The 143,240-nt window shown below is 49.6% G+C and overlaps 3 protein-coding genes across 3 annotated transcripts; all 3 read right to left on the bottom strand.

Annotated features, from left to right (window-relative positions):
* Nucleotides 1–5,763: 5,763 nt before the first annotated feature.
* RNF130 (ring finger protein 130) lies at nt 5,764–50,218 on the bottom strand. Its single transcript, XM_082490139.1, has 9 exons — nt 49,328–50,218; nt 39,836–40,030; nt 24,878–25,128; nt 21,218–21,289; nt 18,896–18,978; nt 12,250–12,346; nt 11,024–11,228; nt 8,876–8,969; nt 5,764–5,947 (listed from the first exon to the last, which is right to left on the bottom strand). Exons 1-9 carry the CDS (start codon nt 49,602–49,604, stop codon nt 5,932–5,934), a joined length of 1,290 nt encoding a protein of 429 aa, XP_082346265.1. The 5' UTR covers nt 49,605–50,218; the 3' UTR covers nt 5,764–5,931.
* Nucleotides 50,219–57,166: 6,948 nt separating this feature from the next.
* On the bottom strand, nt 57,167–114,320 carry FLT4 (fms related receptor tyrosine kinase 4; the record flags this gene model as incomplete). The annotated part of the gene is made up of 30 exons (XM_082490073.1): nt 57,167–57,578; nt 58,954–59,039; nt 59,819–59,939; nt 60,639–60,778; nt 61,728–61,833; nt 62,345–62,444; nt 62,822–62,933; nt 63,367–63,489; nt 63,830–63,924; nt 64,487–64,634; nt 64,931–65,019; nt 65,258–65,371; nt 66,901–67,005; nt 67,792–67,927; nt 68,230–68,336; nt 68,615–68,746; nt 69,413–69,559; nt 69,808–70,167; nt 71,201–71,309; nt 73,925–74,063; nt 75,880–76,042; nt 76,801–76,952; nt 77,595–77,712; nt 78,438–78,606; nt 79,400–79,539; nt 79,794–79,956; nt 80,835–80,947; nt 85,615–85,889; nt 92,093–92,189; nt 114,263–114,320. 30 exons carry the CDS (start codon nt 114,318–114,320, stop codon nt 57,359–57,361), a joined length of 4,137 nt encoding a protein of 1,378 aa, XP_082346199.1. The 3' UTR covers nt 57,167–57,358.
* Nucleotides 114,321–119,151: 4,831 nt separating this feature from the next.
* Nucleotides 119,152–124,585, bottom strand: LOC309677127 (zinc-binding protein A33-like; the record flags this gene model as incomplete). Its single annotated transcript, XM_082489850.1, has 6 exons — nt 119,152–120,241; nt 120,348–120,463; nt 121,233–121,252; nt 121,660–121,893; nt 123,617–123,712; nt 124,313–124,585. The coding sequence occupies 6 exons, from the start codon at nt 124,583–124,585 to the stop codon at nt 119,697–119,699; spliced, it is 1,284 nt and encodes a 427-aa protein (XP_082345976.1). The 3' UTR covers nt 119,152–119,696.
* Between the last annotated feature and the right edge of the window lie 18,655 nt (nt 124,586–143,240).

Below are 143,240 nucleotides of genomic sequence, written 5' to 3' on the forward strand. Positions count from 1 at the left end.
GTTACTCAGCAATTTCCATCAGACAATCTTGCTTGCGCGCAACTCTTTGTCAGCTCAAAGATGCCACCCTCAGAAACCACCACAGCTGGTCTTCGTCTTTGCAATCGAGAAGGTGGGTTCGTGTTCTGGAAAAAGCAGCTCTTCTTCAGACAAAGGAGATCCATGGAAAGAGTACACAACAATAGGAATGAGAAATGAAAAAAACGGAAAGAGGGCCAGGAAGGAGCATGGATTCCTTTCAGGTTTTGTTCTCGTCATACATGTCCAAGGCAGGCTCGATGGCTGAGAACTCGCTCTCGTAGACCAGGCTTCGAGGGGACAGAGAGTTACGATGAAAGAAGTGACTGCCTACAAGAGGTAGAACAAAACCTCATTAGGAACACACGCGAACAACGTTAAGAACTGAGTAAAGCATCCTCATACGCGGCTGCCGACTGCAAACACAGTATGTGTGGAAAAAACAGCCACCCTTTAACGCAAACCAGTAATAGCCATATGTTCACCTAAACAGTTCGTGTGCTCCCCTGCCGGTTCAAAGCAACCGCTTCCCGTATGCATGAACAATCCCACCTCAGATGGTTCTTTCAGGTAAAACAGGTCAAGTCTGAGCAAGGCTAGGGCAGGCCGGAGTTTCACACTCGGTGCTTGCTGTTGATTTACAGCCTCGTAAAGCAGGCACGAGCTTCCTCGAGAAACCCCGAAACCTTTGGTGGGCGCCCAGGTCCCCGTGCCACGCACCAGCACAAAGCGCTCCGGCACGGGGTCAAAAGGAATAAGATGGCTGAGCGAGGAGGTCACCAAGGATTGTCCGACTGATGCTGCTGAGACCCTGACCTCCTCCAGAGCTCAGCAACCTCCATCTACCCGGAGTCACCTTCTAGAAACAGGCACCTACGTATTTCCTTACACAGAACCAAAGGAGACCCAACCTTTTTCTCCAACACTGGTGATACCTGAAACAAGCACCAAGTGGCTGTTGATAGAGCGGCGAATGGAAGTTCATTTTTTCCTTCATCGGGAGTTAAACCTGGCGTTCCCGTGGCTCTCCAAACCCACAGGTGTGTTTTGCAAGGAGCCCAGCCCTGCCGGTGTACAAATGGTTCTCTCTGAAAGCATCTATCAGATCAGGCCCTCGGCCAAAACGTTTCATTACTCGGTTTCTCGATCCCGGGGGGGGATTAGCTGGGAGCAAGGCTGCTTAGATTACAATACGCCAGGCAGCCACATGAGCCAAATCGGAGGCAACTGAAAAGCTTCCAAGTTCATCAAGAAGGCACGCGGCAAACCAAGGTGCCTCCGGTTTCAGGCATCAGTGGGGCAAGGTGCTTAGAGGACCGCAGTTTTAGCCCTGGCACAATTTAGGTACTTAAATCCTCCCTTCCTTGCCAAATTTTGAGTCCAGCCTGTGAAATATTCTGAAATAAAGAGCTTACAAAAGATACGAGCGAAAAATTCAGATGTTACTGTCCAAAATAACTTTTCTCCGTCCCCACTCACCCAAAAGACGGATTCAGAAAAGAAGAAAAAAAAAAAAAAAAAAAAGAGGAAATTGTCCTTTTTAGGATTAAAACCAAAAAGCTAGAATTATAATCAAATACGCAGAATTGTCGAAAGAGCAAAAGCGAAGAGGAATTTTGCACTTATCAAAGCGAAGGCCTCGGAGCGGCACCGGCTGGCAGAGCCGGGGACGCGGCGGGTGGGCTCCGCACAAAGCCCCCGCGAGCGCTCCGCGGCGCAGCCCGGTCCCAGCCGCACCGCCACCCTGCGCCCCGCTGGCTCCCATCCCCCCGAGGGACTGCAGCAAACCGCGCCGGGGCAACCTCTCTGCTGCCACTTTCCCACCCCCCCAAACCTCTCTTTTATCCCCAAAAGCCACTACACGGGCTCACTCCGCCATTCGCCCCGAGATGGGGAAGTTGTCTTGAGCAAATTAATTTTATTTTTGATGTTGGAGTTCACTGAAATAAGTGTGAAATTGGAGGTACAGCGCATAGGAGTGAATTGCTCATTCTGCCAGGAGCGTATGCCCAGCTGTTCGGAAGAAGCGTACTGTGCTTGGCAGAAGCAGTCAGTAGAGGACGAACACCCAAATTTACAGGTTTCTGAACCTGATGAACCCTCTCCCAAATTTACAGGGTTAAAAAAAATAATTTAGAAAAATGTTGATTTTTTTTTCAGGGAACATAAACTTGTAACTATGATTTCCCGCTGATCATACTCTGTATCAACCAAAAAACCCCTGAGCCTACTTTGAAATTATAACAGATAAAACCAATTTTAAGATAAGAATCTTAAATTTGTGCAATTTGTGTTGTGGGTCAGGATCATTTAATTTTTGATGACTGAGCCTCAGCTTGCATTTGAAATAAGCCGTGGACACTGGACGTTTCATCCCCCTTTCCTCCATACATGGTACATACTGAACAGCCAATGCTGAAAATGAAACTAAGGGGACTCTAAAAGCTCAGTGTTGCTTTTGTTTTCATTACACAATTACACAAAAATCAAACAAGGGATTAGGAAGCAGACAGCCCAGGCAGTCATTTCCTCTGTGCGCGCCCAGACTTCCACTCCAGCAGATCCAAGGCAGAGCTTTAATGGACAGGCAGACAGCTCCTCTGACAACAAATTGTTAAAATTCATCTGGAAAAAGGCATTATACATCCAACACCTCTGAAATTCTTTACTGTGATGTTTTCTTGCTTCTTGGCAGAAGGCATTTAAGCCACCCACTTCCAGGGAGGCTGCACCTTTCCATAGAGATGCAAATCCCTTGGCTTTCATACCGCTTTTGGGGCACTGTTCATTCTTTTTTCCTAAAGGTCTCTCACCACTCGGCGCAGCCCACCCAGGGCTGAAAATCCAGCTGCTGCTGGGTGTTTTTCAACACTGAATCTTCAGGTGATAACCGGGTCTGTATCATTTCCCACAGTTTACAGCCGCGGAAGCAGAGTCAACGGGGCACAGCGACCCGGCTACGCTCGTCTTCAGGCACAAAGTTGCTCCTGCTTGTTTAGAAATGTGGCATCAGTCCAGCTGATAAATTTACTGAATAAATGCATTTTAAGGACAAGTAGAAACATCCACAGTTCCAAATTCAGCTTATGAATCCATTCTTGCTATTTCGCACTTGCCAAGAAAGATCAAGGTTGATCCCTTAGGTATGGAAACAAATGGGAAGTCTGCATTCAGCTTCCATAGGTGAAAACGAATCCTTCAGTCCTCTCTGCCGCTATTCTTCACCATATACTTACAAAGAACTTTTCAGGTAACTTCTATTGAGTCTGAAAATAAACATACTGCCCTGGAATTCTTCCTACCTACCACAGGATGCTACAGAAGTGGGCACAAGGCGGCCAAAAATTCAAGAGACACAGCATTGCTGTAGCGCTGCAGGTGCATCGCGAGCGAGTATGACCTGGTGTTCCCTTTCCATCTGAGAGCATTTTAATGCCCTCAGTCATTAATCAGGGCCACCTTCCGCCACAAGCTGCGGTCCCTTCACAGCTCCTCCAGCACGAGGGCTTCTTAATGTGGAAATGCGATCGGAGCACTCCCTGTCTCAGTCAATGTGTTTTAGACACCCTCTTGGTTAAGGAACAGAGCGGCATTATTTCGTAAAGCATCCTTTCCTGGAAGCTGCTGTTCAGAGCCGCGCTGCTGCTCCCTCTCGAACTATAAACACACCCTTCTCTCAGCCCAGTCCCGCCATCTTTGCAACATCTGGAAAGAGGGACCAGTTCTTCTCCTTTCACTGTTATGATTACGCGTCTGAGAGTAACGTTACTCATCTTTTGTGTGTGGATATCGACAAGCATGGCAGGCAACAAAAACTTCGGGAATTTCCTTCTTTTGTCTACCCAGAGTAAAAAAAAAAATCAGTTTCTGGGATGGTGCAGGGTCCATATTTGAATATATTTATATCATTAACAGGATAAACCTACACTGCTAGCCTGACCTGTAACTCACCTAGCAGATACTGTCTGTATTCTTATCAACGCTTTGTCGAGACAATTGTTAGAGGCTCAAAAGAAAGATCAAAATACATGGCCCTGAGTTATTTAAAGTCCTCTACAGAGGGAAATGCACTAGAAGCGCTGTCAACCATTTTGTTCCCAGTATCACTCAACTTCTGCTGCTGCTCTGCAGAAGAAACATGAACTGGCACTGTTTGTGGTGCCTTTAGCGTCTGGGTCACCACGCTGCTCAGGCTGTGCCCACACATCCCTACTGACAGCGTTAAAAAGCACTTAAGGATTTTTGTTTCAGGAAACATGCACAAACTTATCCATTTTATTATTGCTCTTGAGAGATGGGTGAAAAAAAAAAAACAAAACCAAAACATCATCCTTTTGCTTCAAAGCCTGTACCCCAAATCATGCTCTAACCATGCTCCTCTATTTTTGGCAACAATGCTCTGTTGACATATGCTGTATTTTACAAGGAGACAGTCCTCAGACACGGTATGTTTGAGGTTTTTTTTCCACTTCATGAGTAAGTCCAATGGGGTTTTCCAGTCTTTCAAATTGCACTTACTGCTCTATTGATTGTTTTCATGTTTCTTTCAAAATTTCACAAGGACACACTGAAAAATAATTCTATTAAATGTACTGAAGCTATCACATACTTCATTTCTTATTATAAAAGCTGCCTTCTCAGCTGAAGCCTGCTGGACAGATAAGAATTAAGAAACTATTTTAATGTAGACTCTGGCTGCATTCCTAAATTCTAAAAGTCCCTATACATAAAAATAAAATTAAATTAAATACTCTATTTCCCAGTACATAAACAAATTAAATCTTACAGTAAAACTGGTTCTCTGTTCATTTAATTAAATTAGAAAGCATTAAGTTTCAAATGTCTACAAGAACAACAAAAACAACCAAATGCAGAATAGGTTTTAACTTCTATCAATTATATTTTCCTTACCCATTTGTTACCTTCATCTACCCATCTCATTAACTGAAGCATTAGCATTTGGCCGCGAATCAGATCCACATGTTTTAACTGACTGTTGTGAAATTACTCATGCGCTCCTTGCATAAGTCAACTTGCGTGGAACAGCCCGAGCGAGGACAGCGATGAGAGATGTTTTCCCTCTGCCTCCTCACCAGCAAAAAAGCCACGGCAAGAAGGGGCACGTCTGCAGAGTTTCTACATCACAGTACAGACCATTATCAATCGTTCATGATCTGAATTTGAACAAAAACTAACCCCTGTCACTAATACGAAAGGAGGCTTCACAGATGGCAGTGGGGAGAAATGCTACCTTTTTACTTGGTATTGGGAAGGAAGAAGTGGTTTAGAATAGCTTCACTTCTATCAGAACGAAGGGTGGGGAGAAAGCGAAAGACAGAAAATGTTTATGAGTTGTATGTCCAGAAAACGGCGTTGCATTCAGCAATGACTGACCTGAAGGCAAAAATCATACTCCAATCCATTCTCAGCTGGAGTCAAGTTAAACCCGTTATACACTAGGATGCTTGGCCCAGCTTTTTTCCTTAACTGGTTGGTATGGAGCGATCGCTAACAATACTCTTGCTAATCGTTCCAGTGCTGGGTGGCATCATAAGAACGGCACTGCGTGAGACTTCCACTTGTTAGCTTGTGTCCCAAAATGAAAGGAGAAGAATACAGATCTGCAAAGATGAAATCATTCAAAGGAAATAAAGTAGCTTATAAAATTTATAAAAGGCTGTCAGACTTAAGGACTAACACAGTAAGGCCAAGAAAAATAAAACTCTCACAGAGTAAGATTTCATAATTAAAGTTTTTTTTATTTCTTCACTTTTTCCTTAATACAAAGCTTTGGCATCAGCAAATTTTATGAAAAAATAGAATGTACTAAATAATTGCTTGTGCTGCATGATCGATAAATGATGCATAAAAATAGGTGTCTCTCTCCAAGGCAATCGTCCGGAAAGCGTTTCTTCAATACCATTCTGCTCTGTGGGGCAGAAAAAAAAAAAAAAGGAACAAAACATTTATATTAAAGTTAATACCGCCGATACTAAAAAAAAATAATAATCCTGTAAAAGCAAGTTAGTGAGAAATGACTAAATTATACAAGGTCTGTACTTCTTACATTGCTCTTATAGGACCAGTAAAACACACAGGTCAGCCAGAGGTTTGAGCACTTCTACACTTCTAAGGAAACTCCATCTGCTACTGAAAACTTGCTCCAAGTGGTGCTATCCAACATCTGGGCTTTTTGGACTTTAAAGCACAGTTAAACAGTAATTTCTGACCATTCTCTAAGAAGCAAAGCAAAATATGCTGCTTTTGTTCCTTTAAATCACTACATAATCATTTAATAGTAACAGTGCCTGAATATTATGAGACCAAGAGAAAACAGCTGGTTCCTTATTTTCTTATCACTTAGACAACGTTTACTGTTATCAGGAACTATTTAAAAATGTGTATGTGTATATATATACATACGCACAAACATATATGTGCACAGTTAGATATGTACGTACACACATCTCCAGAACTATCGCTCTAAATAAATATGTTTAAGCTGCGGGAAGGACATAGGAAACAAAGGATCAGAACCTGTTTTTAGGTGAGTTTTAATGCAGAGTATTTGGCACCTTTTACTTGCATCAGCATATTATGTGGCCTCATTCTTGCTACTGTTGTTTTCTGATAAGAAAAAACCCTCAGCTTCCTCTTGAAACACTACCTTAACAAACGCAGTGTATGCCAGCATTGCTTTTCATATGGAGAACAGCATAAAAATCAGGTATGCTGTTATGACATTTAATGGAAATCACAGTGAGAGGGAGCTGCCATGTATTTGGCATGATATTCAGCAGAGGAAATGCTTTGTCTGGCACTGGGGAACACAGGGTGTCAATGAAACAATAAATCTCAGAATCAATGTCATCCATACGCATTTTAAACTGTCTAAAATTAGTCGAACCCAGCAGCACTTGTGGAGGCTGCTTAGTTCCCAATGGATTCAGCCGAAAAGCTGTTGAGGTTAAAGGCTACAGCTAGGTACCTCAGTTACCTAAGTACGCAATTTTTGACAGCTCTGGTTTCTGCGGTTGCTAGTTTTCTTAAGTCTGCCTCAAAGTACATGCTTATATATGCTCGCATTTTCATTCCTGTCACTGGGGAAAGGAGCTCTCCTTACATCAGCACGCCCTTTGTTTGTACTGAGGGAACATCACTGTGAAAACACTTCTCTGGAGGCCCAAACTGTCTGCCAATGTGAAGAAGCTTGTCCTTTCAGTAAAAACAGACCCAGATCCAACTGAGCAAAAAACAACAGAAAGAAGAGTTGCAAGGCAAGGCAGAAATGCAACTGCTATCAGTGCCCACATCTGGATGATACCACGTGGGCTACAGTTCCTTTGCCGTCTTCCCAATGATGTGGAAATGCCCAGAAATGCAGACATTCCTGTTTCACAACTCATCTGGCTCCATGCTTTCCCAAGCTATTGTTCAGTGCAGATTAACTATGTTCAGCTACAGCTATGTTGCCAAGTTGCTGACTGACAGTTGCAATGTCAAGATTTTGACAAATCAGAAAAAAAAAAAAGTAATAATCAGGAGACTTGATAAGGCTATTCAAAGTTCTAAAACTTTTCTTCATTAAGCCCTTTTGGAATTAGTATCTGAAAAGAGGAGGAAAGGAAGATTTGCAAATTAGTGGTAACCAAAGGTTCCTGATGACCAAAACCTCTAAGAAGTTACTATAGGCCCCCCGAAGAAGATTCACTTGAAGGTGTCTAAAATTTTACACTGGAGACTATTAGACATATTTCCATCTTATTGAGAAGGACACCTTATACTTTCCAGAGAGCAGTAAAAGTCAAAAAAGGGCTTCTTCCTCTTATCTCAAAACAAAACAAAAACAACAAAAAAAAGGGGAAGTTATATTTCTAAAGCTCCATTTCCAGGCTGCACATGAGATCCCACTTTTGGTAAGAGATTAACACATTTAATGGACACTCAGCTGTGTCAAGATGATCAGAGGCAAAAAAAGATGTTCATGCATTCCCTCCCCAAATAAATAAATTATGATTAAATATATATCATGAGCCCAGATGTTCCGTACACCTAAAGGGAAGATAGCTAGATACCCCTAGTTACTGTATCTGCAGAATGGATTTATACTTGCCCACACACAGAACTATAAAAAAAGATTGAAAGTCATGTGCTAGACTCATTTCTTGTCCAGCCTGCCTGAAGGGAGGCGCTGAGGGTGTCTATAAAAATTAAGAAAGTATGGATGTCTTTAAGCACTCCTTTGACTGCAATTCTTAAGCATACTAAAATGAGAGCTCAGAAGACTGGTCTGCTCTCTTCACTTAAGAGAGGAGAAAAAGTAGTGTATTCATTGCTTTCATCTCTCTCCAAAGAGTGAAAGCGTAGTTTTCTATTTAAATACCTTTTTTTCTTAGCTGAAAGCATGCCAACTAGGAATACTAATTTTTTTTTTTTTTTAATATGAAGTTGACTAAGAAATTGAGGTGAAAACTGTCAAAGGTAACTGATGGTAGTAATTTCTGGCTCTGCCAGGCGTATTTTGAACATAGGGATTTAATGGCAGAAATCGAATGTTTACGTAGATCACTGACCAAAACATGAATATAAATATTCTCTCTTTTCCCCTTTCCATGTCTCAGCTCGGCAAGGAGGTTTCCTCGGACAATCTGGCTACATATAAATTAAGAGGAACTTTAGATGTTACCCTGGAACCTACTGTTAATAGAGAGGCTTACATTTGAGAAAAGCAGAAAAGGCATTTGACACCTTGAAAACGGCATTTTTCCCCTTCTCTATTCTCTTGGTATTTGTTCCCAATGTCGTCCAGGACACACACCCACCAGAAATACATAAAAACATCTGAATATTTACTTACTCATTAGCATTCAAGCTAGCTGTGGCTTTGATGATCATGTAGCAGAGTGTAAGGGCACTGAGGAGGCCAAAACTGGCAATAATAAACCATTCTTCTGTTGACAAAGGAAAGGGAGGAAATCACTCGTGGGAGAAGGCTTATGTCAAAGCGATGCCAATATTTCCCTCAAACACCACTGGCGGAAGGCAAGAGGCTTCTAAGCCATGACTGGCACCAGGAGGTGAAGCAGAAGGAGGTTAGCCACAGAGTTACTGACTGGAGAAGGCTAGCAAAGAAGAAGTGGAGAGAGGTGTGGAAAAAAAGCATGGCACAACAATATTTCCTGGCTGAGCCCAAGGGTTAGCGATAAAGAAAGACTACTTAACAATGTAAAGTGAAATGCAGGAACAAGGGAAAATGTAGTGAAAACTCTGTCCGCCCCCAAGTCAGAAAGACGACTGTCAGGGCTGGTTTGCATTCGCTGAGATGCAGCTCTTCACATACCCAATATACTTGCACACTCACGTCTTTGCCCCCTCCCTCCCGAATAAATGCTATAGTGTTACTTTAAAAAAAAAAACAGCAAAAAATAGGATAGCTTGTTCAAGAGTAAAACATAACTAGAGTTTTCCATTTAATAGACAGGAATACAACATGGAAAAATAATTTCAACATTAGTGTATACATACAGACACATTACAAAAAAAATAAAATGGAGTATAACGAAGGCTACTAAAGAATGTTCACTATTCAAAATTCTCCCCCCTCAAGATCAATTTGGCACATAGTAGTAGATTGGAATACAAACACTTTTGTTGAATACGGCTTTTGGTTTAACTCTCATGCATCAAAGAATGCATGTGTCATCCATAAAATCTAAACATTTGAACAGCCTTTTCTAAAGCTTTATTTTATAAACATTGTCAGAATGAACTGTTGCTGATTATTTCTTGTTTTACCCTGGCATCCCATCTGTGCAAGAGCAGTACTACGTTGGGAACAGACAGTAAAAATACCTTCTGTAAAACCAAGTAGTGAAAAGTTTCAGTTAAACTACAAGTTTTCCCACCCATGAGAAGGAAAGCAGCACACCAACAGATTTGCTCTGTTCAACAGAGCTGAATACAAGATGAATCAGATGTCAAACACTGCATGACAAAGTGACTTACTGGCTTTGTAAAGAATCTACATTTTTGAATGTGGATTTTTTCTTCTCAGATCAGGACATTTCTGGATATGGACTACGTGTTTCATAAGATGAGGTATTTTTTTTAATAAGACATTTACTTTTCTACAGCATCTAAAGAAACACTCTAATGGGCTGTACCAGTTACACTGCCTCTTACATATGTATCAGTGGCAAACAGTGTCACTAAGCTCAAAACCTACATCATAGATGCACATAAACAAAATACAAGGAAAAAATCAGACTGCATGGATTCTGTTTTTGCAATTCAGCCAGAAAAACAACCAGTCATGCATCAAATTGAGACTGTAGAGCATATGGAAAAATGATGCAATTCCACACATGTCGTATTCATTATAGTGCTATTATACACTAAAAACCCTAGGTAGAATCCAGAGAGTGGAAATTTCCCATGCTGTTCTTATGTATAAGAGCTTGCAAGCAAAGCAGGAACAGTTTTCTGATGCCATAAAACACTTGGACAACACTCAAATGTTGGTACAGCGACTACTTTTTTTAATTCACAAATTTTGTAAGAAAAAAACATCTGCTAAGAGACGTCAGAATTCCAGTAGTGATGTTCTTGGGGGGAAAAAAGGTCTGCAGAAATAGTAATCAGCTAAAATATTTAAATGCGTATAAATTATTGCATGTAAAGTATTCTGAAAGGATAAAGAATGGTTTTGGCAATCCAGCTTCTCGTAGGGGTTACCAAATTGAGGAGGGTTATTTTGTTGCCATTTTAGTTCATCCAGCATTCTTTGCATGCAGATCTAAATGGATATACCATTAATAATGAAGTGTTGGCACTGCCGTACCCAGAGTTATCATTTTCAACACGGAGCATATGCCTCTTAGAGACACTGAGGTCACCTTGGTCCCTGCAGGGAAATCTCTCACCGTGGCCCTGCAGAGCTACAGCACAGCCAGTGCCACATACCAGGAAAACCATAGAACGGTACCGGAAGCCAAAGAAAACTTACTTGTCACAGCGATGTTGATCTCTCCTGACCTCGGCGTTAGCTCTCCGTCCTGGGGAAGCTGTGACATCCCGGAGGTGCGCAGGGGCTCCAGGCTGAGAGAGCTGTCGTTGGCAAAATCGCCCAGTGCTGATCGCCTGCTAGCTGGCTGGCCTCTGGTGAGCCTTTCCATGTCAAAGGCTACGTTATCTGTACATGGCACATTTGGCTGGAAAAACAAGCGATTCCACGTTACAACGGTGAAAATTCTACATGTGGCAAACCTATAAATTCAGTAAAACTGCACAAACACCGCTATGGTGAGAAACACACGAATTAGCAAGCTCTATCCAAAGTTACTCCTTCAGTCAACCTTAAAGACGTGGAGAAAGATGCAGGAAAGGGGATTAAGATTCAAGACAGGGAACCAAATATGCTTGTATCGTGCCTATGCCTGTGTGGTTTACTACCATGAGCAATGATGATATGCACTGAATTCTACAGTATCCTCCTCTAAAAATCCAGGTATGTTATTAATTGCAAAAACAGGTCATCCACAGTATATCTGCAACTATTTATTAGAAAATGTGCAAGTTTGCAACTAACACAGCTAAAAATGGGAGGCCTGATTATTCTCGCTGTCTTGATTCAAAAGCTGCTTTAGATGATATCTTCATATGCTCTTCTCTTTCTTCCTTATTTCTTTCTTCCAAAAAGAGCATCTCTCCCACCTTATAATTTTTTCCTTATATGGGAAAGATGGAAAAATCCTCTCTGAGGTTCTCCATTTCTATCCCTTTGTGAACTGGTCAATGAAAGCAGTCCTCAGGGATTCCATAAGCCATGAGCTGCTCGAGGAAAGTTTCTTTGCCTCTGCTAAAGCACAGCTTTTAATGTGCAAACAAATTTAAGAGTGTCTATGGAAGACGACAACAAGAACAAGAGATTTACGGAGTAAATTTAGCAAAGAAGGGTTGAAAGAAATTGAGAAAAGGGAAGATTATAGATAACCCAATAGCCTTCCAGTAGATACAAAATTGTTGTAAATGGAAATACAACAATATATTCTCAATGACCAACCGGGGAAAGGAACAACAACAAATCAGCTTTATCAGCAGCAAAGAAATTGGTAAAAAAACCCAAACACTTTCTGAGTGAGAGTACTGGAACACCCTTCTCCCCTACAATTATTCCTCCCATCCCAGGTCTCAGACATGGGAGGAAGAAGAGCTCACACCAGTGCAACTTACCACAATTCCTAGTGCCTTCAAAATGTTCAGTTTACACATTGGACACGTACAGTGCTCACTAAGCCATGGATCCACACAGGCTTTGTGGAAAACATGCCTAGAATAACAGACAAGGCACATATATAATTTGCAAACAATTCTACTTTATACAATGAGAACTACTTTAACAAACTTTTAAATAGTTTCTTTTTTAATTAAACCAACAGAACAAATTCTAGAATTGCCAGTGTTCTGTGCTGACTGCAATAAGAAAAACATCAAAACTTCTTGCTTGTTGTTGCAATGCCACCAACCCAAACACACTTAACATTTGATTTTGAAAGGGCTTTTATAATTATCACATCTAAGTAAAAAGAACGCTTTTCCTACAATCAGTATTTCTTGATATCAGGAAGGAAATGTCTATCATCATATGACGGTCAAAAAAGAATTTTTCAAAAGTGAAAAGGCAAATTGGGCTTCTACTTGCACAGCAGGGAACTCTGCAACAGAGAACAATCTGAATCGCCACCTACACTGTGTACAAAAATCTTAGTCACATACATGAATATGAATGTAACAGTGTTGGGATTGATATAAACCAATGTAACAAGGAAAGACTATGCAGAGACCAAAACAACGCACCTAAATTAAAGGAATGAAAGGAAATGTCCTCTTGGCTTTTCAAAAGGCAAAGAACTTTTCGGAGCATATTCGTGGCAGAAATGCGTATCGCTAGGTTTTCCACCCAACACAGCTTTAGCAAATACTCCTAATAACCTAGTCTGAGTAACTGCCTAAGATAAGAACCCACATCTTTCATTCCAGTGGCACTGACTGCAGAGCAAAAAGCCAGTAAGAGCAGGCACACCAGAACACGACAGACTGGCGATCACAGCAAAGATCAGCAGTTACAAGGGCTGCTCAGCCGGCAGAGCTGTGCTCTGAAACCAGCAGATGAAGGGGCAGTGAAAGAACGAGGAGCTCTTGCCATCTATTTGAAGCATCAGCACGGTCTGTAAGAGGTCACGCACTGCCCCAGGGCAGCATAAAGTTGAGATACTCTCCATCCTCTCCTCTCTCTCGGGTTATACTTGCTGCTCTGTGCCTCAGTAAGCTCCTCACAGCGTCTGGGACTTCTTTGCTCCCTAACCCCTGAGATTTTAAAAGCAAAGACCAAAGGAGGCACGTTACCAGATAATTCTCTTTTAAATGGCCTGGTGAATTTGCTAACAAACATGGAAAAAGACAGTACGTAGTTATGCTTTGTCTATGGCTGCTAAGACTGATGGAGGGACTAAAGTATATCAACATAATTAGGTTCCGGTCAGCTACCACTATATATCCTACCTGTGCTAACTGAAGATGCACAGACTTACAGAGTATTATATAGTCAACAGAAGATGGACAGGGAGCAAAAGGACTTCGCTTATCTATATATATCCAGATATTGCAGGAATAAAAACTCAAGAGAATCTCAGCTAGTCGCTTTGCTGGACTGTGTCCTTTAGCAATACAGCAATCATGAAAAACAGGCAATGTACACTGCTTACTGTTCAAATAATTGCTCAAAATACAGACTCACTTCTATTGTTATTAGGTCTTAATGTATTCCCTTTATTATTCGCAAAACTACAGGAAACAATGTTTAGAAATCGTGGGTGATAGAAAATGGCTTGAAATCTTCTGAAACATATAGAGATGCTATTTTTCTGTGTTAGGCAAATCGTGGCTTTTAGTTGCTTATGTTTTCCTTTTAAGTCTCTGAAGTCTGTTTTTTAGAGCAGGACAAACCTGAAAATCTAATATTTTGGGAAACAGCAGACATCAAGACTCCAAAGAAGTATGAAACAGCTTTAATATATTGTTATCAGCTAATCAGTGCTGTAGAAGCACTCAGATCAAGTGAAGCAGGAGACTGATATGGATGCCAACATACATCTGCTAAATATTATGAGTTATTTTAAAGAATCATTAGCAGTTTGATATGGTTCAAATGCACCAAAACAGCTCAACTATTTTTGCGACCTCTGAATTCCTTGCTTTTAGTTCCTAAACCTTCAAGGATGTTTATTAATGTGCTTCAAAAAAGTCCAATTCTCCAAAGGTTATTTATTGATTTAGATCAGCATGGCTCTGCCTACTACTTAAGCAGTTTATCTACTCCTTAAAAAGCTTGCTGATACCATCATCATGGCTCAGGCTTTGTCTGGATTTCTCTGCCTGCGACAGTTAAAAAGCAGTAATACAGCAATGAAGATAATAAACACATGAATTACTTTAAAAACCTCAGTCTGACAGAGCAAGCCCTTGCATTTTCTGCTATCCTAAACCTTCTCCATCTTCATATTTCAGTCACTTATTTTCCAAGACCATCAATCTGAAGAGTTCCTAGCAAGTTGCTCTAGGTCACGGCAGCTAACGACGTTCCCCCAGGAGCCACACACTGAGGAGCTGAGTGTGACAGAGCTTTTGCTGCTTCTCCAGCCCCAGGGCTGGAGGCGGCGCGGCCGGCAGCGCTGGCGGAGTCTCTCACGCAGGCAAAACTCCAAACAGGTGACCTGCAGGTATTTTTCCACTCTGTCAGCACACCCAAGCCAGTTGCCCTGCAGCTCATAATAAACACTGTAACACCAACTCTGTTTTACCACACAGCTTCTTTGCAGCATTTCAGAGAAGAAAAAAAAAAAAAAAAAAAAAAAAAGAGTTACAGATCTCTTGGTAGTGTGATGCCTCCAAACTTGCACGTTGCACAAGGAGAAGGATCTGAACAAGTTCACCAGTGCTGTTTCCCAAGGGCTCACCATTCTTCCCTGCTCTCAGCTATTTGCAGCAACACAGAATCTAACTGATCTGGCTTAGTTGCTTCTGTCACTTCCCCCCCTTCTTGCCCAGTACAGGAAATAGTAAGAATTTGACTCAAAAGCCATTTATTTTAACATATTCATTACTTTAACTCTCTTCCTACCTTGTAAATTCCTTCTTTCCCAGGCCATCTTTCTGCCCTTTCCAATGTCACCCTGTGCTTTTCTCTAACCCATCACTTTGCTCTCCCCTTCCCTTATCTCTCACTAGTCCTTCACACTACCCCCTCCTGATCACTTTTCACCCAGTGCCCCTTCATCTCCTAGACGCAGCAGTGTGATAAAATAAAACTATCTGAATAAAGAAAATTGGACATGAGGTTTGTCTTTTGCTAGACTCCTTCTGGCATTTGCTTACACTACTTACTTTTAATTTACATAATGATATTCACAGAAGACAGTCCTCAGATTTGTAAGGCTAAGACAGACGTCTGCCTTATCCCTCTGTGCACTAAAAGCTACAAAAGGTACGTCCATAGGCTGCTGGTACTGAACATATTTCTCTCTGAAGCACAAAATGAATGACAGAAATTCAACTGCATTCTTTGTAATAATTTTCACTTCATTTTTAAATTGGCCACAATTTTGCACCTGCCACAAAACTTTATACCACAAATACGGTGTTTCATTACAGAATTTTAGGTGCAACTTGCTCAGCTGCTGGTAGGTTTTGCCTGCTGTGTGTCTGCCCAAACCAGAGTCCTCTCTGCTGAGGCACAGTGTGACAGACCATACTTAACTGCAGAGAACAATTGTGGTACCAAAGGGAAATGTGACTTTTAAATTGATGAAAGCAGCGAGGATGTCATATGTCAGTGTTTCCTACTGTCTAATGATTATAGTTCCTCAAAAGGCACAGTAAGAAAAACTTCTAGCCTTTCATTTGCTTTCTCTTCGTCAAGCCATTTTCTCCTTGGTGTGGTTTTCTTGCAATTCATTTTCTCATCTGGCTTAGAGACACGTTTTTGGGTGTTGTGCTGTTTGTGTTTTTTGGTTGGTTTTTTTTTTTTGGTTTTTTTTTTTTTTTTTTTTCCCCTCTTTAAACTGACTTTGCATGTTGCAATAAAATGAGAGGTTGAGTAGCAGGAAGCAGAAAGGGACAAAACCTCCAAAACAAGATTTGGGGAGAAGCATCCCAGATGCTGAAGACTGAAAAGTCTTACATGCAATCTGAAATTTACTGGGCTCACCTCTGCAGGGACTAGTTGACCCTTCGTCTACAAATATAAAAATGTCTTGTGGAAAGCATTCATCTCAATGTTTCCGTCTAGCCAAGACGGTTTTGCACTCAACTCAAAGCTGAACTGCAGCAGATGAAAAATGAGATTTAGAAAAGAGAAGTAGAAAGTGAACATAAAAGATGTCATACAGCCTTCAGCAGGAATGTAATCTGAGCCTTCACTGACCTTATATTCTTATGAAAAAAAAAGAACAGAAAAGGATCTACAGAAGAGTGTTGCTACCTCCTTTACATGGGAGATTGCAGCGGGGGAGGCTGTGCCGAGACGGCAGCCAGGTGCCCCTCCATCCAGGTCCCCGAAGCAGCTGTAACTATCCCTGAGAGCAGGGAGCTCCCTGTCTGCAGGAGTGTGGCTCACAAACACTGTCTGAAGGAAGTGGACTTGCAAAGAATTTTTTTTTTTTTAATTACACCCCCACCCCCCACACCCCCCCTCCCCCCAATGATCACCTTGGTTAAATGGTCTGATCACATCTGCTGATACTTGCAACATATCCATTGCTCGGACAGTGGCAGGTGTTTAACTAGGGAAGTTGACTTTTAGTCCCAATTTTGCATTCTCCTTAGCAGGAGAAGATGCCTTCCTACTAGATGAAGACTCATTCTCTCTTCGTCGGCAAGGACCCCCCCCTCTGACCTCTCTTCAGTATCAAAGAGAGAGGCACAGAGGAATGGGACTTGTGAACCTCCATTCCACATCCTTGAGCCCCACAGTATTACCCTACACAAGTGAAGCTTTCTTAAAAGGCAATTAAAAAAAAAAAAAAAAATCAGCTTAGTGGTTCAAACTGGTGTGCAGTTTCTAGGAGTTCCTCCTCTGATTTCCAAATAATCTTCTATATAACAAATCAAAGATTAGAGCTTAATTCACATATTTATCGCTTTACTAGAGATTACAATACAGGACATAAATCTCTGGAATCTTTACCTAACACTTGGGAGTACATTTTTATGGGCAAGAGGACATCATTTTTCAGTGAAAATGACCAAAGAAATGCACAAACATCTGCATGACCAAAAGCTCCCAAATCATTACAGATCTGGACCAAACTCTTCTATTCCCAAATACTTTAATGTGAGTTTCTAAACAAACATTTGTAGGGTATATTAACTAAACAACAACATGTAGCATCTAGAACAGTTCATTGTTCCCCACAGTCCGAGAGGTAAAGACCATAGAGAAAAGTAAACTGAATCAAACTTCTGGCCTCTGAAGTAGAATGCACACATATTTCGATCAATAAACATAAAATAATACCATTTTCCTTTTATAGTGATAGAAATTCGTTATGCATTAGAAGAAAAATATTCCAGCTATTCAGAGCAGCCTGCAGGAGGATTTAGAAGACCAATAATGAGCTCTTATATGCTGTGTGGCTGCTGCGTGACTGAAGCTCGACTCCAACACCATGACTTTGTTGCTTCGGGAGTATCATGCAGAACACTATTTATACATCAAGCATAAGCCAAATTACTGGATCTTCGCAACATAACTTACTTGTATTTTTTGTCTGGAGATAATGAGGAAGCTTTGCATTTCAGAATACAAGGGAAAGATATCCTTGCTAATGCTTAAAGTTACCAAAATTTACTGATTCATCAAAACCAATCGCCAGATGGAAAAGCACTTAAAAGCATCTCTCAAAAAGCAAATATCCTGAAACAGCTCAAGAATGGAAGTGAAACGGAAACAAACTGAAAACCTGTAAATTTCAAAAGAATGGCATAAAAGGAAGAGGAAAGAATGGCATAAAAGGAAGAGGAAAGAATGGCATAAAAGGAAGAGGAAAGAATGGCATAAAAGGAAGAGGAAAGAATGGCATAAAAGGAAGAGGAAAGAATGGCATAAAAGGAAGAGGAAAGAATGGCATAAAAGGAAGAGGAAAGAATGGCATAAAAGGAAGAGGAAAGAATGGCATAAAAGGAAGAGGAAAGAATGGCATAAAAGGAAGAGGAAAGAATGGCATAAAAGGAAGAGGAAAGAATGGCATAAAAGGAAGAGGAAAGAATGGCATAAGAAGCACCAATGCAGAATATACAGCAAGTATGAATCTTCGGGCACAAGCCCAGAAGACACCGCACTGGAGAGACTGAAGACAGATGATAGCACAGTGGCTGATTGATGTCAGAGGAGGTATGAAGGTTGGAAAGACTGCATTCCTCTTTCCTACGCCGTTTCAGAAACCAGCAGCCAATGTTGAACATCTGCTGTGCAGAATGCTGCAGCTGTACCTGGTTCATTATACTTCGGTTTTTTGTGCCCACCCACTGCTCAGTCCTTAAATCTGCACCTCCCCCTTACAACCTTAATAGCTCCATTGCTGATATGCCCAAACTGCCCATCTTAAAGATCAGAATCTTTTGTTTAATCTCTACTATCATAACAGTGCCAGCATCCACCTTCACACCTTCAGGTATCATAGTCTAAAATAAAGTGTCTGTTATTAGGACTGGAAACATCTAACAAATGTGTTTGTAAATTACAATGCACATATTACATGAAATGAAGCAAAGGAGCACAAAGAAAGAATAGTTTCCAAACAAAGCAACTTTACTAGCTTACTTGCATGGTAAAATGCGAACAACATCGTTCTGCTTGTAACTCTCAATGCAGACAGCACAATGATCAAAGTCTGGGTCTGTTTCCTAAAATGAACAGAATGAAAATTCAAGTCAAGAGTTGAGGCTATGACAAATGCAAAAGTAGTTGTGACTAGTACATGAACTGCATTGTGCCAAGTGGCTGTTACTAAGAAGATACAAAACTTATGACTGGGTTATTATATTCCATGATTTGAGAAAGCAAAGCATCTCATACATCCAAACTCTCCCCTTATTTGGAGCTGGTAACTGACCATCTGAAACATAAGCTAAAGCCCAAGATGATTCTAGTATTTGGTTGACTCACTATAAAATGTAGTGGTGATTTTCCTAGCTGATTTACTTCAGCTTTGAGCTAAAACTTCTGTTTTACTCAGCTGTGGGTTTTGGTAGGATAAGAATTCTGGGATTCCTTTTTATATAGCCAGAGCTAGCAATTTTTACTTATTTCAGAGTTTTTGTCTGCTTACTTGCAGAACTGTCATCTTTCTTAGGTAGACATGAAGATGAGGAAGACTGACTGGCTCCTCGCCTTTCTCCATCTTCCAAAAGTTACTATTTTTTTATTTTGAAATATGAGAATTTCAAATTTTTGCTGAAAAAGGGCTGACTTCATTTGGGCCTGTGACACAACAAGCGCCCCTGCCTTCTTTTAGTTCAAGTTCATTACTCTTTTTGATGCTAGCAAGCGACTAGCAGGGTACCCAGACAGATACCACAGCAAGAGACCAGCACCAGTCCGTGCTGCACGCAGAGGATCCCAATGGGCTGCTCCGATGAAGGACAGGTTTCTCCTGCTCTCTGTTCACCTGCGTGTGCATCTCATGCTGTCATAGAATCATTTAAGTTGGAATAGACCTTTAAGATCATTGCGTCCAACCGTTAACCCAGCACTGCCAGGTCCACCACTAAACCATGTCCCCGAGGGCCACATCCACACGTCTTTTAAACACCTCCAGGGATGGCAATTCCACCACTTCCCTGGGCAGCCTGTTCCAATGCTTGACAACCCTTGCAGTGAAGAAATTTTTCCTAATAACCAATCTAACCCCCCCCGGCACAACTTGAGGCCGTTTTCTCTTGTCCTATCACTTGTTATTTGGGAGCAGAGACTGACCCCTCCCCCTCGCTACACCCTCCTTTCAGGTAGTTGTAGAGAGCGATAAGGTCTCCCCTCAGCCTCCTTTTCTCCAGGCTGAACACCCCCAGTTCCCTCAGCCGCTCCTCATGAGACTTGTGCTCCAGACCCCTCACCAGCTCCGCTGCCCTTCTCTGGATGCGCTCTAGCACCTCAACGCCTTTCGTGTAGAGAGGGGCCCAAAACTGTACTACAACCTACATGTCACTTGCCAGTTTTGAATTTATTCTGTCAAGACGACAGTATCTTTTCTTTCAATGAGGAAAAGTTCCCATTATCTATATGTACTCCCATGCCCACAGAAAAGATTCAGTGCAGTAGGCTGTCTTGAAATAAAACTACATAGGGAGGGAGAAAGAGCAGAAAGACGTTTTTTCTGCCTTCTTTCTGGAAGCCAATTTTTCCATCACTTCCCAGCCTTCCAGTGCTGATAGCGTTGATCAGAAAGATAAAAAGGAATCGCACTAAAAAGGCCCAAGGAAACAATCATCTTTTAAAAATCAAATCATAGCCAGTATTCTCTTGCCTTTTGCACATTAAAGAGCAAAAATTAAGAAAGATTAAGTGACTATTTTTTTCCTTTCAGAATTAAAGACAAAGCAGCACTGCTCATAAAAGTGGAAAAAATTTAGGACTTAACACACCACATATTTTATTTTGTATACTGGCAAGAAATGTTCTTGGGATAACATTTACTACCTTTAATGAAATACCTGTTTATACTCCCCCTCAGATTACTGAATATTCCTAAGAGATTGTCCTTTATTACCTGTCTTTTACATTTATTTTTACTTTACACAACTTACATATGGAATGATTCTAAGCTTACCGAATTGCACATACACAATGTTAGCCCTATGTACTCCGACCACAAAACCCCCCAGCCAGCCAGCACACAAAACCACTCTCAGTCACAGTTGCCAGATGGAGTGCAAGTAGTATTTAAGCAAGAAAAACTTATTTGAAACTTACAGCACACATTGATACTGAAATTTACCCAAAATACTGTGCCACAGGACAAAGCGAGCCTCCAACAAGGAAGGCAAGTTCATAAATCAGCAGCAGAAAGGAAAAACTGAGATGTTTCCCCTGGCAAAAAGTAAACACGATGCTCAAGTTTACCATGTTGAAATCTTATTATTATACCTTATCACCCTTCTTTACTGTCCTGGTTGTCAATTTACCGATGGCTTTCTTGGCAGCATCTCCAAGACGACGCTAATAAAGTGACAAAGAAAAGAACACAAATTAACCCTGATAATCAAGCTTCATTACTGTCCTTTATAATGACTTATTTGGGGTCAATATTAACATTGCACTACACGCTATGGCAGTAGGGCAACACAAGACAAAAAGCCTACACAGCAAAGCCCACAGAGATTTGTCAGGAGAAAAAATATCCAACAGCTGAGCCCACAAATGCACTCGATAAGCATGGGCATAAGCCTCATGAACCGTAGAAAAGTCCACAAAAAAGTAATCCAACATTTGTGTGACAAAACTAATCAAACCCAGCCTGCAGCATAAAAGCTGAAGCAACATACCCTTCAGATGATTTCCGTTATATTCTGTCTGTTTTGCTTATTATTCTGTGGGTCGTAATATACACCCCTTATTCTCTTCTTAGGTCTGAATTATTACTGCTTTTTCCACCCTCCCCGAGCAGGCTGATCTTATTCTGAGACATAAGAGATGCTCTCAGCGTAACCTACTTTCTCTCTTGATATTATTTGAAACCACCAGGATCTCACAAAGAAAAAAAAATTATGGGTCACAAAATCCAAATAAGCCAATACAGACTTAAATAAAGCTGAAACGAATACTGGGTTGAAGATGAACCCCAGTCTCAATGTAGAGGCTAAGCTATTTTTTGTTGTTTATGCTGTTTTTATGACCCCTGCTGCTGGGTGGAAGGAGCCATATCTGCAGTTCTAGTGCCGATCCTACTGCAACGCCCAGGTCCCAGCCAAGGAAGAACGGCTGTTTGCCAGCTGGTCCATGGCATCCCAGAGACGGGGCACCGCGTGGAATAAAGCTCATGTCTTCTTGTTTCAGGAACCTGAGCGATCAGATTTGGTTTACATTGACTGGAAAAAGGGAAGTTCATGTATTTCATCCTTCACCTCCATCTTGTACTGAGTACTCTGCCCTTGAAAGAGATGGGCTGTTGCTGAGAACGTAAACTGCATCTATCAAAACCTCCCCTATAGCTTGAAAGAAACGTGTGGGTTTTGCACCCACCTTCTATACAGTTGAAAACCAAATCCCTCAAGAGGTGTAGCCCCTTGTATCATACACTTTCTCTGCATACAAACTGAAACCAAGAAGGCTGCTATTATTTGAGAAACGCAAAGACCTCAGAAGTCCACCACAAACAGCTGCACTGCTGTTATTCTAGAATTGCATAAGCATTTAAGCATTTTTTTTTTTTGGTGGTTTCCACAGAACAGCTCTGATTTATATTTTTTAGAGCATAGATTATTAAAATAAAATTAAAAAAAAATCAATTACTCTGTCCCAGCTTCTGAAGTATACCCATGTAGGAAATGCAGCATCAGAAACAGAGCTGGGATGCTTCATGAAGTCAGAAATCTCACCCTAACTTCAACATGTGAGAAATCGGTCAATTTAAGCAAATCCAAATTATAGGTCCTGGAACAAGCATATTGGCCTGAGTACTTTGCAACACGGAACACACTGGTATACTGCTGGAGTAGATAATCATTGCATTAACCAGATGTGTAATTACTAAGAGACGAACAAGGCTGAAAAGGCATTTAACTTAAATGCTCAACACAACCAACTAAGTAATTGTGGGTAGTATTTATAGTTAGTTGTACTGCATATGATTGTATATGCGCTACAAGAAATCCATTATGTGCTTTTCTATTGGAAGCACAATATATCAGCAAAACTCTTCCAACATGTTTACACGTTCTCTAATGTAAATAGATTTGCTAGACAATAACTTTCATCTCATCTACTTAAGAGATCCATCCTTCCATTTTCTAATTTTAACAAATACTTTTTTTATGTGAACATTGGAAATGCTCAGGATTTGCTGTTTTGCTAAGTTAGGGCATAGGCATGCAGCATATGCTTGCTTTTAAAACCCAGAACTGCCTTGATGAAAAATGCCACCACCACATGCAAAAGAGTTTCATACCTCTGGCAGAAGTGCGCAAGAGTAATGCTGTGAAATACCAGTATCTACTTACACTATCTACAAAACACAGCATGGTTTTGATTTTTTTTTTTATTTTTAAAAAAAGTGTGCCTTGACATAACTTAAAAACAAGATCACAGCCTAAAGCAAGTTATTTCACCACTAACAGTACAGCCTTCTCTCTGCAAAAGCTCTCAAAGCTTTTTAAAAATAAGCTGTAGCTGTCGCCACCTCCTTATTAAAGTTTAATAAGCTCAGCTTTTTAAACCATATAAAATTTTCATCAAGTTTCTCCTGACCTTTGTAAAAATCTAAAGAAAGAAAAAAGGTCATAAGAGCCCTTTCCCCAAGGAGCAACTGTTTTGAAACATGGACATTTGGAAGAAGCCTAGAACCATGTAGGGGATGAGGGAAACACAATTTAGTATTCCACAGACATTCATTCAGTAACAGTTATATTTAAACTTTCACCATCCCAAGGGACCACACTAAGTACCGGTTACAGTGTGGTCACTTAAGAATGACATCCTTAGGAAAATCTACAGGATACCCACGGGACCTGCAGCATCAGACACTATTTATAGAAAATGAAAAGGAAATCCTTTGTCACAACTGAGGCTTTATAAGTTCACATTTGTTTCAGGTTTGACAAAACACCAAAGCACTGCCTCACAGTGAGCTCCTGTGTATGAGCCGTAACTCGGGGGGAAAGGCGGGACAGTGACTGGAGGTCAGCAGCTTTCTAAGATAGCCTTGACAGAGAGACCCAAAGGCAAAGAGAGCACAGCAGATTTTCCTGAGGTTTACTGACCCGTCTCAATGAAAGCCAAGGCACACTATAGAGGCAGTGGGTCATTAAGTCCACACTAGTAAAACATTTACTTCTAAAGTTTAATCCATATTTTAGTTGATGACTTGATTTAGTCAAGATCTCCCAGTATGGCGATACTTAATTCCGTTCTTAAACGAATTAAGAGTTGCAAAAGAATGTAAGAAAGGCATACTTGACAAAATTTTACTTTAAATGTACAACCAGGAGAATCAGACATTCCATACCAAGTGTGATCATGAATAAAGTTGAAAGTTGATCTGAAACACAGATCACTAAGCAGCTCTTTACCTTAGTTTTCTTACTCTAATGTTCATGACAGATTATAGTTTGGAAATACCTTTATACAACTTCTGAAGTACCTTTACTATTACTGAAGCTATCCTAAAGAACATTGATAGAATTTGTAACATCAGCTCTGTGTTCCCCTACATTATACAAGTTCATTCACAATTTAACTTTCCTCCCCGCTCCCAACATACATACAGTGTCTATTAGTCAGCCAACATAGAGTCTATCTTCCTCTTGGACTTATACTCATCAAAACCCAAATATTTTGCTTCAGTTCTGTTACTTCCTGTCATGTAATAAGGTTTTGTACTGGTGCTGCTCAGGATGAAAACACTTTGCTATATAAAAATCCTTGTCCGGCAACGTGCTCTGCCTCAGAGCAAAGAGGTTCTGAACAGTAGTTTGACGGACATTCCTTAGAAATTATTTGTTCTCTATTGACTACTGTATACAGAAATCTCACCTGCAGAACTTAAGAGGAACAAAACAAACAAACAAAAAAAAAAGGTCGGCCCCTTACCTGATTCCGGTCACGTGCACTTGTGTACCTGATCTTCTGGATGAAGTAAAATATTAACCATGCTGAAGAAATTATCATCAAAACAATGAATGATATCGACACAAAGACTAGAGAGCCCCGACTGAAGTTTTTTGGAGGAACACGGGACCCCACTGCTATTGCCATCAGGACAGAGATATTCTTTTCCAAGTAATTCAGGATCTCCTTAACCTTTGATTCTGTAATCATGACAGCAACAATGTCTCCAGTTCCTATAAAAAGAGAAAAGTATTTAGTTTACATTTAAAATTAACACAGCATGCTGCTCACAAGATTTTCCAAATGCAAAGCCATTTGACAATTTAGAAATTTTGATCTAAGCCATCTATGGCACATAGAACATGCTCCTGTGCACTCAACTCACGGCTTGTCCTTCAAACCCAGATTTTCAAATTAGGGCATTAACATGCAAATTGTCTGCAGCTCCACACACAGTAACAGAGCTCTACCAGTGGTTACACAGTACTACCCACATTACAATTACTGTGTGCAGTCTGAACTAGCTTTCAGAAGGACATTTGTGCCACATTTGAAGCTGTGAATACCTAAACAGGCAACTCACAGAAAAACATTTAGAAGATGAGTTCCATGATATTGCTAGGGTGGTCTTGGTATACACAGTGCTTGGTACAAGCTGAGTTAGGCAAGTTCCCCTGCCTGGATATGCGGCTTTCACACGCCACCAAGGTTGTCACGGACCTGTAAGTCACAATTCCAGCACAGAAGCAACAAAGCAAACTTCTACCTACATCACTTCAGACAGAAGTGAAAGTAAAGCCAGTAAGTCTGGCTGCAAAGTAGAATAATAAAAAACACCACCAAAACCAAAACCAAACAACCAACTTGGTGGAAGTTTGAGTGCTGATGTTATCACCCACACAAAGACATGCTTGATAAGATCACAGAGAGGCTGTCAGCTTCATCAGCTCCATTTTGAATGTGTAGTCCATCTGTTCTTCGTAGTGTCTTTCCTCTAGACTACCTCCTGTCCCAAAGGGAAAACTACTGCTACAAGGATAATACGAGAAACAAACCACAAGACTTGCTGAAAAAAAAAAAAATGAAATGACCTGCCGAGCAGAGAAGGCACCCAGGTTTTAAAAGCAGAGACCCCATAAAAAAAGAGAGGATCTTAAACTCAGGGCAATTCTGATCTAAGTTCAAAGAAAGCAAAGTTTACAAGAAAACCAAAGCCAGAAAGAAAAAGGCCTTATGAGGGCCATTCTTATTCATGAAGACCTATCTGCTTCCTATACTAAAGCCCCTTTCAAGACCTATTTTCAAAATGCTTGCAAAGCCTGCTCATCTGCTCGCTCCATCTGCTTGCTCCAATTCACATTCCCTCCAAGAGGAACTGTATAATGCAAGCAACTTCAGCGCTGAGATTCTGGATTTAGAGTGGATTTAAGTTACAGAGAACCTAGTGTGGCAGTGAAGAGAGAACATGAGGTCCTATTTTAACACGAGGAATTTGTTTAGTCTTTTAATCAAAATCTGATTTTTAAGATGTTACTGTATCCACAAAATGACATTTAAAACCTAAAAGAGCAGCATCTTTGAAACCCAGGGCACAGTAAGTCAGGGTGACAGACCCTGCCTTACAGCTACACAATTTTCCAAAATGGGGGCTTTAAGACCATTACACAACTATTAAATGTTATCTCGTTGCTCTTTCCATTCACCATGCCAAATAGTAACTTTTACAGTCACTATTCTCAGTTTTCAGAGCAAGTTCCCTAACATCGGTGCTGTGGATTGCGCTGACAGAACTACTCAGAAGAATCAAAAGCTGATAATCTCAGAAATTAAGATTTGCACAATAATTGAAAAAATATTCCACAGCCCCAAAATTGTCTTCCCCAAGAAATTTGAACTTTATTTAAAATTGCAATGGTAAAGACATCCATGCCCTGCCCCAGTAACACAGGTTTAAGTAGGAAAAGAATGTTCGGTGTTTCCTTCTGAAGGAGTATTTTTGAAACAAGTGCCACAGTAACTCAAAAGCTTTGAATAGCAACCAAAACCCAACACAATTTATGGATACAACTTATTTAATCACTAGTACACCACAGATTCACACAAGGTCCACTTTAGTCCAGCTCTCCAGCGACACTTTAGTGCGAGACATACTGAGTTTGGTTTCATGCAAACTAAGCAAGATATTTAATGGGTAGCAAAGCTCAGAAACAGAGCAAAAATCCACCGCTCGCTTTATTTTCAGAGGAAATCTACTCAGATTCCTATTTGTCCAGCTGGGAATAGAGTCCCTGTCCAGACTTACAGCAGTTAATTACAGGACAAGAGCCACCTTTCCTGCCAGATTCTGTATGTAGATACAGCACGTGCTCCTGCAACCCCAAAATCCTGCAGCTCAGACGGTGTAAGATCAATCAAGAGCAGGCAATTTATACCGCTTGATATTCTCCAGAGGCTTCGCTTCTGTTCTTCACATCTAGTTTGGGCAGTGAGGAAAGGTGGGGAAGGGTGTGGGGGGACTGCACTCCCCAGAGCACATGTTCTGCTAAGCTTCCCCAGCAGGTATTTATTTGCACCGAGGAATTATGTTGGTATCAAAATATCCGTCAGAAGCACTCAATGTAGCATTCTGACATGACTTACAGCTATCTGCAAAGCAAATCTGACTAAGATCTTCCGATACTAGCCCAGTTCTGTCTGAATCAAAAGCTGAAGCCTCTACCTATTCCCTGCTGCCCAGGGAACGTGACAAAGCTGACAATCTGTCAGGCATTTTATATAAAGCCCAGCACAAAGGGAACCACTGGCATCACTGCAAAGTGATTTGCATTCCAAATGACTCAACTGGGAACAGCCAAAGTGCTACTGTTGCTTCTGACCCTGCGAGAGCCAAGGAGAACCGCAGAAAAGAAAAATAAATTGTGCCTGTTTAACATACTGAAACTCAGTGGAAACTGGGACTTGGTTCATCCGTATTTTTGTCAGGGGCATCACCCTAAATAATTTTAGCAAGAGCTCCCTGCCTGAGAACAATTGGGGGCAGGAGGAGACGCTGACTCAATTATTTTAAGCACCTTGAAACCTTGCATTTTTGAAACTTAAGCTGAAAAAAATCCTCAGGTGAACACAGAAAAATGAACAGTGTTTGTAAAAGTTAGAATACAGTCCTGCTATACAATCTTATGAAAAGCAATACTCTCCTCAGCCAAGAACACGGCGTCCAGAGAAAAGAAGCGGGAATGCTAACTAAACCCAATGCACTACACACTCAACCATGGATGACGAGCTAGGACAGACAGTAGGCATAACAAATATTGACGCCTGTAAATGTAAATAATTTAATTGCTATCATCCAAGCCCGGACAGCTCTTTCTAGCTTGCAATTTTACCATGTGCATGTTTAATTAGGATAGTCATACAACTCTGTGTATGAAAAGGGATGAAGTTACGATTAAACATTAAATCTGTGTAATATTAGATTGGGAGAGAAGAGAGGAGGACTTAAAAGCTGAGAAGACACTAAAGACAAGAAGATGGGAAAAACTGCAATATCCAGAAGTTTCCTGCAGAGCTCCTAAGAAAAATGCTTTGCTCTCTCACTAATCTATCCGTGTCTCCTAGCAATTCTAAAAGAGCACGTTTAGATGGTCAATAGAATGTCATCTCAAAGAAAAATTATGGGTCTCATCACAAGCAAATATTTGTTTCCTTTTGTGTTTGTTTCATTGATTCTTGGCTACCAAATGTTTGTCTGAAGATCAAAATGCAGACAACTATGGCCAGGATACCAAGCTAAAGACAGGCACGGTTCAAAGAGCAGACTTCAGACACCTTCCATCCATCTACCATCCCTTGGAGGATGCGGGGAAGGGCAGCCTGGCAAAATGAAACTGCTAAACAGCCGATTTTTTTTTTTTTTTTTTCCTGGGCTTGTGAACAGCCCAAGCAGCACTTTGTGGTCAATATTGGGGGAGGAGGACACATGAGGCAATTCCTTCTGGGCATCCGAGCAACCTGGCACCGAACAGCTGCTACTGCTGCAATGCTCCAACCACCTTCTCGCAGGTGGGGAGGGCAAAACCAGAGATCTCAAGCGCAGCAAATGCTGGACCACCTGCAAGATGCGCTGAACTCTTTTGATTTGATGTAACAAGGTTTGCAGAGAATCGAGAATTAAGTCAGATACTCATAACAAAGGTTAGCACTATTCTAATGGCTGATATTTTCAGCTAAAGTCCTTGTAATTTCCTACATCTTTGATAGTGCATGCTGACACTGCAGACACAGCACGAAGCAGACAGACCACACTCATCTCATTCTTGCGAAAGAATATCGTTCTCTCTTTAAATAGCAGACAACTTTTAATTGTAACTGAATCCTTTCATGACTTCATTCTGAAAAACCTAAACTTAACACACTTTTATCTGAATAATTCTGCTGGTGGAAATTTCAGAGTACTTCCTTTTAAAAAAAAAAAAAAAAAAAAAAGGGGGGGGGGCAAACAAAATCCCCACCTTCCTAACAAAGGTAAAGAATGGTGTAGACAGTCACTTGTAGGCTGGATTCAGGGCACAATTCAGACAATGAAATGCCACTGCCTATTTGACTGCAACAATCGGAACATCATAATGATAACGTAATTGGAAATAAAACAGCCCATCTTCACAAACCAGACGCTATTCTTCTACTAAAATTCTGTTACCTGTATACTAAACATTTCTGAGCACATTATATCAGAAATAAAAATACAGCAATACTATTCAGTGCCCAGGAAAGGGATCAGTCCTATTACTGCAGGTCACAGATTTCTTCGAGTAACATTAACAGTGCAACCGCTCCAACAGCAAGAGAGCCCACAAAATGTCTACAAAGAAAACAGGAAAGCACAAATGCAGTGCTATGGTTATATATGAAGTTTTGGGAGACCAATCATGAGCTTTGTGCAAACAGCAGAAGACATCTGAGCTGCAAGGGAACAGAGGCAGAAGCAAGAATTACCCCTACAAAGTAAAGGATTTAGCCACAGAAGATATAACCCGTGGAACCCAGAAGGTGAGGTGAGGGGAAGGGAAAAGGCACACTGAGTTGTATGCAAAGCTGCACTGCTAGAAAAGGCAGGCTTGGGGAGCACAGCTTTTAAATATAAACTCCAGAGTACTTAACAACATTGGGGAAAAACACAAATTATTCAGATAACTTAAAATTTTAGTCTGATATAAAACAGGGAAACTCGTCATGAAAAATAAGCCTTGCACTCTAAACCAAGCTTTTGGAAAAGCAGACACCAAGAGGAAGAGCCTTGGCATATCTCGAGAGTGATTAAAACAAGTCTAGCTGCACATATTTTTATTTTGATCTAATCAGAAAGTAAACAAGAGCACATCCAAGCTGTCAACACACGACTGCAATCTCAAGAGTAAAATATGTTGTTTGAGATGTCCCAAATCAACTACTTCTGAAAACAGAAAAAAAATGTAATATTTGTCAATTACTGAGTTCTAAGCAAGGCAAGAATTTAATGCCAAGAATATATAATATATATACATACAAGAATATATATACACATAAATTTTAAAATGAAACTGGATAGCACTTTAAAACATTTTTCTTTCTGTTGCCTTTATAACACTGCAAATGTTGAATTCTTGTCTGTATATAAACATTTACTTAAGGATGCCTATTTTGCATAGTGTCAGACATTAGAACAGATGTTATAACACTATCGTGAGGACAGCAGTATATGAAACTGCTACCCAGAAGTTAGACTTTCACAGGACGCATCAGTTCCACACAGTCAGTGGAACAACTAGCTACCCCAAAATATTGAGCAGATATTTGCAAAAATCACAAGTCTGTGCAAAACAACCAGGGGAAGAAAAAAAAAAAAATCTTTTCTGAAACTAAAACTTGAATTCTGACTGTCTGCTTAAGAATCACAGAATCACACAGAATCACAGAATCACAGAATTATCAGAGTTGGAAGGGACCTCTAGAGATCACCTAGCCCAACTCCCCTGCCAAAGCAGGATTGCCCAGAGCACATCACTCAGGACTGCATCCAGGCGGGTCTTGAAAATCTCCAGGGAAGGGGACTCCACAACCTCCCTGGGCAGCCTGTTCCAGTGCTCTGTCACCCTCACTGTAAAGAAGTTTTTCTGTGTATTTGAACGGAACTTCCTGTGTTCTAACTTGTGCCCATTACCCCTCGTCCTGTCACTGGGAACCATTGAAAAGAGCCTGGCTCCATCCTCCTTCAACCCACCCTTTAGATACTTGTACGCCATAATAAGGTCTCCCCTCAGCCTTCTCTTCTCCAGGCTAAAGAGTCCCACCTCTCTCAGCCTTTCTTCATACGGGAGATGCCCCAATCCCTCAGTCATCTTAGTTGCCCTTCGCTGGACTCGCTCCAGCAGTTCCCTGTCCCTCTTGAACTGGGGAGCCCAAAACTGGACACAGTATTCCAGTTGTGGCCTCACCAGTGCAGAGTAGAGGGGGAGAAAGACCTCCCTCGACCTACTGGCCACACTCTTCCCTATGCAGCCCAGGATTCCATTGGCCTTTTTGGCGACAAGGGCACATTGCTGGGCCATGGATAATTTACTGTCTACCACAACCCCCAGATCCTTCTCCTCCGAGCTACTTCCCAGCAGGTCCGCCCCTAACCTGTACTGGTGCCTAGCATTCTTCCTCCCCAGGTGCAGGACCTTGCACTTGCAAGGAAATAGATAGTCAGGCTCAGTGAGGAGCTGGCTTCCATGAATTGCAACTGAAACACAGTCGAGTTATATCTGAAGAACACTCAAAACTCTGCTTTGGTTGCAGCAAAAAGAGCTTCAACAGATTTTACTCTGCCAGGCTACGCAAGGGCACTGCACTATACCCTCTAAATACGCCTACACACACTTTATTATTTTGAAATGTACCCCTCACTGCTGTACTGCTAATAGACATGTGATGGACATTCACAAAGTTCTGCTCCTTTAAGAAAAACAGGCATATGATTGAAGCATGTGATTAGAAAACCAGAAACAGCAAGAGTAGCTTTCCGAAGATGGGTGTGACACAATTAACTTCAAAACAAATATTAGAGCCTAATGAGGTTCTTGTTGCGCTAGCCTGTAGCACATTAAATTATTAAGTCCACAGGTTATAAATAATAACCTTCTAAGTAGGAATGATCTTTTCAATGCCTGCCCTCCTTCCTTAAACAAGAAACGATGCTTCAGTATAGTGTCCTCACCATATTTTACATCAGCTTTATAATCTGCTATGACCAAGAGATCCTAAAATGAGAGCTAAATAGCAAAATCAGTTGAGGAAACTGTTGAGCCATATTTAGATTACAACTGCTGACACATTACTTCATAACCCAATTGCTCCATTCTGACACTCACGGAGATGTTTCTTAAGGAGAGATCTGCATAAGATCAAAACAGGTAGTCACAGCTAAATCCCCCTGCTTCATTCACAACTCCAAATCAGGTGCATACGCGTGAGGTGGTGGAGCCATGCCCCTGGCTTTCCTCAAGCTTGGAAAGGTCCAGCGGTCTCTGCTACACCCCGCACACCCCACTCAAGAAGACCAATGCTTAGTCTCTCAAAGGTACAACACTGTATTAGCGCGTAGGAGAGAGGCGTTAAGACTTCCGCTTCACTGCGAATCATTTCCTCTCCATCAGCCTCACCCAGAGAGCTCCTTTTTATCTTCTATCGTAAGTCATATGACGCTAAGCACTGTTAGAAGAATTAAGATCCTTTTATTAAGCTACAAGATACATCCGCCTCTTCTCTAAGCCTCCCACGAGTTCCTGAACCTCTGTCCTATCTTGATTTTTGAAAGCAAAAATAGGCTACTTCAATGCTTCTGATGGGCACCAGGAGGAGAGATCCATGGCTGAGCTGAGAAGGAGGGAGCATCAGGAGGGAGAATTTCTACATCTCACTTAAAACGGTAGGGACACTGGGTTTAGGGGTTGGTTTGGTCCTGTCCCGTCCCGTCCCACTCGACTTTTGGCTGCCTTGAAAATTCTACTTATATTGCAAATTGCCTTTCTGTAGAGGGACTTTTAACCTCTGGGAATTATATTTATGTATATTTTTTAACACGTTTTGGGTTCCTTACACTAGGGAAAATAAAAGCCTAGATAAGGGAAAAGCAGACAGATGTTGCAATTTTACAGAGATTTCACACAACATTTTTCTCTTTTAGCGACACTTCTTTGCATCTACTTGCATTACAACTTTTTTGAAAAGGAAATGGACATTCCACTTAAATAACACCGGAAGAATAAAAAAAACTTGGTACAAAGGAATTTGTCATTTTATCATCCCCTTTCCACAATCTGTGCACAGATTTTTTTTTTTTTATTTCATTCGCATAGTTTTACAAGGCATTTAACTATGTATTATGGTAAATTGCACTTGCAGTCCTCTTTAATGACTACTTTTACTGTTCAGGTATTAGTATGCTAGCAAAGTAGATCAAATTTTATATTCAAGCCTCGAGTAAATGCAAATTAATAAAAAGCAGAAGGGTCACATTAAGTTTTGACTAGGGAAATGGTGTAATCCTAACACATGACACACTACTGAAAAAAGGTTACTCATGTAACGATTTCATGTATTTCCGAAATACATGTTTCTATCTTCTAAAGATAGTTCTGCTTATTTGAGAACAATCTTTCTTCACCTATACTTCTGAACAATGTCCAAAACCTGTTACCTTAGATCTGGATTTAACACCCAATCGCTGATTACAGTGTCACACTCTTGATTATTTGATAATATTAATGTAATGTGACCTTACTGGTCCATTCATCGATTTAAGGCACACTTGGATTTCGATAACCAAAAGTCTCTGTAATCTTATGTTCTGTTACATGACCGGGTGCTAGCAGGTGGCTCCCATCTTGCGATTTCTGGATAGCAATTTGTATTCCCACTCATGGAAGCTGGAGCTAAAAAACCCAGGGATTTCTCATCAGGGTAGCTTGTGACGCTCATGTATTTTCTTCTATCTACAGACAACTTCCGTACAGATTCATCAATCTGGACAGTAATTCCAAACAAATTTAGAAAACCCCAGAAGAGAAATGGCAAGAAAGCCTTGCCCAAGGACACCACAAAATATTTTTAGATCTTCATAAATAGCATATTCATAGATTAATATCATAAACTTGATTCCACCACATCCATAGATTTGGGGAATTACTCTGCTGCTGGAGCTCAGACTTTGGATAAGAAAAAGAATGTAATTACTTACAGTCACTAACAGTCCCGTGGGCCTTTTGACAGTCACAGAACTAATTACCCTTTCAACGGGCTAAGGAAAAACGAGTCTAACTGCTGTTATTTCAGTTGTGGACGAGTCATATACCACACAGAAAACACTACTAAGAAGTTCCGCAAAGCACTGAGGCTATGTTAGCTTTGTAAAGGGGTTTCCCTGGCTTACGTCGAAGAGACAAGTGCTTCCTTATGGTCCAGAATCTGTGCTTCAAACACATTCCTCTCCACATCTCCTTAAGTGTCAGACACCTCCATCTACTGTATGACAGATTTTCCTGATGGATACACCGCCAAGAAATGTGGTAGAAAACAGGATTAACTATAATGCTGTTGACACTTGTTCCCCACATTTTCAATTAGCAAATAAGCAGTATAAAATGATCAAAAGATATGCAAACTATGGTTGGACTATTGATTGTTTTGCCTTTTTTAAAGCATCAACTTTAATGACTCATTTCTCCTTCCTTTTAACTAATATTCCACAGTAAATTATCAATAATAAATTATAATAACAATACTGCAATATTATAATAAAATCAGTTTCAATCTGTGGATTAAAAGTAAATCTCAGTAATCCAGGGAAAGTTTTGCAGTGGATTTGGTATAGAGCTGAAACATTCGCCAGCACACGTTTATGCCAAATAATCTGCAGTGCACCCTGCCATAGCTTTCACGCATCAGTTCAGCTTACAGTTACGTAAAGAGACATTAGTGAGAAAAAGGCAGCAGAGGAAGAGATGTGCTGCACGCAGCGAGTGCCACAACGGAGGAGAGTGGCATTTTGACTGCCAGGTCTCTGCAGTCCACTCTGCCCACTCTGAATTAGGGCAAGAACATGGAACAGCCATTAGATGGCAACAACTCCAAATTACTTCCCGTCCCTCCTGCCTCTGACCCACTGACCTAAAATAATCCACATAAAATACATGCCCTTTCATCACAGTTCAAAGCAAATACAGACCTTGCCTCCTGTGCTCAGGTGCTTTTTAAGCGAAGAGAGGGCCATCAGAAATCCCGCCCTTGAAAGGAAAGCCTTGCAGGAGCCAGTGTTGGGCAGCTCTCCCGCAGCACTACAGCAGGAGAACGTCACCTTCTGTGCATCGCATGGAACAGAAACACCTTCTGGCAGAAAATGAAGGCATCGTTTCTTTAGAAGCACAGCAAAAACTGATCCCGATAAGATCCTGCAGCTTGTTCTACAGACTTTACAAGATTTACCTGTATCAGGAAAAACATGGACCTGTTGGAGAGGGTCCAGAGGAGGACCACAAAGATGATCAGAGGGTTGGAGCACCTCTTCTATGAGGACAGGCCAAGAGAGTTGGGGTTGTTCACCCTGGAGAAGAGAAGGCACCAGGGGGACCTTTTTGTGGCCTTCCAGTCCCTAAAATAGGGCCTACAGGAAAGCTGGGGAGGCACTGTTTACAAGGGTATGTAGTGATAGGACGAGGGGGAATGGCTTCAAACTGGAAGAGGGTGATTTAGATTAGATATTAGAAAGAAATTTTTCACTTTGAGTGGTGAAGCACTGGCCCAGGTTTCCCAGAGAAGTTGTGGAAGCTCCATCCCTGGAGGTGTTCAAGACCAGGTTGGATGGGGCTTTGAGCAACCCGGGCTGGTGGGAGGTGTCCCTGCCGAGGGCAGGGGGTTGGAACTGGATGATCTTCAAAGTCCCTTCCAACCTAAACCATTCCATGATTCTATGATCAGGTAAGTCCTCTGAAAAAGGTATTATATTAGAAGTTGGTCAAATACTTGAGGAAATTTCTTCAGCACTGATAAACAGTAGTTAGTGGAATGAGCAACTTCACTTCGACACTCTCCTCTATATTTGTTTTTCTTTTTTCTGTTTATATTTGTTCCATAAATTCTGAGTATGAAATTTTAACTTTAGAGGTTTCTTTACCTTATATCCTTTTCTATAAATCCAAACAAAAGTCTAGATTTTAACAGAGAAATTCAATATAAAATTTTACTATTTTGTACTTGACAGGACTGTCTCCAACACACACAAACAAAAAAAATAATTAAATGCTATTTTACCTACATTTCCATCCTATTCCCATAATTGATTATAAAGGAGACAGCTGCTACATACTTTCTCTACCACACAGGCTCTTTTTACATTAGACAATATTTGTTCTGCTTTAACAGAAGTAGCATGCAAAACCACTCATAAAACTGCCTTCCTGCCAGTGATATCATAGTCTAACATAACCTATGCTGGGAAAGATGTCCTTCACTGAGGTTGATAGAGGACATCTACAAGAACGTGTAAAATAAGTTTATTTTACATGCACACAGTAGTACATACAAGGATATACTCGGAGAAAAGAAAATAATGTTGCAAATACCATGAACAGAAATATATATTTTAAAAAAATTCACCAACTCCTTAAGGTCAATACCTACTTTAAAACTCAACTTGAAGTTGAAGGGGCAGAGACTTAGTGGACTCTCACACAAGAAAAAGCGAATTCTGGTATTAGCAATAGAAACTGTTCATTTGACGTGGCGATGATAGACTGATTCAAGAGTAACAGTTGTTACTTAGCTACTAGAAGGGATATTTATTCTGCTAAATAAAATGTTGAGTACAGACAAATTTCTGTAAGATTAACATTTTCAAATGTGTGTTCAAGCATAAAATAACTTGGATAAAATATTAATCCCATGGGTGAGAACTGCTTACTGGGCTCTTTTTATCGGGAATCACCTCCCTGCAGGTGGGCAACATCCATAAATCTATATAACATTTTACTTATTTTTACCACAGACGTTGCCTAAGCTGGTGATTGGAATTCATGCAAATATCAAAGCAGCAAAGCGTGCAGTTCACAGTGCGCATTATCAGCAGTTGCTGCTTTTCTCTGTGCTTCTCCAGGAAAACAGAATATTCCTAAGGTTTGGTATGCAGCAGTATAAAAATTATACTGATATAAAATGACATGAGGTCTATTTTAACCTGGCTATGGAAAGAAAACGTAGAGCCATGAACCTGGTCATCATAATACAGCTGCAAAATTGCCTTCTGAAGAATAGAATGCATTTTTAAAAGAATAGAGAAATACTGCACAGCACTAGATATCATATGGCAGTAAGACCAACTTGGTGGCTCACCTTCATTTTCACTTTATATTAACTCTATTTAACATATATTTAACTGAATCAGCAGCAGAACAGCTATCAAATACACAGGGTCAACTCCTCCCAAGGACAGAAAATACTAAAGAGATGTAGTGCTCCAGAACATCTAATTAGCAGATGATGTGGCTGTTCACCACCTAAAAAGCATAGAAGCAGTGATATGGCTGAAGAGGCAAAAAAAGGAAGACCAGAGAGTGCCTTGAATGTCTGTAAGGCTGCTTTACGCACAGCATCTGTTTGAATGGGCTCATCACGTAACCATCAGTTCATGAATCTATATCCCACTTGGAATAATTCTCAGCGAGGGGACTGCTGGATCCCAAGCCCTCCCTGTACTCAGGCTAACACCAAATGACTACTCTGCGTCTCAGCTACACACGCTCGCAGCTCTAACTTCCTGCTTGCTCGATGTCATTTATAGGAAACTCTGCAAAGCGCAGATTGCTACAGAGATCCCTTACGTGACCATAATGCAGCCAAAACAAAAAGCTGTGGAGCAACTTTTCTCTTCATTACACTGTGCTGCTAAGGTGGTACTTCAGTTTTAGATAATTACTTTTAGTCTGTTGCATAGTTTGAGCACTTCAAGTCCAGTATTAATTTTGAGATAGTACCTATAGCCCAAATCAGTGACAGAGATTCCAGTATACCAGGGACTGGGTACATGCAGCTAAAAACCAGTACCTAAAAAACTCAAAGATAAAATACGCATCACCTCCAGTAGTAATTTTTTTTTTTTTTTTTAAAGCTTGCCACGAGTAAGAGTAAATACTTGGAAGTCAACATTAGCTTTTTTCCCCAAATATCAAGTGTCCAAACAGTTTCCTGGCTTGCTTACAAGACACCATTTTACTCACAGCAGCTCCCATATTTTATAACCTGAGACATTATTTCAACCTACCAGAACCACTGGACCTATTGATATAGTCTCAAAGGCAACACACTGGTCTTCAGAGCTGAAACACCAAGTGAACTAGGATTTCTTAATAAAAGACAGACACCATCCCATTGATAAGAAAGCACCTGCCAAATCTAAGAGCATTATGAGAAAGAAGGTATTAAAATGATAATTAAACCCATTATATGATTTAACATGTATTAGAGCAAACAATGCTAGAGCTGTGTTGTTATTGGTAGTGGTTTTCTGCCACAATAAGGCATTCCAAGGCACAGAAGTCACAAATCATTGCTAAACAGACTGCAGACCTTACAATCTTACAGGTATTTCAAAGAGAGACCAGAGCTGAAGGTTTTGGAGGGTACTACCTCAGCAGAGGGAGAAGAGGCTAAAAATGACAAAAGGAAGGTGGTAAAACACGTTTCACAAGAATATGGGACTTTTTGCCTCCAGATTACTTGCAACAATGTCTAAGGAAGGTACCTAAGATAAAAATGGATTGTCAACAGGCTTTGAATTGCTACACAGAGGTCAAAATCTCCCTGAAAAATTCCTGTGGTCTATAGAATTGGGACGATCAAACCCTACTAAGCCAGAAGAAGCCACAAGATATTCCCCTTGTAAAAAAAGAGAGAAAGAAACAACCATAGCACTTCTTTAGTAAAAAAATTCAATTCTAATTGTGTGACAATATGCAGAGCAATAATTAGGAAATTCTAGTTTCCAAGCAACACCCTATGCTTAAAGAAAAAGGACTGAAAATATTCTAGAAAAAAAAAACAGCTAGCAGTACAGCCATCAAATACAGGAATATGCCTTTTCTGATTAAGCTACATAATTCCAAATTGAGCAAGCCTTCAGGAAAAATGTAGCTATCAGAATTGTGAAAATAATTTTTAACCACGGAAAATGTTTACATATGAGGCTCCCACCAGCTAAAGTAACTCACTAGTAAAAGCAAAATTTTTACACATACATAGCCCTAAACCAGTAGAAATCTGGAGAAATCCAGATTTTCAGCATTATTCTAGACCAGCAGTAGCCTAATTCTAGACAATTTATGGAGGCAACTGCTCTTTGAATCACTAAGTTTTGTTGATTCCTGTGTGGCACTCCAAGACACAGCAGAGAGAGAACCCTCTGTAAACTGTCATTAAAAAAAGCATGCAAGCTCAGATCCCGATATAACTTAACAATTTAAAGTCCCCACCATAACAGCTGGTTGAAGACATGCTACTATAAAAATTCTTCAGGTACAGATGCTTCGTAAAATTCCAGACCTTCCACTATACGTTAGCTTTTCTTCTTCTGAAAGGTTTGAAAGAGATTGCTCCTAAGATCTTACAGATATTTCCTCACTCCAAAGCACCCATATCTCCACTGCAGAGGAAAATGTTCCTCATTGGACGAAGTGTACACTAAAGGAAAACAACTTTTCAGAATTATTGGCTTATTTCGCTATATTGCATGCATGTAAACACCATTAGAGAACAGGCTGTTTCAAATAGCATCATCTGTGCACTGCCAAGAGCTCTGTAGCAATAGTTTATATGGCAAAAGAGCACCAGGGCAAAAAAGAATTATAGTAAAAGAGATTATGTTTTATTTACCTTGATGAGTCATCGTGACAGGTTCTTCACTGGATATATTGTTGTAAATGACCACGGCTGTGGCATTATGCGAAGCTGCTCGCAGTATTTTCTCTCTAAACGTACAGTTTCCTCGCTGTAGCAAAGCGATCCACTGCTTGGTGTTTGGTGGAACTTGGAAACGTGTTCGAGGGTCACAGCCCAGGCGATCTGCAACTGAAACGGGAAATACATTGGCACAGATGGCAATTTGTTCCAACAGGCAGAAAAGAAAAAAACCTAACTCCAACTTTTGCTGAATTACTTAACAGTTAGGCACTAGGAAGCCACTATCCTCTTGTTAATACAGCCTGAAGCTAACTGCATTCTTATGAGAAAAAGTCTTTAAAAAAAACCCACATCTCACCTTGAAAGCTGTGACTATATGCCCCAAAATTAGGCTCACTAACACAAGCTATTTTTAACTGTATTGCAGCTAGAACAATGAATTTAGATTTGAATCAATACCTGCCTAGAGGCTGAAAAACATTAGAATATGGTTCATATGCCACAGGCATTTACGAAACAGCTGTTTATCAGTCAGTCTGGAGAGGATAACTTTTTTTCTTTCTAATGCAGTCAAATATCACTGCAGTGGGAAGTGTAACTAAACAAAGGAGGTTGCGAAAACAAGATTTCAGAGTTATCTGCCACGTGCAGGCTACTGTAAAAAAAAAAAAAAAAAAAAAAGGACAAAAAAAAAGGACGACATTAAAAGCTGGTCTTGTAAAACCCCAGCAGCCACCATCAGCTTTCGACTCGTGCACATTTCCCCTACAAGGAAGCACATTCAAATTGAGAGAAACAAACGGTTTTGCAAACGCGATGCACTCGAGTTGTCAGCTAAAGGGGTATTGATGGTATAAAGGAGGAAGAAGAGAAAGGGCAAGCGCCGGTGGGCTGAATTCAGCAGCCTGCAAAGCTCTCTGGTCCCTTCTGATGCTGTAACGGATCCTGGAGCAGCCCACACCCCCGCAGAGCGAGGTACAAAAAGGCACGAAATGCAACGCAGAAGATAAAACTCCACGGTACAGCCACCGAACCTGATGAATGACATTTCTGTTTACACAACCGGAAACACACAGTTTAGCCTGATACATCATTAAGGGGTTTTAGAAATTTAGAGCCAACAGTAACTTACAATACAAACATATCTACCCCTTCAAAGGCCAAGAGTAGAAGAATCCTTGGCTACTAAAAATGGTTGGGATAAACAGCGATTTTTCAAGACAAACAAACAATTTATTTGCATAATAGCTCTGAAAACATTACAGATCCTAAGAGCAATTCAAATGAAGTGTCCCATAACATTTTCCTTTTAAAGGGAGTTCTTCAGCACAGACTATGGGATTTCATCAAAAGGTCTACCACAAAAAAAAATACCCAGTTTAACATAATAGCTGGAAACAAAAGATCTTTTTCAGCATTCCCAGCTTAACATAGCTCAGGTTAAAACCTGTAACAAAGGAGATTCCAATAGCCAAAGGACCTTTGCCGAAACAAGACAGAAAGCCTTTTGCTCCCCTAAAGAAAACTAGCGCAGATGAATCTCTGTGGTGGCAGTCGCACAGGAAACCGTCGCATCTCTTAATTTGGACAAGAAGTGCCTCTCCCTGTTCCCCTGGAAGGAGGGTGGGGAGCCAGATACAAGCACATCCTTTTCACGATTGTTTTTCCAGGCTGTATGAGACATTTCAGACACCCAGGGTTATTTGCTGTAGTTTTGTATGTGTTCTTTTGTTTTATACAGGGATCAGGGAAAATCTGAAATATAGATGCCCGCAGCTGAATTTTAGAGAGTATTTTCTTCCATTACCCTGACATTATTACTAGAATCCCTTTGGAAATTGCTAACTAGCACTGATCCACACATGTTTTGGAGCACTGGTGACAGCCATCACGAACAGCAATGATCATAGGAGTGCACTTGCAAATCAACTGCACTTTTGTAGCTTGTTTTTGTAGTATTAAATTTAAGAGAATAGTACATTTTTTTAAAGGAATTATAGTCCTTTTTGAAAATGTGATAGAACCATAACATGGCACATGTGCAACAAATCTTGATGTCCTCTTTTAAGATAAAAGCAGTTTACTGTTCAACACACTCCCCCCCCCCCCCCCTTGTTCAGAACATTTCCACTTAAAAAAGCAGGAGGGGGAAAGCACTAGACTGTGAGAGGAATTTTCTCAAGCCTTGAAAGCCAAAACCCCATCCTTCTCCAGTGAAATCATATTCAAGAATCTTCAGGTGTGATATGTCCTTTGGAAAATGCCATTCAAGAAACTGCCACAATTCCACACAATCTCCTCAAACTACCAAAATTAACTCTGAAAGTAGACACTATGGCCAACATAAATTTACTTAAAACATATGGCATGGCTGAAGAGCACTAATCCTATGGATTATGTACAGTTTGCTTCAGTACAATGATCCTCAAAACTAAAATACCAAGTGAAAACAAAAATGGCCACAAAAACAGTGTAATGAGCTCTTAGAATAAAAAAAAAAACACAAACAAAAGCAATAAAAGGCAAAAGGCACCTTGAAAAGGGAAGCAGCGTTCTCAAAAGCCTGCTATGTAATTCAGTTTTATCAAAATTTATATAGGCACCTTTACATTTGTATGGCTTAAAATTTTTAGCTGAAAAACTGACAGAGAAAGTAGTAAGAGATAACAGAAACCATATCTCTGGGAAAAAATAGTACAAAATTTTCTACCATGGTAGAGATCAAAGTCTCTCTCAGCTGTGGACAGAGCTATGAAATGTTACTGGATAGAGCAACAGGATTAGAAAACAAGATAGCAACAGATAAAAGCTTTCCAGATATAGACCAACAAACACCACTCAAACACATACAGCACGCTATTCCTGACAAGGTGGATTCAGTATGTCCTGATGAAAATTTAACAGAGGACAATATTATTTTAGCATTGTAAGTAATACAAAAACATTAAGGAAAATCTGGTTGGTTTAGATAAACCTGAACTGAGTAACTGCAAGTCACCTGAGATTTAATAAAAAGTCACAACCCACTTTTCTTTACATGAGCATCCTACTTACACCACACAAATGTTAAGTAATCTTTTCACTAAATAAAATTCGGGAACAATTATATGGAAAGCCCGAGTTTTTCTGCTCATCTTTTCAATAGACTTAATACACTCTGGAAAGAGTGAAAGCCTTAGAATTATGGTCACCCTGACAGCATAGCGAGCTGGCTAAAATAACACATCGGCTATACACCAACATCCCAGGAGCATCAGCTGGCATTGTAAGGGACACAGATAAACAAACAGTGTCAGCAAGAATCATCATCGATATCTCTCCATTACTGTGTCATCTGTGCTCCGCTGCCCAAAGTCTAATCAGGATTGAAAAGACTAAGGCTTGCAAGGATTACCTGGATGATGTCCATGCCAGAATGAAAAGCAACTTCACATTAAATTAAAGTAATTCTAAAACAAATCACTTGCACATAAAAAGATATGATCAGAAGTCACCCATGTAATTTCATAATTTCAGAAGACATAAGCATACAGAATGCCATTTAAGTATGTTTCCTTATAGGCGTGCTACTCCTCCGGCTTATTTGAAATGTAAGTTAGTTACTCTGCCTTTCTCCATGTCTACCTATGTATCACGAATGAGTTGGCAAAAACCCAATTTTCTGTTAGAAGTGGCAGCCTGCTGGGTTAAAGAGCTATATACAATGTTGTTGCAAATATCTCCCTTTCTACTGCAAGCCCCAACACCACCAAAGAGCCTCTTTACAGCAGGATCATCTGCAATTTAATATCTACTGTTAGGCTGCACATTTGTTCTCAGCTTGTGGAGAGCTTCAGTTTCCCCTTGCAGAACACACAGCACTGCTCTACTTGCATATAACTCTTTCTCCCTGAGCCTTTTTTTAAATTCAAGAGCCCTTCCTGCTGAAGGACTAATATGTTTGCAACAGCATTTTAGGGATTCATGTGAAAGAAATAGTTAATAATGCAATAGGTCCAACCAGGCTTCCTCAACTACAGAAGAAGTATCGGCAAGCTTACATCAGAACAGCACCAGTGCTTTCCTCCTCTTTTCCAATTGCTTGACCAGGTCCTTTATCCTTCCCCCTGTAAAAGGGACAGCCATTTGATGGGAGCTGTCAGAGGCTTTGTCAGAAGTAAGCACACACCTGCCTGAATGCAGACTGCCGCCTCCTACTTCTGAACCACAACTGGGTTTGCCTTCTCTAATATACTGGGTGTTTATGTTGCTCTTGCATTGCTTGGAATGTAGCCGTGAGGTCTCACGTCAGCTAAGGCTGCTGCATTGACTGTTATTGGACTTTGCCCCCTTTTCACAAAAAAGGCCAGTGCCACAATCCCACATCCTGGGCATTAACTATTTTATTCCTTTTTTTTTCTCCCTTTAAAAAGAAAAAAAACACAAACAAACAAACAAACAAAGGGTCAGGTATCTTGATATTGATTGCATCTCAGCTAATACTCTGCTCTCTGAGGCCAGCACCAGTTGCCAGAGCTGGTCTGTCTCGGCTACGCATACAGAAATCATTTTAAAGTCTGACCTTCAATCACTGTAATACGATAGATGGAGAGACACCACCACCGTTCTGAGGGGCAGCAGCTCAAGAGCCTTGTTGGGAAGGCAAACATCCCATGGGAATGTGCAGTCCCATGCAGCCTGTGCCCCAAAGCATCCCCTCCCTGCAGCAGGCACTGCCCAGGCAGGTGCTATCTAGCACACCTGACTGGCAAAACAGACAGCCTTGTGCAACACATTAATTATAATCCTGCGATAAAATTGCCAGAGAAGGAATTCAGCTGGGAAATTTACAGAAGCAACATAGCAGCACTGACTCTTTCTTCTTTCAAGGAAGGGTACTAGTTATTTAGGATCCCATTGGGGTTTAATACATGTAATACACACTTTTTTTTTTTTCCAATGCATTACTGCTTGTGTTATTATCAAGATAGTCCCTATTCAAGCCAGTTATAATTTCCACTTTTTAAAACCTCTTTGAACAAGAGGTAATCTTGTTTCAAGGGAGAAGTTAAACAAAAGAAAACCACTGAAGCTTAGAAGAGTCCTGTAATAGTTAAGATTTAATCTTGTTAGGTCAGTAAATATACTGCAATTATGGCTATAAACCCCAATATATAACCTCCACTTTTGTTATCAATTAATGAGTACTGATTAAACTGGATACTGTGACCAATGGTAAAGGATGGGGGCATGCACAAGATTTTTCTTCCGCTACTTATTGATACATTTCCGTGTTGCATTTTCCTGAAGTTTATTGTTTTGGATTCTGGGCCAGAAAGGAACGCAAAATTCTGTCTGAATGTTACCTAAAGCTCTGCAGTTACCAGCAAACTGTCATTTTAAGCTTTCTGCAGCTAAAACTTGTTCACACAACATGTTTATGAAGTGTCAGATGCTACAGAACGCTATAGTTACAGTACCGCGCACAAGATACACCTCCTTTCCTAACATTGTGCCAGTACTTTCTTTCTGACTTCCACCTCTTTCTAACATATGTTTTTCCTCAAACTCTCAGTCTCCTTGCCCAGCCACAACCCTTCTACCCCTTCAGCAGAGATCTCGCCTTTCTAGGAGCTCTTTCTCCAAGGCAGCTTTTGTACAACCATCACCTCCCCACAAGCCCTTCTGACTCCAGGGCTTTTCCACTCCCCATCACCCCCTCATTCCTGACCTATTTGTTCAGTGCGTCTTCACATTTTCAAGTTTGGCTTTGAGTCTGCTGCTATTTCACTCCCTGTCAGTCCCACTCGTGGTCCCAGTCACCCTGCCTGCTTCCCCATGACCCAAGCCAGCCAAGGTCCCACCATCTGCAAGGCGACTGTTGAGAGCACAGAGGTCTCCAGTCCACAACCACGTGCAATCACCCAGACCCAACAGTTGCCGAAGAAACCTGTTCACCATGGAATAACATTTTTGAGGGAACTAAGCCACAAAGCACTGCAGTTTCTACCAAGTATCGTTAAAGTGAGTTTTCAATGGCTTCTAGATTGTTTGTCACAGCAAGAGAAATATGCCCAACACCTAAAGGTCAGCACCACAACTGGTATCCAGCACCTGATACCAAAGATGCTTAAAAGCAGAGGTCACTCACACGCTGCATGTACAGACACTGCCACGAGCACCTACGGTGAGATGCTTGGGCTGGAATGGCTGTTTCCAAAAAGTCACAAATAACAGAGTATGGACTGAATGAGAAGTGCTCAGTAACATCAGCAAAGAGATGATATAAACCTGAACTATCAGAAAAGCTGCATCAGGCTGTGAAGATGCATTTCACTGTTATCCTTCCATGCAGGGTGAGAGGAGCATTTTTGGATAATCTGTCAGCATTCACACCCAGAAGCTCTTTGAAACGCTCTTAAGTCATGACAAAAGATTAACAAGTTACAAGGAAGTAAGAAAAGGTACCAGAAGTGGAAGAACGGAAGAGAAACTCTGCCGCGTTTAGTGCACTTGGGAAGACACACAAACACAGGTGCTGTATTTACACCCAGCGGCCAACTGTGATTGACGGCTCACTGGAGCTATGCTTTCACAAGTCACATTCACAAGCGGTCATGCGAATTACTGCCGTACCACATCCAGGGGAATATTGCTTTTGAAAGCCAGTATCAATTTCATACAAGGGCCTATAGAAAGAACAGGGAAAGAGTTTTAATACACATATTAACATGACAAGGTTGAATTCGATTAAAGAATTTCTGCTAAAGAAATGGGAGAAGTGATTGAATATATCATTCTGCACTGAAATTTGAAGGATGTTAATCACATGGGACTGGCAACTTCAAAAAGCAGGATATAAAATATTGGGCATATTCAAGAACACAAGCTAACAAAAACCACAGCGGAGGACAACACTTAAAATCACAGGCTGTGCTACTACAAATGGTGTACGTTCAGCAGCAGATCATTGGCCTTAAATCTGGAATTAGTAAATTCACTTATTTCCCTGCAGGCAGTGAATAAGGGATCTTAATGCAGAATTGTGATATTAAGGACATTTCAGCTCTAAAATACAGATGCCCCGGTCTTTGCCATCAAGGTGCTAACAGATCACCCGTGTTCGTGAAAATTTCAAGGGATAGCCCACAAATGGGTGAATGCCTGACATCAAAGCACTTTCAAAGTCAAGGTCTCTTCAAACATAGTGGCTAACAGTTGTAGAGTCCTTGTCTTCTTAAGATACATGAGAACCAGGTTAGAGCACTTACTGCCCTAAGAGCAGAGGCTGGTGCTATCCACTCGTGTTAAGAGGCATTAGAAAAAAATACTTTGCAAACAAGTTCTACAGCAATATTAACAGCCTGATAAAAAAGGATTAGAGCAATTAATGCTGTCTTGCTGAAAGTATCTTTTATCAAATCTAGATATAAAAAAGTAGAAGAATATAAACATAAGACCCTCAAGTGTTTAAGAACATCTTAACTAAAAGCATTCAGTCTTTCCTACTACATGGAATGTTTTTAAGCCACATGAAGAGCACCTCAGCAAAATTCCTATAGAATGTATACTATATAACAACCTATACAGAACAATTCAGAAGGACATTAAAGGAAGACAACTGCTGCAACGTTTGTTTTAACAGTCTTCTGTTGACAAACAGAAGGACAAAACAGAATCTCCCCAACAACCCATGGCAAAGTTTTAATGACCACAGCATGTCAAAACTGCAGAAATTGATGCCTGCAATTTCGTGATTCCTGCTGTGCCTTCTCACTTCAGTTATTCATCATACAATACTTAGCAGTAAGGTATAAAAATGATGTTTATGGACTGCTTAGAATTTTATTTAGCTCTTCTCTGACTATTAGCTTCCTGTGAAAATGCTGTCCACCTCCCTCAATGTTTTAATCACACACCAGTGAAGATCATATCAGGAGAAAGCAGAAAAAGTTAAAAAGTAATTAATATAAATTTTTTTCTTGACAAATAATGCAGCTACTAAACAAATCATGTGTTTTGATACCTTGCATATATTAAAAGCCAGCAGTTTTAAAACCCCTAAGAATACTACTTGCAATAAAAGTGTTTACGTGCCTCTCACCTTCAGGACAGCCTTCTGATTTCATATGGCGGTTGGGGTGTGTTTAAATAAGGAATACCAGGAAGCAGGAGGAGGAAAGACTGAGCATATTTGATGACAGCTGACTCTGAGAACATGGTGAAGGTAGGATTTGAAGTACAAACGAAAATCATTTACAGTAGACTTGCTCAACAATTTCTGCTTCCTCACCCTTCAACCCACAAATATGCTCTATTAATATATCCTAGTTAACGCTTTGTAAAGCTAATGAAACCAATGTTCAACTACACTGGCAAGTATCTGCTGATGCACACTCTGCTTCGTACAGCCTAGAAGCTCACAGCAGGCTGCCTAGCAGGACGCATTTTCTTCTGAAGAAGCATCAAAGTATTTTCCCGATCTTAAGACTTGGTAAATTCTCAAAAAGCTTTTAATAACACAGTAGTTCTGCATCATCAATTATTTTAAAAAACTCTTAATATTCACCACTTAAGAGTCTAGTTTTAACTGACTACATTATTCCACTTAATGCATTATTGAGAGATTTGCTGTGCAGGAGACAGGTTGGGACCACTGTGATCCATCAAGTGGTCCACTTCTTAAAGATGGCAGTTTAGATAATGTCAAGAAGGGTTTTCAAAATAAGACGCTACTAAAACCACATCATTGTGACTGAAGCAATTGGTTTCATTTCAAGCAAACATCAGGACAATACTCTTGCTTGTTTAAATTAGCGTTCTCTATAAAACCCAACATTTCTCAGAAAACAATTGATGGACAACAGCTTCATTTAATAAAAAGACTTATTTGGAAACACTACACAATGGTCAGTACCGCAAACAAGCCCATTTTGGATTGGCCATGAGAGTAACAGCTTGACGGCTTCAGTCCTCCCGAGTCTTGATGGACAGCTTGAACAGCATTTTTAAGAAACGTACACTGAACGATCATGACTTCATGCAGCTGCAAAAGCCGTCCAGTGGCACATCTATCACAGTGAGACAGCTATGCAGCTGTTCCGAGATTCATGGCAACGCCGTAACCAAATACTGTCAACTATCCCTACCGACTCTCTGTAATTAGTTTAGAAACACCACCTTCACCGCTCAACACGACTGGCATCCATGCTGGAAAACGCACTATGCTTTGCAGAGCTGTTATTCAAGCCGGCGCTCTCATGGATTTTTTTTTCTTTTTTTTTTTTTTTCTTTTTTTTAAATTTTCCTCTGGGCAAGTTCTTCCTCCTCCTCGTTTGTCAGAGCTCTCTGGGAATGCCCGCAAAGCTCAGACAAAGGCCAGGCGCCCTGGCGGGGGGAGGCACCCGACGGCAGAGCCACCCGACGGCAGAGCCATGCGAGCCCCGGGGAATGAGGGGGGGGAGCCGGGGGAGGGGGGAGCGTTACCTCCGTTGATGGGGACGGGAGCCACCAGCAGCCCCTTCACCTCCACCTTGGGGGAGTCCTGCCCGTAGCGCCCGCGGTCGATGCGCAGCAGCGTGGGGCCGCCCCGCTCGGGGCTCAGCACCGTCACGTTGATGAGGGCGGTGTAGTACGCCTGGCTGGCGTTGTCGGCGCCGGCCGGCCGGACCCGGCCGTGCCACAGCAGCAGCGGCAGCAGCAGCAGCAGCACGGAGGAGGAGCCGCCGCCGTTCCGGTGCTGGCGAGCCCACCGCCAGCTCATCTTCGACTCCGGGTGAGCCGACGGCCGTCACCGGTTGCCTCCGCCGCTCGAGCCCCGCACGCCCGGGTGCGTTTTATCCCATCTGACAAACCCAGGAGCGGAGAAAGACCGAAAGCAGGCGGCGCGGGGAGGAGAACACGGGCTCATGCCATGGGAGGAGCCAGGGGAGGCACGGCAGGTCCCAGCCGAGTCCGATCCGCCGGCCGCGGTCCCCGGGGGAGGCTGCTCGGGGGGAGCCCCGCTCCGCCGGTCCCTCAGGGCGCCGCGCTCATGCCGCCCGCCCGCCCGCCTCTGCCCGTGCCGGGCAAGGGGAGGGGAGGAGGCGGGGGCGGCGCCGCTGCCCCCTCCCCGCACAGCCCCGCGCCGGCACAGAGGAGGCCGCCGGGAGGAGCTGCCGCCGCTTCAGTCGCGCTCACACACGGCCGCGGGGCTCGCCTCAGGCTCGCCGCGCCGCCTCCGCTTCGCTTCGCTTCGGGGCTCGCCGCCGCCTTAATGCGGCGGGCGGCGCATCCCGCTGCTCAGGCCGGCGGCCGCAGCCGGTGACCGCCGCTCCATGATCAGCTCGTCCCGGGGGCGGCGGGGCCCGCGCCCCCCCGCGCCTTCCCGCAGCCCCGCCGCGACCAGCCGCCAGCTCCGCGCCCGCCGCCTCGACTGCAGCCCGGCGCTCCTCACACTGCGCACGCGCGCCACGCCCCGCCCCGCCGCCACGAGGGCGAGAGGCGGGGCTGGAGAAAAGCCACGCCCACCGGGAGGTGGAGCTATAGAGGGTGGGGCCTAATGAGTGACGTCATCGGGGCGTGGCAGTGTGGACGAGCAGGGCCATGGCGGTGGTGGGTGCTCTACGTGGCGTGGGCCGCTCCTGCTGCCGCACCGGCACCTGTGAGGCACACTTGGCTCCAGTGACCCGCGGGTCTTCCAGGAATTAGCTGTAGGGACACAGACGGGCTCCTCAGCGTCTTTAAGGTGCATGTCAGGAGTGCTGATCATCAAAAAGATAGGAGAGAGCGTTGAGAAGCGTGTCTGAAATGGGGAGGAAAAGGGCTGAATGTGTGCAAAAGTGGTGGGGTGTGCCCAGTCTGCCCAGTTAATGCCAAAAGGGCTGTTGGGGCAGGATTTGGTCACTCCTGCATTATCTGGAGTTACTCATTTCTGGCATAGTAAAATGGGAAAACTTATAAACACTCTGATGTTAATAAATATTAACCCCATGAAATACTGTAAAACAGGACTTCGTTAATTATTCTTTTTAACTAACATCATAGTTTTAAGGATTTTGGCCTCTTTGTGACCAGAGAAGTAACAAAATAATGTCATGGCTGACCAGGATTTTGAAAGGCAAACTATCTGGAAATTATGGCAAAGAAAACAAGTACTGGAGGGCTGTGAGTTGGGATATTTTCTAAATTTCTGAACAAAATAGCTGTGCTGTTGTTCTTTGAGACACGGTCTCCTTGGTGACTTCCCCAGCCGCTCAGGAGAGCCCTCCAGTAAGCCTGGTGTTTAACCTGAGCATCTTACCGAACTGCTCTCTTCTGGAAGGTTTTATAGTTTGTCTGTTTGTGATGCACCTGGTCACATACACACGTGAGATAGCACCATCAAAGCAGAGTCTGTTCAGTTCAGTGAGATGCAAGTGGTGGGTCTAATTCTGCCCTTGGAGAGACCCATGCCATTCCCACGGAAAGCGGCGGGCTTGCAACCCTGTGCCTCGGAGCAGAACGGGCTGATGGGCTCTGCTAAAGGCACGTAGCATGTGGCTCTGTAAAATCCTCTGAGAAGCTGCTTATGAAAAGCTCTATAGAAATGTCAATACGATCCAGGAAATGTTTCTGTAGCACAGCAGCTCAATGTTCTGCTTCCATTTTTTTTTTTTTTTTAATTTTGCCCTTCTTGGTAAATGCTGGGTGACCAGGTTGCTCAAAGCCCTGTCCATCCTGGCCTTGAACACCTCCAGGGATGGGGCATCCACAATTTCCCTGGGCAACCTGTGCCAGTGCCTCACCTCCTCCTATTACTGCACTGACCTTCGGAGAAGGATCTCCAAGCACTTTTGAAAAGCATTGGAGAAAACATTTGCTGGCCATGTTAGAAACAAAACAAGCTGAAGGGCCCAGCCAGCAACTTCCCAGTTTCTTTTTTCTAACCACAAGAAAAGGCCGCGTTTCATTTTGCCTTGTCTGGCTTCCTGTGGGCTCTGTTTCTGCTGGAGATAGGCGGTCTGCCATGCTTGATTCCTTAATGTGAGGGCTGCCGGCTTGGTCCCATCCTTCCTCACAGAGCAAGAGCCAGGAGCTTGCTCTGTGCCATGTATAAGGCCACCACTGCTGGGCTACACCTCTCCTGCCTCCCAGCCTGTCCTATGGTGGCCCCAGGAGAGGAGCAGCCCAGCACTGCTCCGGAATGCACAAAAATGGAGTATTTCATCAGCAGAGCAGCTTCAATCTCCTCATTCTCCAGACAGGCAGGTCCCTGGATGGGAAGAGGAGAGTTAAAAGGTCCTTTCGATTGCTTTCATGCGTGGCGGAGCTGGATGAAGGGATGATGGTGGTAGAGAAGCTAGAGCTGAGGGTAATGTCCCCAGGTCTCCCCACCCTGCACAGGGCAGCCATGCCTCTGCCAGTGGCTGCACCTCAGGGGACCTTTTTCTGGGCAGACAAATGGCACTGAGCTCTTTGCAGGTCACCACCAGGGTGAGGAAAGAGCTGAGCCTCAGGTTCCACTCTGGCTTCTGGTGATTTTTTGGGGGAAATCATAGAATTGTCTAGGTTGGAAGGAACCTTTAAGATCATCAAGTGCAACTGTTAACCTAACACTGCCAGGTCCACCACTAAACCATATCCCTAACCACCATGCCTACCTGTCTTTTAAATACCTCCAGGGATGGCGATTCCACTGCTTCCTGGGCAGCCTGTTCCAATGCTTGACAACCCCTTCTGTGAAATTTTTCCTAACATCCAATCTAAACCTCCCCTGGCAGAACTTAAGGCCGTTTTCTCTTGTCCTGTTGCTTGTTAGTTGGGAGATCGACCTCCCCCTCACTACAACCTCCTTTCAGGTAGTTGTAGGAAGCAATAAGGTCTCCCCTCAGCCTCCTTTTCTCCAGGCTGAACACCCCCAGTTCCCTCAGCCGCTCCTCATGAGACTTGTGCTCCAGACCTCTCACCAGCTCCATTGCCCTTCTCTGGACTCACTCCAGCACCTCAATGTCTTTCCTGTAGTGAGGGGCCCAAAACCAAACATACGGATTTATGGTCATAAATCCATTTACGTTCCCCCTCCAGCGCTCCCCAGGCGCACAACGTTTCCTTCAGCCCAGATCCCGCCCGTGACTCACGCCTGCCCTTCGCTTTCCTGTCAGGTTGTACGTTGCCGAAGGCTCCGGCCCAGCCCCGCCGCCATCTTCCCGCCCGCCCTCCGGCCCGCGGCCGCCGCCGGGCTGAGGGCGCCACCTGCGGGGCGCCGCCGCGCCTCCCTCCGCCCGCCGCGGGGCTCGTCGTGGCGCCTGTGGAGGGGGCTGAGGAGAAGGGGGCGTCCCGTGGGGGGCGGTCCGCCGCCGTTGGTCCCTTCTGGCTGTGTGGTGAAGGAGGGCAGGAGGGCCCGGGGGGTGGGGGACGAGGAGGTGAGGAAGGGTCGCGGATCCGTGGGAGATGGCGGCGGGGCGAAGGGCTGGGCCGGCTCTTGTCAGCAAGCTTAACCAAAGCGTATCCGGCTGCATCATGAGAAAAGACCCGAGTTTCATCCTGGATGGAAATGCCACGAAGGCCAGCTGTTTCCTAGAGGATGCGGGGAAATGCGAAGGGACACAAAAGTAAAAATAACAAAACCAAAATGTGGCGATTGCTGGGGCTGGAGTGGGTGGGCCCGGTGCCGCGCAGGGAGCCGGGAGTGGAGGGGTGCTGCAGCCCCCGCGGGCAGCGGCAGCCTCCAGGAACCAGAGGGCAGCTGCCAGTTATGACTTTATTCATTTTCACATTTAGATATTACAACAAAACTCTTAATGACAAAGTATAACAAGTACTATAGGAGGAGAGGAAAGAAAGCGGTGTTCTAACTGGTTTGATATATAACCGTGAACTTCCAGAGACAAGACTCAACGTGAGTTATAAACACTCACATACGCTCACTGGTAGGAAAACTTCACACGTGCAAACACCCAAACACTCATCCACAAAACACTCACTCGCGCACACAGACCACACTTCTGTACTCACACATAACCCATGTTGTAACCTACTTGCTTCAAAGGCAGCCCACTGAAACATTGAATGCTGCTGTAGCAACAACAGGTACCAGGTTAAAATATTGCAATATAAATGAAGTGTTACTTGATACACAGGGTTTTTTTCTTCAGAGACGCACATGTGTTTGCAAGTAGGGGACCCAACACTTTGTTTTCATGAGGGAGGAATGTCCTCTCAACACCAACACTTTGTAAGGAAAAATGAGACTGTGTATAGAGCGGGAACAGTCATTTTAAAGGAGGATGATGATAAATAGCTTAGCTTCAATGTTGAGTTCCAGTAAAAAGCCCAAACAAAACACAACAGAGTGCACTGTGAATGGAGCAGGCACAATTATCAAACCCTGGGTTTTAAAAGTTGAAATACTCCCTTGTCGCTCTGGAAAGACAGACAACACTGTTGCCTCACATCTTAAAACCAAAACAGACCGGCTTCATTTCATGCTCATGCTTATCTGGAGACTGTAAAATAAAAACCAAAACCAACCAGAAATAATGCAAGAGTGTGGAGAAGGGTATCAGGTTTGTACACTCTGATTTTAGAATACTTTTAAGAGAGTGAAAGTACAATCGCCTCAACAGCTCTTCAATATCCCACACTACATTTGGTTTTCATCAGCAGAAGTGTCTGAAGAGGAGCCAGCGTTTGCTTGTATCATGGCTGCATTGTTCATGCAATGCTGTTGACGCAGATACAATAGGATCTGATTCCACCCCCCCATCAAGATGGTGCAAAAGAGAGAAAATAAACTTCTGTGGAGTCGAATGATTTGAATGTTCAAAAATCAGGTGTCACACCAGCGCTCTCCCCAGAGTGAAGCAGGGGATCATTAACAATGGCTCTGATGAAGTAACCCTTCTCCACAAGGATGCTGGTGAGCAATTTAGAGCTGAACCTAGAGACAAAGCACAGCTGTCCTGGCTGGTTGGGAGTGCTGACAGCCAGACAGGGCACTCAGATGCCTCTGTCCCCTTTGTGCTGAGGAATCCTGCCAGTGCCCTGCAAGTCTCAGGCTTTGTTAGTACATTTCTATCTCTCGCATATGGACAGGGACTTGCAGCTACTTTGGAATTCTGTTTTTCAACTATTATTTAATTTATAGGCCTCTTTCTTGGGCCCTCTGTCAGATGGGGCCATGTTTGCAGGCAGAGGACTGTTTGTGAAGCACGGGAAACAAGAGAGCCTGGGTCGTATGGATGCACATCACCAAGTGAGTTGCCTGAATTTAGCTCAGCTGTCTGTCACCTTCCACCCATGTGAATGCTGGTGCCCAGCAGCATGGGGTACATGCAGCCTTCCTTCTGTCAAGGGAACCACCAGTTCAAAAACCAGGGCAAGATGAGGGCAGGAGAATTTGGTCTGGCCTACACCCCTTTGGCTGTCCTACTGCCTTGGCCTGGCTCTCCAGCGTCTCCTGCCAGAGCATACTTACTGAGTCATAACAATTACTTAAAGATGCTTAAATTCCTGGCAACTTCGGGGGACACCAGTAGAAGTCAGGGAATTCATTGTCACATTCAGTTTCCAATTCCACATCCTGAGCCAGTTTGGCTCAAGCCGGTCTGGTTTTGTGCCTCTTTTTGCCATGGAAATCACAGCCATGTCATCCTGCTGACACAAAAAGGGAGGGGAACATTGGGCGCTCTGCACAGGCTTAGAGAATCTGAATGACAGGCATGCTTTTCCCATGTGCTAAATAAATCTCCCCATTACACTTGTGAGGAGAACTATAATTAAGACTTGGGAAAGTCATCCATAAGGCCTCACAGGCTCACGTCAGGGAACGCATAAAACGCTCTGCTGGAAAAGAAATACAGTTTAGGAAAGCAGTACGTCTGACAGGAAACACATTTTTAAAAGTCCAAACCAAACCCTTGGCTCTGCGCACAGAGGTGTGGCCCACAAGCAGAAACTCCTCGGTGCAGAGATGCCTTGGTGCAAGGAGCTCTGCCAGTCACAGGCGTGTGGGAGAAGAGAAGATGACAAGCTGTTCAGGCGAGCCTCTTCACCCAGAGTCCTCTGGCGGTGATGTAACCGTGCTCTGTGGCTGAGCTCTCAGATTGTGAGCAGGATGGAAAGAAGTAGGTGGGAAGTGGTGAGGCAGCAGCACAGAAATCTGTAGAGAGGAGCTGCAGAGGTTCCTCAGAGCTCTGAATTCCCATGGTGTCTTTTAGAAACAAAAGGCCCAAGTGATGAGATGTTTCCTCAGCAAATGTTTCTCAATCCCCCGGAGACAGGTACACTGTGCTGGCAGCTCTGCAACAGAAACTGGAGAGGAGCCCGTCGGGCAGAGTGCCTCCTTAGAGCCAGGGAACTAGGGCGACAGGATAGGTCATGGTGCAGAATTGTCCCTACAGAAGAACTGGGGCTGAGTCCTGGCTGGGTGCTGCCCTCCATGTGCTCAGTGATGCCAACACACAAGGGGATGCAGCCCAGGGCACCTCATTGCTGGAGTTCTGTTCCTTCCATTGTTTCCAAAACCCTTGCAGCAACTTGAAAATAAACATTTCACTCCCTACCACTTTGATCCTTTTCCTCCCAGCAAACAACCCATTTTTGCTCTATGTTTAGAAGCCAGCTGAAATTAACACAGCTTTGCTTTAATTTCTCACTCCAGCAACAAATGATCTCAGCACTGCTCTGGGAGAAGGGGAAGGCAAGAGCAGCAGAATGTGAGTAATCTGCTCCCAGCACAGAGTATATAAACCCATTTTGCACAGGGCCTGCAAAAGAGTTGCTGTTTATCACACTGGGAGGACTCTAGCCATCAACTGATGACCTATTCAGCACTAGCTGTGTTGAGATGGCTAAAATAATCTTGATGATAAGGCAGATTGACAGGTTCCCCCCCCAGCAGAGACAAGAGGGGTGTGGGTGTTGCTTGCAGAGGAGATGGAGAGGCTGGAACCTATCCAGAATGAACAGTGTGTGTGAAAATTTACGGAGATCCCTCGAGATCTCTCCATACACCTCTTTAAAATGTCCTGCTCTTGCTGCAAATACCACTAGGAATTTCTTCCCTTTGATTCTGCTCCGCAGCTCAGCAGCTGACATGAGGAGAGGAGGAGGAAGCAATCCAAGGGAAAACATTCAGGCTGCACACCAGGAAGAAACTTGAGACTAAGACAGATCTATTTATATCTGACCTGAAATGGGCTTTCTGAATGGGAAGCTGATCTGAGTGGAGGCTGGATGCTAGGCAGAAGGTGCTGTAGTGCTGAACACAGGCACCCACTCGCCGGCAGAATGCATCTGTCTGAGCCACAGGAAGAAAAGAAATGTGAGGAATCAGCGAGGCGCTCTCTCCAGTCCTGGCACAGGGAAGCTGCAGCTGGAGGTGCTGTGTGGGCCATCGTGCTGCAGTTCCATGGACATTGGTGTTCCCCATCTGTTCGGGGTAGGTTCCCTGCTGGGGTTGGGTGTAGGTTGAAGGAGAAGCTCTGAGCAACCCTGATGACATGTCTGGAGGGTGAGAGGGGATGCCTTGGCAGGCGCCTCCCGGGCCTGATGCCGTTAGTACTGCTCGGAGAAGAAGGAAGCATGGAGAGTGGGGGGACTGGCCCCTCCTCCAGGTGGGGTGCAGCTGCCGTCCTCAGAGTGTTCTGACAGCTCCCCGTATTCACTGTTGTAAAAAGTCTGGCCTCCGACCTGGGACCTGTACGATGGCCGACATCTGCCCCGCAGGTCCGACTGTTCCTCTGGCAGCTCTGCAGTTCGGCTGGGCCCTTTACTGCTGTGGGGGGAGAGGCACAGAAGATCAGTCTGAGCACTCCTGGAAAGCTTCTGTTTTGCTTCGAGAGATCCCAGCTTCAGGAAACACCATCTGCTAATGCACGGGGCAGAGGCTGGGTCAGGAATGGACCTATACCTCCATTTCAAAGCACAGCACCAGGCCTTGCTCTAAACCTAAGTGCAGTCCATGTGTTTTGTGAAAAATCTGCACATAACCTGGCCACAGAGTTATTTCAGCTCTTCTAGATACCTTTGGGAAGCCCAGGGAAGGGTTGGGACCCCAGTGAGCTGTGAGAGACAAGTGACATTGCCTCGATCGTTCCTACACCTGGCAGGAGTAATAGAAACTGATACAAACCAACAGCCAGGATGGGGGAAAGGAAATGAAGGAAGATGATGAAGAAGATGTGGGAGAAAATCAGCAACCCCATCTCAGCACCTGCCAATACCAGGTGACTGGCAAGAAGTCACAAGAGCAAGGGCAGGGACACATTCAAGGAGAGGTTCAAGGGCAGTGCTTTCCAGGAGATGGGATGCCAAGTAGCCCATGCTGTAGGAGACAATGGGAACGTGCTTTAGGGAAAAGAGGACAAGGACAAGAAGCAGGAGACAGTCTGATACAACAGCAGAAAGGCCACAGGGCTATGGCTAAGGGACAATGACCAGTCTGATCTGATGTTGGGAGGCAGAGGAGGTGAGGAACAGGCTTGGGACTGTCCTTATCTACACATGGGCTGACATGGCTTTCCCAACACACTTGTCATGGAGACAAGGTCCCAGCCTGCTCGGGCACCAAGCAGAGATGAGCTGGACAGGTTTTCACCCAGTCTCCAAGCCTGGGGCAAGGACATAACCACCCATAACATCTGCAGCCCCGAGAGTGCCAGCTCAACCTGCCAGGCTCAGTACTGGCATATGCAAAGCCCTAAGGCTGTACCATCCCTGCGGTGCCACATCAGGACCCTGCAGCACATGGGTCAGTGCTGGGGGAGGGAGGTGGCAGCCGCATAGTTTCCATCCATCCCACCTGCCACTGCTTGAACAAGCCCTGACACATTTCATCAGAAAATGTCAACAAGCATTCAGAGTCCTATTAGCACCCTCACTCCACTGTGCCTCATTACCTTAATGGACACATTCTCATGGAATGAGCACAGTTTATATTTTTAAACCCTAGGAAGCAGCAGGCAGGTCTGTTCTTCATGCGTTTTGCCTGTTGTTAATGTGTGCGTGGACTTATCTGGCTCAGGGCCCACAGCCCCGCTGCTGCTGAGAGCCCCAAGAGGCTATGGCTTCCCTATGGGGAAACACCAAGAGCTGCCTCCTGGTCTGCATTTGGCAGCAGAGAGGTCTGAGTGGCTAGTCTTAAGGAGTACCTGAATCCACCTTCTTTTCTGTGTCGGTTTTCTATCCTCTCAAATTCCTCAGATGCCAGAACCATCCCACTGTCTGTCTGATTGTCCTGGAAGGAAGCAACAGGAGTTATCAGTAACATCCCTGTCGACTGATCAGAGTGGGAAGGGAGGAACAATCATTCAGGAGATGAGATCATGTGTATCTGTGATGGGAAAAAAGGAGTAGGGGCACTTTACCAGCGTGCTCCATGGTCTTGCTGGAACTGATTATCTTAGGTGCCTTCTGAAAAGTAGAATGCACAAAGATAGGATTTGTGTGTGCAGTTCAGTGCCACTTTTTGGGAAAAAAGAGTGCTCCCTGCCTGGAAGATGTATTACCATCAAATCTGTGAGAGATGAGATTTTCCTCTGAGACTAAGAGTATGACTTAAGCTTTGCCACTATAGAGGACGTAAGTACCAGCCCAGTTCAGAGAGGCCAGGAGGGCCCCTACTGCACACTGCTGTGTGGGTCAGGACAGGGGAGTTCCAGACAAACACTGGATTTAGCTAATCCTGGCTGGATTTGAGTATGGTTAACCAGGCCATATTCACAGATTTGAGAAGGGTGAAGAGCAGCTCTTCTCTGAGGTCCTTTATACTCCTTGCTTGTAGATCTAACCTCCCTATTTCACACTCAGGCAGTACAAGCTGTGCTGTAGAGAAACCCTCATGTGCCAGGTGGAGAAATGAATGTGCATAGGAGTGGACGGACTGAACAGGAAGGACACAGACAGACTGACATTAGATAGGAGCGATCTTCCTTCCATGATCTTAACAGCAAAGGTGTCAGGAAACAGCTGAACATTTCTTTGCCCCCTGCTCAACTCCACTCAGATACTACTCACCGGGTGTGCCTTGTACATTGTATGTGTCATGGGAAACTCTTCAAATGTCTTTATCCTGGATGGACACCTGATCTGATTTCCTCCCGTCAAACAACCAGGGAATGAGACACAGTTGTAGTATCTGCCGACAGAAGCATGCTGTACTCAGTAAAACCAAGAGTCAATGTCCTGAATAAACAGGACCTGAACCCAACCTCCTCTCATCTCCATGCAACCAAAGTATGCAGAGAGGCAGATGACCCAAATGGTGGATTTTGGGAGGGGAGTGGGGTCACCTTAGGCCTCTTAACCCCATACAACTTCTGCAGTGGGGAGCACCCAGACTTCCTGATGGAATCAGGTCCCGATTACCTCTCCACTTTGGATAAACAGAATAATGTAATATGGATCCCAGCCATCCCACTATCACAGCTCCCCGGAGACGAGAAGCATAGGCCTAATTGTTTGGGTTAGTTAGACACAGATAGGACGAAGGTCCTGCATTAGCAGAAGCACAGAGACCCAGCTGACACCTTCTTTCCTTATCTGCCTGATGGGTCACAATGCCTTTAGTGGGATGTGATGCTCTGGCAGCGTAGCTGGAGGTAGGAGAAGGAATGCCATAGGCTTACACATCAAGGGCTCTTTCTCATCTCCAAAGAAAAATGATTTTGCTTTTATAAGCAAGATGCTATGGCCTAAATGCTTGGATCACACCTGATCCCCTGGGATTTTTCCAACATCTCGCTACTGGGTTCTCCCTGTATCCCTCAGGCTCCCTTACAGCTCGGGCTGCTGGCTGCCTCCTGGGCTCTCTCTGCCCTTTTCAGAGGGGATTCACCTTGCTGCTAGGCTGTGGCAGCGTATCCTCATGTCAAAGTCCTCTTCATCTGAGTTTTGCTGGGCAGAGGAAGGCACCTGGGAGAAACCATCATCTTCTGAGCTGTGTGAGTCGTTCAGTGGGATGTAATCCTTCCCTTCCTGGTAGGAAGAACAGAGAGTGGCCTTACAAGAAGGGGAGGGCTTTCCCACAAGAAAGGGCTCTACAAGCAGAAGCTGTCAGAGCTGGGGAGGAAAATTTCTGGTTTGTCTTTTGTTTCTCTAGGACAAAATATCTGGCTGGAGATTTCTGTGCCCTCTGTGTTAAGCAGCTGTGAGTGTTGCAGGTGCATGGAGGTGTGCGTGAGCAGGAAACACAGACCTACAGCAGCTACTACAGTTCTCTAGCCTCCATAAACAGAGCGCTGTGCTCCAGGGGTGCACCATTGTGGCTTAGTCATGCCTGTGCTTGGATCCAGTGCTGAAAGTTTAAAATCAGGGACGTCAGGATGAGAAAGTACTCTTATTTAAGCATTTAGCTATCTTCTTATGAAATGGAACATCAAGAAAATGTTCAAATCAGAGCTGCATGCTCATTGCAGTTAAAAGTCCTGGTGAGTTACTGCATGGCAGCGATTAGTAATAGCCTCAGGGAAATTTGTATATCTGACTGCTGTAATGGAACAGTTGTTTGGTTCACATGGCCCTGACATTTAGATCTGAGGATAGAGTTTCAGAAACCCTGGTGAAGTCCTGGTTTTCATTATGCAGGCGTGTGGGAGGCAGGAGTGCCAGGGCCTTGACTCAGCTGAAAAATTTAAAATAATCATCTGGGGATTAGGATGGAAATATTGGAATGACGACTGAGAGAGTATCTGCCCTGCAAAGAGTGGAGCTATATTAGGATTCAGTGAGAGGGCTACTGCAGAAATGAGCTCTCCAGTACCTCTGGGAAACAGAGCTTTCTGATCCAAGAAACCACTTGTTATCCCTTGGCCTACACAAAGGTACTGCATTGGCCAGGGATTCAGAGGAGGGCACAGCAAGGGAGCTAGTGGTGGGAGAAGAAAGAGTTGTCTGGAGCTGAGCAGGGACACAGAGAGGTTTTCACCTGCTGGACATTTTCCTGAAGAAGGTTCCCCAGTATCTCCACCAGGTCGGAGAAAGTTGGTCTCTCCTTGGGATCACTGTGCCAGCAGCTCAGCATTATACGGTAACTGCCAAGAAGAGATGGTGGTTTTATGCCATAGAAACCCCCTCCTACCCCACTCTGCAGCTCCCACCCACACAGTGCCCACTGGGACAGCATGTACCTACACTGTGAAGGAAAGCTCGGCATGCCCAGCACATTGACCATGTGGACCTACTGGAAGGGGGTTGGTTCATTATGCACTAAATATAACAGTGCACAAGGAGCTAATTTGGACACCTCTGATACCCTCAGAGTGGGAAAGCACATTGTCCACTTAAAGATCCATCCCAGTGTTTGTATACAAGGGATTTGATGTTCCTAGATAGCTCTGACCTGCATTGAAACCCATCTGGCTTGCCCTCCAGGCAGCTGCCTGGTGTGAAAGAGATGTTGGCTCATCCCCCATCCTGGCTGAAAGGTCTTTGCATCCCACAGAGGGGCCTGTCCTGCCCTATGCTGGGGTCTGGGAGGCTTGTACCATCCCAGAGAGGGGCCTGCCCTGACCTGTGCTGGGATCCGTGAGGTTTCTGACTCACATTTCTGCTGTGGCGTACTCTGGGGCTCTCATCCTGGTACCGTCTTTGAGCCTCTGGCAGAACTCCTCATTGATCTGGACTCCAGGGTATGGAGACGCCCCTAAAGGAGATTCAAAGAGAGGTGGGAACATGAAATGTGCCATGAGAAACGAGTCCTTTCTCTGAGACTGCCCTTTCTCCCCAAACACTGGGAGATGTGGTCACTTCTCATACACAGCCCAAGTCCTTGATGCTGCCTGAGACAGGGTCCTCAGACTCAGAGCAGGAGGCCGCCTCTGCACACCTGTCTTCCATCACCCTGTTTATGGATGGATATGGCCTCCATATTTCTTTTGTCCACACTGATGTCTCTTCCCATCACTTCTTAGACATGCTTCAGAGTGTCAGGGCCTCCTGGACAGACTCACCCGCCAAGCTGCTATGTGGGAAGAGAGGTTCTGCCTTCCTCAGCGGCATGTGACCCTTATTAGCACTCACCTAGTGAGAAGATTTCCCAGAGGAGGACCCCAAAGGACCAGACATCACTCTGAGTAGTGTAGACCTTGTCAAAAATGCTCTCTGGAGCCATCCACTTCAGAGGGAGACGAGCCTGCAGGAGGGAGAGGCAAGGCATAAGCGTTCAGTCAGGGACATGTCCCGGGACAGCCCTTCTTGTAGCAATGGGATGAAGGGGATGAAAGGCATCCAGAGCTGATAGCCCTGCTATCTATTCCTCCATGGAGGAATAGAGGTTTGGTTAGGTCAGAGGGAGGCTTGGAGACACTGAAAAGGGGATGGAAGAATATAAAGAAAGAAGAGTAAGTTAATGACAGGCTGAGGGGCAGAAGGAAGGAGACAGAGGTCTGGTGATGGAGGAGGAGGACAGCACATGCATCGTTGGGCCAATGGTTCCTGGTCCCAGCCACACAAGTGGTTTCACTCCTCCTTTTACATCTTTTTCTCAGTTTATTCCAGCCTCAGAGTAGTTTCTGAACACCTCAAGGGGGCCTAATCTGTACAGGGTTTGAGAAGATGGCACTCACACTGCCTTTCCTGACATAGTCGGGGTCCTTGTAGATGTCCCGGGCCAGACCGAAGTCACAGATCTTGACCACATTGTTCTCTGACAGCAGGATATTGCGAGCCGCCAGGTCTCTGTGGATGCACTGAAGGCACACGAAGAGGAAGGGGTAAAATCAGAGGGACAGGAACCACCATCAGAAAGTGCAGAGCAACCCCCTCCCCTCGCAAACCTGAGCTGTAATGGGGGAATGGTGGAAGTGGGAAGGAGTTAAGAATTTCAAAAGGAGGTGATTAAGGAGATGATGAAATCCAAGAGGACTAATTTCCCATCTCTGTGTACACAGGACTACCTCAGACTTCCTGAGAAGTGTGAGGCAGATCACTGAATCTCTCTGGGTGTCACCTGTAAAGTGGCTGTAGTCAGGCTTTCCCTGGTCAGGCATGCACAAAAGAAGAGGGGAGCAAAGGAAAGAGTGAACTCACCTTTCGGGATGCCAGGAACTCCATGCCACGTGCTACCTGGAAGCTGTAGCAGATCAGGTCTTCCATTGTCAAGGGACTTTGCCACAAGTCATCCACTGTCCAAGAGTACAAGAAAATTATTAGACAGTGAGCAGTCTCTTGTCCTCCTTGCCTCCCTCCAGCACTGTGAGATACAACTAGCCCCTTGGTGAGATACAGCTGATCCCCAGTGATAACTGGAGTAACCAGCTCCCCTCTAGAATTTCCTGCTTAGGTGGCAGGAACCTGCTTAATTGTGAGGAGAACGAGTCCAGCCTCCAGCACACGTCAGTCAGACAGAGTTGTGGGGAACAGGGCTGGAAGAGACTTTGAAGGTCAGCTCATCATTCCTGTCCTAGGGAGGACACACTGAGATCCCCCTCCATTCTCCTTTTTTTAGGCTAAAAAGAAATCCAAAGGATTTAATCCTCCTTTCTGGGTTTTGAGAGTCTGTTACAAGAGACAACAGACAACTGTGATAGCCCTGTTCGGGAAATTGCCATGCAACACTGGAGTGATCAGCTCCAAGACTAGGTCCCAGCTCCCCACTGTCATGCTCTACCCATTCCCCAAGTTAGACAAATCTGGCATTTCTTTGGTGGGACAGGTGAGGAGCCACTGCTAAGGCTGGAGTATTACCTTCCTGGATTGGCTGCGCTGTCTGGCTCTTGTGCATCAGAAAGCGGTTGAAGATAGCGCTGTCACTAGTCCCAGAACGACTCCTCCTGTCTGCTCTCACTGCCTCCACGATGGACTGGACCTGAATACGCAGCCTGGGAGACTTCTCCTGGCAAGGAGACCAAAATACAAACCTCAGCAGGCAACACACACTGTAACCCCTGCATCCATGAGCTGCATGGTCTTTTCCAGTTCTTAGACTGTAATTCTGGCCTGCAAGCACCTATCTGCCATTGCAGAAAGAAATTACTTCCCTGATGTGCACATGAGCCAAGATCACCATGTAAAGTTGATCTGCTGCTAGACAGAGGGTGTCTTTCTTCCATTGTCAGGTCATGTTTCAGGCTATATACCTTCCTTCCCCAGACATGGGACGGGTTCCTAGGGGCAAAGGAAGCTACTTACCCTATAAGGACTGAATCCTTCCCGCTTGGTTCGCAGATAGTTGGAGAGGTTTCCATACTTGCAGAACTCAACAATAACCATGAGTGGACCTGGTGAGAAGACACCAAAGGTCAGGGGAAGAGGTAAGGACTTGGGATGATCAGAATTTGCCCCAACTCATGTTTTGTGCAGCCCTGCTGAGCTGTGGCACCTGCACTAAATACACACAGACACACTGACAACATCCCAACATGTCCTTGCAGTCACACACGTGGCCAGCAGAAAGGGCACAGGGGATGAGCACTGACCTCTGGGAGCAGACACAGCCTGTTGCCCTGCAATATTTACCATTGGGTTTGGTACAGGCACCCAGCAAATTCACCACGTTGAGGTGATTCCCGATGTGAATGAGGATCTTCAGCTCTGACATCAGTGCCTTGTGCTCGCTTGCGGTAGCTCCCTCTGCAAACACACAGACCATGTCATAACGCCTCCTCACAGCTTTTCACTCCCCCTCACCACCCTTCTCATATCAGAGTGTTATTTCGAGTCTTGCTGAGGAGGCTGTGACCCCAGAGCCTTGGTACATTTTCTTATTGCATGTTCCCATATGAAATGTCAGAGCCTTGTCTGGAGATCCCAGGATCTCTGCTGTAACATGTAGGGTGCTCCCTGCAGGTGCAGAGACCCAGAGCAAAGGACAACACAACCTGTGCCCAAGAGATTTTTCCTTGTGATAGCTATACAAGGAAAAAGATCACTTGAGGCTTATGCACAGATGCACACATTTGAATTTCTGCCCTTTCAGCCTCCAAACAGAGATAAAAAGCCATAAAACAATTTGAAGGAAAATTAGAAACAAAAGGCATTTGAGCCTTTTGGTCATTACTGAAGATAGTAACTGTCTCAGCTCAAACACAGAATATCTTTTTTTTTTTATTCCTCTCCAATAGCAAACAGTCTTATGCCCCTGCCAGTTCTCTGTGCTGCATTTTCTCTCTGAGTGCCTAATTCACATCAACTCTTGATTCCCTGTTTTACCCTCAGGGCGTGTTCTCTGGTTTTGTGTGCCTTTTGCGTGCTTCTCTGCTTCCCCATATGCATTTCACCTTACGTGGGAATTTGTAAACATAGCATGAGACAGAAGCATCCTCTTGTGCTGCAGCTGATGGGCCAGGTGACAGCCATGCCTCAAAGGACTGTAAAGCAACCTTGCATGGCCAGGCTTCCCTCTGCAATTGCTGTGCAGATCATCTGTATTCTTGCAGTGGTAAGTGCTGCTGAGATGAGCCATGACTTGGTTTCCACATACAGGCCATTGCTGGCCAGAGACTGCCTCAGTATTTTGTTGGGTACCAAATTACATAATAATGTTGTGGATGTGTATTTGAAAGCATGGCCATAAAAGCTTAAAATGACACTCTGGATTGACCAGACTTTGGGTGCAAAGCCAAGTCAGCCCCAGAGCTAGGTAAGAGCTGCAACCTATTTCCTTACTCAGCTTTGAACCTGGCCCATAAACAGGCACATTTGGGAGAAGGCAATTGGGAGCAACATTTCCTTCAGTGACCTGCCAAAGAGGGGCTCTGGAGTCTTGTTTGTCCTTTGAGACAGATCTCATTCTTTGCCGCTGCAGACAGCTAAATTTCTTTGAAAGTTGAATTCTCCAAGTCCCTGCTGTCTGTTCTGCCACTTGCCTCCCAGTGCAGCTGAATGGGGCTAAAGCATCCACAAGAGAAGGCCAAGAGGATCAACTGCGTTGAGGCCAAAAAGCCATAAATTAAAAGACTGGCTCCAGCTCCTCTTCCCTAGCTCAGGGCTGTCTCAGGCAGAAGCACCCAGAAGTGCTTGTGGGAGATAAAACATTTTTCCATGGCCTTAAAAAATGCCTTATGCAAAAGACAGGCATTTACAGGGTGGAGATTCCCTGGCAGATGCCTCATCCTTTGCTGTCCACAGAGACTGCATGTTCTGCTTTGCTGTCTACATACCTTTCAGCATTTTGACTGCAACGGTCTCACAACTGTTACTTTTATTGATCCCAAACGCTGATGCTTCTACCACCTTCCCAAAGGCACCATGACCCAGGACCTTACCTATGGGCAAGGAAAGAGGCAGTGTGAGGGAAGGCAGGTGCAGCACATGCAGAATGGAATGAAAAAAACAAAAAACCCAACAGGAAACCATGGGAAGAAGAAAGAAAAAAAGTCATAAAGGAAAAGGAAGGAGTGGAACTTGTGCCCTTCCCAGGTGGCTGCTTGCTCTGTTGGTGAGAATAAGAGAAAGGATGATGGGAGGAACTGAGACAGAGCTGGCATGGACAAAGTGTAGGAAGGAAATGGTCCTGCAGAAGTGAGGGGCTGTTTGTTACCCTCGAGCAGAGCATGTGGGAAAGGTAAACGTGACACCTTGCAGCAGAGAAGGCAGGGCTAATATCACTGCTTTGTGCCTCAAAGGTAGTCTGCAGTCCTTTTAACACTCCCAGACAGATGGAAGAGACTGCAAGCGGATGTCTCATCATGAGGAGGATAATGGATGCAGTCCTGGTCCTGAACTTGGGGTGCCTGCTGTGGACTGGGCTGTTCTGTCCAGATTGCCAGTTAGAGAATATGGGCATGGGTTTTAAAGCATGCCCAGAGGTCTCCTGGTCTCAGTGATACCTGGGCTTACGGATGGCTCAAATCTGTCTATAGTCAGACCCAAAGAGATTTCCCAGGCACAGCTGGGCTTTAGGGACAGTGCGGGGAAGAAGATGCGAAGCCTGAGGCAGAGAGAAGGCATTAAATACACAGAGATGTGTAAGAAACCTGGAGGGTGAGTTTCAAGGGCTGGTGGGAAGCCCTGGCTGCAGCGCGCAGTGGCAGGGAGGGGGTCCGGCTCACCTAGGCGCAGGCGGTCTCGTGGGAACTCCCACTTGCTGGAATCATAGGGCAGGTACTCGCACTGCTCCTCCAAGGGCACCTCACCAGGGTCCATGATGATGGAGAGGTAGCCTGTCTTGATGTCTGCGTGGGCAGGCTGCAGGAATCAGCCAACACAGAGGGTGAGGAGATGCCCTCCCTGCACTGGGTGCTGACTCCCAGAAGGGATTTGGTTCCTTTGCCTGCCTTGACCTGCTTTCCCCTGGCAAAGGCCATTCCCTGTCACCTCCTTTACCACAGCCCTTATGCACCCTGTCCTTGGCAGTGAGAACCCTTGAAGCATCACTCAATGACCTTCTTTTAGCAGATGCTGTCATACAGCCCCACATCACAGCAATGGTGTTGCCCCAATCCCCGCTAAGACACCTCCCCTGCCCTAGGGCAGAGACAGTCACGTACCCTTTTGATGTTACAGAAGATGAGGATAAGGAGGATCCAGAAGAAAACAGCGATAACTCCAGTCCCAATTAGGATGACAATCTCCACATTGGTCCTGTCATCTGAGCCTGTGGGACAGGAGGGAAATTGTAGCTTCAGAGATTCCCATTCTGGTGCACCATCTCAGCTGTCCCTCGTGGCCTGCTGCAGGCTGCGGGGAGACTGGGGAGGTGTGTTTCCCTGAGCTAAACATGCTCTGGACTACAGATCCTCCTGTGAGAGCACCATGCCACCAGTCAGGCTTTCACTGCCTCCCGCTGCCTGGTGTCACAAGGAAGAGGCATGGGATCTTGGCCGTGCTCCTACTCCACCCCTTCATCCCCAGGGGTGTCCTGGCTGCTGGTACCTTCCACGGAGACACTGGCTGAGGAGTTCACGCAGCCCTTAGCGTTGCAGACACTGCACAGGTAGAGCCCAGCGTCCTCCTCCCTCACCCTCTGAATGCTCAGCCTCTGGTTGAAGTCTGCCAGGTCGATTCCTGCAAGGCACAGAGGGTTGCAGTGGTCACTCACAGGGAGGGGGCATTAGTATAACGGACTCATTCATGTTCAAAATAAGGCTCCTATTTTTTGGCTGGTTCATTTTAGACAGCAGAATAAAATTGCACCAGCTGGTAGAGGCTCTCTTCTGGGGTCTGATGGCCCCAGAAATACCCTGGAAGGGCCTTCCCCAGGCAGTGTATGGAGTGGACAAAACCCCCGCAGACAACGCTGGATGGGGATGGTGCCCAGGCAGTCCAGCTGGTGTGTCAAACCCTGCTTCAGCTCCAGGACCTGTTCCTTTCCCTTTGCAATGTACCTGGATCTTTCCCGTGTTCCTTCTATGGGATCGGGGTTGATCCCTGCGCGAGCAGAGATGCCAGGCACTGGGCTGGGAGTAAGAAGATGAATGATTTATCTCTCTTTCTCTGCTCTCCAGTTGAATGTGCACATGCACAGACAGTGCTGAGCCAGACCCTAGGGCACAGACTTGGCTGGGGACACTGCATCAAACTTGGATAGAACATGATTAAAACCAGAGTTCAGCCAATTCGGAGAACAGGCGCCTTTGCCCGGGCACAGCAACTCCCAGAACCCAGCAGTGTTCAGCTCTCCGGCCACCAGACATGATGCCCTGCCTTTGATTCACACCCAGCTCACTGTACCTGACACTTCTTCCACCAGTTTCTCGTCTTTGTACCAGCTGATTTCAGGAACGTGGTTGCCGTCCACCTTACAGCGCATCTCTATGGAGTCACTGATGTTCACCCAAATGTCTGTCAGGTTCTGCTTGAGGCGGGGGATCTCCAGGGCTGGAGGAGCAGCACAAAGAGGAGGAGGGGAAAACAGGAAACTGATTGATCAAAGAATATCTGTGTTCCTGGGGAGCTTTGGGTCTCTGACCCCTGCTGAAGGGTGTCTTGAGAACCCAGGCGCCCTGCCTTTGCCACCTTGAGTTTAGCTTGCTTGCGTGGCTTCCCCCGGGCATGGATTGGGAAGCTGATGGCAGCAAGACACCAGCTCTCCTCTGTCACTCCCGCTTTGCCCTGTGGACCCTCACCCTGCACAGAGATGTATTTCTTGTGGCAGTGCTTCTCCCGGGTCTTCCTGTTCTGCACCTCACACACATAATCTCCTTCCTCGCCCAGGGAGATGTTGGGGATGGTAAGCAGCAAGGTGGCATCGTTGGAGTCGGGCTGGAACCGCAGGTCCCCCTGCATCTTGGTGGCATAGTGGTGGACATTCTTGCAGTCCAGCACGAGGGGGTTGCCCTCCTCATCGTGGAGCTTGGAGAGATTCAGCCGATACCACTGCAGGTTCTCATAGGTGTAGTTGTCCGCATTGCAGCTCAGCTGTAGGTCCTGCCCCTCTATGGGCTCTTCCGAGGGCTGGGACTCAATCTCAAACCCGTCTGGAATGGCTTTCAGGAAGGAAATGAACATGTGAATGAGTTTCCACGGCTGAGCTGCCAGACACAATGAAATTGTCTCCTTGGGCTCAGCTCTCTGAGACTCCCCTGTTCTCAGCCAGGGTAAAGAAAACCAATCTAGAGCAGAATTGCAACATGCAAACTTCTAGCAATCAACAGCTTAAGTTGCACCCAGCGAGTGCTAAGGGATATGCTGAAGTCCCAGGGTCAATTAGGATGGGGTCAAATATGAAACAAGCCTGGGAGGTCAGAATTAGGCTGTTACTGCTTTCAGCTCAGCTGCAGCGTTCTGGGTTGCATACGTGCCTGCATTTACATGTGCAGGCAGTTACACAGCCAGGCTGGACCACTGTACACGCTGAGCATTACTGAAGCAGTGATTGCAGATGTTCATCTGCCTCCACAAAAGCTGGTGGCTCTAACAGCACAGGTACTACTTATGAGGGCCATGAGCCCAGGCTTCTGGGGTCTGTCCACAGAGGTGTGAAGATGCCTCTGCTGTGCTCCTGCTGGGCTCCCTGTCCCCTGGGGACAGGGAAAGAGTGCCAACAGCTTGCGGTACCACTGGCAGGAAGCTTATGCAGCCCCATATGGGCCTCGACTCCAGCCCACACTGCTGTGCTCTCAGCTTCCTCCCACCACCACAATGCCGTGGGGACCCTGCCGGGGGGCTCAGGCCAGCGGGGGGGAGCAGGAGCAGTGCCACTAGAGGATGCTCTTGGACCAGGCACATCCCCAGTCCAGGGAGCTGCCTGGACCTGAGCAAGAAGGACATCCCCAGCCCAGGATCTGCCAGGGCTGCTCCAAGAGGTACAGGCAGAGCTGGCAGGTCTGCCTGTGCTGTCTGCTGCCAGGGCTCCAGGCTTTTGCCACTTGGCAGAGCTCTGGCGTAGCCCTGCTTTCCTACTGGCTTCCCAGTCACTGTGCTAACTGTGAATGACAGGACCCAGCAGGTCCAGGGACCTGTGTATGTCAAGCAGACAGCTCAGCTGATGCGGATGGAGGGGACTTCTGCAGTACTCACTGGTCACGTAGAAGTAGATCAGCCGCTCATCTCGACCCACTTTATTAGAGGCAATACACTTGTACATGACTGAGACGTTGGCCTCCTGGATGGCCAATTTGCTGACTGTCTGATGGAGGAAGAGAGCATAATGAGGAGTTAGGAGGAGCAAGAGGGAATAGAAGTAGGACCAGTGCTGCTCTCTGGCAGACAGCAAAGCATACAGCAAGCCCTCTTTCCAAGCTGTACCTGGGAAAGGGTTATGCAAAAATAGCACCTTATTCAGTAGCCCTTTGTGCATTTCAAACCTCATCTGTTGGCTCTAGTAACAGAAAAATGGTTTTATTCCTGATCTCTGCTCCTTTTCATGGAGCCCAGCCAGCACAGACGCCTCTCCATGGGAGCAAACTTCTTGCTAAGCATCTTGGGTCACCATGGGGACAGGCCTGTGCCCCACAAGGGGGACATGAACACGATGCAGGGCTGAGGGGATGGTTAAGCTCCTGCCAAGCTTTATAACAGTGGGGAGAAAGGGAAAGGGCACCAAGGCTTTGATTCCCTGAGCCCTCTGCAGTTATGCGAGTACTTAGTACCCCACAGAGTTCAGTGGAGTTTACAGGTACTTACAGACGTGCAAGCACTCCTTTTATCCATATGGGGAAATCAAACCTGTGAAAGCACTCCAGCTTTCAGCACTTCAGGAAAAGCTGTCATCTTCTCCCTTTAAATTCTAAGTGTATATAGACATGGTCCTAAAAGCTTCCTCCCTCCCTGTGATTAAGATAGGGCAAACAGCCAGGCAAACAGTCCTGGGAGCACAGACTCAGGAGATGCTGCCTCCAAATAAGCCAGGAAAGGCAGCTGTGGAATAAGGCTGCTCTCCTCCTCCCGGCTCACGCTGCACACGTGTGAGCTGCCAAATGTGTTACAAGCACTCCCCTTAGAGGAGATCTGCAGTTTGAAGCACAGGTTTCTCCTCCCTCCCAGTTTGAATGACAAGTCAATCACATGCAAAAATCCCTCTAATGAGACAGATTTAAAATGCAAAAAAGTAGTTACAGGGTAACTACTTTGCCTTTACTATTCATCCCATAGACTGCATTTCCCTTCTAAGTGGCAATGTATTAGCTTGTGTTAATCAGAAGGAACAGTCATTCATTCAGTGCATATTCAATACAGCTGAAGTGACTTTATTACTAGTACTTTTGTGCGTTGCCTTTTCCGTTTCTTTGGGTTATTCAATACAGCTGAAGTGACCCTATTGCTGGCACTTTTGTGTGCTGCCTTTCCTGTTTCTTGGGGATTTTCCTTCTAATCTGCACTGTTATGTTTGAGTTGGGGTTTCTGGGTTTGACATCATGCTGCTGTCTGCAGTGCATGACTGCACTGCACACCCTGTGGCTCATTCTGGCCTTTATGGACAGAACAAAAAACAGAGGAGGATGGTAAGAGATGAGAGGCAGAAAGGAGAAGGAGAGGAAGAGAAAGCAGATTTGAGGATATAGCATCCCACAGCAAGTGGAAGAGCTCTCTTCTCCCAGAGCTCTTGCACATCCCTGGGCTGCACAACCTAAGTTGGACCTCTAGGACAGTTACAACCAAATAGATTAAATGAGAAGAACATAGCTGAGGAACAGGAGAAAGAGAAGACGGACAAGGAATGAGGAGAAAAGGGAAAGATCAAAAGGGACTAAGACAAGAGTCAGATCTGGAGGGGGACACAAGGGCTTCTCACCCAGAAGCTCCCACCACCCCTGCTCACCTCCCCAGGGAACACAAATCCCTGCTGCTCCCTTCAGCTGCTCTGGGAGGAGCAGCATCTCCCCCTGCCACTCTTTTGGCAGAGTGACGAACTCCCGGCCAGGCCAGGGGACGGGAAGTGCCTTTGGAGGTGTGTAGGAAAACAGGAAGTGACTTTCGGAAACAGGGGCCCATTTGTTTGTTCTGCATCCCTCTGTGAGCGGCTGGTGCCCGACACCAGCGGGAACAGGAACCCCGTCATGGTGCAGACCTGACACTCGTGGCTACCAGAGAGACAGAAAGAAACAGGCAGTGAGCAGTGTCTGGCTGTTTGCAGGTCACACGGTGCAATGAGGGAGAGATGTTCCTTCCAGAGAGGAAACGCTGTGATGGAGAAGTGGGCTCTGTGAGGCACATGTGCTCTCACTCACAAACATGCAGCGGATGGACGCCAGCATCTCCATACCACCTCGCCCCTCTGGGATGGGGACAGCTGGATGAAATGCCTCGCTACACACATGCATGTTCGTGAGGCCAGAGATTTCCTGGTCGGTCTGTGACTCCTGCTCTCCTTCCCCAGATGCCTAGGCTGCTCTGCAGGGTTTGGTTCTTCCAAAACAGCTCAAGTAGAAATGCTCAGAAATGGCCACAGGAGCCCCCACAGCACACGTCACCCATGTCCTCCCTAGCTGGGTGCCCTGTGTTCAACAGCAATCAGTGTAAACCCTACTGCGCAGTCAGCCCCAGCAGGAGCCTCTCTGGACACAGAGTAATTTCTCAAAGATGACAGCTCTCCCTTTCCCTGGGGCTGCCTTGTACTGCGGAGCCCCAGAGCTGGAAACAGCCACTGATGGTTTACTTTAGCAGCAGAGGTGTGAAGCCCTCCCCAAATCTGTCTCTGCCAGGCTTGTTTTCAGGCCACTTTTGCTGGCTGATTGCAAAGGATCCCTTCCGAGGGTGTCTCCAGCACCGGGCTCTGGGATGGGCTTGGAGCTATGGCCTCACCTTGTTCCGTCCCTCCACGAACTCCACCCAGGTGTCAATGCTCTCGATGGGGTTCACCGCATCCTGCTGTGACACATCTTTCCAGTCCTTGCACTCAGGCATCCGGTCCCGCTGATGGCGCCTTGATGCCCGGTGCCGGCTATTGCTAATCCAGCAATCAGGGAGGAGCAGGAGAAAGAGGGGAGAAATGGACAGAGGGTCAGCTGGGAAGAAGGCAGTGAAAAAAGCTTTGTGTCTGAGAACTGATGCCCCTGTTCTCTAACTCTGCAAAATTTCCTTTGTCTTCCAGTTACACAGTTCTAATGTGTTTTATAAGGGTGCTCCACAATCACGAGTGAGGGAAACATCTATAGATGTGAAAACTAAGGCAGGGAACAGATACTGGTGTGCCAGGCAGTGTCTTCACCCCCATGTCTGTGGTTTCATCCTTCCCCTTTAAGGGTGGAGAAAGGCAGGGGGGAAATCGGTTCATGTGTGCCTGGGGCAGTTCTTGATGCCACTTTGCTCAGCAACAATGCCTTAAACGCCTGCTGGGACTGTGAGCAGGGATGTCACAGACTGGCCGGGTGCTGGCCTGGAGAGCTGCCCCTGATTCAGCAAACACCAGGAGGGAAACATCCCAAGTAGAGATGCTGCTGGTGTCTCACAGGGGCTTGGTGGTACCCCTTCGGGCTGAGACAGGCGAGTGGAGAGAAGTGCCCAAATCTGTCAGGGACCTGGGATGCTGCAGCCTGCAGGGTGCTTCTGAAATGCAGGTGGGGCAAGGAGATGGGAGGGTCTGCCCAAAATCCAGGGTGGGAGGCGCAGGGGGGGAGGGCTTACGGTGACAGGGAAGCAGGAGGGAACTGAGTGCCCAAAAGCAGTGGCAAGGGTGTGAGCTGGCAGTGCGGGGCAGAGTGCTCAGCGGGGCAAGCATATCGGCGAGCTGTGTAAACAACAGGAAGCTAGAAAGAAGCCTCCTGCATCCTCTGGAGCTATGCTAGGCAGAAATACGGTGGCCTTGGGAGACAGTGCTCATAATTCACGGGCCCCTCTGCTTCCTGACAGGGCCACAGTGTGCTTGCATGCGATGGAGAGCTCTCTGGTGTCCCTGGCTTGGCAACAGCCTGTACAGGGCTGCGGGACCTGGCTTCCTCCCGGCACCCTGATGTCCTCCACCCTGACTGCTCTGGCTACAACTCCACAGCATCCCTTTTCCTTCTTCCTGCGAGGCTGCTGCTGCTAAAAAATGCCACTGCAGCCCTGCCTGGTGCTGCCCCAGCTTCCCAGGGCACAGGCAGTGGGCACGCACCCTTCCTGCCTACCTATTGACACTGCCTGCACAAACACCCTCCTGGCAAACCGTCCTGGTCCCTGGCAGAGATCTGGCACTTCCACCAGATTCAGCAATTCTTCTCCACACGCAGCAGCTCTTCTTCCCTGCCTGTGAGCACTTTTGCTTCCATCATTACCCAGCAGAAGCAGAAGGAACAGAAAACCACAGGGACCTTAGGGCAGGAATGGGATGAGCCCCCGCTGCTGTCTCAGGGTCTTACCAAGGGGCTGTGACAATTTCTCCTGCAGTCTGCCTCAGTTTCCCCATTAGCACAGTGGTCAGCGGTTTTATTGCAGGTGCTACGAGGTGTGGCTGGGCCATGGACATCCCCTGCCAGATGCAGACGGCTGAGGACACAGGGGAAGCTGTGGAAGCCCTTGGTGTCTGGAGACCAGCCAGGCTGGGCAAAACTCCCACATGGTGCACAAGTGTCTCCAGTGGGCTCCACTCTGCCCCTCCACAGAGTGAGTGGGTGTATGGTGGTTTGAGCTATCAGTCAGTGCTGTCCTCCTCTTGCTATGTTGTGGCCGGGACAGCAAAAGCGAGACGGGGTCTGGGACACAGCCACAATGCCCAAGGAGCCCATGCTGCCATGCTGGTGGCCTGGTAAGACACGGGTGCTGGAAGAAATGGCACTTACAGGCTGCGTCGAGAAAACATCCGACAGGGCATCCATGGCCTCCACTGCCACTGGATCACCTCCGGCGCCGGGATGCCATAGACTGTGCAGGTGAGGGCCTGGGGGCTCCTCCGGGAGTAGATGCTTGGGGAAGATGCTTCCTTCTCGTGGATGCGTGGAGGAACTGCAAGGATCAGAGCAACACCGTGAGCAGCTGCGGGCTCAACTGCTGCATCCCCAGGCCAGACACAGCCCTCCCCAGGTCTGTTGATAGAGACACTGGGCACTAAAGCACTATGGCTCTCAGGGCAGCTCCTGGGGAGCTCAGGCCTGCAAGGCAGAGCAGGTTATATTTAGGCTATTCAAGTGACGTAATTTCTCCTTCCTCTGCAGAGTCTGACTGTCTGGATGCTGCAAGGCTCAAAGCACTGTCTGGCAGCCCCCAGCACAGGGCTACAGAACCTGCTGGAGACAAATCTCCAAGTAGCAGTGCCCTTCCAGCATTTTTTTTTTGTGCTGGCACCTGGTTCCTGCACAACAGGGACCAGTTTCTGCCAGGGGAAAATTTCCTGGGAGCTTCCCACCCAGAAGAACTGCTCCAGCTCCAGGCTTCACGTGTGTTGCAGCTGCCCTGCCCTGAAGTCCACATCAGTCAGGGTCACCCTCAGCAGCATCTCCAACTGCAGTTGGGAAATGGCCCCTGAGCAAGGACATATCCTGCCCAGAGTGATGGAGCCAAGCAACAAAACTGTGCCGTATCGCTCAGGCCACAAGGAACCAGCCTCACTGTAACCAAAGCACCCCTCAGCAATCGGGGAGGAGATGATGTAGGTACCAACTGCTTTAGGACAGCAATGAGGACTTGGTCTCAGAGCAGCCCAAAGGGTGCAGCCGTGGGCTCAGCACTCTCCCCCGGGTCCCAGCCCTGGCCCCCTCCCTTACCATTGACGATTAACTGGAGGCTGATGCGCTTCTCCAGCCCCGCCAGCCTGTTCCGCAGAACCAGCGTGTATGTCCCAGCGTGCTGCTCCGACACATCCTTGATCTGCATTGAAGATTGAGATTGCTTGGGAATTAGCTTCCCGTCCTTGTACCTGCAGGGAGGCAGAGAAAAAATGCAGCCATGGGGAGGAAGTGTCCCACTGGCAGCTGGGCAGGAGTTTGCTGGTCCCCACTGGAGCACAGTCAGGGTGCCCCTTCCCAGCACTGGAGACTTCTCTGGGGGGACCCCTGGGCTTTCCCTGGACCTGAGTGACAGGTCTGTGCATTGTCTCGTATGGACATGTGTGGGGTTGGGGACGTTGTAGCTCTGCCCTGAGCAATGTGCAGGTGCAAAGCTCCAGCTCCCAGCCAGCTCTGGCAAGAGTGCAGCACGATGTGGTGCACAACCTGGCCCACTCTCTTGCTCCTTTGGGCAGCTGTGATCCCCGCTGTAGGGGGATGAGAGGGGCAGCTCCTGTGGGAGCTCCACTTGTCCCCTCCAGACAGCACAGAGCTGCCAAGCCAGGCCAGGACCTTTGCTGTTTCTCCCCCAGACCTCACCTCCTCCCATCCCAGGATGTGCAGCTGAGAGCCAGGGCAGGTGGGAGAAATTAACCCCATGAGTGGAAAAAAGTTATATTTAGGACAATCTTGGCCATAGAGGGACCTAGCAAGGAGGTCAGGCTAGGCTTCCCTACTTGGGCAGAGGGAAGGAGGAGAGGAGAAGGTGGCTCAGGCTAAGAAAGGTGCGTTACCACTGGAAGTCTGGTGGGGGGTAAGCCACGACTTTCACTGGAAGCTTCACGGCTTCGTCTCCTGCGGTGGCTTCTATCACTGGGCCCTTCCTCCACTCCACGTTGATGAAGGGCTTTTCTGCAAGAAAAAATGGTGAGCATGGAGGAGAGGAGAGCACAAAGGGACAGTCTGTCACCAAGCTTTGCTGTTCCCCACAGGGCCTGACTGCAAGGACCAAGGACAGGTAGGGTGTTGTGGCAGTGCAGTTGAAAATGACTACTTCTCTGAAACGATGAAGTAAAAATAACCAAAATCCGCTATTGTCCCATCTGCCCATATGACCCCCAGCCCCTCTTCCACATCCCTGTTCCCAACAGCCACCCCCCCGACCCTGGAGAAGAAGGGAGTGGGTGCCGGGCAGAACCAGGCAGGCCAGCACAGCGCTGCTGCCTCTGCCTTGCCGTTGGGAGCCACTGGGGCCGCAGGGAGGCTGTGCTGCCCCACGACTTTCTGCTGCCAGGAGACAGCCACCCAGTGCTGACGGTGCCTTGTGCAGGGATGCTGCATCTGCCACAGGACCATGAGACCTCTGTGTCCTGCCATCCCACTGGCATTTGGGCCAATTTGGTATTCACATCTCTCTCGCCCATCATCTTGGCACCTTGCTGAGTGAGATTGTGCTCCCAGTGTGGTGCTGGGGTGCAGAAAGGCTGAGGGACTGGAGGAAGGCTGGGTCTCACTAAAGCAGAGTGGGATGGAGGTACATCAGCCTTGGGCCAAGCATTGCCTAAGCAGTCCAGGGATCGTTCTGCTTGCAGCTTGGCTCCAGCTGTGGCTCTGCGAGGGAGTGGAAGGCGCCGTACCGTGCACGATGACGTCGGTGCTCTCCTCCAGCATCTGGGCGCCATTGGTGGCAGTGCATGTGTACTTGCCGAGGTCCTGTTGGCTGACGTTGTGGAGGGTCAGGATACTGGAGAGCTCTGTGTGTGTCTGCAGGGACCGGCGCTCGGGCTCCATCACTGCCCGTTGCGTCTGTAGGAGATGATGGAGAAAAGGGGATGAAAGACATCAGCGGGATGGGGCTGTGCAGATAGGCTCCTCCAGTCTGCGCTTCTTGCTGCCCAGTGCTTGCCTCTCCCCGGACAGGCTTCTCCACCACCGACTGCTTCATTCCTGCTGTAGCAGGGAAGTTGAACTAGGTGATCTCTAGAGGTCCCTTCCAACTCTGAAAATTCCGTGATTCCATGATTGCTCTCCTCAGGGATGGAAAGGCAACGTGCCCTGCATGACTGACTGCCTGAGGCTGGGGTCAGAGTTTAGCACGTTTTGCTCTGATCTGCAGCCCAGTACCGAGGCTGGGAGCCCTGTAGGTGTGTGAACAGTGATGCCCTCAGGGAACTCCCCTGTCTCACTGTTTGTAAGAGCCAGAGGCTACAACAGGGAGGAAAACAGCGGGGAAGGGACCTCCTCGCAGGCTTTTGGTAACCAGGGCTGTGCGACTAGAACAGCTCCTTTTAAGCCAAGGATGTTTGCTCTGGATTTGCTCTGGTGGAAATGAAACCAGTGTTTGCCCAGAAGCACGCCAGAGCAGTAACATCTTGGCAAGGAGAGTGCTTTCTGCCAGGAAAAGGGGTCTTCCCTGTGTCTTCTTCTGCAGGAGACAAAAATGGGAAAGCATTCTGACTGAGATGTCCAGGGCACAGCATGGTTAGGATCATGAAGCAGAGCCCTGCCAATGATATGAAGAGGAACAATGAAGGGGCAGAAGGGGATGACTCGGAGGGAAGTGGTTCGGTGCACAAAGAGCTGCTCTGTTTGCTAGTACCTGTTTGCCAGGGTAAGTCCATTGGAAGCGGACACCAGAGTTGAACTCAGCCCACACTGTGCAGTTCAAGACCAGCTTCTCTCCTACTAGCAGCTCCATGGCTTTCTTGGGATACAGCTGGATGTCATACAGCTCACTTCCTGATGTGGAAGAGACAACAAAAAGACATTTCTGATCTATTAACTCTTTGACTCAGACTATGCAGTTACAGGAGGCTTGGGTATGATCTCCTGCTGCTTGGTCTATCTCCATTTGGCACACGGCAGAGGAGATAAAAGCACCATGCAGAGTCTATGTAGCTAGAGAGGACCATAACAACCCCATGAGCCACACTAATGGACTTCAGAGCCATCCAAACTGCACCCCCCCGCCCCGCACCTTCCCAAATATTCACCTGCTATATGGATGATGAAGAAATTGGATTTGAAGACCTTCTTGTTGATGACAGTTTCACACTGGACAAACAAGGAGTCCCTGATCAAGTGTGTGGGTACCTGCACCCCCTTCTTGTTGTCCCAGAAAGTGCTTTTCCCGTCAGGGTGGATGAGGGAATTTTGCTGGAAAAATCAACATTTTGCCAACTGAAATAAAAGGGTAACAACATTCCCACCCCACCCCTTCCACGCTTTACGCTGGCTAACACATCCCTTTTGTGGGAAGAAACGATGCAGCATCATGCTGTGCTGGCCTCCCGCCCTCTCGCCCTGAAGGTTTGTCATCTAGGAATTGCAGCCTCCCCTATACCTTGAGCGGTCGTATCCTGCACCACAAGCCTCCCTCGCTGCAAAGCGGGCCAGAGACTTCCAGGAATGGAAACTTCTAGCGATAGCTAGGGAAACCAGTGCTGATGTCCCAAACATCAGCCCCACCGGGATGAGTGCTGACCTTGGGTAGTGTCCTTCCCGGGCAAGGGAAAGGCCCCTGGCCCCCAGAGTGTCCCTGGAGGCCTTTGTACAATAGTAACACTCATCCTGGAAGGATGTATTTGCATTGTAAAAAAAAAAAAAAAAAAAAAAAAGGCACAAGCAAACTGATAACAGAGTTGTTTTTAGTCATCAGCTCCAGAGCTGCAGCCTCCTCCCTTGTGGGGATGCTGACCACCTCGAGGGTTTGTAGATCACAGAGACCAGAGCAAAGAGGGGATGCTGTGGGGAAAGGGATTAAAAAAAAAAAAAGTCATTTTGTTTCATAGAGCTCCAGGGAAGAGAAGCAAGGTTGGCAGGAAAGCCGTGGGGTCTTCCCAAGGGAACTGGACAGCACAGCTTCAACCAGCAAATAAAACGAGGAAGCCTGTGGCTTGTATTTTCCATGGAAAATGTATCCCATGCATTTTCCATTCCTGCCAGTGCCTGTCCCGCTTCCATTCAGGCAATTCCAAATGCAGAACAAACGCAATAGATGTCAGTCCAGAGTCTCCCTCTGGCCGAGCTCTCACCAAGATCAGTGTGACGTTAAGATCTGGGATGGACACAAGGCATGGTACCCAAGTGTTCTCTTTCTTGCTGATGAGGAGGGTCTCCGGCTTGTTGATAAACGGCTGTTCAAAATCTGAAGAAGAGATATAAGGAGAAGAACAACTAAACAGAGGCAAGAAAAGAACTGGGAAGATGACAAACCAGAAGAAAAGGAGGTTTTCTGGTATTCTTTAACACAGCGTGAGCCTGCCAGAGTGAGTGGTGTTGAGCTGGACAGCCCCATCTACAACATGTGACAGTCAGAGGAGACACCTGGACCTTGGGAATGCAAAGAGAGCTGCCGAGACGGGCTCCGCTGCACCCAACACCACACTGGTGGAGCGGCACTTGTGTGACATTCCGGGAGTGCTGGAAATGACCTCCCCTTTCCTGGCCGCCTCAAGGTCTTTGCCTGGGTTTGACCCTTTGTGAAACTGGCAGGTCTCGTCCTGGGCTCAGCGCCCGCCCAGCTGGTGACTGTGCTTGGCCCCGCAGAAGGGACAGCGCAGGGCTGTGCCGCCCTGGTGCAGCAGCAGGCAGCGCGACCTTCCGGGGCGAGGAAGTGATCCGCAACGGAATGGTATGCAGATGTCATCCTGCAGCCATCCCGGCCGGCAGATAAACAGATGAGCTGAGCTTTCAAGGGCTGCCACCCCACTGCCTTCCAACTGCTGCAAGCACAAATATTGACAGGAAGAGCAAAACCACCCAAAATTAATCAGTGAAATGACTTAGCAAGGCCCAGGGTGTTACACTAAACTCCATGCGGAGCCAGCACCAAGAAGCAAAGTGTCTGAAGAAAGGGCTGTCCCATCCTCCTGGAGCATCTTTCTTATGAGGAAAGGCTGAGGGAACTGGGTCTTTTTAGTCTGGAGAAGACTGAGGGGGGATCTTATCAATGCTTATAAATATTTAAAGGGAGGGTACCAGGTGGATGGGAACAGTCTTTTTCAGTGCTGCCCAGTGATAGGACAAGAGGTAACAAGCACAAACTTGGACATAGGAAGTTCCATCTAAACATGAGGAGGAACTTCTTTACTGTGAAGATGGCAGAGCACTGGCACAGGCTGCCCGGAGAGGTGGTGGAGACTGACTCTGGAGACATTCCAAACCCACCTGGACACTGTCCTGTGCAACTTGTTGCAGGTGAACCTGCTTTGGCAGGGGGGTTGGATTAGATGATCTCCAGAGGTTCCTTCCAACCCTGACCATTCTGTGATTCTGTGATCCTGCTCTGTGTGTTGCCTGTGTCAAATGAGACAAGCCTAAGCAGGGCTCCACGGTGGAAGGGTGTTGATGGCAGCATATAAAGGAGATGTGCCATGGCCCTGACCCATCATGCCAGGCACCATTCAGACACAGAGCACAAAAGTCCAACCTGATCCCCAAGAGATGGCAAGCTAACAGGGCAGCACGGACCCCATTTCTGGTTCTTTCTCAGATACACTTGAAAGATCTGGTGAGACCAAGATGCAAAATACACTTCTATCGCAAGTCATGGCTGACCAGAGGGTAGGAAGGGTGAGGATTGTCTTGCAGTACCTCATGCCAGCTGCTGCTGAGGTACCTGCTCACCTGTCTGCTTGGCAGCACTGTGCTTTAAAACTGATATTTCAGTTTGAGTGTTTTTTCTACTCTTTGGATGCACCCAAACAGGGCACCCGGGTTGACTAAATGGGATGAAGACAAAATTGGGAGAAGAGACAACAAATTATGAGGCTGCTTGGCAGCCTCTGGCAGTACCTCACTCATGAATGACTCCTCCTGAAATATCAGCCCCTGCCTGCCCATTTCTGCAGGGACACATACCTCACGGGATGCTCTGAATACAGACTTGTCCCTAGTGTCTCTGCTGCCTGCTGCTGCCACTTATTTCTTCTGTAAGAGTCATATGTCTGGACATGTCCATCCAGCACATGGACATGATTGGCTTTGTTAATGGAAACTGTCCCCTGGGTGAAGGGGGCTCCATAAGGAGGTGGTGGGGCTGCCCCAGGGACCTGCTAGGGGAGATCTTACAGATTCTGTTACGCTGGAATCAGAGCAAATGATTCCAGTGGCCTTAAAGGCTATTCTTTATTCACCTGTATTGAAGCTAAACCATTGCTTTAAGGGGACTGTAGCATGAGGATGTCTGTTTGTCCAACCTGAGGCTCTTTCCCTCTGCCACCCAACCTCTAAAGCTGCCCAACTAAAATGACAAGTCAAAGCTGAATTTGGTAATGATCCCCATTTGGGGATCCTGCTGTTCAAATCACATTGAGCCCAACTCAATCAAACCCAGTACTCCCACTGTTGAGTGCATACGGGAAATTCCTTTAATTTTTGATCTATAAAGCTGTTGCTTCAGTGACAGTCATGCTGCAAAGACCTACTCTGGGTGAAATGCTTTTTTTTTTTACAGCTTAGGTGAAACAAGGCATGCACAGAAAATGTGTTGGTCAGCTCTTATGAAAACACGGATTCCCCAAAGAATTCTTATTTTTATTTCTTGGGCTTTTGTGCTGCCACAGGATTGCTGTCTTCCAAAATCACAGATTTGTTTCCAAGTGTGAACATGTTCCTCGTTCCCCTCCCAAGCCCTGGGCATGTGAGAGGGATGAGGTGCACAACTGCCAGAGGTAAGAGACTACGAGGTCCCCTCCAAGCTCAGATGGCAGCCAAGAGCTAACTGATTTACTGGGCTGGTCCTGCTGCCAATGAGCTTGTGATTCACGCACTAACTCCCCTCTCTGACCACATCACATATTTTCTGTAAGGCTGTCTTAATGGGTCGGATGGGAATAATTTAGCATCGTCTTCATTAATATATGCTCAGCCTTATGAGATGGGGACTGTACATATCCTATTCCGCCCTGATGAGGCATTCCATATGTTTACAGCACTATCTGTAGCTGTAGTAAAATACACACCTAACCAGACACATGGGAAGTGAGACATATGTGTGGAGAGTTCATTTGAGAACTGAGCTGCAGGTAAAATACAGAAGAACCCATTTTTCCAGCCAAGCAGAGATATTTTGTTCCTGGCGATTCCACCAAGCTCTTAACATGAGAAATGAGGCTGATGGATAAATCTGTGGTCTGATCATGCTGTCTCCAAATATCCCCGACACTTACATCAGCCCTTCCAAGCTCTCAAGGGACAGTTTCACATTGCAGCCCAGTTCAGCAGGAACAGGCAGGGCTTTATCTGGATGTTCTGCAATGGCTACAGTTACCGTATGCCTGGGTTTTCCTGACATGTCCCTTCTCCTGCCTGAAAGCTTGTCCTGTCTGGAAAGGCGGATTCTGAGGTTTCCTGGATGTTTGATAGCCATAACAGGGCACAGCCTGATTGGAATGAGTATGAACTTGTGCTGTGTAGCCATGTGCACAGCAACACTGTGAGGTGTTGGCTGGATCTGTTGCACACACACTGTCCACAGGCACTGTGAGTCCCATGGGCCCTGACAGCGTGGGATTTATTGCCCCTAAGCTACACCGCACGTGCACACTTGCTGCCCTCTGGTAAACAGGAGAGCCATTACCAAGCTGCAGATGAGGCCGGAGGTGAGAGAAGGTGGGCAAGAGGGCAAAGGAAGTAGCATTTGCTGGATCACACAGAAAATTAGGCTCCTGCAAATGCGTTCCCTGCACGTACGCCTGTTAGGTTATACTTATTTTCAGCGTGTGTAAGAAGCTCTCTGACTCCATCCCGATACAACGCTCCAGAGTGTCTCAACACACCTGCCCAACATGTCTGGGATCCGGGGAAGCTCTGTCGTGTTTTAGGATGGGCAGCAGAGCCCACAGGAAGAGGAGGCAATTGCCCAAACAGACCCTAGTTCCTCTCCAGCAGCTGCCCAGCTTTTCTGATTTGCCGCTGCATTTTTCTCTGCATAGTTGCAGAGGCAAACTTGGCTTTGCCCTGGGATTTCTGAAAAATGCATCTTGTATGTCATGACCTGCCTGGCTTGTGACAACTGCACCAACTAATAAATGGGGGCGGAAAGAGAAATAGCTCAGCCAACTGTTTCCAGGGGACAGCGCTCGTTTATCTTGCTGGATAGTGCTGTGAGCAGTGGGGGAGACAGCGGAGGAGGAGCCCCTGGGGTATGGAGAAGCTGGATATTGGCCCCACAGCCACTTGCTGAGCTGAGGTTCTAGCTCCAAGCCTGGTGGACAGCCCTCCTCCTCCAAAACATGTCTTATAACCCTGCCTGCGCGGGCAGCCCCTGCGCGGACAGTGTGGTGAGGAGCACCTGGGTCTGAAACGGTGGAGCAGCTCCAGGGCCATCCAGCCTGGGGACAGGAGGAGGATGCACATGGTGTTTGTACCACTCCTCCTCTCCCTCTCTCGGTCTCAGCTTTACGGAACTTTATCATCCCTAGCCACCAGCATCTCGGAGAGCCCTCAGCTGCCCAGAAGCTAACTCTTGTGCTTTTTTTAGCAGTGGAGCGTCTCTGAGGCCCGGCTCTCACTCCTTAAATTCCTGCATTCCAGCCCGGCTGGAGCGATGCCCCCAGGCCGGGACGTAATTGAATCCCAGGCGCTGCCTCCATCCCCCAGAAGTGAACGGATATTGGCTCCCTCCAAGTGCAGGGAGCCAGCCCTTGGCCCCCTCCCTGAGCCTGCAGCAGCCATGCTCTGCCATGGGAGGCCGGGGGGGGGGGGGGGGGGGGCACGTCGGGCTTTTTAATCTTTCTGATATTATGCTGGTACATAGGCTGCCCCTGAGCACCCCCAGCCTAAAGGCGCACACCACTGGATGGCTCTTACCTCTCACAAACACGTAGGCGCTGACTGCTGTGGTGCCCTCGATTTTGGCATCAATGTACTTGTAATAGCAGCGGTAGTAACCCGTGTCGTTCGCCTGGGTCTCTGTCAGCACCAGGACTTTGCAGTATGGCTTCGTGCCGGTCCCCTCGCAGTCTTCTTCTCGGATTGCGTGGCTGCTGCTGGGGGCTGCTGAGGGCACCAACTCGGTCTCCTTCTCCTTCCCAGCAGGGTCCACCTTGCCTCCGGGCCACAACCACTCCAAGGGGTGCTGGCCTCTAGACATGGGCAAAGAGACGAGTTAGTTTTGGGCTGAGCAGGGTGAACGCAATGGGGATTTAACTTACTGAAAAGAAAATCGGTTCTCTTTTACCTCAGACCAGGACAACTGCCCTGTGTGGCTCTGCACACATCTGCACATGGCCCAGCCAGCCACCGCTCTCGGGCTGTGGCATAGAGGAATGGCCATCCTCCAAGGAGAAAAACAGGCCCAAGGAGATGGCAAACATCTTTACTAATTGCTGGGCAAGCACAGGCTCGTTCCCTTCCCCAGTCCACCTCTCCGGCCATGCTAGGCTCTAAGATACCAGCCCACTCACAAGCAGGTCTCCCCCTCCCCTGACTTTGTCCTACTGGTATTGATGCCAGGACAGGGAGCCACATAGGGGCCCGGAAGGAAAGGCTCCATTTATTCTCTATTCCCTCTCATTACTAAAAGGGTCCAGAGCTATTAAGAAAACACACAGATGTGATGAGTTCCCTTGGCTCAGCGCAGCTGCTGGCTGGGGCTTATGGTGTGATGAATGGAGTGGGAAGGAGAATGAGGGAAGGAGAGCAGACTGGAAAGAAAACAAGAAAGAGAAAAGCAGGAGGGAGTCAGGGATAAAAGACAGCAAGGAGAAAACAAGGGGAGGCTCAGCTGATCACCTTCTGTCCAGCTGCCAGCTCTATCTCCTTCCCTGCTGCTATGGGAGGGGGTTCCCTGGCTCCACACAGCACCCTGCAGCCCCTTCAGCCCCCCCAGCACGCTCCCGGGGCTGGCCCAGCGCTGCTGCCCCTTCCCATCTCTGCAGAGACACTGAGCTACAGGCACCCCTACGAGGGCACGACCGCAGAGCCTGTTCACCAGCAGCACAAAGACAAACGGAAAAGTCCAGGAACTGCGAGAAACCCCCAGACAGAGCGTGCACGTGTGTGTTTATATATAGCCGAGGATCTCCAGAGCGGGAGGCTTGCACATGCACATGTACGCACACGCCTCCATAGCTCGCTATAACTGTGCTTGTTTACTACAAACAAAACAAGCTTTTATTCCACGTTGGAAGTTTCCTTCTGTGAAATCAGAGCCCCTTTCAGAGGAAGGCCTAGTCCCCACTTGAAAGTTTGCCAGCGTAGCTGAAAGTCACTTAAGAATGTGCAAAAAAAAAAAAAAAAAAAAAAAAAAAGAAATGGGAAAAAAGAAGACATCACAAGAGACAGCTGTGGGGGCAAAAATGGCTTTTTGTCAGCACCGTTTGCTCTATTAGGGGAAACCGGGTTCATCTATTATGCAAGTTGGGAATAGGCATGTTGGCACACGCAGCTCTGCTGCCAGGGCAGATGCTTTTAAGCACAGCCAGACCGTGACTGTCACCACTAGCTGGATCCAGACAGCAAGGGACAGCGAGGAGGAAGCGAGATAAGGTGCCATTGGAGGGCACAATGGCTTAGACGCAATGAGGACAGGATTTCTGTCCAAGCATGGGGGAAAGACCTGCCCCTTTGTGTTTGTCTTCAGCAGCTGATTTATCTTCCTGCAGACTTTGCTCTCTTCCAGCTCCCGCTGCCTAGCTTGCTGTGGATGAGTTCGGAGATGCTGTGCTGCACTCTCCCCTTATCACCAGGGATCTGGAGGCAGTGACGTGCCCTTGGGGACAGCCACGAAGCCCCTCAGACCCAGCTCAAACTTCGGCATTCACTACGGCATTCACTAAAAATGCCATCAGTGCCTGAGGCAGGACTGGAAGCACAGCTCCAGCAGCTTCTGTCCATGTATTACGCAGGCTTTTCCAAAGGATCAGAGTCTCACAAACAATTCAATAAAAATAAGACGCTTGAATTTTGATTTTTTTCCCATCCTATGCATGCACAGGGTAAAATAATAGTAAATCTGACCATCAAACTAGTAACACTCAGTGGCCTCTGCCATGCCCATTCTCTGCTGCAATGGCCCCACTCTCAACCCAGAGCTGAGAGCTTCAGACCCCAACTGCGCAAAGAAGCCCCAAAGCTCTTTGCATTTGCTCAGGCATTTTTGGCGCTCCACGTGGAGCAGGGTAATTGTACAAGTCTCCAGCGTTTCCGCTTTCTGTTTGTTTACCTTCTGGGATTTTCACGCATTATCAGATCCACTTGTTTTATTAACCATCAAGGCCAGCAGTAGCTGAGTGACACGTATTTATATAAACACGGATGGGCCAGTACAAACAGACCTGCCGACCAGCCTGCGGGCAGCTCTAAACTACGGCATTCCTTGGATCATGTGCCGCTCGACCAGATTCAGTGGGGACACAGAAGGTGTAGGCACTAGTGTGAGTCCAAGTTAGTGTCGCCGGTGTGTTAAGAGGACCAGAAGAAGGCAGGGATGAGGGCATGCCAGGCTCACTTGTGTTTACTTCTGAATCTACACTCCTCATTTAGGGAAAGGTCCAGGCAGCAGTTTTGGATGGTTCCCTCCCTCCTATCTGTCACCTTCGAAGATTTGTTCCCAAGTTGTTTTCTTTCAGCTCTGTGATAATGTGCCTCTGGGCGATGGAGCCTGCTGATGCCAGCTGGAAACAGATGCACTGTAGGCTTCTCCACAGCTGTTTTCCTGAATCTTTTCAAGACAGATGCTCTTCAAGGGAGACGATGCAATTGGCACCACTTTTCTTCAATCCTCTTTGAAGTTCCCAAGCATGATATGATGGGCAAAGCCGGCTGTGGCTTTGTGGCTTAGCTGGGATAAGACAGATCCCTCCTCAGCACCACAGAGGGCATTCACAGCAGTCACACACGTGTAGGTAAGAGCAGCAGGTGTTGTGTGTCCCTGGACACTGCTCCGGAGCAATCATGGTGGGGCATTGCTGTATCCTTATGCTCCTTCAGCCCTGCCACAGCACTCATTTCCTCCACAGGAGCCAAGAGGGCTCCGGGGTCAAATACTTCCTCACTGCCAGAGTAGGGCTTGTGTGTCTGCAAACATCTGTGAGTCAGCTCTATTAACAAGTCACTGGGCAGCAAAGGACAACCTTGCCCTTCTTTTTCTAAATACCATGGCTGGGTGATGCTCCCTCTCCACCTGAGCGCTCAGCACCTGCAGGATGGGACAGGATGGCTGGGGCTGGGCTGGCACAGCCAGGACCAAGTTGATCTCTCCGAAGGTTTCTGCTGTTGTGCAGCCGGCTCCTGTGGGCTCTGCTCCAATATTCATGAGCCGAAAAGCACAAGCTCTCCGTTTTCCCCCAGCACAGGCTGCTGAGGGCATGAATGCAGAGATTCACAATATTCTTTTTCCTTCTTGGGATGGAAGCTCATAAAAGATGCACTGTCCATGTGGGCATCAGCCCCTTTGTCCTGCTCTGCCACATGCTTAGATCAAAACATCACTGGGGCTCTCAGCCAGCCCTGGCATGATCTGTATTTTGGGGAATGCTCCTACGCTGGTCCCTTGCTCTGTCTGGACCTCTCAAGGGTGGCACTGGGTGACGGGGGTAACGTGCCTGTATGTGACACCATTTGCAAAAGCAGAGACCCAGAATCTGGTGGCTCCTTGTGGGTGTGCTGGGTCTTTGGGTCTCTGTTAAGCGTGCCGAGAGGCATCACCTACCCCATGGCCTGGCACGGACTCTGGTCACCAATGAGGCTACGCAAGCTTAGGAGCAGGAGGGGGGCGGCAGAGCTGCGGGTGTGTGAGATCCAGGCTGCTGCAAGGGAGCCTGAGAGCGCAGTCAGCTGCGGGACTCTCACGCTCGGTGGGTGAAGCTTGAAAGGTCTCCAGGGAGTCTCATGCAGGGGGTTTTGAGCTCAGCTTTCTGCTGCAGCACTGCTTCAAGCTCCTGGCTTCAGGGCAGCTCAAAGAGCAGCCAGAGGACATCGTTCTCAAGGGAAGACCCGGGTCAAACCGAAGCCACCTCCAAACACGATGCTTAGCAGGGAATCCCTGGATCCTGGATTTGATTTCATATTTGTTTCTGCCCTACCCTGCCCCACCACTCTCTCCTTTGCTTGTTCTCTTGGTGGTCTGCATGTTTTTCCCTTCAGCTCCCATTAGCACAAGCCAGGTCTTCCTAGGGTGGGCCATGGTCCAGAGAAGAGGTTGGATGAGCAGCTGGGTGTAATTAGAGATCCAGGGACCAGGAAAGATTTACTTTTCATTCAAATGAAGTAATAGTGTCCCACAGTTAAAATCCTCTCCTCAAGACATTAAACAAACACAGGCTTGAAGGCTCTGATGGAGAAGGGGAACCTCTAAGCCACACAGGAGACGCTGAGACTTATCTACCTGTGGATGGAGCACATCTGGGATAGCAGGATGAAGAGGCGGAGGGCAGCCAGGGAGCAACATGGGCAGAAGGGTGCATGGGGTTTTAGTACTGTTTGCAGATGGCCCTGCTGCTTTTCGGCTGGCTGGTTCAGTCCTGCACAGCACCTGGGAGCCAGGGGTAGGGACATTCCTTATCTCAGCTGTGTCCATGCCAGCACACTGTATGATTGCCGCCTAGTGAGCCTGAAAGACAAGCCCTGGCACTGCAGCAGGAAACAGGGAGGTTGCTGCCACTTGGAGAGACTCTGGAGCTTGTACGATGCTCCCTGCAAGTGCAAGCCATGCAGCATCTGCACTGGAAATAAGATATTTTTTTTCCCACTTCATGTGATTTTCCTTCATATTAATTGATACATAACAAATGCACAAGGGAAGGGCAATCTTGTCTTCTCAGTCCAAGAGGCTTTCCGCTTCATGGTGCTAAGCAGGTATGTTCATGCTTGACTGCAGAAGACACTTTCTTTAACCACACCTCTAACTCCAGTACATCCTTTAGCCTTGGCTCAATCTGCAAGCAACAGTCTTGAAACCACTTTCTGTGTCCCTCTCTGGGCCACTGCTGAGAAAGTCTGGCTTTATTATAATAAATATTATAATATTAATAATTAATATTATAATATTAATAAATATTATAATATACCTCATTCGGAATAATCTCACTCACCCTCTTCCAAGGTTTTAAGAGAGAGTGACAGCTCCTACATCCCTCTGTGGAGAGAACTACCACGGTAGAGCACTGGAGTCCCCAGATTCCCCCCTCTTCCTCTATGCCCGCCACAAGCAGCTATATGGCTGACTACAGTCCTCCAACTCACACGTTTCCTACAGCCTAGCACACACCATGGCTCCTCAGGTCAGGAACGAGCCCACCACTGCTTAGCTTCCCAGACCAAGTGAAATCAGTTCAGGATGGCCATCAACAACTTTCCTCTGTCCCTCTCCCCTGCCTATGAACTGATTCACAAAGTAAAAGCAATGCCATCTGTTCCAGGAAAAGTTAAATATGTTTGTGACAAGACATGAACACAACACCAGCCAAGTGTTTGCAGTAATTGCTCCATGGTTATATATAACACTGAGAAACACCCATTTGAGGCCCACGCTGAATTTATATCCCCTAGCACTCAGATCCCAAGCATGGATCTTCTTTCAGCTGCTGAAGGGGAACTCCAGCTTCGTCAGGAAAATTGACCTTGGTCAATTCTCCCACTTGTTTTGTGGTTTGGTTTTTTTTAATTTCCAAGATAGGGGGTAGTGCTGAGAACATGTACAGCCAAGTGTCCCAGCACGGGACAAATCAGTTCAGGCGCATCACCTTCTCAGAGCCACAGTCTCCAAAACAGCCAGAGATTCTCCAGCTCCTCTCACAGAGTTATTCACCTGGCCTGGCTGGGGCTTCTCTTCACCCCCACGTGTACAAGGCAGAGCATTAAATCCCAGCTTCCTAGAAAAGCTGGAAGCCCCTCACAGCCACCATTAAGTGCAGCCTTGCCTTCTCCCATGGATATTTCTCATCGTCCCCCAAAATGACCTGCCAGATTTAGAAACCAGACCTACGACCCTAGCAGCCCCTGATGAGGTGAGAATAAGCAATGCCAGAGAAAGACAAGGAGAGTCAGGAAGGCAGTTTCTCTGAAGAGCTTACAAGGAAGCTATCAGACCATGCAAATGTTTCTCTATCTTCCTTCTGCCTGCAAGACTACATCAGAGGTCATCGCCATCTCCCCTGAGATGTCTCCAGCTTCTTTTTCAATTAATTAATTAGATGAATTCACACTTGGTGAACGTGGCAGATTTCCAGTCAGCCGTGCTAATTTGCAGGTGTACTGCAGCCAAGATCTCCCTGGTGGGCTCTCCCTGCCTGGTCCTCCAACACTTACCAGGTAAGAGCAGTCTAGGCAGAGCTGTGCAACTTACCTGCAGGTGATGGTCAGCGTATCCTTGGCGTTGATGACGTGTTCCTCCTCGGTGATGCTAAGAGTAGGGGGGGTCATAGAATAGCTGCTTACCAGATCTGTGGAGAGAAAGGAGAGAGGGGATGATGCAGACATCTGCTAGTCTGGACCCACTGCTGTGGGCAGCAGCAAGCTCAGCATCATGAGCCTGGAGAGGGGCAAAGCCTCTTGAGGGAAACATGTCATAGGACTCTGCTCTTCAGCAACAGCTCTAAGGCTGGGGCCAGAGAGCCCCTGGGCTCAGACAGACAGGCTAGGACAGATAACGGCTAGAAAAAGAATGGAAGACCAGAAGTCAGTGAATCCAGGTGTGGCCATTCCTCACTAGGTGACTGAGATGGAGCTCACTTGGACTACTGCTCTGAAATTATCTTATCTGATAACTGGAGGGAGGCTGGTGGGAGAATTTTTCTATACGCATGTAGTTTTATGTAATCAGGGGGGGAGAAATCAGGGGCACCCAGATACCACAAATGCAATCTCTTACGTTTGTACAGAGATCCAGCAGGCATTCACTGAATGCCCTTCTCCTGCTGGGCACTCACTTTGGGTACAGGCAGTCACCCGAACACGACCAAACCTTTGGGGATTACAGCAGCCCCCTTCCCTGCACCACAGCCGGACAGGCATTCCAGGAGTGAAATTATCCAGGTTCAAGGACGGGCAGTTAAACATTATCATTCACTTCTCCCAGCTTTTGTCTGGGAGAGTCCCACTTCTCATGTGCTTGCATCTCCGGCATGCCAGACACGCACCCTAAGCGAGCTCCTCATTGACAAAACATCTCGAAGTACCGGTTACCCTCAGAGATGTACCTGTTGTTTTTCATTAGCATGGTGTTGCTGACTGTCATTACTTCATGATCTTTATCTTAAAACTCCAGCTTCTGGAGACGTGAGATAATTCAAAAGAAAAGTCTTGGTGACTGCAAAAAACAAGCAAGTAAACTAAACAGAAATAGAAGAAAAAAAAAAAAGAAAAAGAAAAAATTGCAAAATGTGAAGCTGTGACTCAGGTAGATGCTAAATGCTAGGGAAGAAAAGAATGCAAAAATATGTTGCTATCTCAATTTTCTACAGAAACGTGAAGTTTTTGCAGCTGCGTTCTGTGCACGTCTATCTTCTTCCCTCATAATATTCAAACTCATTTATCAGTTTCAGAGATCTGGCAGAGAGGGAGAGAGAGGTCTTGAGGACATGGTGTGTCCACGAGTTTCACAAGCAACAGGCATGCCATATGCCACCTCTCCTCCGAAACTGTGGCCTGAGGGCCGCGGGCCTTGGAAGCCCTGTGGTAAAGCCGTGCGATGAATGTTTCTCTATGGGGAAACCTGCCCCAGGAGACACCAAATGGCAACCAGCCCCTCCAACACAAGGCCTCTGAGGGGTGGCATGAGGAGCCAGGCCCCCAGGGAAACCCACTGCCACCAGGAGAGGCCACCGGGGGGGGAACACGGTAGTGGAGGGACGTGCCGAGCGGCACCACCAGCACAGCCAGGCCAGGGCTGCCGGCCTTGTTCTCCCCGATTGTTCTCCACTTCCTTCCCGCCTGCGCGCGGCTCCGATGTGGCCGTCCCCGCGGCTGCCCCCATGGCAACAGCGAGGCACCGGCCATCTCCCCCCCCCCCAGTCTCCTGCCATCTCCCGCCTCCTCTCCCCTAGCCTGTGTGAGGTGGTGTCAGCCCAGGGTCCGCCCCAGCCCACCTCCGTGGGGGTCCCAGTCCCTAGAGACACCCCTCTCCCACCCGCTCCCCAGTGAGGAGTCAACAACAACAACAACAGCAGCCATCGTTTGTCATTCAACACGCATGTTGGATCGGCGTCACCGCGGCCCCTGGGACCAGGCGGCGCTTGACCCCCATGGAGGACACCCTGCCTAGCGCCTCCAACCTCCCCATCCCTGAGGGAGGGGACGTCAGATGTCACACACAAAAATGTGCCCTGGGGCTGTGAAAATAAATGAGCGCATTTTTGCTAAAATCCCTTCAAAATGTAACGAGGTTTATGAAAAAAAAAAGGGGGGGGGTGGGGGAGGAATCTGACCGCTAAGCTGCATTTCCTATTAATGCTGGACACACTTATCCCAGTGCAAACACCGCTCTCCAGATGGACACAGCCCGCCAGTCCATTGCCCTGGCAAGCGGCTGGGGGTGTTCACTGCCCCCACAGTGCTCAGCCCAAAATGTGGAAGATATGGCTCGCCATGGGGCTGGCTGGGGCCAGCAGACCCTCTCATCCAGCAAGCAGAAAGCTAATCCCCAAAATCCTGGCACAGCCATCCCCAGGGCTGGCTGAGACAGGCGCCGCAGTGGGTCTCACACCGGAGCCATCCCACTTGCTCAAACCATTAAAAAAAGTGGTCCAGGGTGGCAGGAGCCTCTCAGTAGATGCTGTGCATCATGTTTGCCCCACCGCTGGGCTCAGGGGGAGAAGGACGGCAGCAGAAATAACCCCCTGCCTCCCTTCACGTGCTGCCTGGTGACCTGTTAGCAAACAACGCCGGGGGGTGGAGGGGAAGAAAGAAAAAGTACGATCTGTGCAGGTTGAGGCTGTGGGATTCCTGCAGATGCATCCTGTCTGTGGCCCTCCGCGAGTACAACAGGAAAAGGAACCACTGCTCCCTCCGAAAGCACCGCGGCGTGGGGCTGGGGACGCTCCTGCTGCTGGCAGCCAGCGCTGGGCTGGCCCTTGCGGCCGTCCAGCCCCCTTGATGGCCACAGACTGCCAGAGCTTTGGGGGGTCCCTGCATCAGGCACTGGCCCATGCTGGGGACCCACTGCTCACCCTGACACCCCATTCCAGGGCTGGCACCTCAGGGCGCTGGTGCTCACAGCCACACGTGGCATCCAGGACAGGCAAAGGGATGCCCAGAGCTATTCCCAGCCTGCAAAAGCATCTTCAAGGCCATCAGCTTTCCCCAGAAAAATTCTCTGTCCCTCTCCGTGCTTGCCAGCCGGATCCACCCCATTGCTGCCCCTGCCCTTTCCCTCCTCAAGGGAGCATGTTCTCTCCTGTGTCTCACTTTCCCCAGCACTGAACTCGGTGCTGGGTTTGGCCATTAAATCTCCACTAATGGACACACAGATGGTTTGTGTCTCTGGCAAATCCCGGGGTGCGAGGGAGATGTCTCCAGAGCATGGAGCGTCTCCTCTCCTTCGAGTCCCTCCTTCCCCACCTCCAACCCTGGCAATGCTTTATCTCCTCAGCCATCCGAGCAGACCCCGCTCTCTCGTGCACACCAAATCGCGCCCTTGCACGGGGAGAGCATTAATGTAATTAAAAAGGCATGCGGCAGCCCCGGCGAGCTTTGTTTTTTCAAGATGGTTTCCAAGCAAGTTGGCAGCGGGATATTAAAATAAACAGAGGGGGATTGATGGGTTGCGAGGAGAGGAAGCAGGATCCCACAGCCGCTCACACCTTGTCTATTTTCAGCAAAGTGTGTTTCCCAGCAGTTTTCTTAGCCTTGATCTCTCAGCGCACGGCTCTGAAAGGGGCCAGGCTGGACCGAGGGCCTTCTCCTTATCGACGGCGGCTCCTTCATTTTCTCCATCCCCCTCCACCTCTTTCTGCACCCTGAGATCACTGCGGCTCTCAGCACGGCGGGGCTGCCTGCTGGGGTCCTGCATCCCAGGGCTCTCCCTGCCTGGTGGGGAAGTCACGCTTGCCCTGGAAAGTGCTACCCACTCCGTGGTGTCTTGCAGTGACCGAGCAGCCCACAGGCTCCAGCCTTCTGCCTGACCTTGAGCAGGTTGCAGGAAAGCCTTGCCAGGGGCCTGGTTTTCCCTTGTGATGGCTGCAGATGGCTAAATCGCTGCAGAGCAACATCTGTGCCAGAGCCAGCACCGCCACAGCGTGCAATGGCTTTGGAAACCCGTGCAAAGGCTGCGCAGGGGTGGAGGTGCCAGCGTGGCATGGTATGGCACGACACAGCTCCGCTCTCCATCTGCTTCCACTTGCAGGAAGCCCTGCGCCGGATCCTCCCTCTGAGCCCCTGCACACCATCTCAGCCCCTCTCCGCTTCCCCTTCCCTCCCTCTCTGCTGAGTCGGCCCCGCTGACTGATTAACGGGGCACCTTTCCGGAGAGGGATTTTGTTCACACTCTGTCCTTCTTGCTGACTTCCTTCCCCGTCGCTGGACTGTATCGCTCTGGCCACAGCCACCGTGTGTCCCCAGCTAACCGGCACAGCTCACGCTCCTGCCACCGAACCTACTGCTTCGGGATTTTGTGATCAGAGCTGCAAAATAACATGCACAGAACAAAGCTGGTCCACATGAGGGGGTGTGCTCCCGCTTGTCTCCCTGCACCTCACATAGCCAGCCCACCCCAGCCTGCCCACCCCAGCCTGCCCACCCCAGTGCTGTACTGGGGCAAAAGATAGGCTGGAAAGGAAACGGAGTGTCCTCTCCCCCAGCAAAGCTACCCTGACCCTGCTATCACCCCATCTCTGATTTGCTGTATTCAGGCAAAAATTCCCAGTCAATGAGCATCCTAACAAAGCAAGGCAGGAACTTGAGATTTGGACACTTTCTACAAAAGGGATTTCTGGCAGGTTTGTACCATGTAACCGAATCCCCAGACCAAGGCTCCAGGATGGGGCCCCTGAATTTACCCACATCTCAAGTCTGCAACGCAAAGCACCACAGATGAGCCTCTTCCGACTCGCTGGGCTGAGGCAGCTGCCCTGGCCTGTCCCTGGCCGGGGCTCAACAGCACTCTGAACGCCCTGGGATTGTTCAGAGCCCAGGGCTACCAGATAGCCCAATGTGGCTCATCTTGCCTTTTCTTTTGGGTTTTACCCCCAGCCCGAAGCCTTGGCTGCCCTGAGCTGCACCTGCAGGCTGCAAAGCTGGTGGGGGGGCTCTTCCCTTGCAAGCAGGGCAAGGCACGCACTTAGACATGCAATCACACACCATAGCTATTATGTGAGCAAAGACCTGCTCCTGGAGAGCCAACAATAAAATTCTGTTACCTCTCTGGCAATTGGGGAAACAGGGACCAAACGACCCTTTTTGATGCAGAAGAGCAGCGATAAGCTATTGCTAGGGCAAGAGGAGGAGAAACCATGCTCTGCCCTTTCTGCAGACCTTTCCTCCCGCTTTCCAGGCTGGGTTTGTCCAAATTAGCAGCATTTGCTGGCAAAACTCCACGTGCACCATTTCCCCTTTCCCTGTAGGAACTAACCCCAGCATTGCAGGTGCAATCTTCCCTCTCTGCTCCAGTTACCTCTTCCCCACCTGCCCCATGCTGGTATAACTGACTGCCCCGGTGCCTGGCGCTGGGAGACCCGCAGATGTCTGCAGACACACGGTAATTCCATGTGCTGGAGGAGAAAACGGGCCAACTTCCCACCTACGGGGCTGAAGTTTCTCCATGGAACAATGACTCGGCATGCGTGGGGCAAGCATCCAGCTGCAGGTTGGAGCGGCAAAGCGTGAGTGTCACCTCACGCATGGAGCAGGCAGCTGGCAGGGGGAATTTGGATGTAGGGCTGTCAGCTCCTTTTCTTCCTCCTCCCAGTGCTCGCCAGCACGGAGGAAGGCTTGTTTTGCAGAGAGGTGAGATATCGCACAAGGCTGAGAAATGAATGGCAGGCTCTGGCGACAGGGGGGGACGAAGCATCAGGTGTTTTCTCTCCAGGCTGACAGTGGACAGGGAGAGCCCCAAACCACGGCGGGAATTCACACCAAAACGGAGCAGGTTTCTGCTCAGCAGCCTGCACCGGGAGGAAAAGGGAGAGGTGCCGTGCTAAAGGGCTCTGTGGGCAAGATGGAAGCAGGCTGAAGAAATGAATAAATTAAAAATAACAATGGAAATCCCCCCAAACCATGCATTTGCACAAAGGGCAAAGGAAACAGGTCCCTTCTTTTATGGGGTTCCTTTGAGGTTGACCATCACTTCAGACCTGTCCCAGAAGTGTTAAACCCAGGGGCTGTGCTCCTCTGTGCAGGATCAGCCCCTCTGCGCCCTGTATTGTGCTACAGCAGCACCGCTGTCCCAGCCATGCACCTCCACACACCAACGGCTTATTCAGGTCCAAGGAAACACCTTTCCCCCTCTCACAGCTGGCAACACCGACGATAAGACCACACTCCCCTGGTCTGGAAATTTTCATCCATGCATCTCAAAGCCCTGAAACATCATCAAATCGAAGTGTGGTGGATCTGTGCCCTCACCATTTTGTGAGGATATTCCCAAAGCATCAGATGTTCCTTTGCTCCAGCCAGGGCAGGCAACCTCATTCAGGGTACACAAGGGACTAATAATTATAGGAACTCGGTCAATACTCACAAACACAGAGTATAACAAGTATAACAAGACTTTAGCTTTGCCCCGACACACCTGTGGGTAAGTCAGGAGCCCCCCAAGTACGGTCCAATATGAGGGCTGAGGAAGGGGCCACCAGGGCTGCTGGAAGTGTTTTTTTCTTGGCACCAGCCTCAGAGATGCCCCAAGCAGCACGGGTCTACAGTGATGCCACGTGAGGAGGAAGGACACATGTCCAAAGGGACAGGGCATTGGAGAGGATGCAAAAATCAAGGCTCTCCTCCAGCTCAGCACCTGTGGCCAGAGAAGACCCCAGCCAAAGCATCCCCCTGCCTGCCAGCCAAGTGAGGAGTGGGATGGGGTGGGCAGAGACACGAGCAGCACATCGTGTGATGACAGCATGGTCCTGACACAAGCAGAAGCAGCTACAGCCGGACCAGCCGCACCACGAGGCCGGGCATTCTGCTCTGCTCCCCCAGCCCCTGGCTCTCCACGGTAGCGCGGCCACACACCCAGTGCCCACAAGTCCAGCCAAACTGCCCCGCAACCTCCAAAAGGCTGCTCTGGCCTCAATGCCCACACCCCAACAGGTCCGTTTAGCCTCTCAGTGCTCATAAACTTTAATTAACTGGTTCTTTTCTGGCAAGGCACAAAAATCTTATAACCACCCGCACTGATGGGGAACGAGGCAAAGAAAGTCATGAGCCCTCTGGGTTCCTTCAGCTTTGGGATGTCCAAGCCAGCAGCCTCATCAGGGGACAGAAGCAGAGGAGCTCAAAAGCAGGAGCTACTTTCAAGAGAGCTGGGCTGTCCTGTGGAGCAAAGTGACCCTTGTATCCTTCAGTCCTGGTCCCTTGGTGCCTCCAGGCAGGGATTTAAATCAGGGCATTTCACAAGCTAGCTGCCCTGAGGTGGCATAGCATGGCTACATCCGACACCCCACCATGCTGCCACCTGCTTTTGGGACTCTGGTCTGTGCAGGCACGGCCACCCATGCCCTTGGGACCTGCCGCCACGTCATCCCAAAGCATCCCAAAGAGGGGTCAACAAGTGCCTGTCTGGGAGTGTTTATCTGTCTGCCTTTCTCCTCCTGCAGGAAGCCCTCTCTCACCATCACCCTGCCTCGCTCCAGCCCGGTTTCCTGCTCCATCCTGCCAGGTTTACCCTGCTTTTTCCTCCTCCCCTCCCCCTGCCCCGCGACTGTCAGGCCATGTTTGCATTTCTGTCTCCTGCCGTCTTTCCTCTCCCTACACCCCCCCGCGCTCGCTCCCTACTCCATCCTCCCCGAGAGGCTACGTCCTGAGCCAAAGTTAGCCTCTGTCAGGTAGCCACATGTCCGGCCTGGGGCAGCAGGTCAGCCGGGGCCACCCTGCAGACCTCCTCCAGGATCTCTGCTGTCAGCAGCCTCCCTGGGCCCCGGGGGAGACAGCTGTTTGCTGCTCTCGCTGGGGCGAGGGATGCTCCCGCACATCAGAGAGCTCGTTTCCCCTTCGGCGGGTTGCCGGCCCACCCTTTCTGCTGCTGGCCAGGGGCTGGCCAGACACCGCTTTGTTTGGTCCCCCATTGCCTGAATCGCTCCGGGTTTGTTGGCTGCCTGCTCCTGCCCGGAGAATCCTTTTCCTGCCTTTGAGATAGAGGATGCTCGAGCCATCTGTGTGTTTTATTTCCTTGTAGAAACTAGCAAGCCAAGGATTGCTTCCTCTCCCTGACATTTCGGAGGGCAGCTCCGGCTCAGCGGGATGCGCAGGGAGGGGAGGGGGAGCCCAGTGCCTTCAGACAAGAACAGGACCTATTCTGTCCACAGGATTCACTCCCCAAGGGGCAGAAATCCTCAGACCTGCCAAAATGCCTGTAGCAGCTCCCACTGCCACGGCTGTGGCTCTGCAGGAGCCCGGGGCGAGCCGCCCTGCTTAGCATACACAGCCACCCCTCTTCCAGTGGCCCCTATTAACTGCATGGCTAAACCCTTGCAAAACTCCATTAAAATTATCCTCCCACATCTTAAGGGCTGTCAGGTTGCTTCTTTTCCCGTTTTAATTTACTTCATTCAAAATCTTGCCCTGCTCACATTCTCTGCCCCTGCAGGATGCGATTAATGTGGCGTAGAAGCAGCAGAGGGATCGGATGGCTTTAGGGGACCGGTAACAGAAATTAGCACCATTCATTACATCTCTGACCTGAAGGAACGCAATCACAGAGGAATGGTCCACAGCTCGTGAAATGAGTGTTGGTCCAAACCTGGTACCTGGCAGACAGGTACCTGGTACCTGCCAGCAGAAACGGATGGTCAGGATGGGCTGGGGACATCCCCCCGTGGGCCCTGGGGGTCTGGGATCTCTGGGCAAGTGGCTTGGGAAAAGCTTCTGCTGCTGCCGCCTCTAGTTAACCTATTTGGGACTGCTCAGGAGTTGCCTGGCCTTTGCAGGATTCAGGGTTTAATTCCACCCTGTGTCTATCTAGGTGTAACCCCAGGGGCTGAAGTACCTCTGGCAGCAGTGGGTACAAACCCATGGGACACTAAAGAGACATCTTCGGCCACTGAGGCGAAATGATAGCCTATGCAGTGACAAAGGGTAAGCGCCTAAAGGAAATTATTATCCACTGCTTCTCACGCTGTACCTGATGAAATTGTGAGACAGCCAAAGTACCATTTTATGCAACTCAGCTAAACTGTGGATTTTGCCACTGTGGATACCCACAGAGAGATTCCCAAAGAGAGGGATAAGCTCCCAGAGGACAAGTCACCACCAGCTCTTACAGAGAGTGATCCAGGTGAGACATCCAGGTCTAGGAGTCTCTAAACCGCCCATTGCCCAAACGGAGCAGGTACATCAGGGCAGGATCCACCTGCCCATGCCAGGGCATCGTCCCCTTTCCCAGAGCCCCAGCTGCCCACGCAGAGGCTGGTGACAGCCTGGGCAGAGGACCAGCTGCAGTGCCTGTGCAGGGGCTTACACATGCAGCACTGGGGCTTCGCTGCATGGACGTGGAGGACGTGGAGGAAGCCTGAGAAGCAGCAGAGGTGAGACCCTCAGTTTGGACATCATTAACTACAGCTCCATCATGAGCCGTTATGAGAGGCTGAAGCGAGTCTCCCGTTGAAGCAAGCCACAGATGTGCTGCTAAGGGAAGATGGAGTTCAAGCTAAGCGAGGCCTCGGCATCCGACTCTCGCTGGGAGATGAGGAGGCAGAGGCAGCTGACTGGGAAGTCAGACAGAGCCCGAGGGTTGGCACTGAGCATGGAGAGAAAAGGGCAGCAGCATTTGGAAAGAAAAAAAGCAAATCGCAGGTTCGCTTTTTCCTTGATGTGTGTGGGCTTAATTGCTGGCCTTTGAAGTTCAGCTCTTCCCAAGACTGTTGGCTTAGGGACAGGCTGAGCAGGACACTGAAGGAATCCCCGTGCCCCACTCAGGGCAGATTTCCCGCGTGCAGGCAAAGCCTGCAGACCCTGCCTGCCTCCCGCCCAGGCTGCTGCCCATGCCAGGCTTTTTCAGGGGTCTACAAGCCATGCAGCTGGACTGGGAGGCACCGTGCCAAGCGGAAAATACCTGCTCCTCCATCTTTGTGTCCCCGGAGTTTGCATCCAGATGTTTGCTACTTAGCTGTGAATTGAAATCAACTCAGAACCCTCAAAGCAGACAGCTGCCCTGGAGCTGGCAGTGCCTGTTCTCTGCAGCACAGCTCATCCTCAAGTTGATCTCCAGCTGCTGAGTGCAAGAGAAGCTGATGAACAGGGTAAGTGGGAAAAAACAGTTTTGCAATTAGATGATTATCTTGGCCTTGGAAAACCTGGATTCAATTCCCCATCTGCTCCGGGCTCCCTGTGAGCCCATCATGCAGCCTCTTTGTATCTCCATCCCTGCCTGAGCCACAGAGGGTAGGGCAGCAGGAACTGGGCTGCTTTGGCTTGGAAAAAAATACTCAAGCAAGAAAGGAGGAATTCTTATTCCTTCTAATGAAAGATAACAGAAAGAAAGATAACAATGAAAGAAAGAAAACGGATTTATCCCAGAGCCAACGTGACATGAAAAAGGTACATTAAATGAGGATGGGCCCAGAAAATAGGAACCACAAGCACAATGCAGGAGGAATTTAAACTTCCTGATCATCAAAGCAGGGTTTTCAAGCATCAAGTATAATCTAAAAATAATAATAATTAAAAAAAGCAAAGGGAAGAGTGATCACGGGCATGACAGAGCGCTGCTGCCCGGGGAGTGAGAGAGCACGGACCCTCCTCCACGGCACAGCTTCTGGCATGCACACCCGCACGTGCGCACACGCGCATCTGCACGACCCCTTCTGCCGCCTCCGACGGGGTGGGCACGAGGGGAGGCAGGAAGATCACAGGCACATGCTCTTCAAAGGAGAATTAGTCATCAGAGGTAGCGGCAGAGGAAGGAAACCTCAGGTACGAGGTCAGACGTGCACAAGCAGACAGGGCTGCTGGAAAAGCTCTGAGCGCTCGCTGCAGATCTAAGAGCCCTCCTGGCATCCGCGCGAGCAGGACAAGAGGTGCAGTTCCCTGGGGTAAACGAATCTACAGCAACATAGGAAATAAGAAATTTCAACCCTCCTGGAAAACACTGCGCAGCTCGGCTTTCTGCCATCCTTGAAAGCCGCCGGAGCTGGCCAAACTCGGAGCCTTCCCTGGTGTGGTTAATACAAATCTTACTCTGCTCTTTGCAGGATCCCCGGGAGGCATGGGCTCTAGAGAGTGCAGCAAAGCTCTCCCCCCACATAGGTCTCTGCTGGGTTGCTCCTCACCCCTGAGACAGAGATCCCATCTGCTCCCTGCTAGGCAGAGCCTTGAAGATGGAGAGACTTGGGGCACTGGGAGGAAAGCTGGCCCCGCGGGGCTGCCCGGGATATCGATGGCAAGTTACAAACACACGCAGTCTTAGTTTCTCTTGGCACAGAGCTGTGACCGCAAGCCAGGACCCGCTACAGCAGGAGATGATAATCATCATCTCTGAGAGCCAAAGTGTATCAGGGCATTCGCGTCACTTGAGATTAGCTGGCTGTTTAACATCTGCACAGATTTCTCTCTCCACCTCCACATAACACCCCTCACGCAGCTATGAAACTCATTTAATTCCCTTCCAAGAAAGGCTGAGTTGGAAATGTCACACTTTGTATATCATAGCGCAATTCCTACGATGAAACACTCAGCCTAAATGGCAATATCGGACTCTGGTGCTATTTGAAGGCCAGTAAGCTAAAACACCTTATGCTGCTCTTTAAAAATAGCTTACAAGAGGATTACCAAGTTTCATAAACACCCAGTTACTCTCTTGTTAATAGTCAGAAGTTGACTGTTATTTTCCCGTTCAAAGGTGCTTCCCTTGCCACGCAGCTCAGCGGGGAGAGCACGCAAGCAGACGCAATGGGAAGGAAGCGTTTACACACGCTAATGACTTCCACCAAAGGAGCACAAGTACTAATGGGGAAATTGTGCTAAAAAGACAACACATCACTTCCTTGGCTGTCCCTGTTTGGTCATCGCAAGGTACTTCGTGCTCAGAGCGGTGGGTGAGGCTGGGGATGGCCTTCCCAGCCCAATGGGAAAGCCAAGGCACGAACGAAGGGAAGATGCGATGGCTTGGACAGCAAAGGCAGGAGAAGCCGTTTGGCAGCGGCGCCATTTCGGCACCACACTGGCCTGAGGGGCTGAGGACAGACATGTGCCCTTTCCCATTCCCAGCAACGTGGGTTGGGGGCCCAGAGCCCTTCCAGGTGCTGTTCAGGCCGTTTCACCATGCGCATCTCTCTTCATGCCAGCACAGGTTTCCTAAGTTCACATGGGGCCCTGTTTATTTTTCTTTTTTTTTTTTTTTTTTTTTTTTTTTAAATCTACTATTGTATTAAGAAGTGTTTTTCTTTTGGCAAAGGTTACTGCGAGGCCAACACTGAGCAGTCTCCTGCCTTCCATCACCGCTACAACCTCTGAGCAGGAGCTTAGCTTGCCCAACACTGCTTATCTTCAATGAAGGCAGGCTTGTATTTCCACCGCCATATAAAAGAGAGATCCCGGCGCTCCCCCTCTCCCCCGGTGCATTCTTTGAAATGCCACCCAGGCCTTGTTATTGCTGGGAGGTTGGAGAGGCAGGGATTAACTGCCTCAGGCTGCATTAGGCTTTATTTGTCTAAGCAGCCAAGGGTGAGGAACGGCCATAAATATTGTGAAACGCCAAGCGTTGTGGAGGGGCAACGTTGGGCAATGCAGGCAGCACGGTGGTGGGCATCGCATCTTGGGTTGGGCGCAGTTCTGCTGTGACTGATGTTGGAAAGTTTCCTACCCCGTACAACACAGGAGGTTTGGGGGACATCAAAACCCATCCTCATGTGTTCAAACTGCAGACATTGAGCTACCACCCATGCCTTCTGGTTGCTCGCGTTAGTCCTTGTAGCACATGAGCAACCAAATGTGGTGGGTCTACCTGACCAAATTGGAAAATGCCACCACAACACCACCACCCAAGGGGACACATACTGGGGTCTGAGCCTGTTTGCCCAGAACGAGGTGGTATGGGGTATCCTGTGGCTCCTCTTCACTTGCGCACTGGGACATCATGGCACAGGGAGGAGATGAAGAACAGGGTATGCCCCGATCCCATTCCAACACTGGTGGTACCACCAGAGCCAGCACTTACAGACAGCAGCCCAGGACCTGCTGAATCTGATCGCTTGGCAACAACCAACAATCCGAATGAGGAGTCATCAGGCCCAGATGCACACTACATTAGCTAAATTGCTTTACAAAGGCATCGCTGGATAACTCCGTTTTCAGGCAAAGCGGTTGCTTCCCCCATGTTTCATTTCAGCACAAGGATGACGCACTGCCTGCCCAGTGGCACGGAGAGTTTCTTGGTGTGAATACACGCGTCTCCCATGGGAGCATCCCACACTGCAGCCGGCCCCCACACTTTTGGGAAATGCCGTTAAAGTTCTGCCCTTTGCTTCCCAAAGGCTGAGCACTGCAGCATGATGAAGGGATGATGGCCACTTAGACCAAATTACACCTCACTGGGGACTCTGCTCAGGCTGGGACAACCCAGCACGTGAGTGATGGATTTCTGTGGGCACTGGATGCCGTCACCTCTGCTGGATGCAATTTTGCTTGCTGCCATCACTCTGAGCTGGCAGTTTCCAAATCTGAGTACAAACCACAATTCGTGCCCAACCTTCTTGCCCCAGGAAATATCAAGATTTACTGTTGTCCATGGAAACTATTGACTTGACCCTGACTTTTTCCAGTATTTATTTTTTTAGGTCACTGTATCTAACATCCATCTCAGCAGATGCCAGTATTTCAGAAATGGGGAAAACAAGTCGCAGATGGAGAGCCAAGCCCAGAGACGAACCTCACTGTCAGCTCACACGTGTGTGTCTGCGCAGACAAGTACTTGTTTCCCCCAGCCAACGTGGGACCTTCCAAATGCAAGGAAACCAATGGAGGATTTTCCAGGCTCTGCTACGCAGCCCTGTGCTTTTTGTAGCTTTTTGGGGATAACACAGGAAACCAGTAAACCTTTTACAGACTTCCCTGCCACACGAAGAGCACACATGCCTCTGTAACTCAGCTGATGGAGGACCAAAACCCTCTGTGGGTCTCCGGGGTATTGTGAACATGCAGACAGACCTTTCACAAACCTGTGGAGCCACTACTCAACTCGGGGCACCTGGCTGGGCCCCGCGGGGTCTGCCGAGCCCTGTTAAACCCTGCCAGCGGCCAAAATGGTGAACCTGCTGCAGGATGGGTGCTTTGTGTCCCCAGAGAGGAAGGGGATGGTGACCCAGGCAGGGGGCCTGGCTGCCATGGACGCTGTTTGCTGGCTAGTGCCGGCCGCTCGGGAAAGCCATCATGAGCTTGCAAATTCTTTATAAGCTTCCCACGTGATACAATTACCCAGGGGCCAGATCCTGAAGCCCTTTCTTCTCTCTTTACTCAGACCAGTCTCCACTGAAGTCATTGAGGCATTGGCCTAAATACAACTGCAGAACTTCAGGATTTGGCCCAGTAATAAAAACTTCCTTCCTTTGTCTACTGCTCACTCCGCATGATCCCACTACCTCCTGGCCTCCTCCTGGCCGCGTCTCCCGAGACTGTGGCCATCAGTTGTTTTGGTTGATGCTGCTCTTTCGTTTTACCCTTTGCCACGCCGTGCCTGTCCCTTCGTGCAGCTGCAAGCTGCCACAGCGGAGGGAGCCGGGGCAGCCGGCGAGGAAGAGGGTAGATCGCGGGGTGAAATGCAACCCGGCAGAGGGGCATTGCCAGTCCTGGGGACACGCATGCCTGCGGACACCGTGCAGGCTGGGAGCACTGTCAGCCATCCCACGGGGACCTTCCCAAAGGCGATTCCTTAAACATCTCTTTGAGGATGGGATGGAGCACCTCCAAAAAAGCCTTTATCCCCCCCTTTCCCCCGCTGACTGGAGACCAAGCGCCTTTGGCTGTACACTAGAGTTTTACGTGAGGGGACTGGGTGAGACGAGTCCTCCCAGGAAGGTAGAGCAGGAAGTTCACACACCCAGCTGCAATGGCAACTATGCATCACGCTAGGAAGTGACACCATAAGAAACACGCAAGATTTTAAACAAATAACTTACGCTATGAATTTTCCTGCTTTTTCTCTCTCAGAATAGCCATAAGGATGCAAAGCCCTGTTATCCCCCGCGGGTACCACATCCCCAGCACGGTCATCCAAAATACGCGCTGAGGTTTGGGGCAGGAGCTCCTGCTTCCTTCCCGTGTCCACCAGCCTTGCACACACCTGTGGCACTGATAGAGCGACACATAAACACAAATACAGCAATTCCCTTTGCACCAGTCTCCCCGCCTCTGCTGCTCGATGACAGAAAGCAAACACAAAAGGAGTTTGAACTTAGCTGAAGTGAGAAGCATTTGGTCGTGGGCTACCAGCATAGCTTGATGACCTAAACCTCAATCCTGCAGGTCACGGATGCTCAGGTAGGTGACCTGGTCATATAGTGGACTGCTCAGAAAGCACAGAAACAGCCCCTGCGAGTTCCTGCTGAGGTCTTCAGTCGTGCAGGGAGATTTTTAATATTGCTCAGCTAAAACTAAAACGGTCAGACACACACCTTGGAGCATGGATCTCTAACCACCCCCGGGAACGTGAAACTCTGAGCCGGAGATGACCGGTGATCCCGGGGCTGCGAGGCTGTAGTATGGCCTTCGCATCCCAACAGAAAGCACAGCACATTGCACAGGGTGGAACTAAGTGTCCAATGTCCAGTCCAGTGGCAAGGGCTGCCTTGCTTAGGACTTGCTCTTTAAAAAATACAGTCTTGCTGTACATTCTGCCCTTTTTAAATACATTAATTGCCATGGAAACAATGCTCTTATTGGTATGGGAGCAGCCTGGTGGCCTCCACAGATGCAAGATAAAAATCAATGGATATATTGAAATACAGGCTGTATTTCAGGACCTTTTGTGGTTTTGGGGCTGGTCACCATGGGCACACACATGAGAATGGCTCAGACTCTAGCAAGATGCCATCTGCAGTAACATCCCTCTTGCAGCGTCTGTCTGCTCGATCAGAGCATCCTTGTATGGAAGCTGCTCCCAGTACTGATGTATGTGCTCAGGTCCCGGCAGTGGCCATTGCTCCCAGCTGCTGCTGATGCACCCCAGTCCTGGCTGCCCTTCACATCCTCGTTGCCAGTGAGTGGAAAGCCTCACCTGGTCTCAGACCCGCTTAGTAGGGTGGCTTTGCTCCATGCCTCCCCTCTCCCCATCCATGGCCCCTTCCACCAGCTCAGTTGCCTCATCAAAAAGAAGAAGAAGAAAAAAAAAGGCAATATAATATATATACATGCCATCGCTTCTTGGCCTTGAGAGTCTCTCAAATAGCACTGAGGGGGTTTGTACACAAACCAGCACAAAGGGAAGGGCTGCCAGTGCTATTCCCTCCCTACCCGCGGCCGCCCACGAAAACCTGGTGCAAAGGGCAGCCCCGGCTGCCCGGCTCTCCCCTCCCGGCCAGGAGCAGCGCTGCCCTGTTCCCTGCCGTGCCGCCCATCATAAAGGGGTCCCTGAGCTGTTATCAGGCAGTGACAGTTTCCGCCATCAGATTCCTCCTGTCCGTCAGGAAAGCTAAATAAGGAACGTCGTTCAGGCGGCTGCAGGAAGAGGGGAAATGCAGGGACATCCGGCCCAGCTGCCAATTTTTCCTTTCCCATGAACCACCGCTGACCTCCGCCAAGGGAGAACCTGGACACCCAGGCTGGCATCGGCACCACTCGTCTGCGTTTAACCTTGCCCAAGGGGGATGCCCCGGCCCCTGGAGCCTTCCCCGGGCGGGCAGCCTCGCCGTGCTGTGCAGCGTGGCCACGGTGGGATGGCACACGGGCGCTGCGTCACCGGCGCTAGCATCGCAGACCGAGGCGGGCGGACTCGGGCGCACCGGCTGGCGTTCACCCAGCCAACTGGAGCCACGACCAGGAGAAGGCTTAACCCCCTCCGCGCCTGCATGCCGGTGGGTGGCTACACTTCGCATGGCAGCAACGGGTCCCAAAAGCGTCATTGAGCTACTCTGATGGCTTTCCTCTTTACATGCACTGAGACTGGGAGCGGGGCCGAGCTTATTCTCTCGCTAAGTGCTCTGCAACCACACCGGGGTTTTCCAGGCTCTGCTGAGAGTTGTAACCAGCTCTGGACTGGCTGCTGCCGGCAGGTAAAATCTTATCTCCTCTTTCTCTCTGCTCACTCCAGGGCTCTGCCCACCAGTAACGGAGGATAAAGACCTGGAGGGCGTACAACGTACTTGACCCTTTCTTGTGGTCCTTCCTGGGGGTAGCCCTGGGGTCCTTGCTGCCTTTCACTGCATACAAGCAGAGCAGGGGAGCAGCAGCCACCTGGTTATTACGTGCTCAGAGAAGAGATGACAGCGCTTGCTTGGAGTATCTCTTGCCTTTCCCCACCACCCCGTTCTCTGTGTTTCCCCAGTTTGGGGTCTTTCTCTGACCCCCTAAACCGATCCTCCCTCAGCACATGACGTCCGTCCCACGGCACCTCCAGGTTTGGCCCGCAAAGCCTGTGCTGGAGATCCTCGCCCTGGAAGGAGGGGGCAGAAACGCAGCAAGAAAAACAATTCGCACGTGGGAGAAGTTGTAAGGTGAAATACAAGTCACTGGCTGAAACCTGTTTCTGCTACCTCAGCAGGGAAACGACTCCAGGAGAGACTCCCCGCTTAATATCCTCAGCTTATAAAACTCAGTGGGAGTTTCGCCACCGGCTGTGGCGGGGCCAGGTTTTCACCCTCCTTCTGCTGAACTTGCACCTAGAGACGGAGCGATTTGCCCGCAGCCGCTCAACAAAACGAGCGGTCACACTGGGCTCGAGGGCTCGTGCCTCCTCGCCGACTTGACCACAGGCCATCTCCACTTCCACTATTTTGCGTTAACAATGAGGCACTGCAGATGGGCAATAATACTGTGTGCCGAAAACATCACAACTATTTTGACCAGAGAGAAAAAGCCCCCCTGGGACCCGGCTAACCCTCTCTTTTAACTACATGAAACAAGAAACAAAGGTCTGGGATAGCCAGAGGCAATAAAAACCCTGGAATTCATTTAACCAGTCACTAGATGCCAGTGCAGCTGCAGCAGTATTTCTTTTCTTAATGAAGGACAAAAGACAATTCCAGCTCTGGCCCAGGGCAAGGCTCAGCTCTGGCCTCCCCAGCAGACACTGGCGTGCACCAGGCGGTCCCAGAGCCCCCCATGGCACCCAGCTGGCATGGGACCCTCTGGGGACTGTGTGCCCAGCTCCCCGCTGCCCATTGCCCAGGTGGAGATTTGCAGGAGCTGCCTGGGGCAGGTCAAGGTGAAACGTAGTGCCGGGCACCTCTGGCTCACAGCCTGGGGTGGGAAAGGGGACCTTCAGCTTTAACCACCTGTGGATTTTTTCCTTGGAAACCCACATATTTTTCCATGCACAATTGCCTTTGGACCTAGGCAAATGTCTAACACTCACAAGTCCCCGTGGTGACGAGCTCCACTGCTGCACGGTGGTGTGCAACAAGCCACCGCCCCCCTGCCACGCTCTTCATCCTCCCAGCATGGGCACCCGCTAGGAACTGTCTTCTCCAGGTGAGCTGTGATTTTGCAGCCCTCTGTCACAATGACCCAGCCCGTCTTTCCCAGCGGAAGATCCCTGCGAAATTTAGTCATTCCTCACACAGAAACCTCCATGATTGCTACTCCTCTGCTCCAGCTCCCCACCCTCCATGGGCAGCACAGCCTGTGGGGTCTGCCCATCACAGGGCTTTCTGCTTCTCCCCACACCTGCGGGACTCCCTCCCCAGCATCCTCATCACCCTGGGCTTATTGCAGCTTTCTCCTTCCACTGGGTTTAAATACACAGCCCCCTCCCAAACTGGGGGTGAGGGAGCCCTCCACCATGCTCCCATTGCTTGGGGCTATTTCAGTCCAGCAGGCTGAATGCAAAGATGCCACGTTTAGTTGGAAACGCTACTGCTGTGCCAGCTTGAGTGGTCAGGGAGAAGGTGGGTGAGGTGGGTGCTATCACCAGGGCTCATGTTGCTCCCCAAAGCTGCTGAGAGCCAGGCAGACCCGGGGACCCATCAAGAGCCCCCTCCTGCTCAGCAGCCGCTCTGCAACACGAACTCCTGAGCACCACAGATGCCCCATACGGCACTGGAGAAACTGCTGCCTGGCCACGGCCCCCTCCTGCCGCCTTTCCCGTGGGATCCCGCTCTCCCTTTCCCTCCCCAGGAACTGCCTCGGGACACCGGGAACAGCCTGTTCCCTCCTGGCTGACTGGGAGCACCTGCCCTTCCCACGCTTGCCCTGGAAAACACCGCACCAGCGCGGGGCCAAGAGACACCCCGGGGACAGCGATCCCACATGGAGCATGCAGCGGAGTGGGGTGGGACACGCCGGAGGAAGCCCTCTCCCACCTGGCCCAGGCTGGCCGGGGACATTGTGCTACTGGGGGAGTGTCCCCTCCCGACCAGACGTCAAATTGAGCTCAGCAACAAACACCCTCGTGGCTGTTTGTGCAGGGAGCGAGCCGCTAGCTCGCATGGCCAAGCCAATTCCCAGGGCAGCAGTTGCAGCCTATTTATCCAAAATCGTCCCTAAGCAGACAGTGGGGCACAAGGGCCATGGCTGTCCCCGTCCCCAGCAGCCCCCGGGGACCACGGGCTGCATCGCTCCCATCACCCACCTCCTCCCTGGAGGCCCTGGCTCTGCTTCATCACTAACAAGCGACTGGGTTAAGCCAGAGCGGGGTTTGTTGTGCACTCACGTGCTTTTACATGAAAGGGTGTTGCTGAAATGGCCCCTGTTTATTACTTGCAATAAAGCAACTGCTTCAAATCCCAGCTGCGAAGGCGAATGTTGCTGCTGGCATGGTCAGCGCGGGGCTGTCCGAGCACCCGGCCGGGGAGGTCTGCGTGATCTTAGAGGAGGGCAGGCAGTGGCAGCCAATGTAATCGGCTCAGGTCCCACACAAGCAAAAGGCATACGCTCTTGAAAGCCGCAAGCCGGAGTCCCCAATGGGATTATTTGGCTGCAGAGTGGTCAGCGCTGCTCTCTGCCCAGAGCATGGCAGCTCAGGGAGCACACGCTCTCATCTCCGTCCACAAAGGGTTACCGCAAGGTGCCTGAGGGTGCTGGGGCTGAACCTCCACCTGCTCCCCCCATCCCACCACCTGCAAAGGGCAGCTCCCCAACTCCACTCCATCCTGAGAGCACTGCAGGGCTGGGACGTAGGCAGAGCCTGTGTGCTCTTACACACAGCATCCTCTCTTAGCACTGGCCTGTTTAAGCAGGTACCAGGGTGCAGGAACAAGCAGGATGCAGGACCAAGAGCCAGAAGAAAACCTTTCATGGTCCTGAGATGAGTTTTTCACCCTTCACAGGTGGAACAGTCTCACACACCCATCCCTGCTTCCAAGGGGAGCAAATATTCGCACCCAGTTGGGATTGTGGTTAATGAGGAATCTGTGGATCCTTTACGCAGTGACAAATTGGTCTTGGGTAGAAGAGAGGAAGAGGCGGCAAATCCCCAGGGTACAGTCCCCCACTTGAGCTCCGCATCGTCCTTTGTCACTGCACTAATCAGGCAGTGCTGGAGAGCTTCAAAGCTCTGCGCAGCCCTGTGCTGACGAGGCCCACGCATCACACAGCCGTGCTGGCCACAGCCTCCCAGGCACCGCTCCCTGCACCTCCGGGAGATGAAAGAACCTGAGAACAGCTACACGATGCTTTACAAATTGCTAACAAGAGAGCTTTGAACAGCTGCAGCTCTCACCGCGATGCCACCAGCAGCAGGTCCCTTTCTGCCCTGCTTCCCAGAGCTCCTCCTGAGCTTCCAGCAGCCCAGTGGGTCCTTCAGCCCCACAGCACCAGAGCCATCAGCAGCATTTTGTGCAGAGCAGGATGATAGTGCTGCTGCCGGTGATGCTGTCCCTGCTGCACCTCTGCGGCCAGACCTGCAGCCCTCTGGCGAGCTCACTTCAATGATGGCAGCAAACCCCGTCGGTGACAGTGAGTCACTCAGCTGAGACTACAGAAAATTCTATTTATGCTCCCAAAATTCATCTCTCCACATTGCAAGCTTCCAGCGTTACTAACTTTCTGTCAGTCTCGCTCTGATCCGGGCTGTAAATGCTTCAGCCGCGCAAGCAGGAGCTTCCCTGCGGTAAGCTGGTGGGGTTGGTGCCCCATCCCCGCTGCCCCGGCAGTGCCCACCCAGCTCTGCTCTGCCCCGCGGTCTCTGCTCTCTGGAAGGACACCACAGCCCCATCCCTGCCGTGGTCCCACATCCACCTGACCCAAGCCACGGCCAGGGGGTTCAGCTCGCTGCCCAAGAACCTTTTGCCCCAGAAGTGCTAAGGGAAGAAAAAGCATTTCACCAGGATCTGCCTTGGGTAACTTCCCAGGCAGACCAGAGCTGCCAGCGACGGGCTGGGAGAGGCAGCCTGGACGGCATCGCACGGACCACCACCTCCGTGCGCTTTCCTCCCCAACGCGCTGCCCAGCGCTCACAAATTAATGACTCCGTGCATGAAAAAATAAACAAACAGAGCAGGGAGCCGGTCTCCAGGCTGCCCTCCCGGCCGGGCGCTTCCCTGCGCAGAGAAATCCCTCCCGCAAGAGTCCGACGCGTTTTCTCCCTGCTAAGAGCGAGCACACCCGTGGCACGGCCACGGCCTGGGCTCACCCACGGCCTCACCCCCGCGACCTGGGACCCCGCAGGGACGGCAGCAGAGTCCTCCCGTCCCGTCCTCTCGCTGCGGGGACGCTGTCACAGCCGTCGGGGACACCAGGGCAGGTACCGCGGCGCATCGCCGTCGGGGCTGGGGGACCCCGGGGAGAGCTGTGCCGGAGCTGGGGAACCCCACGACGGGCTGTGTCGCTCCTCGTCGGGGATGGGATGGGGGAATCCCGGGGTGGGCTGTGCCGGAGCTGGGGGACCCCGGGGTGGGCTGTATCAGTCCTCGTCGGGGATGGGGGGACCCCGGGGTGGGCTGTGTCTGGACTAGGGGACCCCACGACCGGCTGCGTCGATCCCCGTCGGGGCTGGGGGGACCCCGGGGCGGGCAGCGCCGGTCCCCGTCGGGGCTGGGGGGACCCCGGGGCGGGCAGCGCCGGGTCCCGGCTCATCTCCGTCCGGGATGAGGGACGCCGCGGCAGGCAATGTGGGTCCCCGCAGGGTCTGTTGACACACGGGAGGGCAGCGCCGGGTCCCGTCCCGTCCCGTCCCGTCCCGTCCCGTCCCGTCCCGCCGGGGCAGCCCCCATCCCCATGCCGGCCGCAGGTGCGGAGCGGGGCGGGCGGCAGAGCGGGCAGCCCGCAGCGCCGCGGCTCTCACCTGCCTCCGAGACAATGCCGAGCCAGAGCCAGAGGGACAGCGTACAAACTCTCTTCATCTCCGGCGCTGCGGGCAGGTCCGTGCGGGGCGATGCGGAGCGGGGCGATGCGGAGCCCCCCGCGCACCGAGCTCTGCTCCCGCCGCGCCCCAGCTGCGGCAACGCGCGGCGGCGGGCGGGGAGCACCGGGGCCGCTTCCTTTTCCTCCGCCCGCCCGGGCCGCCCGCCGCCCTCCGCCGAGCCCGCGGGGCGCCGGGCGGGCGGCGGGGCGGGCCGGGGCGGGGCGGGGCGGCACGGTTTGGGAAGGGGGGGGGGAGAGGAGGGGGGAGCACCTGCGGCTGCGGGCACCGGTGGGGTGTCTGCGCACCCCCGCACCTGCGTGGGTGTCCCGCAGCTGGGTTGGGTGGGTGGGTGTGCATCCCCCTGCAGCTGGGTGCAAAAGCGTGTCCCACACCTGTGTCGTCGTGTGTGTGTGTCCCCCCCGGACACATGAGGATCCCCACACATCTGTGCAAATATTCATGCGAACACATGCCCTGCACGCCTGTACACTCCACCGCATCTGCGTGCACACACGTCACCTGTGTGCAAGTGCCCACGCATCTCTTTCTTGTGCACATCCCGACCCTCCAGACCAGAGGGAATGGACACAAATACCCTCTCACGCTGGTGTGCGCACACCTCACGTTAACACATACACCTCACAGCTGCACACACACCTTCATGCCTGCGTGCACCCCCAAAGCCTCACACCTGTGTGCACACACTCCTGCACGCACCCCTGAACCCCCACTCCTGCACCCCCTAAGGGGACACAAAGACATACACGCACTTTCTCACACCTGTGTGCACACACTCGCACCCCTACTCATTTGGGGGTGCACTAGGGGCCCCCACTCATGCCATCCATCCATGCACACTTGCCAGCAGCATGGGGCAGCCACGTTGTCCTCCAGCACCTTTATGTGTGGCACATGCACCCCTCTCTGTCAGTTGTACACTGAAACCCATGCCCACAACCGTGGCATTGGCAGCGTGGTGGTGATGGTGCCACTCCACACGTGCCAGCAGTGCTGCCCCCACACTGCTGCCACTGCCAGAGACAGCGGCTCCAGCTCGGTGCGAACCAGCTGTGAACATGCTGTGGATGGCATGAACATGTGGTGTGTGTGCAGATGTGAGATGTGTGTGTTAACGTGAGGTGTGCGCGTCAGAGGGTATTTGTGTCCATTCCCTCTGGTCTGGAGGGTCGGGATGTGCACAAGAAAGAGATGTGTGGGCACTTGCACACAGGTGATGGCAGAGCTTCAGGAGTGCAGCGGCATGGCGGGCACAGCCTGCGCACCCAAGGAGCGCTGAATAGATAAATTAACACAGCCGCACGCTGCACCCCGGAGGGTTATTAATTATGCACGCATGCAGACAGCGAAGAAAGAGCCTGAATGAGAACCATGTGCTCGTGGCTTCGAAAAGGCATGAAAACTTGTGCGCTCAACTGCTCTTGTTGCCAAATCCACGGAAGAAATCACCCTGTCCCTTTCCCAGAGCCGTCAGAGGGGCTCCAAGCCACAAAATTTATTTTATCCAACCCCCTCCATCCCAATTAGTGAGTTTTTAACCCTGAGACCACTGGCTGCATCGCTTTTCTGCACTCTCATCTTGGACCACATCCCTCCTTGATTCTGAGGGAACAGAAAGTGATGGTGTCTCTCCATCCCAGGAGGGTGCTCAACCCCTGGAACTTTCTGGAGGGAGATTTTTAAAACTTGCCGTGACGATGGGGTGATGAGGCAGAGCTGGGGACTGCCACAGTGAGAAGAACTGAGATTGCGGGATCAGACCCCTCCCCAGTGCCGGGGGCTGTGATCAGAGATGGGGCAGCCGTGGGGCTCCCTGCCATGGCAGTGTACCCGCGCTGGGGACCACTGTGAGCATCGGGGGTCATCGACTGTGCACCTGAGATGAGCAGTGAGGTGAGGACAGTGATGGAGGGATAAATGACGTCGCACCGTTGATGGACACAAATGTCTCAAGGGCTGCCTGGAGAGGCTGAGTGTGAGAAGAGCAGACGGTCTGACCTGGGGATTCTCTGGCACCCCAAAAATAAAGTGATTTTGGCATCCTCCAAGGGATTTGGGAGTCCGTAAGTGGCACGGTGCAGGCGGTGGGGGCCAGGACCAGCCTGTCCATGCTGCCATCTAACGGTGGGACGCCAGGGAGGGCTCGCCCAGCGACAACGGGGAATTTTCCATCACAAACACAGGGTGACTGTGGGACTGATGGGACCTTTCCATTGCTGCCACCCTGGGAAACAAAAGGATCTTATTTTAAAATCTTGTCCCCCTTCCAGCACGCGGGGGGACCCGAGAAAGCAAAGGCTTCCCCAAAGTGCAGGATAAAGACACGTCACAGCAGGGGGCCAGGGCAGGAGCTGCCGGATGCTGCCCAGCCCCAGGAACGACTATGGGAAAGGTACACTGGGGTGGCTCTGAGGACACCCAGGAACAAAACAACAAGGTAACCTGCAAGGAAAATACAGCCTGGTCCTGGGGGCAGTGGCGAGAGCCAGCCCTAGCAGGCACAGAGTCCGGACGCAGCTCCCACTCTCCATCCCCGTCCCCTCCTGCCCGAACCCCAGGCCAGGCCCAGTCGGTCACTGCATTCACACCGCGCCTGCAGTTTCTGCTCTGCATTTTATCAGCAAAATGCATTTTTCAGACAGCATTTAATAGCAGGCCATATTTCCTCGCCGGGCTGACGCTGCACATACAGCAGCTCAGAGCAGTGTTTTCCCCGCACGTAGGAGCCACTGTACGTGCTGCGTGCGGGGCAGGGGCTCTGCCTGCCCCAGCCTTCCTGCCAGAGCCTTTCCCCGACAGCAGGGCCAGGCCAGGACATAATAACCCAAAATGTGGCTCTGCCTGGAAGCGGCACGCTGCGGCCAGCACAGACAGGAGGAGGAGGAAGGACGTGCTTCCTTGGGAGTCTGCTCAGCTCAGGGATTTGGGACAAGCAGGTTTCGCTGCTCTCCAGCTCTGCCTTTGGCAGGGGAAAGGTGTAGGAGGTGGCAGCGATGGCACTGGCACACGTCGCCGTGAGATGCTCGCAGCTCGTGCCGCCACACCGGCCCACGCGGCACGCGGCAGTGGCGGGCAGCAGGAGCCGGCAGCTGCCGAAGCCCGGCTGCGTTCGCTGCCTGCCAGTGCCTGGCGGATCTGCCCCCCCTCACGCTTCAGGGACGGCTGCCTGCTGCTGTGCCCAGCCTTACCCACCTGCGGTTTCGGGGCAGGTTGGGGAGGCGATGGGTTTCAGCCCCCTTGAGCCGCAGCTCTGCTGCTATCAAACCAGCTTCACCTTCCTGCAGAGGCTCCCAGTCCTTGCTGGGGGGGATGACAGCCCTGCTCACAGCAGCACTGCCAAGCCAGCGCCTCGCTCTTCTCCACTCTTATTTCAGCTGAGGCTGGGGGGCAGCAAGCTGGGAAAGAAGGCTGAACCCAGCCCAGGGGCTCAGCAGAGAGGGAGTAGAACTCACTGACCAGTTAAAGCCCAGCTGGGGACCAGGAGGGAGCAAGAAACCCCTGACACCCCCTCCAAGCACACCCCTGAGCAAAGCTGCACAGAGCAACGGCTTCCCAATAACTGGGTCCCCTCTGCACCCACCTCCACCCTGTGTCTGCAGAGCCCCGGGCTGCTCGGTGCTCCTGCACAGGAGGGCACATCTGCCTGCATCTTGTGCGGGTCATCATCCTCCCCTCCAGCTGAGCACAAAGTCTTCTCCTGCCATGGCACAGGCATTAGGCAACCCCAAAAGTGGGCGCTGGAGCAGAGCCCAGCCCTGGTGTGCTGCAGTGATGGTGCACAGGAAGGGGAATCATCCCTCGTGGCACCACAGGAGGACAGGGCCCCCTGTCCCGTCCCTGCTGGGCAGGGGGATGACCAGTGGAGGACTTGCTTTGACAAGTGTCCCTGTGCCCAGCTGCAGGAGCTGGAAAGCCCTCGCACCCGACCCTTCCACCAGCACAGAAAGTTGAGCCTCCGCAGAGGAGGAATGTGCGGGCTCCAGCCAGCACCAGGAGCTACGCAGGACTGGTGTGGCTCCAGCCTCTGCTTTGACCCTGGAGCAGACTTCAGGGTGATAAACACAACCATTCCACCCACCCCAGGGACTGCCATCCTTCCTCCCACCCATCACTCCCACCAGCCAGACTCAGACCCACCCCAGCACCTCCTGCCTCACGTCAACTCTGCTGACTCGTGAGCGAGGTGGGGACATGGCCAGCATCCCCCAGGCACAAACTACAGCAGCCAAATCCACTCGACTTGCCCTCCCCAGGAGCCCCAGGGCACCCTCCCACAGGGCTGGTGTGCCAGTGGGGCTGACAGGCAAAGAGCCGTGCTGGGACCACCTGCTCCCCGCAGCAAAGGCTGTCATGAAGTTGGCCTGAAATGGGACTTTTTGTTTTTCATGTACACAAATCCTTAAGAACCAGCCAGGTCAGAGGAGGCTGAATCTTAAAATCCAGGAGCCTGAGGCCAGGGCCGGGTTCAGACAAACCTTCCTACCCCACAGGTCTTCCAAACCCCCACCTTGTTCCCAAGCAGCCTGACATGGGGGTGTGAGCAAAAGACCAAGAGCCACCGTAAGCTGTGCGGGGAGCACTCCAAGGAGAGGGATAAGGGATAGCTGTGGCTCTTTCGTGCCTCCTGCATGGCACGGGGAGGGAAGGAGCCCAGGCTGGAGCAGGGGCCAGGCGGCTGCTCTGTGCCCCCAGGCTGTGCTACACCCCACTGCAGTAGATCCCCCCCCTCCCCAGCACGCAAGCCATGAGCAGGTCCAGCAGACAGTGGTCTTTCTGATGAGCTTTAATAGTGACTGAATAGAAGTGAGGCAGTGCTGCAGTCCCCGGGCTGCAGTGGGTCCCATACCATGCACGGAGCTCCCTCTGCTGCCAGCCAGGAGCCCTCTCCCATGAAGCTCTTCGAGCAGATGAAGCCCACCGCTGGGACAGAGAGTTGAGTGTTGAGGCACCTGATGGTGCTCCAAGACCGCTGACCTGCTCCACAGGGTTTATGGGTGGGATCACGGAGGGAGAGGAGGTGCAAGCAGTCTACAACCACCTCTGCTGCAGCCCTGTGGCTGCAGATACTGAACTGTGCAATGCTCAGGCACAGAAAGGTGTTCTTCCAAGGGGTTCCAGGCACTTCCAGGAATGCAGTGTGGCACCCACAGCCCATGGCACAGAGAAGGGCAGGAAGATGGGAGCTGGGAAAAGACTCATCCCCTTCCCTCCTTCCAAAACTGAAACCAAACCAGCCCCTCCAACACCCACCAGCTCCACAGTGCAGAACTAGCCTCCAGCACGGCCTCAGGCAGCCAGCTGGCAGAGACAAGGAGACAGGCTGGTGTCCCCACAGCATCCTGCTCCTCCTGGTATTTCACAGGGCCAGGTGGCAGAGGCGCATGGGTTCTATGTTGTCCCTCCCATCACTGAAGCAGGTGCTGAAGAAGGGACAGTATCTCTCTGCAGAAACCTGGTGGAAGGTGAAGAGGTGGGACATGTCTCCAGCATCAAAGAAGGTGACGGTGCCCTCCTGGCAGTCAAGGAAGACGCCCACTTTCCGGGGGGGGCGGTGGGGAGTCAAGCGCACCCAGGGGGTGGCAGTGGCCCAGTACTCCGTCCTGTTCCGCAGGCGAAGCGTCCAGTAGCCGTTCTCTGGGCACAGCTTTACCTTTGCTGCCCGGTCCACAGCCTCGGCAGCCACCCCCAGGTCCCACTTGGTTTTGCTGCCCACCCAGACCTCCCAGTAGTGCTGGCCGCCGTCAAAGGTCTGTGAGCCCAGGACATTGACGCACTGACAGAAGCGCCGGGGGCTGCTGGGTACAAGCTGGGCTCTATTCCTCTCTGTCACTGCTGTCAGGTCTCTGGAGAAGACCAGGTTGGGGTGGGCTGACTCAGGGTCAAAGGTGAGTGGGGCAGGAGCTGTGGAGACATTGAACCAACATTTTACCGGCTGCATATTCTCTCTGCAGAGCATTCCTGGCGCACCACCATCAAGCATATCCATCCCTCACACCCATTTGCTCACCGGGGCAGATGGACCGCAGCATCTGTCTCCAGAAGATGTACTGCAAGGGGCCACTGCGGCTGTCCCTGTAGCGCTGCAGGTCGAAGGCAGGCTGGGTCTCAATGCGCACCAAGGGCCTGGGGCAGAGAGAGCGGCAGTCAACCCCTCTGCCGTGCCACTCGTGAGGCACGTGGGAAGAGCGTGGTCAGGACTGCAGCACGCTACTGCACACAACGGATTTGGTAAAGACGGGACACAAAGCTCCCTGGCAGCTGCTTGCTCCCCGTGATGCAGTGCTACCCCCAGTGCAGCAAGTGGCTCAGGGCAGAGGTGTTACAGACAGAGACAGATCTGGCAGCACCTCTCATGTAGCGGTGACTCATGGCAGACCAACACCGAAGCAGGACTCTGACATGGGTGAACGGGTCAGGCCTGCGGAGCTGGGATGCATCCCACAGCAGACCCCAGGGAGGGAGGGGACAGGGACATGCTCCCCTACGACAGTTCTGGCCCTCAGATACTTGTAGTCTCAGACAGACCTGCACCTCTGGATCCGTTTTGCAGCCCCGTGAGTTGTAAAAAGTTAAGAAAGGGCAGGGAAAAGCCAAAGCACCCAAAGTCTGTGGCATTAGCCTTGCAGCATACATGGCTCTTGCACTCATCCCAAACCAGCACATCTTCTCCACCTGCTCTTCCAGCCCAGCCATCTCAACACGCGTGCTCCCTGGGGAGAGCATCCAACATGTGCTAGGGACCAGCCCCGACATAGCACAGCATCAGCAGCTCGCTGAGCAATTTGTGATGCTTTTAAAACTCGAGATAACACCCCTCCCCCATGTGGTCCCAGCCAGGGATAGAGATAAGCTCCTGAAAAGGGAATCAGCTTCTTTCATGCCAGACACATACCTGATATCCAGGCTCTCCACCTGCAGTGAGGAGCAGAGAGAATTAGCAGTCACTGTCTGTAATTCATGCAGCTACACAAACAAGTTCCCTGTCCTGTCTCCTGCTGTCATGAAGCACACAGAGAGGAAACCAACCCTCCAGGACCCCAACCCTGGGGGAAACTGCCTGGGCACTGTGGCCAAGACAATTTCACAGGGGTGACAGAAAAGGAGGAAGGCTCCTGAGATCCACCACATTGGAAAGATCACCATATCCCTTGTGGCTAAAGCCTCCAGACTCCAAGAGAATGGGTAGGTAATCCAGAGGGATAGCAGCGAGAGTGACTTCCAAGTATAGTCTGGTGCTGTCACTTAGAACTCTCACCATCCCAAATTCAGTTCCTGAAACACCCCTCAGCCTCCCGCCAGGGTCAGCCAAGCACACTCACCTCCAGCAACGACACTTCTTCCACCTTGCTCAGGGTCTGCTCTATGTGCTCTATGTCCTTCTGCAGCACTGACATTCCCTCCTCCAGCTGGCGGACATCCCCGTGCAGGCGTGCCAGCGACTGCTCTTCCTTTTCACCCAGCTCTGCCAGAACAGCTCTCTCCTCTTCCTCCAGGATCTGATGAAGGCGAGCAAACTCCGCACGGATCTTGAAGTTCAGCTCCCCAGACACCTTCTGAGCAGAGGGAAAAAGCAGATGATGAGTCTGACAGCTAAAATGCACAAGTAGGTGCACAGGATGGCTTGGCCCGTTACTCTGCTTACAGAGTCCTGGAAATCAGGGAGTCCCAGACATACCCATGACTTTTTTGCTGGAGAATGTGACACAAGGACAACTTTCAAGACTGCAGAGCCAAAGGGGAAGGGGAAAAAAACACTCTACCAATGGCTCAGTCACCTCAACTAGAAATCCTTCCACATAGCCACAGTGGGAGCCCACAGCCCTCTCCCACACCACCAGGAATTTGCTTGTGTGCAAGACTGGAGCTCTTGATTTTCTGGAGCTGCAGACTCAGCTGTTCTGGTTAGTTAGGATTTACTTTACATCATGCCAGACCCTGGGCAGAGCTGCCTGACACTGGTAACTTGCTCTTTTTCTCTGATGCCTTCATCTCGCAGGGCTCCTGTTTGTATGGGAGAGACGGGGGAGCTATACAAGCTAATCTCTGTAGTCAAGGCTGATAAAAATCCCATTCAGCTCTTTTCAGAGGTCCCTTTTATCTACTTATTTAGTTGGCCAGCCAACCTTGTGCTCTCACTGCCTTCCTGCCTGTTTACAAGAGACAGACAATGACTTTTGATTTTCCCAGTCTTTATGCTTTTAATCTCTAAGTGCAACCTTAGCCCTCATTATTTTCTTGATGAGTGCTTCCTGAAATGCACATCCCTTTCTACCAGCAGGAAACCCATCTCCCCCAGAGTACATCTGCAGCTTCACCAGCTGGCAAAGCACACCCCCTCCCTTTGCTCTAGCAGGTGCTTGTGCACCTGAGAACCACACGAGAACCACAGAGGACGTGCATGGCCTCCCCGTTCAGATCAGCAATTTGCTCCTTTACTCTTGAAACACCTCTTAGTCAGCTCTTCCACTGCAACAGGACATCAGCCACCTGTGCTTATTTGATAATACTTCTTCATTAACCTCAAAGGTCTCTTCCAAATCTGGCAGCGGGACAGAAGTATGAAACAGTGCAGACAGTAGGATCAGATACTCCAGTCAGAAGACAGTCTCCCACCAGTTTTATCTCACCTCTGAACTACTTTAGTTTTCCTTACACTCTCGTTCTTTGTTTTTTAATAATTTTATGTCACTCAAGAAGGAAGCACAGTCAGCCTGTGGCTGTTCTTGCTTCACTGATCAGTGACAAGTAGGCAGCCTGGTGCCACTTGAGCCCAGAAACAGCACTCGGGCTCCTCACATTGTCTCAGAGCTTCACAGGGAATCCAAACATGGTCCTGGTGACAAAGCCACTGCTCTCTGCAGCACTAAACCTGCTACTGACCCAGCTCCTTCAGCTTTGCTGCCACTCCTTCAGACACACAAGAGGATTTTAAAGCTTCCAAGAATTAACCCTCTCCCAAAATGGCAGCACTGCAGGGCCAGAGTAGGCTGCTCAGCTGACAGCTCTCACCACTACACTGTCTTGGCTCTGTCACACCAACGCACCCTGTAAATGCTCCACTAACAAGTGCTTAATGCCTCTTCCCAAAGCCTCCACTGAATATTCAGTAGTGATGGGCTTTGGCCTACATTTGGGGTAGTTTGTTCAGATACCTACGTAGTTATTCATCTAGATTTTTACAGGAAGCTGAGCTAAATCTCAGCTGAAGTCATACACAGATCCTCTATAAACATTAACCCAGAGGCTGTACAAAAAGCAGCTATCACAGGGCTTTACCGTCAGGCCACAGATATCTTCCTGTGTTGCACGCTTCTTCTGCAAGAAGTTCTCCATCTCCTTCTGACGAGCTTGCAAAGCATCTTCCAGGTGCTTCTGCAGGAATGAAGAAAAAGATGAGGAGACCATTTCACTACTCGGCTGTGATTCAGGAGCAATCCCAATTCCTGAGGCCAGCATTAGAGGGAGGCTGCAACAGGATTTCTTATAAAGGCAGTAAGGAGAAGAAAGCACCCGATGCACAGGTTTGAGAACTATGTATGTATGCACATAACGAAACAAATTTATTTTTAAGACTGGGAGCCCCAGCCTAGGGTATCTGTTTGCAGAAGGTTTAAATCCTGTGTGCTGTGAACTGACTTGTGCAGGGACTGATTCCTCAAGCAGCCCTCACCCCTGGCTGCGTGGTCCCTACATGAGAAACAACCAAGCTGTGATGGAATCAGGCATGGCAGTGAGGGAAACAAATACAAGAAAAGAAAGCGTCCAAAAGACAGACAGCTGGAAGGAAACAGAGAGAGGGAACGAATCAGGAAGAGACACAGATGTCATTGTACTTGGGTCAGGCGAGGCACGCAGACGGCTCTCCAGCAGGGGAACTGACTGTGGGAGGAAGGGGTGGTGGGCTTGCACTGGCTGTACAGGGCTCACGCAGCTCTCATGCCCTTCTTCCCCAGCTGGGCAGAAGCCACTCACCTGCATCTTGTGCCGGTGCTCTGCGGAGCTGCAGCGCCGCACCTTCTCCACCAGCCCTGACAGCAGGTAGTTGGTGCGGAAAGCCCGGCTGGGGAACTCTCGGCGGCACTGAGGGCAGGAGGGGACACGGGTGCAGCTCTCCCAGTAGCGCTGGATGCAGGCCTTGCAGAAGTGGTGCATGCAGTCCAGCATGACTGGCTCGCTGAAGAGGTCGCAGCAGATGACACATGTCAGCTCCTCCCGCAGGCTCCGGTCCTGGCTCCTGCCAGCCATCCCTGCTGGCACACAGGTCCCAACTTCAGTTTCTTGCCACCACCATCCCCAAATCCCCTTCCCACTGGGCTAGGGCAGACTTCTGCCTCTCCTCACGCTGGGCTCTGCTGGATGCTGTGAGGCAGTGTTTGGTTACCAGACCTTGGGCAGGAGGCACAGGACCTGCCCAGGTGCCGCACTGGTGTACCCACCCCTGGAAAGCCCCAAACAGTGAGAATTACCGTGAAGTCCCAGCAAAGGGTAAGCCCCTTTGCAGAATAACAACTTTCTGCTTCCCATTACCTCAGCAAAACGACTCGCGAGGCCTGTGAGGGATCAGCTGTGTGCCTTGACCGGGCCCCAGGGTGGACCTGGCCCAGGGACAGCAAGCAGCTGCCCTGCAGCCTTGGGGCAAACCCCAGCCCGCCCCGGTGGCCCCGTGTGCTCCAATCCCCCAGCTGCGAGGGCCCCCAGACCCGGGCTGGCCGGAGCCCGCTGCATCCCCCGGGGCCCAGCCTTGGGGTGCGCACCCTGGCCTGTGCTCTGCACCCCCCCCACCCCGCTCCCCAGGGCACAATCCCGGACCCCCTCCCGCCATCCCGGAGGGCCCACCGCGCTCACGGCCCTCCTTCCCCCCGCCTCCGGCCCACCAACCGGCACCGCGCAGCTCCCAGATTGCCGACTCGCAGCCTCGCCTCCGCTCGGCTCCGCCCCGCCTCGCCCGCGGACTGACGCCCGCCTCGACCAATCGCCGCGCGGAGGCACCACCCGCCCGTCCGATCATTGGATGGGTGCTTTGGCCGGGGGGGTCGGGCGAGGCTTTGGGCATGCGACGTCGTCACGTGCGCGCGGGCCTGGGGCAGCTGCTGCTGGGGCCTCGCGCGCCGCCCGCGGGAGGGCGCGTGCTGCGCTGTATTGCAATATTGCAATATTGCAATATTGTATTGCACTGCAATATCCCGCCCTGTCCCTGCACTGCATTGTCCCTGCGCTGCTCCTGCACTGCCCCTGCAGTGTCCCTGCACGACACTGTGCTGTCCCTGCACTGCGCTGTCCCTGCACTGCACTGCTCCTGCACCGTCCCCACTGCTGCATTCAGCAGCCAGAGCGCAGAACTGAGCCCCGGGGAAGTGCCTTCCCCTCTCTCTCCCGGTTTCCCCTCGCCGGAGGGCTGAGGCTTGTGGGAGCGGGGCCAGCTCGCCACGTCACAGGGCAACTCGGAGCCGCGCTCTGGGGTCACGGCTTCAGGTGTCGCTCAGTGATCATGAGGGCCGCGGGCTTGTTAGCAAAAGAAGGAAGGACGGGTTTTCACCCTGGTGTGGTCACCCGATGGCAGGCCCTGGGGCGTCGTGGGAAGCGGCGAATGCTGGCGGACGTGTGAGAAAAATCACAAGAGCTTTCAATACTGGAAGTAAAAGCAAATAAAACGGAAAGGAGGGGGGACACAGGGACAAGCAACAGTTGTATAGACCATCGGTCTCCTAACCGCTGTTAGAATCAGAGCATCCCCCCCAAAACAGTGATGTGCTGAGCACTGTCCATCTACTGCCCTTCTGCTGCTGCTGCACTATGTTTTCTCACCGTTAGAGCAGTGCAGTTAATGCAGAAGATGTTTCCACCCACCTTTGTTCGCCTGTCTGAGAGATTTTTCCCAGGCTTTCTCTTGCACCGTGTGTGCTTGCTCACTGGCACGTGGCCGCAGCAGCCCTGCTTGCAGGCATGTCTCCACCAGCCCCTTGGGGTCACACACTCAGCCACAGCCCTGCACCGATGTTTGGACTTTGAACACCACCCCCTGCACAAGGAGCAGATCCTGGGGGATGCTGGCTGTGGGAAGGCGAGGTGCACCCCAGACAGCCTCCTGCAATCACGCAGGCACAAAGCAGTGACGAGCTGAGGCTCCTCGTCACTCACCATTGCTCTGCAGAGTCCCAGCATAGGCAGTGTGAACGCTGGAGTGTGTGTGGTGGGGTGGTATGGGATGGGGGTGCCCCCAGGGAAAGCTCTGAGCTCCAGGAGGTGCCACGGAAAGTGTGGGGAGGATGTGGGCTGCTGTGGAAGTGCTCTGGGTGCCCAAGCAAGTGGCATCTGTGGATGCCAATGAAGTTAAGTCACGCTTAAGCTTGCTGCCAGCCCCAACACGGTTATTCTGGGGGCTCCGGACCTGCTCCAGCTGGCTGAGCAAGGCAGGGCTTGGCTGCACCCTCTTGGTCCAGTCCCCGTGGCTGCAGTGGGACAGGGATGCTCAGCCCCGGCTGCTTGCTAGGCACTGGGGGATGGAAAGCACTCACTGTGCAGCAATTGTGTCCAACAGGCTGAACCTGCTCCCATTGCTGCCCTTTTCCCCTCTCCACTGCATAACTCAGTGGGGTCCCCCTGGGAAAGTCACTAGGACGGTGACACCAGGACCTAGGAATGACACAGGGATCCAGGGATGACCAAACAGTCTCTGCTTCGCTGTGACTTAATGCAGCAAAACCTCACTCTCCACATTTACGGAGTTTTGTGCTTCCAGTAGGCTGGATCTCATGGTGCGAAGGGGCCAGGGCTTGCCAGGGGCAGTGACCGCTGCCAGCCCAGCGTGCTGCAGCCGCTGTGCGAGCGGGTAGGACCTGCACAGCGGGAGGGTGGCACGTGTCATCCTCCTGCCATGTGCCAGCAGTCCCTGAAAATAGCTGGCTTTGAACTGGTGGATTTTGGATGGGAGCTGAATCATCTGCTTAGATGCATCCTTTTGAGAGGGAAATAGCTTTATCATCCGTGTCCAGCCTCTGATCTCCTGGCTTTGCCATCCTTTCTCCAGGAGGCATTAAAGACTATGCACAGACACACACACAAACCAGCAGACAAGACGCCCAGCCCAGGACACGCAGCCCGGGGTGAGCCAGGGTGCTGCTCCCTGACCTGTTCCAGCTTGCAGCGCCACGGTCCATTATTTGTGCGGCTCTGCACAGAGGTAAAAGCATCAATAATTGCTTTTCAGCAGAGATCGGGAATGTGCTGCAAAAGGTTATGTTCCCCCAAGCCACCCAGCGCTGGGAGATGTCCCTGTGAATCAGCATCTGTGCTGTGTTCGGAGAGCTCATCCCTCCCCGCGGGGCCGATTACAGAGCCCAGGGAAGGGACAGCCCCCAGCCTGCACCACCACACACCCCGGGGCAGCTGCAGGCCTGTTGTGTGGAGGAGATGAGTCCCTCTGTAGCCAGATAACTGAAGCTTCACCCTTAAACAACAGAATTCGGGATAACTCAGTTGAAGGTGAGCTGGAACCTGGTCCTGGGCACTGCAGGAGCATCCCCCCTCTGCGGCACCGCGCTGGGGCTGTGGCAGCATATACGCTGCCTCTGGGGCAGGCATGGGGCTGCGGGATGCTGCTGTCATGGGAGCAATGCTCTGCACCAGGGCATGGCACTGCCAGCTGGATCCAGGTGTTGCAGGACAGCCTGCAGCACCCAAGGGAGCCCTGGACACCCTGATGCCTTGACTCGATTTTCCCAAGCAACTCCCCTTGCTGCCGACAGGACCTATCGCCCATGTAAAATTGCTCATCTTTGTCTTTGCAGGCTGCAAACGCAGGTTTCGGAGCCAAAAGAAGAGCGGCACCATTTTACCACGCACTGCGCTAATCCATCAATCCCTAAAGAAAGTTCTCAGAGAGGCGGGGATGTCCTCATCATGGCCATTTAACATTCTGGGACATCAACTACGAGATCTAAAGCTAACAGTGAGTGACAGTCATTTCCCAATGAACACATCTCCCGTCTGCGGATTGAAAACACACGCCCGAGCGTCCCCCGGTCTCGAATTCTTGTTTAAGTGCTCCTGGCATCTCCTTCTTTTCAGCACTCGCTTCAGTTGGCAATGTAATGTTTTTCTTTCTTTTTTTAGCATATTCCTCTTGGGAGGCTTCGAGCTCTGGGCTGCGACCGGAGAACGCCCTGTTTGGAGAGCCTGATTATGCACTGGGGAGATGAAGGATAACGTGGATCGGGAAGGGTCTGGCCGAAAGCTGATGGATAGGGTCCAAACCCCTTCGCGGTTCTCCGCTCCGTGCAGTAAACATGTATTTTCGGAGATGGGTGTCGCGGGCACTGGTTGGCCTTACAGAAGGAGAGGGGTGAAGTGGGGAGCGCGGTGGGTAAAGCCAGAGGGCTTCACCGGGCTCCCAGCGATCCATGAGTGGAAGGGGAAGAATCTGCTGATCAGCAGTGTCAGTCCCTCATGTCGGCTCTCCAAATGTAGGCAGGAAAGCTTGACAGGGGTTGAGAAGCTTTGCATTTATATTTCCCCGTTTCACTTTGTTTTGAGTACAAATAAACACCGCGGACTTCGATTCCTCTGGATCCCACTCTCCCCCACCGCTCCGCCTGAGCGGTGCGTGGCTGCGGAGCAGGGGAGGGGGCAAAGGTGTAAATTTGGAGCTGGAGCCCTTGGGTCCCGCAACGGGGAGGTGCTGGGCAGCCCCTCAGCGGTCTGTGCCCCCCAGCACCCACCGGCCCATCCCTGCAGAGTGGAAACCCGGGGGCAGGGGGTCCTCCAGCCACGGACATCGGGGCAAGATGGTGGTTTTGGTGTGGCTGCAAGGGAACAAAGAGCAGCAGCACTGGGCAATTCCCAGCTCAGCTGCCTACTGGGGTTTCAAAATCCACATGTGGGAGCGTGTTTTAAACACTGTCGAAAGACTTATCAGTCCTATCCTCTGTCCTTACCCCAGGACCCTTCAGCAGTCATTACTTCCACATTTCAGACAATGAGCTGAATTAAATCTGTTTTTTTCCCACATGCTGCCCCGGACAAGCCCCAAGGGAAGGGCTCTGTGGGGGTGAGGATGGGGCAGCCTGCAGACAGCCTTTCCCGATGCCCACGGCATCCCTGGCCAGGAGGGAGTGTGCTGCTGTTTGTCCAGGAGAAATCCCCAGACTCCTGAAAAGTCCCCAAAAGCAGGCTGCACCCCGGGAGGCTGCACTTCGGTGGGCTCCTGCCAGCTCTCTCCTGCACTGATACCAGGAGGGAGGAAGAAATGGGGAGGGAAAGCAGCAAACAGAAAGGAAAAAGTGAAAGAAGGGATGAGGTGAATCAAGGTAACAGCTGCATCACCATTAATGAATATTACGTATCCCTCCGTGACCTCAGCTTGCAGGGACATGATTTAAAGGCCTCGGTTAGAAAAGCGAGCAGGAAATGAAGCAATGCTCCAAGATATGATATCTTTGGACAAATAGCTGGAGGAGGAGGGTGACCAAAGGGTAGAGCATTATTTGCCAATATTTTCTTCCCAGGCCCAAGTGACACCGCTGTTTTGCTAAGGCCAGAGCCTTGTGCTCCGAAGGCATCCAACTGGCCCCAAGTACCCCCATGAACTGGCAACCATCGTCCAGATGAGAGCCAGATGGAAATGGTGAGAGGTGTTGAGCAGGTTCAAACCATCCCAAACATGCCATGAAAGGACCCGGGTCAAATAAAGCCAGTGGTCTACAGGTTTGCATTATTTTGTCCCTCCTGCGTCCAGGAGCTCATGGAGAAAGGCTGGGGATCAGCATGGACAAATCCATCTGCTGCCACATGGAGGGAGGGAGTTTGCACCATAGGACTTGGGTGCTGCATGGCTCTGGGAGCACTGGGGCTGTGGGAGGGTTTCACCCACAGCCCACTGGTCCTGGAGCAGGCATAGGAGGATGATCACCGCTTAATCATGGCTTTTTTTTTCCGGGGATGCTCAAATATCTCAGTTCTTAGGGACCGGATTCACATGGCTGCTGAACTTCTCAGCCCAGTCTCCCTCCCCGGCACTCCTCGTGTAAACCATCACGAGCTGGCCCGCCAGGCGGTCTGACACGCCGGGATGTGACATTCCCCATGCCACCCCTCCGGGCAGCCAGGAATCCACGTTTGCATTCCACCAGCGTCCTTCAGCTCCCCACACCCAGGCGCCAAACCCAGGAAATTTCTGCAAATATTAACATTTCTGGCTGCTGCTTGTTTGCCTGTTTATTCTGAGCTATGCATGAAACTCCTCTGATATTCCACACACAGGGCTTGGCCACAACAGCTTTGTCCTCTCAGTGTTCCCTGTGATGGGTCATGCTTCAGCTCCCCAGCCAGCCCATTACCTGGTCCCTGGGTGAAGGATGCCCCGTCACGCTCCTCTGCTGCATTTGGAAGTTCATGGTGAGGCTGCTGAGCATTCACAGATGTGTCGAGCTGCCTCTGCAGGGCCCAAAGTATGTGGATTTTTATTTTTTTTTTTGAGGTTTCTGACCTCAGCTCCATATGACAGGGATGTAGGAAAGGTCTTCATGAGCTCACCCTACAAAAACGGGCTGGGCAGGCTCGGCTGCTCAAGGTGCTCGAGCCTTTTGTGGGTTATCAGCCATATTTCAGTCAGGACACAGTAGCTGTGAAATCCATCCCTGTGGTCACATCACATCCCCAGATTGCTTTCCCTGGCTGGTCTGGGGCCGTTTGCTGTATTCACTGCTTGTGTTAAAGACGGCCACAGAGCCCAGTTCTCTGCAGCACCCCCTGATGTCACATGTGAAAATCTTCAGCCCATTCAGTGGAGATGGAGAGAATTCATTTACCATCATGCAGCCTTCAAAAGCCAAGGGATGTTTCTGTAGAAGACCCCGCTAGAACAATAACTCTCTGTGCAGCATTTCCCGCAAAGCACAGGTTATTTGGCATAAACGTTCCCCTTGCTATTTACTTCGGACTTTGCTATCCAAGAAGGATGCAGATGTCCTCCAAAATCTCACTCATTTTGGAGAAACTTAGAGTCATCACCGCCCGCAGCTCGGTGGCCTCAGCCTGGAGGCACCGTCCTGTGACTCCCGGCAGGATTTAAAAGCAGCTCTTCACACTTGGCTCTACCTTTCCCCCTTCCCTTTTCTTACTGCCACACAGTGAAAGCCGGAGCCTGAGCATTACCAAAGTGGTCACAGAAACAAAATGAAAGAAATTCAGTTGCCATTGAGGGACATAACCATCTTCTTTAAGGAAAACAATTAAAGTGGCTATATCTTTGTTAAAAAATATGAAAGATAAAAAAGATTTTCCTTCTGGAGCTGTCACCATAACAACGAATGTTTGCAAAGGATGCGATGGGGAGAGACGTGCCCTCTGTAAGAACACGGTGCCATGCCCGGCCGTGCACCAGTGGCTGCAGGTGATGCCGAGGATGAGGGGCAGGCCAGCTGAGGAGGAGGGATGCATGGGCATGATGCTGGTGATGGGGAGGAGTATGGAAGGAAGATTCTTTTAGTCCCGAGGAGGGGAAAGGATGGGTGGTCCTGGGAATATTACACAAATATTCCGGCCCATTTCTGGTGTCTGTACCAGTGCAGCTGTGGTGGTGCTCAGTGGGGCAGCTCGCTGCCACCCAAGCCCTGTGCTGGAGCCGTCCCGAGCAGGAGGCAGCCAGGCTGAAGCCGAGGCCAGAGGCAGGCAGTGGCCTTCGGGAGGCTGCATCTTCTGCCTCCGGTTTGACAGCACGGTAAGCACCGAGAGTGATGATCTTACCACGAGGATGAATTGATCTCTTCAGAGCCCTGCTCTTTGCTCCCCATTCAAAGTTCACAGACTGATTTATCTGTAATAGGAGCTTGGTAGGCTCCTTCCCCCTCCTTTTCCAGGGGAATAAGCCGGGACACTGCCTTGCCCAGGACAGCTGTCAGAACAGGGAATAACCCCCACCAGAGACATGGCACCAGGGCCCATGCCACCCTTCCCCTTTCTCCGGCTACCAGGGCTGGCTGCGCTCCTCTACTTCACTCTGCAAAATGACGATGCACAGTGCTCTGGTCCTCAAACGAGGGTGTCATGGGAGGCTACGCATCTTCCGCCCGAAGCAAATGTCACCCTGAAAGAACGTGGTTTTCCCCATGAGAAGTTGAGCACCACATGCCCGCAGCATTTGGAAGCCATGAGCACTCACAGGGGTAGCGCTGTGCAAAGCCCTGTTTCCCCTGGCGCCTTAAATACCTTTAACACCTGGGGAGAAATAAGTCTCTTCTCCCTTCAGCACGAAATGGCTTTCGAAGTGGATTTGCAGGCTCCAGACTCACCTCCCTCCTGTGTCTGGTCTGAGCTCTTCAGTGGAGGCAGAGAGGAAATGCTGCTCATCGAATAATGAATTGCAGGCACGCGCTCCCCTGAGCAGTTGTTTGGAAAGTGTCCCACACGCCTCGTGCCAAATTTGCTGGCCAGGGAAGCTCAGCGGTATTAGCATGTTCCAGTTAATTAGGGTTGTGAGCCGTCCTTTTCATCGCCTGGAAGAGCTGAAAGAAGGACAAACCCAGAGCGCTGCCTTTATAAGGCTTTTGTGCTTTCCAGCACGGTCTCCGCTTGGCTTGTGCGTGCTCCGCTCGTACCCTGGGGACGCTGCTCCTTCTCCTGGGCTCGGGGCTCGGTGTCATACCTATCTCTCAGTGTCAGATGGTGGCTTCTGGGCCACGTTTCTGGGGAACATGGAGCCAAATGGATGCCCAGCCAAATCCCTGGGTCAGTATCGGGAGTGGATCTGACCCTCCTGCCCCGGTGCGAAGAGCTGCCAACAGTGCCGGCGTGCACCGATGCTGCACTTGCTGGCAGCTAACGGGGGTCCCCACAGGACTGGGGAAGACAAAGCATGGCAGTGAAGCAGCAAATGCGATCCTCCTGCCTCCACAGTGGTGCTGGGCACCGGAGCTCAGCTCCTGGCAACCTGGTGCCTTTCGGCAGCACCAAGCCCATAGAAAACATGCCTTGCCGTCTTTTTTTCCCAGGGACTTGACATCTGGGTAGAGTTTAGGCTGGGGCTGCCATCAGCGCGTCCAGCTCTGCCTGCTGTCATTGCCACAACCCAGCATCGATAGCGCTGGTTGTCATCGTGAGAGTGCCAGGCGGACCACAGATTCGTAACTTCACCGTGGGACTACGAAGCCCCGGAGTATCCAGAGCAAGACCCTGATGGCAGAACAGGCTGCCTAAACGAGACGGGCAACTTAAAAAGAAATCCCACGGGGGAAAAGCGCCATCCCTCAGCTGTCCTGGCAGGGCTCCCGCTACCACACATCCGAGCACCCCGTCCCCTGTAGCGCACGTCGCCCACTGCTCCAGCCCTGCGTGCGCCCGAGCGAGGCGTTTTTGTCACCTCTTTTACCTACAGGGAACTGAGACACATCGAGTGATTTTGCCCAAAGGCAGTCAGGGAGCCTGTGACAGAGCGGGAAACACGCTCCTACCCAAAAACTCAGCCAGATTTCTAGTTTATCCAGACAACCGCTGGTGTACAACATATCATATTTTTGCAATCCCGGCTCTGAAGAGCTTATCTGACTGCAATTACCCTCTTCTGCAGAAGCTGTTTTCTAGCTGGCTCGGTACACAAACAACAAGCAACAACCCTCTAATAAATTAGCAAAGCTTTGAGTGCGGTGACTTGCAGAAATGGCAGCTGAACGCAGGGACCACTTCTGGTGGTGTCTGCCCGGAGGAACCCTGCCGAGCTGCCCGCAGCCCTTCTGCAGGGACGTCAGGATGATCAAGGGGATTTTGCGTCTTGGAGCGAGACCCGGGGGTGGGAAGGGAGTGGAAGGGGTAAACCCTCCTCAGTGTTAATCAACTTAATCAGATGAGCCCTGTGGGTTTGCCCCGAGTGGAGCTCTGTCCCTACCTGCTCCCAGCTCTGCCCGGAGCTGGAGCCTGGTGATGTGTGTCCTCTTTGGGAGGACACAAACTCCGTTAATCTCTTTCCATTCGATTTCCTCTTTCCTGGCTCACTGACCCTCGTCCTGAAGACACACTCAGCATCCCCATCTTCCGAAGGAGAGCAGAGCCGCGGCAGCCCCAGTCCAACCCACACAGCTCGCCTCTCCTCCTGCTTCTCCGGTGCCTCTCGCTGCGCTATAGGTTCACTCAAGTATTTCAGCAAAACCTCGTCCCTGATGTTATCTCTGCTCCTCCACTAATTCCAGAAATGTTCATATGGGGACAAAAAGCGGTTACGAAATGAGAACCTGCTTTTCAATTCAGAGAGGGTGCAGACAGCTTTCTATCCTCCCTCCCACCTCCGAGCAGCTTTGTGGCTAATTTAGTTCCCAAATGCATCACAGACTCCAAAATCCACTGCATCCGTGAACTCCGGGGCTCAAATGGAAGAGGGGCTTTTGTGTTACCACAACATGCTGATGCTTCTGAGGCTGCTCAGCAAAACACAGGCTTGACACCGCGGGAAGGAGCAGTGGAAATATTTTAGTTACATGCAGGTGGAATTAAACAGATGTTTGAAAAATGAAAAGCTGTTTTTTTAAGTCTGTCAGTGTTGCTGCTCCAGATGAAGCAGGATGAACTGAAGCATCTGGAAGCCTTGGTAACAGATTTCTTAGCGATTTCTCCCAGGGAGCGATCAGATAATGTGCCTTTCTTTTATGACAGAAGTTGAGCTACAGCGTACGGCTTACAGCTGCAAGGTGCTCAGACCGAGGACCTGCCTGCTCTCTGAGGCAGAGCAGATTATGGGCTGATGAAAAGGCAGCCCTCTCCTCTGCCCCATTTCTCAGCTTTTTTACATCATTTTTGCTCCCCGGAGCATAAAATTCATTGTTGTATTCTCAGAAGAGCGGGTGAGCAGACTCGCTTTTGCCTAATCAAAGCCCAACTACTGGGAAAGTCTTTTGGGCTGCAAAGTTCCTTTGAACGATCCCATTGTGTCTGAAAGGACGCGGGGCTCCCGCGACACCCGCGCAGGCGTTTGTGTGTACTCAGCCCACGTGTGCAAACACCCCGGGGTCTGAGGTTACAACGGTGCACGCAGTGGGTACTGGCACCGCTGCTCGGGGCTGCGCAGCCTTCCACACCCCAGGACGATGCGAGGGACCATCTGCGTGTTTCCCCATCCTCCTACTTCAGGGTGTCGTCGCTGGTCGAGGCTAGGAAGACCCTCAGCGGCTTGGGGATATGTTAGCTGCGTGGGGAGGGCTTTTTGCACCTCAGCGTGCACCGCCTGTGCCACAACATTTCTTCTCGACCCACCAAGAGGGTGAGGGGCTGTGGCACAGTGGACCTCGGCTGTCCCTTCGCTGCCGAGAAGCCGAGGGCCGGGCAGCATCGGGGCTATGCTGCACGCACCCGCCGCCGGCAGTAATTATGTTGTAGCTGGGTGAGATTAGGCAGGCTGGCAGGCAGCCCGCGCCTGCGGTGCCGTGAGAAGAGCCTGGCTCCTGGGGAGAGAACTGGGGAGTGCGGAGGGAGCGGGGGGACAAACCTTGGCTTGGTGGCTGCCAGTCGGAGTGACACCCCAGGAATGCTGAGAGCTCGACCTTCCCCTACCGCGCTGCGCCGTGGCGCAGGGGGATCGCTTGCCGGGGACGATTCATGACCGCATGCATCACCGTGGATCACAGGCAGCTCTCCCTCCCCAGGGAGGTTGTTCGGCCAAGCACACAGAGGCTCTTCAGCTACGTTACCTGGTCAAAGAGGTGAGTTGATGTTTGGGAGCATTGCAGGTTTTGGTGCCGGACCCCTGAGACCGTGGAAGAGGATGGTCTTGGGGACTTGTGCTGACTAATCCATGATTTAAGAGTTTGGATTTGCCGTCATCCAGCAAACACCCCGTGCCAAAAATGACTGGAATTCACCCCATGGTCCTGATGAAGGTTCACAGCTTCAGGCTGCAGCGAGTTTCTCTCCTGTCAATCACTGCCTTTTCCCCAGGAGTCTTATTCCAGCCTGGGGAAGAGAGGAGTAGGGAGCTGTAGCAAAGGACTCTGGGGAATGAGCAAGAAAAATCTTATGCCAGAAGAGAAAGGAGGAAAAAAAATCTCTCTCTCGAGCAGAAATCAACCATCCACTGCTGAGGACCCTGGAGACGAGGAGTATCCATCCACCAAGAACACAGGGAATAGCATGCACTGCTCGCTCCCCATTAGCTGCTCTTTGCCTCTCCCTGCAGACCGCTGGGAGACAGCAACGGCCCCTTCCAAAAGGGTTTGTCTTGTCCTGCTTCTCTCCACTCTCAGCTTTCCAGAGCAGCTAAATCAACAGCCTCAGGGAAAACGAAGGGGGAGAAGACAAAAAACTCCCATAAAAAAACAGCTGGCGCAGCAGGTGGATTTGCCGGGTTCTCAGCGCCCATGTGGGAAGCTCCTTCCTTCCTGAAATGGAGATGAGGACAGGAGGGGGAAGGATGGGACTCACGAGGACCCTTGTCTGAGTCTTGGGTTCAAGTGCCATTTTGCATGTGACTTACTTCAGGAATGTTCTCACTCTCCTTTTTCTGCTGAGCCATTGGAGCGTTTTCTTTTTCCTGGTGTATCACCACTTCTGCGGCACAGACAGTTGGTTGAAAACCCTCCCTGTTTCCGTACTCACAAAGAAAAGGAAACCAAAGTCCACTGTGGGGGTGAAGAACAAGACTCCTCTGATAAACTTCTAGTTGTAAATACTTGAAGCCGAGGAGAAGTGTCCTCCTCCCTAACCTCTGGGAGCATCTCCCAGCCCAGGTGAGCTGCAAACTCATGCGTTGCCTGTGGTGAAAATCCTATGCTGGGAACACACCTGACTTCTTCTCTTTGAAGGCAAAACCTTTGGCCAGGTAGGGAGCTGTGCTTCTCCTGCTTCCCTGCGCTGCCCAAAGGGCGCTTTCCTGGGCTCTGTCGAGCTTGGATTTTGCAGATTTGGACATGAAGATGCTGCTTTTGTGCCTCTCACACTCTCTTGCTCCAGGTGTATGGGCTGTGCTGAGCACCCGAAAATAGAAACTCACGTGGGTTCCTCGCTCCACACTGAATCTGGCTCTGGAACAGACCGAGCCATTGCCAAGTGGCTAAAACTTCTCACCATTACTTTTATTTGCATCCCAAGAATACCCGAAGTCCTGTCCCGCAGCAGTAGCCGGCTCTGTGCGGGGCGCAGTCCAAGCACCGAGGCAGAGGAGGATGGGGCAAGGTCTGTGAAGGTTCTGCTAAATTGCAGGACCTGCAGACCTCTTGCTGCAGGGGAAATCCACCTCTGGACAAGACCGTGCCAGTGCCAAATGAGTTTAAAGCCTGAGCAGACGGGAGAGCTGCGGAGTGAGGGTGGATGGACACCCACCCAGGTCAGTGGCACAGGCGAGGAGCCTGCAGACCTCCAGCTCCCACCACTTCTCCCTGGAGAGGGAACTGAACGTGGTGGAAAAGCTTCTCTCTCCTCGATGCGAGAAGCCCCTCAGTGGCTGAACACTGTATAAACAGCAGCAGCAGGCTCCCTCCCCCTTTCCATTTCTGTTTGTTAAACACACGCTCCCTGCCTTTCTCTCATTCAGGAGCTAACACAGCATCCAGCTTTGTGAGACGGGGGCTGTCAGTCACCCTGCAAGAGGGTGCTCTCCGGATGCTCAGGGTTGGGTACCGAAGCTACCCCCGGCGATGAAGCACCCTCCGGCAGCCCGGATCCTCGCCTGACTTCCTCACTTTTCTGAGGACAGTTGGAGAAAAGTGCTTTTCACCCCTTTGCCACAGGTTGAGTCCCAGAGAGTGGAGAGGACCAAGCGCTCCATCCTGGCCAGCCATGAGACGATAACTCCAAGCGAGCAGCTCGGTTCCCAAAGGAGGAGGACGCTCTGGCCTCTGCAGGTGGGTCAGGGAGGGCTCGTCCGAGCGGCAGGGCTGAGGTGGGGCCAGGTCTGGGCCATGCCACATGGTTCAAGCAAAAAAAGGTCCAAGCATCTTTGGGAAACTGAATTTGGGGACCGACAGCCCTGAGAGCTGGAATAGAGAGAAAGCGAGCAAGAAATACTGGCAGCAGAGTTTCGAACGGTTCCTGAGCCGAAGCAGGGAATCTGGGAAACGGGATGCTGAGCGAGAGCAGTCAGGAGAGCAGGTTGTTCCAGGGGACTGCAGGAACCGGGCACGTACAGCTACAGAGCAGCGTGCTGCAGGTGTGGGGCTGAGGTGCGCGGCTGTCTGAGAAATCCTGATCTCTCCTGCAATCTGCCTCCTCGTGGCTTGGAACAAACCTCCCATCAGCTCCTCCGTGCCGGGACTGCACGCTCGCGGGCACTCGGCTCGCTGCCAGAGATCGGTGCCCTCAAAGAGAGAGATGCAAAGGGAGATAGGGGACTGCAGGAGGAAAATTGGTGCTTGCTTGCTTTCTGCACTCATTGCATGTTAATTGTTGAACAGAGCGAGCTGCTTATAATCCTGTGGCAGCCTGCATTTCACCTCCAGACTTTCTGGTCTGTCCCAAAGCAGGATACTGGGTTTGCTCTCTGGTTGTCCTGTTAGTGGGGTTATTACTTCCCTCCCCTCCCTCATCTCATCTTCCCCAGACCCTCTAAATTTCAGGAAGCAACAGATTACCCAGGTTAATCAGGATCCTTCCACCGGGATGTCTTCTGCAGCCCTGAGAACTGGTGTGTCTCCATCGCAGCGTCGCCCGCTGAGCCCTGTCTCCCAGCCGGCATTGCTCTGCTCCCATGGCGCATCCTGCAGGGCCCTGCACTCTTCCCCCCTGCTTTCTGTAGGAGCAATTTCCAGGAGAAACTGTCCGTCCCTGCCAAGTGGGTCTCTTCTCATCACCTTCTTTTTCATCCTGCTCTGACCTGAGTGACTAAGGTGTCCTTGCCTCACCCCCTTCAGAGACTTTTGTGGCTCCAATGTAGGCAGGGATGTGCAAATGTGTAGAGTGAGGAACCTCAAGAAATCCCCAGGGTATCTCTTTCTCCTTGCACTTTGTCCCCCGGGGCCAGTTCTACCCTGGGGTCCCCTGGGAGCAGCTCTGGGGCCCTGGAGCTTTGCAAACGCAGGGGTGGCAGTGCGTGTCTGACGCCATTAGGTTTCTGCACCAGTGGTCCCGATCTGGATAAATCATTTACAAAGCTGCAGCAGGTGATGGCCAGGTCAGAGAGTCTTCCCTTCTGCCCTATTGTCATAGTGGGGCAATTACCCCTTCACTGGAGATGGAAGGACCTGTGATAATTTCTCTTCTTGGCTCCTTGGCTTCAGGAAATCATCCCAGAGCTGCTGTTTGTCCTGAAACCAGCCCATTGCACAGAGAAGGCAAACCCCTCTCCCCTCCATCACTCACATTTTGCATTTTCATGCAGCTCCCAAAATCTACGTTCAGGCTCTAACCTGAGAGATGCAGAATCCTCTCTGGCGGTGAACGCAGGAGGCTGGCGTTAGCAAACTTGGGCTCTGCTCCCAACTCTGCCGTGGACATGCTGTGTGGCCTCTGGCAAGCTGGGTAACCTCCATATCTCAGTTTATTGCGTTCTCCTCCCTTAAGTGCTGTGCTGTGGGGTGCAGGGCTGAACGCTGCTGCCTCTTGAGTGCTGTAGGGGAACATGCAGATGGTAGAAGGTGGCTTGCCCCAGGGTGACAACCAGGTTGTGGTGATGAGGGATGGCCTCAGACCTCTTTATCACGGACATCTGACTGCTGCCAGATGTGGGACTGGGGATGTGATGAGTCAGAGCTCCAGACTGGGCTGCTGGAGATGAAGGGGTTTCATGGAATTGCACTGCTTTGGAGGAAGGACACAGCATGGGATAAATCAGTGAGCCAAGCTGTGAAAGTATCCACCAGCCTCAGCCCTCACACCCCAGTGCTGCTGTACAAGGAGGTTGTGGCTGTCATTAGCCAGAGCGCAGAGGCTGACCCAAGTCCCTCCACTCCCTCCTTTCGAATCAATGATAACTGTGATAGAATTGTCAATCCTGGCCATTCTCTGAGCAATCTTTGTCCTTACCTCCCTCTTTTCTGCACCCCTTTTCCTCATGCTGTGTGCCTGCTGGCTGCAAGGACCCCCATCTCGCTGCTTGGGACAAAAAGAGGCATTTTAATTAACAAGCGCTGTTTTCTTCAGCCCCCTGCCCACCCCTCCAGCCCTGCTTTCTGAACCCTGCCAGGCTCTGCAGATGGCTCTTCCAGATCTGGATGTGCCCTGATGGATCTGGACCAGGCTGGCTGTGTGCCTGGGGCTGCAGCAGGGGCACACAGGGAGCCAGGGCATCCCCAGGCAGCAGAGGTGCGTGTAAGTCCACGGGCACCTTGTCCAGGCCCTCGCTGGGAGACATCCCAGCCCTGCCTCCGGCTGAACCTTGGCTGGAGGAGAGGGTGAGGGCAGGATCCAGGCAATGCCCTGTTTATCTGTCCCTCCGTGGCAGCCCAGCCCAGAGGAAAGGCCTTAGGGTAGTATTTCTGCCTCCTCCTGGTCTGCCCTGCTGTTTTGTTCTCCCAAAGGCAGTTCAGCTCCAAGGTTTTTTCCGTCGAGCCTGGCAGGCCTGCTGGGCACGGGAGCATGCGCCTGGCAGCAGCCTACACATATGCCAGCACTTCCATTACTCGTTGGAATGGTCCTCGGTCCACTCCTAGCAGCATCCCTGCGATCTCCAGGCAGCCCCTGGAGTGGGAACATTTATTATGACCATTTTGTCTCTTAATTAAAATGCCTTAATTGATTTCTAATAGTTCCCCTTTGGAAAAAAACAAAGCAAAGCAAATCAAATAATAACTCCATTAAGGCCATTTTGTTAGGAAGTGAAACAGCTCCAATAATCATGATGTTCCTGGCTCCTCGCAGATGGTGGGTAGCTGCCAGTCTCCAGCGAAAGGAAATAGCCTGAGATGTGAACACGGGAACTGGCAGCCAGTTGGTGGGTGAGATGGGGAGAAAGGGAAGGGAGTGTCCGCTGGTGTCGTGCCAGGACTTGGGTACCAAAGATAAATGGGACGGGCAAGCCACAGAAAAGGGGATAATAAGTCATAGTGATAAAGCAGTGCTAGACAAGCTGAAAGGTATAAAAGCCCAAGTGGAGGGCAAGCAGGGAAAGCACAGCCACTGACAGAGTGCCCAGCCCTTGCTCTGTTTCCTGCACTGACCTTGCTGGTCTGGGAGGAAGGTTTGCTTTGGGGCCAGCTGCAGCACGGGTGTCCGAGGGCTGCTGCCGCCTGTGCGTCGGGCTCTCTCCAAGAGACTGTGGCTGCGCCACCTTCCCCGGGCTCTGTTTCCCACTGCCTCGGCTGCGGGGGGCGGCTCTGAGCTCCTCTCTCCTTTTTGTCTTTGGGGTTACCTTTCCAGGGCTGGGGGTAGCTGTGTCACAGAGGTCTGAGATCACCCTTAAGCAAACCCTCACCCCAGCAAATCCACCCATTTTTCCTGCCCACTGCTTAAAGCTACCTTCCTACCCTCTCAGCAGTAGCTATATGGTCTCCATTATCACGGTATCTGAGCCCAACAACTTCATCTCCAGGAATCATTGGCATAAATCATCCAGCAGAGTTAGACAAGTTAGGCAAGGCAACAGGCATGGAGAGGGCAGGAGAAAGCACATGTGCAGGCAGGGATGGTCTGCCGCAGGCAGCTCCATTGCTGGGTCTCCGCAGGGGCCCGGCTTTGCAGCCAGCCTGGCAGATTCCTAGGAGCAGCTCCCAAAGGGGAATCACAACCCTTGCTCTGAGCAGCGATGAAAGAACAAACAGCCATTTATTATTTATTGCAATGTAATTGCTGCCACCTTTGCCATCTTGCCACCATTATTTTATGCTATTTGTTTAAGGAACCAGCTGAAATGAAGGTGCTCTGCCCAGAAAACATTCTCCCTTCCCAAGGACAGGCTGTCCTTAAAATATTTTGGCTTGCAGGGCACGGACCTGTGGAAGCCCACCAGCACCCAGTCAGCAGTGCTCCTGTCTGACCTGGTACAAACCCAGAGCAATCCGTTCCTCAGGGAGGTGAAGGTGCCCAGCAGACTGCCTCTAATTCCCAGCTTCGTTTAAGCCCTGTGCCTCCCTCCCTCAGCAGTAGGGCATTATCTCCTCTCTCTGTAGGTCAGACAAAACATGCTGCTCTTCAGACCACCTTGTTTGGGCAGAATGATTACTTTTGCTCACTTTTGATCAAGTGTGCAGTGGGAATGGTGTCCCCACACACAGCGCTAGGGAGAGGGGATAGGTGGGGTCTCACGTCCGTCCCTCTCCGCATACTCCAGCAGCAATGCTGAGACACGGACGCCGAGAAGGAGCCAGTAACAGAGCTGGCTTTTCTCCCGCTGTGTTTGGACTGAACGAATACCCTGCCGTGACAACGCTCTGCTGTAACAACTGCACCGAATGCCAGCCACGGGTTCCAGACCGAGTCAGTTCTGGCTCATCAGTCGGGCTCCCTGCTCCCAAAGCCATATTCACGCAGACGTTTGAGCACCACGGGGCAGGAGGCTCACTGACGCCAGGGCCTTGGCTCTCAGGTCTCTTTGTGCCTGGGCGCTCAGCAGCAGCTCTGCGGGAGGCTCATTCACGGCTTCAGCGGTCTGTCCCCTGCACATGCATGTCCCTGCAGGAGCTCCCTCCTCTGCTATACCGGCAGATGCCTGGGTGTCACAGACACCAAGGGGACAGGCAGGTTCTTCTAGGGATCCTTAGCAGAATGATGACGGCACTAAATCGCAGTTACAATTAAAGCTTTATTTTCTTAGCAGGATATTATGATTAATATAGCAGAGAATTTATGATTAGGATGGCACAGGATTTCTACAAGCAGAATCAATGTAGTACAATCTCTAAGTAGAGTAATACAGAATTTATAATACCACTTAACTTATTATTTCTAATCACCTAGATCCTAAATAATTTCTAATCACCCAAGTAATACAGAATTTATAATACAATTTAACTTATAATTTCTAATCATCCGGACCTTCTGCAGATCAGGTCGAATC

This window comes from Vanellus vanellus (assembly GCF_965231255.1).
Source record: "Vanellus vanellus genome assembly, chromosome: 13".
NCBI lineage: Eukaryota > Metazoa > Chordata > Aves > Charadriiformes > Charadriidae > Vanellus > Vanellus vanellus.

Bases quoted from the DNA above. Each gene is read 5' to 3' on its own strand.
- RNF130 (XM_082490139.1), bottom strand. From the start codon at position 49,604: ATGAGCTGGCGGTGGGCTCGCCAGCACCGGAACGGCGGCGGCTCCTCC. The intron at 21,290-24,877 runs GTAAGGGGCCGA...TCACTTTATTAG, and splicing joins GTGCACGTGACCGGAATCAG to CGTCGTCTTGGAGATGCTGC. The intron at 11,229-12,249 runs GTAAGTTGCACT...TTGTTTTTCCAG, and splicing joins TGAAGGCACTAGGAATTGTG to CCAAATGTGCCATGTACAGA.